This window comes from Sus scrofa, chromosome 5 (assembly GCF_000003025.6).
Source record: "Sus scrofa isolate TJ Tabasco breed Duroc chromosome 5, Sscrofa11.1, whole genome shotgun sequence".
NCBI classification, from domain to species: domain Eukaryota; kingdom Metazoa; phylum Chordata; class Mammalia; order Artiodactyla; family Suidae; genus Sus; species Sus scrofa.
The window spans coordinates 20,508,395-20,652,573 of record NC_010447.5 but is presented as its reverse complement, the minus strand read 5'-3'; the positions used below and the strand labels follow the sequence as shown (position 1 = coordinate 20,652,573).

General features: G+C 35.4%; 12 protein-coding genes and 1 pseudogene across 12 annotated transcripts; 8 read left to right on the top strand and 5 right to left on the bottom strand.

Annotated features, from left to right (window-relative positions):
• On the bottom strand, window positions 424-3,437 carry LOC100736710 (olfactory receptor 6C75-like). The gene is made up of 2 exons (XM_005663871.3): window positions 3,167-3,437; window positions 424-2,828 (listed from the first exon to the last, which is right to left on the bottom strand). The coding sequence occupies exons 1-2, from the start codon at window positions 3,224-3,226 to the stop codon at window positions 1,866-1,868; spliced, it is 1,023 nt and encodes a 340-aa protein (XP_005663928.1). The 5' UTR covers window positions 3,227-3,437; the 3' UTR covers window positions 424-1,865.
• LOC100737215 lies at window positions 7,653-10,552 on the top strand (annotated as a pseudogene).
• On the top strand, window positions 19,846-21,717 carry LOC100736743 (olfactory receptor 6C1). The gene has a single exon (XM_021091759.1). The coding sequence runs from the start codon at window positions 20,378-20,380 to the stop codon at window positions 21,386-21,388; it is 1,011 nt and encodes a 336-aa protein (XP_020947418.1). The 5' UTR covers window positions 19,846-20,377; the 3' UTR covers window positions 21,389-21,717.
• LOC100620469 (olfactory receptor 6C3-like) lies at window positions 27,288-31,844 on the top strand. The gene has a single exon (XM_021091764.1). The coding sequence runs from the start codon at window positions 30,657-30,659 to the stop codon at window positions 31,593-31,595; it is 939 nt and encodes a 312-aa protein (XP_020947423.1). The 5' UTR covers window positions 27,288-30,656; the 3' UTR covers window positions 31,596-31,844.
• Window positions 34,539-36,241, bottom strand: LOC110255239 (olfactory receptor 6C1-like). Its single transcript, XM_003481604.2, has one exon. The coding sequence runs from the start codon at window positions 35,830-35,832 to the stop codon at window positions 34,894-34,896; it is 939 nt and encodes a 312-aa protein (XP_003481652.2). The 5' UTR covers window positions 35,833-36,241; the 3' UTR covers window positions 34,539-34,893.
• On the bottom strand, window positions 49,947-56,768 carry LOC110260676 (olfactory receptor 6C3-like). The gene has a single exon (XM_021091763.1). The coding sequence runs from the start codon at window positions 51,640-51,642 to the stop codon at window positions 50,704-50,706; it is 939 nt and encodes a 312-aa protein (XP_020947422.1). The 5' UTR covers window positions 51,643-56,768; the 3' UTR covers window positions 49,947-50,703.
• On the top strand, window positions 63,695-68,407 carry LOC110260677 (olfactory receptor 6C74-like). The gene has a single exon (XM_021091765.1). It carries the CDS (start codon window positions 65,927-65,929, stop codon window positions 66,863-66,865), a length of 939 nt encoding a protein of 312 aa, XP_020947424.1. The 5' UTR covers window positions 63,695-65,926; the 3' UTR covers window positions 66,866-68,407.
• On the top strand, window positions 76,733-79,624 carry LOC110260674 (olfactory receptor 6C6-like). The gene has a single exon (XM_021091760.1). The coding sequence runs from the start codon at window positions 77,315-77,317 to the stop codon at window positions 78,272-78,274; it is 960 nt and encodes a 319-aa protein (XP_020947419.1). The 5' UTR covers window positions 76,733-77,314; the 3' UTR covers window positions 78,275-79,624.
• On the top strand, window positions 79,691-91,709 carry LOC110260679 (olfactory receptor 6C6-like). Its single transcript, XM_021091771.1, has 2 exons — window positions 79,691-83,314; window positions 90,826-91,709. The coding sequence occupies exons 1-2, from the start codon at window positions 82,744-82,746 to the stop codon at window positions 91,593-91,595; spliced, it is 1,341 nt and encodes a 446-aa protein (XP_020947430.1). The 5' UTR covers window positions 79,691-82,743; the 3' UTR covers window positions 91,596-91,709.
• LOC100627493 (olfactory receptor 6C1-like) lies at window positions 104,901-106,697 on the top strand. The gene has a single exon (XM_003355441.2). It carries the CDS (start codon window positions 105,381-105,383, stop codon window positions 106,311-106,313), a length of 933 nt encoding a protein of 310 aa, XP_003355489.2. The 5' UTR covers window positions 104,901-105,380; the 3' UTR covers window positions 106,314-106,697.
• Window positions 109,106-111,457, bottom strand: LOC100154757 (olfactory receptor 6C3-like). Its single transcript, XM_005655580.2, has one exon. It carries the CDS (start codon window positions 110,768-110,770, stop codon window positions 109,832-109,834), a length of 939 nt encoding a protein of 312 aa, XP_005655637.1. The 5' UTR covers window positions 110,771-111,457; the 3' UTR covers window positions 109,106-109,831.
• Window positions 116,617-121,930, bottom strand: LOC110260678 (olfactory receptor 6C1-like). Its single transcript, XM_021091768.1, has one exon. It carries the CDS (start codon window positions 117,932-117,934, stop codon window positions 116,999-117,001), a length of 936 nt encoding a protein of 311 aa, XP_020947427.1. The 5' UTR covers window positions 117,935-121,930; the 3' UTR covers window positions 116,617-116,998.
• On the top strand, window positions 128,609-133,503 carry LOC100155964 (olfactory receptor 6C75-like). The gene has a single exon (XM_021091758.1). The coding sequence runs from the start codon at window positions 132,423-132,425 to the stop codon at window positions 133,458-133,460; it is 1,038 nt and encodes a 345-aa protein (XP_020947417.1). The 5' UTR covers window positions 128,609-132,422; the 3' UTR covers window positions 133,461-133,503.

The window sequence follows — 144,179 nt, the reverse complement described above, 5'->3', positions numbered from 1 at the left end:
TGTTAACATTCAGTGCACAGAAATTTTTGTGATTAATGTTAAATAGGAAGTTTGGATTAGGCCCTCATATTTTAGCCTAAGATTTTCTTGGTTATTGCTATCAAACTAAAAAGAAAACTTTTTGAAATGCTATTGCATGAATACCTTTCCCTTATAGAGTTATGAAATTGGCTACATAATATTGTTCTGATGATGTGCCCAGATTATGTGATTTATTTGCTGAATCTGGCGTCCATAGTGGACACCAATTTTGATGAGTTTGTAGAAGACTTTTTCATTGGTGAGAGATAATTTTCTTTTTTACTCAGTACTTTATTTTATCTTGTTTTATTTATGCCATATGGAAGTTTCCAGGCCAGGGATCAAGCCCGCACTATAGCAGCAACCCAGGCTGCCTCAGTGACAATACTGGATACTTAAGCCGGTATGACACAAGAGAACTCCTTGGTATTTTAAAGAAATCGGAAGCAGCAACATAAGAAATCAAACAGTTCTAGAGAAAGGTCTTTACTCCCTGATAACCTCTTCTCTGCTTCTCATTTCTGCCCATTAATTTTGAGATGCATATGCCATTTTATACCAAGTCATTCATATTAATTGAAAGTACTCTTTTTTTTTTTTTTAGGGCCCCTCAACAGGTGACCATAATGACTTTTTTAAATGTGCAGAGAGGCTGCATGAGATTCCGTCTTTCAGAATAATAAGTTCACCCCCAAGTATGACTAAGAGCTAGGTTTCGAAGAGATAAATTGATGTATCTCAATCCATTCCTCAACATTGCTCACCTGATGTCATAATATCGTTCAAAATGCTTGCACATAGTTTTAGTTTTTGTTACTGCCTCATTAACTATAGGAAGTAGGCTTGGGCACATTCTTTCCAATAATCAAACACTACCTCCCAGGGTCATGCTCTTAGATAAGAGTGAGGGAGGTAGACCCTTTTGTGAAAGAGACAATGGAAAGACAGAGACAGTATTGTAGATTTGCTAATAAAGGAAAACAAAAGCATAAATACTTTCTATAGCATCATTTCCAAGATACTCTCTAGACTCTCAATTTCTCACACCTTTCTAGATTCTGTTTGTCATTTTGCCCATGTCTGTTTGCAACACCATTTTTGTGTTATTTGAAAGAGTATGGATATAAATATGAATATTAAGTGATGGCTTGATTTGCCTTCATAAACCATGGTCTTCCTTTTCTAATATGGCTGGTATAAAGAGGGAAATCTTTAGTCAAATAATCTATCTTTTTAAAAACAAAGCATTACCAAAGGAAAAAGATAAATTAAACCTCCTCTGTTGCACAAAAACTGCTCTTATTTTCTAGGAAAACTAATACAAAAATTGATACAGTCTCATTTCAAGTAATAATTATCACAGCACATTTTATCTCAAATTTCTATTAAATTTTTCAACACCTTTTGATTATATGTTCTTGACAAGTTAAGGACATATTTCAATAATGCTTTAAACTTCATGACATGTTTTCTTGGTGCCGCAGAAGAAGAAATTTTAGAGTTATTAATTAAGGTACATATTTTTATTTAGTATGAAATAAATTTTATTTTTGTACATGGTTTTAGTAAGCATCTTATAACACACTGTTTTTGCACGAACCTATAATTTACCTTGCTTTGACATGAGAAACAATGGAGATTGCTGACATCTAAACTTTTGTTACAAAGTAAACATTGATCTTCTCTATATAACTTTAAATAGTTAAGACGTTGTTTTAGGCTAGTAAGAGTCATTGATGATTTATAACTATATCTAACTGAAAGCGAAATGAAGTGTTGAAAGAATTTATGCAGAGAAAGAGTTTTTCACTTCGCTTTGTTTCCAGAGGTGCTTTAAAAAATATTCATTGGTTTGAAGAAAAGGCCCTTCTCTGGACCATGTTCCTGAAGGCTTGCTTCACTTGCTGATTTCGTAGAGTGTATATGAAAGGATTCAAAAGAGGGGCCACTGAGGTATTGAGCACAGCCACTCCTTTGCTTAAAGTCACCCTTTCCCTTGCCGAAGGCTTAATGTACATGAAGATGCAGCTGCCATAAGAGAGGGAGACAACTCTCATGTGGGAGGAGCATGTGGAAAAGGCTTTTTTCCTTTGACTTGTGGAAGGAAGTCTCAGAATCGTCCGGACGATATATGTGTAGGAGAGAATAACTAGTGTTAGCGTGACCATGAGTGTGACCACAGCTAAAAAAAATGCCATGAGTTCTAGCAGGCGAGTGCTGGAGCAGGACAGCTGCAGAATTGGAGAAGCATCACAGATGAAATGATCAATTATATTGGAGGCACAGAACTCCAACTGCAGCAGCAGCAGGATTATTGGTGGAAAGATGATCAGGAATCCTGCAAGCCATGAGCTGAAGACAAGAAGTGCACAGACTCTGCTGCTCATGATGATGGTATAATGGAGAGGTTTGCAGATGGCCACGTAGCGGTCATAGGACATGGCGGCCAGGAGGTAAAATTCTGTCACCCCCAAGAAGATAAGGAAAAACAGCTGCGCCACACAACCATCATAAGAAATGGTTCTGTCCCCCGTCACGAGAGTGACAAGGAATCTGGGAATGCAGACAGACGTGAAGGATATTTCTAGGAATGCGAAGTTCCGAAGGAAGAAGTACATTGGCGTCTGCAGATGGGGGTCTGAAAGGGTGAGGGCGATAATGGTCAGGTTCCCGGTCACACTCAGCATGTAGGTAACAAGCAGGAGTGTGAAGAGTACAGCCTGCCACTGCGGATCATCCGTCAATCCAAGAAGAATAAACTCTGTTACTTCAGTGTAATTTCTCATTATTTTCCTTCTTTGTTTTAGCTGTAAAACAGATGAAGACACAAAAAACTGTAACACTGGCAGAGACACACACGCATACACACATGATCGTGCACACATGAACACACATTTAAAAATATTGCTGCCTGGGCTTTTAGAGAAAAATGATTTTGTAGTACCCAGAAACAAAATACTTAAAATAACTTTGTAATTCTTATGCCATATATTAATTCACTATCCTACATTTCCTTCATTGCATTCTCACATGTTTCAGTGTAAATCTCTGTGTGCTAAATATTTCAATATAGTCCTGAAAACAAGGGAAAAAAGAGGTTGAAATCTCTGAGATTGAAACCTCAAATAAGACCCTGAGTGCTTACCTCCAGCACACCACAATACTCTTGAAGATATTTTTTTGTTGCTTTCTTCTTCATTATCATTTTTAATTTGTTGATTTTGTATAAGCATTTCTTTCTCTTTACCCATTTGAACTCTTACAGTCTATGGAGTCAACTCAGGTGTCCATCTGGTCGATTAATGTGTCCCTGATAATAGTGTACAGAGAGAGGTATTTAATGGGTGGGGGGGTAGGTTCCCTTCTAATTCCAGTGTCTGCACTGCAAGACATTCTAGTTTTAAACAGTAATCTGTTATAACGGTGTCTTTAAGGTTGTAAATATATCACTCTTGAATATATTTTTATTAACTTTATCTACCGTATGTCTACTCTATGATATATATATATATATACATACATATATATATAATTTTTACATAACATATATAAAGTAGTAGTTTTACTTAAGTCCTAATTTTACTTTTACAACTGTCAAGCATTCCTGCTTATTTCCAAAAATCATTTTGGCACTTCTCCACAATGGTGCCTATTCTTTTCTTGATGGATGATGAAAGGCAATAGTTAATATTCAAAGTAAGTTTTGGAAAGGCAAAAACCCTTCCTTCCTTCCTCCTTCTTTCCTTCTTTCCTTCCTTCTTCTTTCTTTGTTTCTTTTCTTCTAATATAACTCTTGGTATTACACAGGATTTGTTTGACTGTTTGCTCCACTAAGCATCATAAAAGGAAGTTATCATAGTGTGAAACTCTATGAAAGCTCCTTACATGCATCTTGCTAAGTGGAAGAAACCAATATATAAAGGCTACATAATGTATGGTGTCAACAGTATGATTCTTTCTAAAGACATAGTTTAGTGTAAGACAGTAAAATTTTTTGATGGATTCAGGGGTTTGCAAAGGACGGGCTATGAATATCTTCAGTCTAGTGGATTTTCAGGACAATGAAAATAATCTGTGGAAAAGTATAATATTGGATCCATAACATTTTATGATCGTACAAAACCATAAATTGCTCATTCCTAAAAGCAAACTAAGTTAAAATATGGACTTTAAATATTTAAGTGTCAGTGATTCATTACTGGTAACAAAGGCGCCACTGTGATGGTGGATGATGATAATGAGGGAGGCTATGCCTCTGCAGGAGAAAGAGGTTGTGGGAAATTTCTGTATCTTACTCGCAGGTTTGCCGTGAATCGAAACCTTCTATAAAAAAAATCTTTAAAATCTTTTTAACATATTGGTATTAGTGTATGCACAATTGATAAGATCTTTTAAAGGATTCAGTGGATCAAATAATATTTTAAAATGGGAAACAAGTCATTATTTTCCCTTAAAGTGTTAGATGTGCTGGGAGTTCCCGTCGTGGCGCAGTGGTTAACGAATCCAACTAGGAACCATGAGGTTGTGGGTTCGATCCCTGGCCTTGTTCAGCGGGTTAAGGATCCAGCGTTGCCGTGAGCTGTGGTGTAGGTTGCAGATGCAGCTTGAATCCCACATTGCTGTGGCTCTGGCGTAGGCCGGCGGCTGCAGCTCCGATTAGCTCCCTAGCCTGAGAACCTCCATATGCTGTGGGAAGCAGCCCTAGAAAAGGCAAAAAGCCAAAAAAAAAAAAAAAAAAAAAAGTGCTAGATGTGCTGTAATCTAAGATAATTTTTTAAATACTTAATGTCTAGAAAGACTGCCCAAGTCTGCAATGCCTCAATGCCTTATTTGTTATCTTATATTGTTTAGAGGTTTAAGAGCTTTCAAAAGAATACTATTTCCTCAGTAACAGCCATTATATTTAATGTGTTAATGAACTTACTCAAAATTTCTACCTACAAAATTGCTGGGAGGGATGTATTCCCACTTTCAACCATCTGTTTTCTTTGTGGTCATAAACCATGCATTTTTTTGGGTCTTTTGCCATTATATATGATGAATGCTAACCTTCACCATGAACAAAATTCAAGTTGTGCAAAACGTAAAGTGTATCTGCTCAATGTTAAAACATATCAAATAAATTGTTTTGAATCTTGGGCAAAATTGATTACATGGTATTATGATATTGGTGATATTAAAAATGAGAATGAAAAGCCATGTAGGTAAGAACACACATATCATGGAAGTCCTATAAATCACAAAATCTTTATATTATAATAAAATGTCACATGTAATTGAAAAGTTTTAGGGTTTTTTTTCCTTGCTTTTTAGGGCCACACCCGCGGCATATGGAAATTCCCAGGCTAGGGGTCCAATAGAAGCTATGGCTGCCAGTCTACACCACAGCCACAGCAATGCAGGATCTAAGCTGCATCTGTGACCTACACCACAGCTCACGGCAATGCTGAATCTTTATCGCAGTGAGCAAGGCAGGGAAGGAACCCACATCCTCATAGATCCTAGCCAGGTTCGTTAAGTGCCGAGCCACGAAGGGAACTCCTGGTAAGTTTTAGTAGTTTAAAATTTTTCTTTATATATTTCATATAAATTAATTGGTTTAATTTTACCTAAATATAATGTGCATAATTGAGATTACTTGTATAAACATAACTATACACTATTAAAGCAAAAATATATTTCTGAAAGAAACTATCAAAGAAGTACTTACTTTTAGGGTAAATATGACTGGTTTAATCAATATCATTTCTAAAGGCATCTTTAATTTGTTTAAACTAATGATTTGGGATTTTTCAAAAACCTTTGCAATCTGCTTCTCCTCTCTCATCGTATATTTGTAATCAAATATCCAAAATACCAATAATAATAATTCTAAGAGCTCTCCTGCAATGTTTACACATAGGGTAAATTACAATCCATTTCTAAACATCAGTGCAAATTTCTCCAGGAATCTAAGTTCCCAGGATATCCTACCTATTGTCACTTAAAGAAGTATTATCTTTGTACTTGAAATGAAATACATTAGAGCTGAAATGAAGGCTGAGGTAGTGTCATTCCAAGCTTGGTGGGCAAGATGGTACAATCTTTTGTGCAGAAGTAATGTTATGCAGGCCAGTCATAATTGTATCTGCTCCATTACAGGGGACTCAGGGGAACTAGTTGATAAGTAAACAAAAGGCAACCATGGAGATTGGTGTTCTCAAGACACCACACAATAAACAATGGCCTGAATTAGAATAAAATATTTAGGTGATAGTGGCCTGAAGTCAGGGCACAAAAGATATGTAGAAAGATTTGCGTTTTCATAACAATCCACAACTTCACAAGTAGAAATAACCAAGTCATAGAGATTAGTTTCTGAATGGCAACAGACTAAGTCGTGAACAAGTGAGTCTTTCTCTAATCTTAAGAAAAATGTGAAGAATTCATTATGATGTTTTAGACTGGGGCTGAGGTCTCCATTACTCAACAGCATAGGAGAAGTCAGGCTTGTCTTTAAGGTTTTCTGTCTTTCCACTGAATGATGGCAGAAAATCTGATCATAATTAGAATCACTACCATTTATTCACTCAATAAGTATTTTTGACAGTATATATTAAGATCAAGTTAGGTTCTGAGAATAGAGATGTCAAAGGCAGCTTTTTGCATAATTTTCACTTCTTACATGAAAGTGTGAGATTTCTACATTGTTTTTGAAATATCAGATTCCCTTTATCTTGTTCAATACAAGCAATATTCTCTCCCAGCATTATCATATTACTTACTGCTTTGGTCTGAAAAGGCATTTATAATACTCACAATAATTATTTGAGACATACTTAGTTACTCTTTAATTCAGGAGTTCCATAAAACATATAAATAGTTCAAATTAAATGGAAATTGGTATTATCTAAAGATCTTAAAATAATAGCAACTTTCTGAGGAAAGATTTTAAAATTACTTTCACTGTTGCTTTGGAGGACAAATGAAGTTATTTATGGTAATGATGAAGCAGTACTTAGAACATATTGCAGAAAGAGACTATTAAAAAGAATTTGACTAATGTGCCATAAACATGCTCATCTTTAATTATAAATGTTGCATTTGTATTTATATGGTGTTAATCTGTAAGTGAAAATTTTATTTAAAAAATAATAAATCATGGACAACCTGTTATTAAATAAAGCTACATGGAAAGTTAATGTACAGGACCTCATCTTAACTTGATTATATCTGCATAGAACCTCTATCCAAATAAGGTCATATCTATAGATTTCAAGATCGGGCGTGAACTTTTTGAAGAGCACGATACAAACCAGTATAGTGCTGAAAACATTCTAAGAACAATTTTAAAAAACAAATTATATCTCCATTGATATAAATATCCTAATCATTTTATTTAACTTAATAGAGGAAATGTTCATTTATTGATTTGTCTTACAATTCCAGTGAAATCACTGTTTGTCATCTTCCACGACTTACTAGATATGTGTACATAGAAACATTTTTAATTTTTATTTTTTTAGAAGGATTTTTATTTTTTCCATTATAGCTGGCCTACAGTGTTCTGCCAATTTATTTTTTCCATTATAGCTTGGTCTACAGTGTCATTTATTTTTTCCATTATAGCTGGTCTGCAGTGTCATGTCAATTTTCTACTGTATAGCAAAGTGATCCAATTTATTTTTAAGCTTAAAGGTATATGCAGTATTTATCCATTTTTCTCTTCACACTGATACACAAATTGAAAAGTAACGGCTTGCCTCAGAACCTAGCAACTCTGTCACCCAGTTTGTAGCCCCATGCATTTTCCATTTGTGCATTCTTCTCTCTTAGCTATTAAGCTTTATGAAAAAAAAAATACTTTATTCCCTTGTAGTTCTGCCCCACATTTATCTTTTGCATGAGACAACTGATCCAAAAGTATATTTCATAAATGTACAGGAAAGCCTCTCCTATTCATCCTAACCTGTTCAATTTATTTCCAGCTCTGCTGGATGTACATTCTGTGTATTTGGCTTGCTAAAACCATGACATTACCTTCTCCATATTTCAGACAGCCATATTTTTGTTGTGAATAATAGAATAAGTAAAAGCATTGCTTCTCTGCCAGACACCTGCAAAGGTCACACTAAGCAAATGTGATTAAATTTTTCTCTATTTGATGACGATTCTTGGGAAATAGTTTGGGAAATGAAAGTAGAATATCAGAAACCTTAAGAAGTTGTGGAAACATGCTATCAACTTCTTCAATAAAATTGGTCTAGAAGTTTAAGAAACAATATTTAAAGAAAGAACTGCCAGGGATATGGCTACACTGGGTATTATGAGTGTAGATTTTTAGATCTCACGTTGCTCTGGTTGCACTAATGGCTTCTGTTTTTGAGTCTAAGTGTTTTGACCTAAAAAGAGAGTCATGCACTGATCTGGGAACAAAGCAAAGTCCAGGCCACATCTCTGCCATATCACAGACCAGGAGGGATTTCTGGAAGCCACTCTCAGCACTCTCAGTAGCCACCAATCTCTCCTCTCTAGTGAATCTCCCTTGAGAATGGTTACACATCTTTGTGTCCCAGAGAGGACCTAAATGTTGACTTCTCCAAACAGTCACTTCCATTAATCACAATTACTTACTATTTCATGAGTGATCAAATAATGTGTAATCACAAAAATAGAACCCTTAATGTATCAATGATAATATTGAGATCAATATTGATCTCGATGAATTCTTCTGTTCATCTCTTCCCTTAAATATACTCTCCACCTAAATATCTTTAAAAGAAGAAAAAAAGAGAAAGAGAAATGAACCACACGGTGATCACAGAGTTTGTCCTCTTAGGCCTTTCGGATGATCCCGACCTTCAGGTTGTGATTCTCCTCTTTTTATTTGTCACATATGTATCAGGTGTCACTGGAAACCTGACCATCATCACCCTGACCCTGGTGGACCCCCATCTACAGACGCCAATGTATTTCTTCCTCCGGAACTTCTCTTTCTTAGAAATCTCCTTTACTACTGTATGCATCCCCAGATTTCTGGGCACGATTATCACCAGGGATAAGACTATTTCTTATAACAGCTGTGCAGCTCAACTCTTTTTCTTTATTTTCATGGGTGTGACTGAGTTTTACATTCTAACTGCCATGTCCTAGGACCGCTATGTTGCCATCTGCAAGCCTCTTCATTACATGACCATCATGAACAGGAAACTCTGCATCCTGCTTGTGCTCTGTGCGTGGCTGGACGGGTTTCTGACCATTTTCCCTCCCCTTATGCTTCTCCTCCATCTGGATTACTGTGCGTCCAATGTCATTGACCACTTTGCATGTGACTATTTCCCCCTTTTGCAATTGTCTTGCTCAGATACATGGCTCCTAGAAGCAACTGGTTTTTACTTTGCTTTGGTTACCTTGCTGTTCACCTTGGCCCTAGGGATTTTATCTTATATGTACATTATCAGGACTATTTTGAGAATCCCATCTGCCAATCAGAGAAAAAAGGCTTTCTCCACCTGTTCCTCTCACATGATTGTCATTTCCATCTCTTATGGAAGCTGTATATTCATGTATGCTAATCCCTCGGCCAAAGAAAAGGCATCACTGACAAAAGGAGTAGCTATTCTCAACACCTCTGTTGCCCCCATGCTGAACCCCTTCATCTACACCCTGAGAAACCAGCCAGTAAAACAAGCCTTCAGAGACATGGTCTATAAAGCAGTATTTTCTGCAAAGAAATGAATATTTTGGTTACAAAAAAAAGACACTCTAAAGAGCATACACTATCTGTATAACTACACTTGCTCTTTTTATTCTCTTCACACTCCGCATTACAGTTAATATATTTTTCCGATCCATTTGTTCCACTTCCATGCCTAGGAGTGTCCACTGCGTTGTTTACTGACATTTGAAAATACAGTAAAAGTTATTTCTCCTTCAGAATTTTGTGTAAATGAAATATATTTCTTTAGTAGATATATTATAATACAAAGTAAAAAATGGTTTTCATTCTGTCAATATCAATCCCTAAAATGTACACATAATGTCACATTGTACTTGTAACATAGAGTTTCCAAATTAATGTGTAATTTCTTCCATATTTTCAAGATGAATAGTGATAGCTTTTTAAGGTTTAAAGACTCTACCTATTTTATATTGTAGAATACTAAATTCAGTCCATAGATGAAATATGTACAGAGCAGTGCACTTTAAAGGAAGCTTTATTCTTTGTGAAATTGAGTGCATATATTCAAGAGAAATATTGATCAGGATATTGTATATTATTTATAGAACTTCTGTGTTCTCTGTCACTTTTAGAAAATGTTTATTAAACATTTCAAAGTACATACAATAAAACTACAATATTGCCACTTTCATGCATTCAGCGATCATACTTAATGGCAAATATTCTGAATTCTTTGCCTGGTTGTTATATACGTCCATTTCCTTAGGGTCTATTTTTGGAGATTTATTTTGTTTATTTGATTGGGCTGTTTCCTGTTCCTTCATGTCCCTTGTAACTTGGTGTTGTTCTACACATTTGAGAACCATCACTTCTTCCAATCTTTTTTTTTTTTTTTTTTTTTTTTTTTGGCTTTTTGAGGGCCGAACCCATGGCACATAGAGGTTCCCAGGCTAGGGGTCTAATCAGAGCTGTAGGCTCCGGTCTACGCCAGAGCCACAGTAACGCCAGATCCGAGCCACATCTGCCACCTACACCACAGCTTACGACAACACAGATCCTTAATCCTCTGAGCGGCCAGGGATCGAACCCGAAACCTTATGGTTCCCAGTCAGATTCATTTCCACTGCGCTGCAACAGGAACTCCCCAGTCTTTTTAAGCTGGCTTGGTTCAGGGGAAACCATCACCATTCAGCCCACCTAGAGATTCTGAGGGCTTCTCAAATCTTTTCTGAGAATGTGTCTTCTCAGATTGTGTTTCGAGATTCCTAACTAGAAAATTTTGTCCATTTTTTTACACGGAGCTCATAATCTCTTACTCCCTGTCTTCTGTAACTCAGCTCCTTGAAGCAAAGGCAAGTGATGCAGCTCTTTGTTGTTCTCAGTTAGCCCTTAGGCATCTAGAGATGTCAGGTCCCAGAGGGGCTCCATGAGGAGCTAGATAGACATGAGTCCTTCAGGCGACCCTGAAAGGCTCATGTGTGGGACACACATTCCCCACTGCACACAACTCTTTCTCCGCTGGGAAGAGTCACTGAGTTGTACTGACCTCAGTCTGCTCTAAATGGGTCCTCTGGAGCATAACATTTTCCAGAGAATCCTCTTACAGTGTCATAAGCCATACTTTCTTTCAATTACTTCTTTCTAAATTAGTTTTTGTTTTTTTTTTTTTTTTTTTTTTTTTTTTTGGTCCTTTTAGGGCCACACCGTCAGCATATGGTGGTTCCTAGGATCGTGGTCAAATCGGAGATACAGCTGCCGGCCTAGGCCACAGCCACAGCCACAGCAACGCCAGATCCGAGCCACATCTGCCACCTACACCACAGTTCATGGCAGCGCCATATCCTTAACCCACTGAGCAAGGCCAGGGATCGAACTTGCAACCTAGTCGGATTTGTTTCCACTGCGCCACAATGGGAACTCATCAAATTAGTTAAATTTAACTTAATGGCCTACAATGTGATCAGAGTTTTATAAGAATTTCTTGTACACTTGGAAATTATATGTAATTGTAGTCGAGTGCAGTGTTCTATTTGCATTAGCCACTATATTCAAGTTCATTAACCACATGATTTAAATCTGTACTTTTACTGTTGCTACCATTACTGAATTATTTACATCTCCCCAAACAACTATGGAGCTCACTCTTTCTGTTTGTAGTTATGTCATGTTTTTATTTGTAGAAATATTAACCTGTGTTTTTATGCAGACACAAATTTGGAATTATTATATTTTCTTGGACATAACTTTTTATTATTACGAAAACATCAGTTTCTCTCCAGATAAAGTGCACTTTTTTTTCTGGAAAGTCAGCATTGACTAATATTGGTAACACTATATCAGCATTTAAAAATTATATATATATTGTTTACATGGCATGTATTTTATTAACAATCATTTACTTTCGAGTGGATCCTAGGATATTGTGCAGAATGCCTGTAATCAGCTACCTATTTTTTATATCTTGGTCAGCTAGTTACTAGTTATTCCCAATCGAGGCCAATACATATGGAGAGAGGAAGATGATGTAATGCAGTAGAAATTTGCTTTGAAGAAGTCTCAGTTCAGAAGCTTTACTGTGCCTTCTGGACCTGCTCAAGCCTGACGTCCCAAGCACTATCTCCCTTTGATGAGAGTTTGCTGCCGTAAATGACCAGGTTTATGGATCAGAAGGGCCAGTAACACCCAGTTCATTATGGGAGCTCAAACCAAATGGTGAATTGATGCCTTATGATTTGGCCTTTGGTCTCTATTGGGAGCCAGTAGCAAGCAAGGAAGTGTTCAAAGGGAGAGTGTTTATCTGCAAAAGGCTGTTCTTTAATCACTTTCGTGTTATGAATCTCCACTGTGGCAAAGCCTTATAGCATCCCATTTGTCACTGACACTTCAAATGGCATTGGGATTTCTTGGTTATTTGATCCAAGTGGAAGGGCAATGATACCAAAAACAATTCTAAATTTAACATGGAAGAACAAGCATACAATTATAATTAAGAAATCTTGAGAAACGAGCAGTGTGAGAGGACTGACAACATAAATATGAAAATATTAGGCTAACAACGAAAACATACCTAGGAAAAGAAAGATCAATGGAGTAAAAAAAGTGACATAAATCTAATTATACTTCATTCCATAGTTTTAACTTTTAAAATTTTCTTATTTACATATTCCAAAGATAAAATTAAATGAGCAAAATGGGGTGAGTCCTTAAAACCAAATATATACAAGTGAACATAGCTGTAAGACAAATTTTTAACCACATAGGGACAAGTAATTTTTTTAAGACAGTATTTTGACCATTGGCCATCAATAGGACGGGGACTGCAAAGAAAAATTAAGTTTATATATGTAGTCATTTTGTTTTTGTAATGATAGTAGTGTGGCAATTCAGAGACTATTTTGTGTGTGTTGTAGAACTGCGTATTGATAGGTTAATGGATTTTTGTTGGAGCTAGGTTTCCCACCATGGAGAAGGAGAGATACAATGTGGTATAAAAGAAGAAGTTGAAAAACTGTGTTATTAGACTGGAATAAGACATGTCAGTGTGACACAATGTCTTTTTTTTAATGTATTTCCTTTCTCCATTTCGTGGAATTTCCAAGGAGTAATGATAACTCAGTACCAAAGACCACACAAACCATCCAAATCTTGCACTCTGAGTACCATTTCATGCTAAAATAACCTCTGAAAACTGGAGAAATGGGGATTCCAGGTTGATTCTAGGGCTAAACATTTAAAGGACAAGATGAGCTGGAGTACCTTCTTGGTCCAAAAAAAATAAGTGCTCAGAAAGTGTAGGAACATGTCAAATGATAAAGGATTCACTTAGAAGGAATTCTAACCGACAGTATTAGGACAATTGGGGCACTGGAATAATTAATTATAAAAATAGATAATAACATGTTAGGCAGAAAAACACTGCAAATAAATTAGAAAATTTGTAACAGGATTAAAGAAGATAATGCCATTCTTCATGACAAAATTCCAAGTAATAGATGGAGGAGTGGTAGCTTTAGAAAAATAGCCATCATATTAATGTTATGGTATTATATATTGCCATTAATAATTAGGTTAGAGAATAAATAATAATGAATGATTATAATAGATACAGATTTCTTAGGAAATGTAATATTTATGCAGTCAGAATATCCCAGAACTGCACAAAATATCACTGCACAGTAATTTTTAATTACTCAGAGAAGTGAAGTACCTTTACAGTGGAGAACTTGACAGTCGAGAACACATTAACACGTTTAATAAATATCCACATTGACAGTATAAAGCTGACATGAAATAGCTCTTAATATGAGGCATTGAGATGTTTCAGTCCCATTGATTCTTACAAATAATACACAGTCTTAGTTACAGTGTCTTTATCTGCAGTACAATTACTCAGGTTTCCTCCCCGTCTTCCTATTCAGGATTGCCTTGACAGTACTGTCTTTCAATTTTTTTTTGTAGTTATGTGCATCAAGAAAATACATAAAATAAGTGTCTAACAAATTTAATTATGAAAAAAAATGTGCACACATGTAGCCAACCAACAGGAAGAATGACGACAGATTATCAGATACCTGGAAGCCCTAATCATGCTGCCTATACTCACTTGGAATATTTTCTTTGAACTCCTTTTTATTAGACCTATTGATATTACTAGTATTAGGACTGATATTGGTTTTTAACTAAATACTTCAGAAGTTTTTTCAATTCTTTGAAATTCTTTGAAATTTTTGATGCTTGGTTTATTTTGAACTAGTTTATGACCCAGAATATGGTTAGCTTTGGAAAATATTACTAGAAAACAAAATAATGTAGGGAAGAGTAGCATTAGCAAGATGGCAGAATAAGGAGGCTTCAGCCTTATATCCCAAATGTAACATCAATTTAACAACCATCCATAGGAGGGAGTTCCCGTCATGGTGCAGATGAAATGAATCCAACTAGGAATCATGAGGTTGAGGGTCCAATCCCTGGCCTCGCTCAGTGGGTTAAGGATCCAGAGTTGCCGTGAGCTGTGGTGTAGGTGGCAGACGCAGCTTGGATCTGGCATTGCTATGGCTCTGGTGTAGACCTGCAGCTATAGCTCCAATTAGACCCCTAGCCTGGGAACCTCCAAATTCCACGGGTGTAGCCCTAAAAAGACAAAAAACCCCCAAAAACTAAACCAAAAAACCAAAAAAGCCAAGCATCCATAGGAGAAGGTACCTTCAGGTGAGCTCTAGCATCGAAGAGAGAGGATATACAACACTGGTGGAGCACAGAAATGAGAAAAGAGACATAACAAAGGTCAGAAGGCCATTTTCACATTTTGTGAAGACCTGTTTTTAACTCCCTTGAGTAAATAGCAGGGAGCATGACTGATGGATTGAAGGGGAGTATGGTGACTTTGGGAAGAAACTGTCAAAGTGCCTTCCAAAGTGGCTGTCCCATTTTGCATCCCCACTAGTAATAAATGAGAGTTCCTATTGCTCCACATCCTCACCAGCATTTGATATTGTCAGTGTTCCAGATTTGGCCATTCTAATAGGTGTACAGGAAAGTCTTGCTTTATTTTCCATTTCTCTGATGATTTATGATGTGAACATGTTTTCATATGCTTATTTACCATCTGTGTATCTTCTTTGGGGAATGTCTGTTAAGGTCTTTTGCCTGTGTGTTAATCAGGTTGTTTGTTTCCTTATTGCTGAATTTTAAGAATTCTTTGGCTATTTTGTATAACACTTGTTTGTTAGATGTTTCTTTTGCAGATATTTCTTCCAGTCATTGCCTTTTAGAGAGACCTTGTATTATTCCAGTATTTTAAAATTTTTGGTGTGTTTGTCCAAAATGTGGTCTATCTTGGTAAATTTTCAGTGTGAGCTTGAGAATAATGTGATTTTTCCTGTTACTGGGTATTTAGAGGTGTCAGTTTTAATTAGTTGGTTGATAACATTGCTGAGTTCTGTGTCCCTATTGATTTCCTATCTGATAAGTATGTTCATTTCTGATCAATGGGTGTTGACATCTCCAACTGTGATGGTGTATTCATCTATGTATTTGTAATTCGATTAGTTTATTCCTCCCATAATTTATCTGTTGTTAGGTGCATGGTCTTTGAGAATTTTTATGTCTTCTTTGAGAACTCATCCCTTATCAAATGTAGCATTGCCACATAAGATCAAGTTATCCCAGTATTTTAATCAGCAAAAGGAGAAAAAAAAGGCTTATTCTTCAGAGAAATTTTGATTCAGAAAATTCAAGAAACCTCTTCTAAGGCCGTCGCACATTTAGATAGTTTCTCATTTAGAGAGTATGCAAAATATCACATGTGCTGCTGGCCTACCTCTCATACCCTTTTGTCTATTTGTACATTACCCCCAAGTTTTCTGTTTCGATATTTGTGCACACGTTGGTAACATGTTTATAAACTGTAGTGTATTTTCTTCCTGGCCCCTGTTGGCACATTTGACCCACTGGAGTATCTCCCATGAGCCCTGGGCATAAATGTAGATGAGACAACATGTGGCTTATGCAGGTTAAAATCCATGCAGAAGTCATGTCCAGAAAGGGCCAAAGTAACTGCATATCTTGCTTCTCTTCAATAGTTTTGCTCTCATAACTACAAAGGAAAATGCATCAAAAAGTCTTAGCTACAGAAATAAAATAATTCCAAATGTGCTAAGATAGACTGATTTTTAAAAGTGCTGGATTCCTTAACCTAAAACTGAAATAGTTGCTGATATTTCTTTTTCATAATTTCAACCAACTGATGTGATGCATTTGTATGACAAATAGAGGTAAGATTGTAAAGTTGAAGCCAATGAAAACTTTCCTTTTCTTAGCACTGATGTATTAATTCTTACTTCAACTTTTCATCAGGTTCAGTGGAATAATTTGGGGTTGCCGTTTCTTTCTTTGTATATTGAGGGTTATTAAAAATGAGCATAGTTACATTTCCTATTTCTCATACTAACTCGTTTCTTTAGTGATTTTCATAAAATTACTCTGAGTTTGGTCTTACTCATTGAATATAGATTTGATAAGTAGCACATGCTTCAGTTTCAGGCAGAGAAACTCTAGAATTCTAGTTTTATCATTAAATAACTATATGATCTTATTTGTATTAAACTGTCTATGTCAATTTCTCCACACTCAACATAGGGTTATTGTAATGAGTGAATGACAGAGCTTGAACATTGCTCTTTCAAATGAGTTTCCTCAAAAATGGTTATTATTATTTCATCGTGGGACTATTTTTCTCAATTATGATACTTGATTTTATTTTTAGGAATAATAAAGATAACAGTACTGCGTGGGAGTACATTCTATAAAATTTTTAAACAACATAATTTTACTTTAAATTAGCCTTCACAATAATTCCATGAACTAATTATTCTTATTTTCACAGTGGAAAAAAAACCCCTCAAACTCAGAAAGAATTGTGTTTTTAATCCATTCCTTTTGTACTGGAAAGCCTAGCGGTTTCTCCAACAACCGCACACATTATAAGTTAAAATTAAATCCTGATGCGGTATTTTTATAAGAATTTCTCCTTTTTAAGTTGAAAATTATCTTCAAATGTAGATGCTAGTTAAACTGAGACAATCAGGAAATAGAACTTCTCTATGAAAACGCACAGATTTTGCAAATGATTTAGAAGATTTCAGGTTTTCCTTCATTACTCCTATGCAGACTGCTTTGATCTGACTGATTTGATCTGACTTCCCTTTTCCATGAGGAAAAAGCAAGGCCATTTTTTTTTTTTCAGAGGACTCAGAGAAATAGAATTCTGAACTAATTGTAGGAGAATTAATTGTAATTTGAGGCAGTCTTTTTTTTGGGGGGGGGACGATTTTTTAATAAAAATGCTATGTTTCTCAGATTTTAAAGAGAACCCTCTGTACTTTTTATACTTGTTGCATAAATGGAGACTTCTGCTCCTAGGACTTCTTCTGGCTGCTTGTAATGTGTCTTGAAGAGGCAGTCTTAAGGTAATAATCTGCAAATAACCTGAAATAAACCAATAATCTGTTCTCTTCTGTGACAAATTAACCCAGCATAAAAACCTAACACCAAGCAAAAGAACGTCATGTCAGAGAGAAAAACAGAGACTCGGAAAACCTTGAGCTAATATTGAGGGTGCAAATTTCCTTGAGGATATACATGTTCACAGCATTTCTTATGACTTCTTAGGGTCTTAATATAAGAAAAGGGAGTTCAGCACACATAGAGAATGTGGGAAGATAATTTAAGTTTCCAATTATACCATGGAATTTAGGCCACCCACTTCTCACAATTTAAATAAAATAAGGAAAAACAATCTCTTAATCTTTAGTAATCATTTAAATAATGTTGTTTCTTTAAATTAGACAATGTGGGGGATACCACTGTTCTTTTCTCTAAGAGGACATCCTTACAATTGACTGTGGAATGGAGGAAATGTCCTGAAAATCATTTCCAGTTGTTTTATTTTACACAATGGCAAGCATTTGCTTATTGAGTAGGTGAAGACTCCCTTTCAGTGAGCTGCAAGCCTGATTCAACAATGAGATATCCAAGACATTCAAATTCTTTAAGAAGAAAGATACAGGAAGGAATATAAAGCTTGGGATCAGAAGTTCCGTAGATGAGGAAAACAATGTGGATGGGTAGGTAGAAAGGAAAATCTGAAATGATGCCTTAGAGACTTGGCTGTGTTCTTCATTACTTCACCCAGACACCCCAGGAGTGGCTGACAGATCACATCCCAGAAATGATTAAAGAACAGAGTCAACCACAGCTGTTGGTCACAGAGGATTTTCATTTGAGAACAATGACTTTCATGTTTATAAATGTCCATTATATACTTGAATTTCCATAATTTGTTTACGGGGTATGTAATTGTGATGTCTGTTTTTCTTGTAAGTGTTCTTAAGACTTCTCTAGTCCCTGAGGAATAGCAAAAGAAAGAAAATGTTCATTTTCTTGTGAATTTCACATGCTTTCCCGTTAGCATTGTCCACCATATGTCTTAGCTAGAATTTTCCTTAAGTTGACAGGAGGAACACTTTTTGCTATTACGTGAAGTGAGTGAAAAAAAGGGCTCAGGATTTTAAGGGGAAAAAAAAAACACGAGAAATTTCAGAGTATTATGATGCATTGCACACTACAAATCATCAAATCTATATCTTGAAATTAAATATTCTATCGCAAAAGCTTCTCTCCTGACACTGTAATGTAAGCTGTACTTGTTAATGAGAATTCACAGAATGAGTGATAGTAAAATGAACTGGTTCATATACAGAGGACACTCTTCGCTACCTTTCACCTTTAATGGTATCAGCCTTACTGCTTCACTAAGATAAAATAGAAGGCTTCCATTATTATTTCATGGCCTACTCCAATACACTGACAATATAGAGCCTCTGTTAAGTGAATGCTGTTGTATATAAATGCGAAAATATAGATATATTTAGGGAGTTCTCTTGCAGTGCAGAGGGTTAAAGATCCAGTGTTTCACTGCAGCTGCTTGGGCTCCTGCTATGGTGTAGTTTCAGTCCTTGGACTGGGAACTTCCATATGCCATGGGTGTGGCCAATAAATAAATAAATAAATAAATAAATAAATAACATGAGACAGAAAGCCTGTATATATACAGAGACAGCGGGAGAGAAAGGAGTGCTGGAATTACTGATATCATTTAGATGTAGACGTTTTCAAGAAAATACGTTCTCTGAAAAGTAGTGTCTAGTTTCAGATATCCATACAATTTAGTTTCCTTAGCCCATGACACAGATCCAGTCTGCTCAGTGTGCACTCTGCCTCCTCTCTACTCTGGACTAATACCTGATGATGTCATGGTAATAAGCCTGTGGCTTCAGGTGAGAAGGACTGGGTTGGGAAGGTGAATGTGAGTCAAAGCAGATACTTCAAAATCTGTGACGTAGTTAAATTTTTTTTTTTTTTTTTTGGTCTTTTTGCCATTTATTGGGCTGCTCCCGCAGCATGTGGAGGTTCCCTGGCTAGGGGTCGAATCAGAGCTGCAGCCACCGGCCCACGCCAGAGCCACAGCAACTTAGGATCCAAGCCACATCTGCAACCTACACCACCGCTCATGGCAACGCTGGATCGTTAACCCACTGAGCAAGGGCAGGGACCGATCCCGCAACCTCATGGTTCCTAGTCGGATTCGTTAACCACTGCGCCACGACGGGAACTCCTGTCACATAGTTAAATTTTAACTCCAGTGACTTTCATATTAAAGGCATACCCATGTGAGTGACTGTTTTCTTGGCATATTTGGCTTTTCTATATTATACCTGTAAATAATAATACAAAAAATTAGGTGACAGAACCTAGGAAATGAGATGCCTTTACTGGGGTTGAAGAAAAGACAAAGACGTTTCCAGTGGGAAGGATATCCTTAGGGGAGGCTTTTTAGTCAACAGTAGAATTTGTAGTCCGTATTTCAAATACTTAGAAAGCCTCAGTAAAAATCCCTGCTCTTCCCATTGTGGGTATGTGATTTGGATAAGCCTCTTAAAAATCCTTTTAGGCTGGTTCCAATCTGTAAAATAGGGGGTTTATTAAAAAAAAAAATTACATGTGAAACATAGAGCCTGACATACAGTAAAAACTTACTTTAAAACAAGTTATCTATTTCCATTAAATTGTTTCTAAATCTCTTAATTTAGCTTGGCATAATAAGTTTACTTCTGAAGACAAATCTCAGTGTTATCCATGGACAACCTCCTTTTCTATAAGTCTTTTCTTTGTGCCTCCTCTAATAGGTTACACAAGAGAAGAGCAAAAATGAGAAACTACACAGTAGTAACAGAGTTTATCCTCCTGGGACTGTCAGATGACCCACAGCTTCAGGTTGTGGTCTTTGTCTTTCTGCTCATCACCTACCTGCTCAGCATCACTGGGAACCTGACCATCATCACCCTGACCCTGCTGGATCCCCACCTCCAGACCCCCATGTATTTCTTCCTCAGAAACTTCTCCTTACTAGAGGTGTCATTCACAACTGTCACTATACCCAGGTTCCTGAGCACCATTATTTCAGGAGATAAAACCATTTCCTTTAATGATTGCATGGCTCAGTTATTTTTTTTCATTCTTTTAGGAGTCGCTGAATTTTACCTTTTGGCTGCCATGTCCTATGACCGTTATGTCGCCATCTGCAAACCTCTGCATTACTTGGCCATCATGAATCAAAGAGTCTGTGTGCTCCTTGTCTTCTCTTCATGGCTAGTTTCATTCTTAATCATATTCCCATCACTCATGTTGCTCTTAAACCTTGATTACTGCAAGTCTAATATTATTGACCATTTTACCTGTGATTATTTTCCCCTCTTGCAACTTTCCTGTTCAGACACCACATTCTTAGAGATGGTGGGTTTTTCCTGTGCTGTGTTTACTCTGATGTTCACGTTGGCTTTGATATTTCTGTCCTACATATATATCATCAGAACGATTGTGAGAATTCCTTCTACTAGTCAGAGGACAAAGGCCTTTTCCACGTGTTCTTCCCACATGATTGTCATCTCCATCTCTTATGGCAGCTGCATTTTTATGTACATTAAACCCTCAGCAAAAGACAGGGTGTCTCTGAGCAAGGGAGTGGCCGTGCTAAACACCTCAGTAGCCCCCATGCTGAACCCTTTTATTTATAGCCTAAGGAATCAGCAGGTCAAGAGAGCCTTCATGGACATGGCAAGGAAGGTTGCATTTTTCTCTAGAAAATGAAGAAAGAAAAGTACTGTTTCATATTTTAGAGGCATAATGAAGAGCAATTAAATGAAAATTCAGGCTTTTCAAAATAAATTACTTTCCACATAACCTCCCTAGAGTTATTTTTCATTGCTTATATTTTATTGCCACCAGGTTGCCAAGGATATTTGTATATATCTTTTTTTCTTTTTTTCCTTTTCGTGTAAGTTATTTTTCATTTTTTTTTTTCCATTCAAATCCCCTTCCTTCTCTCATGCACTTTCCTTCCTTTGTGCTGGTCTTTCTAGTCTGTAACTATGAGACTGGCCTCATTTCCTTCTTTGAATTTTTTTTTTTATGGCAGCACCCAGGGCATATAGAAATTCCTGGGCAAGGGATTAAATTTGAGCCACAGCTGTAGCACCACTGGATCCTTTAACGCACTGCACTAGGCCAGGGATCAAACCTGCACCTCACAGCAACCTGAGCCGCTGCAGCGGGATTCTTAATACACTGTGCCACAGTGGGAGCTCTAAAATAGTTTTTATTTTCTTTTTTTTTTCCACAAAAATTCTTAGAAAATTATAGAAAGATAGGAATTATAAAAAGGAGTACACAAGAGAGAACTGTGTTTTATGAATTCATGGGAAACATTCTTTCCAGAAATTTCAGAAATATTAGGTTATGTTTATCTTTACCTTTACTACGCAAAGACTGTAAGCATTGTCTGACAGTCTTACTAGGATATTACAGATACTGTCCTCACCACAGTGTGGTCACTTAGTTACTATGTGAAAATCAATACAACTAAAAGATAATGTAAGTGTATTTTCTTGAGAAATCAAACTCTTTTTCATTACGCATTTTAAAATATTCTGTGCCATATAATTTATCAATTCAAAAATATATTATGAATACATATTTGCTTAGGGAAAACTGTGAAATAGCACCCTGTCTCTTTCTTTGGAATTCCATAATTAACATATATACTGTAACAATTCTTTAAAAACCCTGAAGAAATAAATATATTGGATACCAAATATGACTATACTTTCTGTGAATTCAGTTGTATTTCAAATGCTTCATGTCAAGTTGGCCCTTTTGATAATCAATAGCTAAGGGTTTTTAGGAGTTCCCATCATGCCTCAGTGGTTAACGAACCTGACCAATATCTATGCAGGCATGGGTTGGATCCCTGGCCTCGCTCAGTGAGTTAAGGATCCGGTTTTGCCATGAGCTGCAGTGTAGATTACAGACTCAGCTCGGATCCCACATTGCTGTGGCTGTGGTGTGGGCCAGCAGCTACAGCTCCGATTCAGCCCCTAGCCTAGGAACCTCCATATGCCAGTAGTGCAGTCCTAAAAGAAAGAAAAAAAAAAAAAGCTAAGGGTCTTTATAACTTTCTCATACTTACAGCTATTTTGAGATAATTGTTTACACATACAATTCATTTACTCACTTACCTAAAAGGCAAGCCTAACTAATAGGAATAAAGAAGCTAACAATGGCAAAGTTTTACTGAAAGTACGATTGAGATTCTTTTGTTAGCAAAATCTTATGTTCACTCCATTTTTTAAAATTACTCAGATGAATTTATCACATCTGTAGTCGTATAATGATCATAATAATCCAATTTCACAGGATTTCCATCCCATAACCCAAGCACATCCCCCCACCCCCCAAACTGTCTCCTCCAGAGACCATAAGTTTTTCAATGTCTGTGAGTCAGTATCTGTTCTTCAAAGAAGTTCCGTCTGTCCTTTTTTCAGATTCCACGTCAGTGATAGCATTTGATGTTGGTGTCTCATTTGTGTGGCTGACTTCACTTAGCATGATAGTTTCTAGGTCCATCCATGTTGCTAAAAATGCTGGTATTTCATTCTTTTTTAATGGCTTAATAATATTCCAGGAGTTCCCGTCGTGGCTCAGTGGTTAACGAATCCGACTAGGAACCATGAGGTTGCAGGTTTGGTCCCTGCCCTTGCTCAGCGGGTTAACGATCCGGCGTTGCCGTGAGCTGTGGCGTAGGTTACAGACGCGGCTTGGATCCAACATTGCTGTGGCTCTGGCATAGGCCAGCAGCTACAGCTCCAATTTGACCCCTAGCCTGGGAACCTCCATATGCCGCGGGAGCGGCACAAGAAATAGCAAAAAGACAAAAAAAATAATAATAATAACATTCCATTGTGTATATGTGCCCATTTTCTTGATCCATTCCTCTGTCGATGGATATTTAGGTTGTTTCCATGTCCTGGCTATTGAAAAGAGTGCTGCAGTGAACATTAGACTACATGTGTCTTTGTGAATCGTGGTTTTCTCTGGATAGTTGTCCAGGAGTGGGATTGCTGGATCAAATGGTAGTTCTCTGTTTCGTTTTCTGAGGAATCTCCATACTGTTTTCCACAGTGGTTGCACCAATTTACAATCCCACTAACAGTGTACTAGGGTTCCTTTTTCTCCATACCCTCTCCAGCACTTATTGTTTGTAGACTTTTAGATGATGGCCATTCTGGCTGGTGTAAGGTGGTACCTCAGAGTGGTTTTGATTTGCATTTCTCTAATAATGAGTGATGTTGAACATCTTTTCATGTGTATTTTGGACATCTGTATATCTTCTTTGGCAAAATTTCTGTTTAGATCTTCTGCCCATTTTTTTATGGGGTTGTTTGATTTTTGGTATGGAGCTGCAGAAGGTGTTTATAAATTTTGGAGATGGAGATGAATCCCTTGTCAGTGGATACATTTGCAAAGATTTTCTCGCATTGTGTCAGTTGTCTTTTCATCTTGTTTAGGGTTTCCTTTGCTGTGCAGAAACTTTAAGTTTGATTAGGTCCCATTTGTTTATTTTTGTTTTTATTGTCAGTACTCTGATAGGTGGATCTGAGAAGATGTTGCAGTCATTTAAGTCAGAGAGTATTTGGCCTATGTTTTCCTCTGAGAGTTTGATAGTGTCTGGTCTTACATCTAGGTCTTGAATCCATTTGGAGTTTATTTTTGTGTATGGTGTTAGGGAGTGTTCTAATTTCATTCTTTTCCATGTGGCTGTCCAGTTTTCCCAGCACCACTTATTGAACAAGCTGTCCTTTCTCCTTTGTATATCCTTGGCTCCTTTGCCAATGATGTGTTGGCTGTAGGTGCATGGATTGAATTCTGGGCTTTCTGTCCTGTTCCACTGATCTCTATTTCTGTCTTTGTGCCAGTACCACACAGTTTTGATGATTGTTGCTTTGTAGTATAGTCTGATGTCCGGGAGCCTGATTCCTCCAGCTCCATTTTTCTTTTTCAGGATGTCTTTGGCTATTCTGGGTCTTTTGTGCTTCCAAACAAACTTGAAAATATTTTGTTTGAGTTCTGTGAAAAATGTCCTTGGTAATGTGATAGGGATTGCATTGAATCTGTAGATTGCCTTAGGTAGTATAGTCATTTTTATCATATTAACTCTTTCCATCCACCAGCATGGTATATCTTTCCATCTATTCGTGTCATCTTTGATTTCTTTCATCAGTGGCTTATAGTTTTCAGAGTACAGGTCTTTTGTCTCTTTAGGTAGGTTTACTCCTAGATACTTTATTCTTTTGGATGTGATGATAAGAGGGATTGCTTCCCTAATTTCTTTTTCTGCTCTTTCATTGTTAGTGTATAGAAATATCGTTGATTTCTGTGTATTAATTTTGTATCCTGTGACTTTGCCAAATTCGTGGATAAGCTCTAACAGTTTTCTGGTAGAGTCTTTAGGGTTCTCTAGGTATAGTATCATGTCATCTGCAAATAGTGAGAGTTTTACTTCTTCCTTTACAATTTGGATTCCTTTTATTTCTTTTACTTCTCTGATTGCCATGGCTAGGACTTCCAAAACTAGGTTGAAGAGTAGCGGTGAGAATGGACATCCTTGTCTTGTTCCTGATCTCAGTGGGAATTCTTTCAGCTTTTCACCATTGAGAATGATGTTCACTGTGGGTTTGTCATATATGTCCTTTATCATGTTGAGGTAGGTTCCTACTATGCCCTCTTTCTGAAGGGTCTTTTTCAGAAATGGGTGTTGGATTTTGTCAAAGGCTTTTTCTGCATCTATTGAGAGGATCGTATGGTTTTTATTCTTCAGTTTGTTAATGTGGTGTATCACACTGATGGATTTGTGGATGTTGAAGAACCCTTGCATCCCTGGGATAAATCCCACTTGATCAAGATGTACAATCCTTGTAGTGTATTGTTGGATATGGTTTGCTAATATTTTGTTGAGGATTTTTGCATCGATGTTCATCAGTGAAATTGTCCTGTAGTTTTTTTTTTTTTTTTTTGTTTTTTTTTGTGGTATCGTTGTCTGGTTTTGGTATCAGGGTGACGGTGGCCTCATAGAATGAGTTTGGGAGTGTCCCTTCCTCTGCAATTTTTTAAAATAGTTTCAGAAGGAGAGGTGTTAGCTCTTCTCTAAATGTTTGATAGAATTCACCTGTGAAGCCATCTGGTCCTGGACTTTTGTTTCTTCACTCTATTTTAAGAGTTATAGTATGGCATTGTATTGGAAAATGTGCTTATTATTTTAATTTATATAATGATCATGGAAGATCATGTAGTTCTGGCCCTGAAGTGTTATTTTTCTGTTTTCCATGAAGTAAAAAACTGAAATAATAATGAAGATTATAGGAGTTCCTGTTGTGGCACAGCAGAAATGAATCTGACCAGGAACCACGAGGTTGAGGGTTCTATTCCTGGCCTTGCTCAGTGGGTTAAGGATATGGCATTGCCATTGCACTGTGGTGTAGGTTGCACATGGCTTGGATCTGACATGGTATGGCCGTGGTTGTGTCCTGCAGCTGTAGATCCTATTCAATCCCTAGCCTATAAACCTCCAAATGCTGCGGGTGCAACCCTAATAAGCGCGCGCGCACGCACACACACACACACACACACACACACACAGAAGATCACTCAAAAATATACTAAATTTTTATAACGAATTTTCTTAAAAAGAAAGCCTATAATTGTGATTAGTTGAGCCAAATTCTTCCTAATATTCATGTACTATACTTAATTGAGAGACTCATTTATAATCTGCCGAAAAGCAAAGATGAGAACTTATAATAAAATACTGAAGAGATTTCCAGTTTGCAGGAATGTCATGAAATTACTTCCTTTATGGTGAAACTATCATTTCTAAGCTTAACTGGAAACATTTGAAAATATTGTCATTTAGCCTTGATAGATAATTGTGGGTTCTTAATCACTCAATAAAATAGACCAGAAAGTGCAGATAGGTGTAAACCTGGGAATGAAAAGAATTGTAAAATTATCACAAAAGATATGCGGGAATTTAATTTGATATTATACGATTCACCTCTCTGAATAACCCTATATACAGCCTCCTTAGTGGTTATTATAAATGTTTGGACTCTGCATGAGCATTTTGATTATCAGTATCAGAGGTCAACCAACTTTCTGTAAAGGGCAATATATTAATAATATAGACTTTGCAAACGGTAGTGTCTGATGCAATTACTACTCCCCCTCTGTAGTGTGAATGCAGCTCTAATGTGTAAATGAAGGGGCTTAAGTGTTTTCCAATTAAACTTTTAATAAAAATAGGTGCTGAGCCAAATTTGGCCCATGGATCAGTTTGCCCCCAGACCCCCATCCAAGACTTTCCCGTGAACATTGACCATATGTTATTTCTCATTTAATATAAGGTAATTTCACTAAAATTTGAAAATTCAACAACAGATATAAGATTTTAAAATTTAACTCCAACTTCTATTTTTTTATTAGGAACGTGAATGAAAGCAGTCTTATAAAATATTGAGGTTAACATTTCTAACTCATTTTTGGACTTCTTTGTTGTCCTCTGTATCAAAAGATAACATGAGAAGTGAAAAATCACCAGCAATTTGACTCATAAATTAGAAGATAAAGTACTAAGAAAAATAAGAAAAATGACCATTTCCTGTTATATATGATTTTATCTCAAAGGTAATTTATCTTTAGAAAATCTATTTGAGGAATTTACTGCATTAAAATATTAAAGAAGAAAATAAAGGTTAAAAAAAGCAAATCACACATCCTCTGATAAAATGCAATGGTCAACTCATGATTTTGGAAAGTCTGTTAGTAAAATAGAACAAAACATTGTTTCGGTAGTATGAAAGATCGGAATATATCATCACAAGTAGATATGCTTTTTGCTCCTTGTTTGGCTTTAATTTGAACAAGTCAACAAAAAAACCTGATATTTTGGGACAGTTGGATATATATGAGCATGTGCAAGGGAAAAAAATGATACCAAAGGTTTTTTGTTGTTGTTGTTAAATTTGCTAGCCTTGAAATTGCATCTTGGTTAAGAAAAAAAAAAGCCCAAAACATGCATTTTAGTAATTCATACTGAAGATACACAGGAGTGAAATGGTATGCTGTTTAAATTCTGGTTTAAAATATATTAAAATTAAAAAAAAACTTTTAAAAAGACAGGTAAAGCAAATATAAAAAGTCTTCATATATGTTGAATCTACTTGATCAGTACATGAAACTTATTTCTCTAGTTCTCTATCCTAGTGTATATTTGAAAATATTCATAATTTTAATTATAGTAAGCATCATTCTTAATGTTTTAAACTGTATTAACTGCCTTGGTGAAATCAGTTCCAAAATGATAAAAGTCTCTGCTTTTATTCAGTACTCTGCTGGAGGTTCTGTCCAGGGCACTAGCATAAGAAAAATATGTTTAAAAATATTGGAAAAGGGGAAAAAACATCTTTCTTTGCAACAACATGATTTTATTTAAAATTACAGTAGCTCCTCACTTCCAATGCTTTTCAGTTTCTCTTCCTTTACAAAATACTTATTAATGTGCGGAATACAATGGAACTTACGAGTCAATGAGCTTCATGCTTTCTGTCTATATCTCTCACATTTTCACCCCATGGAAGCAGGATTTTTGTCTACTTTGAAGACAAAATGGTGCTGGAGCTGCCTAGACCACATTCCATGAGCCAGTTGTGGATGTGTCTCCTCACCTCTGCCTTCTGCAAGGGCACATTGGTAGCTTGAAATCTGCCATGGTGGGAGGCTTTGCTTTTATTTTTGTATCCAAATAGAGTTTTTTCATATTTTTATCAAATTCTTTAAGAGTAATGCATGTGGCAGTCAGTTTTTGAGATTTTATTGGCTACCAGGAATTGACTGTACACTTAAATTATTTAAATGTACTTATTTATTCAGAAATATCTATTGAGTACACACGCATGGCAGATGTCTTTTTAAATGGGTAGTATTAGTCAATTCTGGTAAATGTCTAACTGCCTTTTAAGGGGTGGAGGTGAGGGGCTGATTTGTAGGGTTTGTCAATTTCTGTGATATAAAGTCAACATTCAAAGGATATAAGCACACTAACTCTCCTGATGAAAAGTCCAGAATTTCTGGGAGAAAAAAATGTGGATTCCTTAAATACAATCATAGAAGAGTTAAATCGAAATCGAATTTCCACAGACAATATCACATGAATTTGACTCATTCGCCTCAATTAATTTGCTTTCTTATGCTTTCTTATCCATATGTATGAAAAAGATTCACCTGTATCTTTTAATGATGCCTCATTCACACTCTTAATGAATTCCCCTGAGACAACAAGAAAGACACAGATAAAATAAGTCCAGCTCCATGTGTGTGACATACTCAGAGAAGAACATTCCTATTGTCTATTTTTTGAAGCAGTGTTTATAGGATAATATTACTAAAATTGTATAGATATATAACATAGACTTACAAAGAATTCATTTAAACTCTTGGCATTAGTACAAAGAAAATGTTTTAATAAATAGTGTTTTGTATTATATGAAAAGGGGCGAATGTAAGAATGCTTTATTGGTCCACGTAGGTGTAGCTGAGTTTTTGGGTAAGAGGCAAAAAGCCAGTATGAGTCGTATTATGATTAAAATGTTCCCCCAATTTTACACAATCAGGAATCAAGGATATTATGGGTCAAATGTATAATGAGAATTATAACCCTTGAGAGCCATGACAAAGTTAAATCACCATACTTGTTTTGAGAATACAATAGAAACCAAGTAAGCTGCTAACTCAGTTTACCAGCTCTGAAATTATATAAACATGGAGACAAATTAGATGATTCAATATGAACTAAATCATCAAGAGGAACCAGGAAGTAAATTTGTTTTTATTCAGTTTTAGTATATATTATTCAATTTTACTCAAATATTTTAAAGTATTATTTGCACGTGTTTGTGGTGTTTGTGAATTTATGAATCTTTTGATATTATAAAGCAAATGATTGTTTACTCCCAAGAAGACTATTAATGAACTTCTAAAGAAGCAGCACAGCGATGTCTTGAGTTGTTCATTAATTTTTTTCTCAGTTAAATGGTTCTCTGTTATAGAAATAAGACATAAAAAAAGACATCCCCTATTTAAAGGAGATCTGCTTCCTGGTAAATGTTTTGACCTTCCACTTGTTCATTTGCTAAAGCAATGGTTTAAAAAAAAAAAAAAACACCCAACAACAACAACAAAAAATGACTGTACATTGTATGAAGTAAACTGTTTCTAGGCAATTATTTATTTTAGTAGCAGAAGTTACCTTTTCTTATTCTTCTGGCATTTTCATCCCAAAAGGAAAACAAAAAAGAATGTGGGAAAGTGATAGCATCAAGTAAACCCTTAAAAACATGATTTGGAGAGAATGTCAACAAAACATTCCCATGGATAAACACTTATGTTCTAAAGTGAGGTGACTGCTATGTTGACTAGCGGTTTAAACTTGTGAAAGTTTCCTAAACTATGTGTGTCCCAGTTTCTCAAAATAAAATTGTGGAGGTAGGCCTATGTAGCCTCTGTTAAGCTTTCAAACTGTATTTAGAATATCTACAATCCATACTGGTCCATACGGTTTTTGTCATACTGAAGGAAAGGAGAAGAATCAATTAAAATAGTTTCATATTTTTTACAAAAGAAGCTAAATATTGTAAAGAATAAGTTTAAGCTTAATTTTAAAGAAACTATAGAGGAAATAGCTCTATTTAAATGTAATCACAAGATTTTTATTTTGTCCATGGCCTGTGATGATGTATTTTCAAAGAAGAGAGATCAGTATTGAACTCGAGATAATATTCAATACTCGAATGAAAGGTCAAAAGGAAATTAGTTACTGGAGAGGATCAAATATGTTTTTAAATTTCATGCATTATCATCATAGATACTTTAAAAATGTTATATACTTTCCTCAAACCTATGTAAACTATTTTATGTTCTATAAGGGGAATGCATATTTTCTGTTCTCAAGGGAGAAACAGGATTGGCAATGAAAAACCACACAGTACCCACAGAATTCATTCTTCTGGGCCTCTCAGATGACCCAGAGCTTCAGACTGTGATTTTTCTCTTTTTAATTATCACATATATATTAAGTGTCGTGGGAAATTTGGCCATCATCACTCTCACCCTGGTGGACTCCCATCTACACACCCCTATGTATTTTTTCCTCAGGAACTTCTCTGTGTTAGAAATTTCCTTCACAGCTGTCTGCATTCCTAGATTTTTGGGCACAATTGTCACCAGAGACAAAACTATTTCATACGGTAATTGTATAGCTCAGTTGTTTTTCTTCATCTTCATGGGAATCACTGAATTTTATCTTCTAACTGCCATGTCCTATGATCGCTATGTCGCAATCTGCAAACCCCTGCATTATACAACCATCATGAGCAAAAGAGTCTGCACACTGCTTGTCTTTTTCACTTGGCTGGCAGGATTCTTAAATATCTTCCCGCCAGTTGTTCTTTTTCTCCGGTTAGATTATTGCGGCTCCAATATCATCGATCACTTTGCTTGTGACTATTTCCCCCTCCTGCAACTATCCTGCTCTGACACATGGCTCCTGGAAGTGATTGGTTTCTACTCTGCCATAGTGATTCTGCTTTTCACCCTGGCATTGATCCTTCTATCCTACGTGTTCATCATGAAGACAATCCTGAAACTGCCTTCTGCCAGTCAGAGAAAAAAGGCATTTTCTACATGCTCCTCTCACATGATTGTCATTTCCATCTCTTATGGGAGCTGCATATTCATGTATGCCAACCCTTCAGCAAAAGAAAAGGCGTCCTTGACCAAAGGAGTAGCTATTCTGAACACTTCTGTTCCTCCCATGATGAATCCATTTATATATACCCTGAGGAACCAGCAAGTGAAGCAAGCCTTTAAAGATACTATCCAAAAGATTATGTTTTTTTCAAGTAAATGAAAATATTTGTGGCATTAAGAGAATAAAGTTCTTGTCAATGCTTCTATTATTCATACTTTCTCAAAACTCTTGCTTTCACAATAGCTATATATTTTTCCCTGTGTCCATTCTCATATTAAAATTTCCCCCACTTTGAACCCAGTACCTTGGTTAAAGTTGAATATTGCTTCAGAATTTGTATAATTTGTTTTACTCAAAAGTATTTGGATGACATATAAAACACAGGTCAATGTTACGATTTTGAGAAGTGATTTTTTTTTTTTTTTTTTTTTGTCTTTTTGCTATTTCTTGGGCCGCTCCCGCGGCATATGGAGGTTCCCAGGCGAGGGGTCCAATCGGAGCTGTAGCCACCGGCCTACGCCAGAGCCACAGCAACTCGGATCCGAGCCGCGTCTGCAACCTATGCTACAGCTCATGGCAACGCCGGATCGTTAACCCACTGAGCAAGGGCAGGGACTGAACCCGAAACCTCATGGTTCCTAGTCAGATTCGTTAACCACTGCGCCACGACGGGAACTCCCAGAAGTGATTTGTTTTTGAAGAGACATAGGCTATTTAGTTTGATGTAAAGGGTGTGAGGATAGATGTGAATTTCTGAAGTTTTCCTTCTTACCTGGTAATAGAAATGAATATTTTCAGGAAATTTCGATTCTCTATGTCATTTTTGTGAAATCAAATTACCACAATCACAACAGGATTGGAAATAAAATATAAATATCTACTTATATATTTAAAAAAGATTAGAAAGTCATTTATAGTCTACTTTTTATACTATTAATAACATAGCTGATGGTAATGAGAAGGAGAAAAACAGGGAGAAGTATAAAAGATAAAATTTTTTTCAGCGATTGCTAGATTCCAGACTTATTGTAATTATTTTCTCTTTATGGGCTCATTGAATCCTGCCAACAACTTTATGAGGCACCTGTGATTGTTATTCTTCTGCAGAAATCTTTATACTTTCTCTGGATATATTTTATAAGCTTTCCCTCACTTATGTTCATAATAAATAAAATAAAGGTTTGAGTTAAATTTTAAAATCTTACATGTATATCAATCACCACATTGTAAATCAAATAGTCTTCAATAAAACTCTAAAAAGAATCTTACCTCTATTATTAAATTTTCACATTTTAATCATATTATTTTATATTAAATAAGAAATACTATATAGGTCAATGTTTATGGAAAAGTCTTACATGGGGGGGGGGCAAACTATGATTCCTGGCCCAAATTTGCTCAAAACCTATTTTTATTATAAGTTTTATTAGAACACACCTCATTCCATTCATTGAAAGGTTGTTGATAGCTGCAGTTACACCCCAAAGGGAGAGCTGAGTAGTTGCATCAGGGAAACTACAGCCTGTAAAGCGTAAACTATCAATATATTGCCCTTTATTGAAAAGTTTTTGTTAACCTCTGATATTGATAATCAAAATGCTCATATATATTCCAAACATGTACAATACCTATTAAGGAGTTTGTCTATAGAGTTTTTGAGAGCTGACTCATCTGATAATACCAGCATAAATTTCCTCATAACTTTTGTAATAATTTTACAGTTCCTTTAATTCTCCTATCTATACCTATCTGCAGTGTATAGTATATATTTACTGAGTGATTAAGAACTCACAGTCAGCAATCAAGTCTAAATTTCAATATATTCAAATGTTCCAATTAAGCTTAGAATTTATAGTTTCAGTCTGAAGGAAGCAAATAGTAATGCCAAGACCTCCCTGCAAACTGGAAATCTCAGTGTTGTTTTGTACGTTGTTTTGTTTGTTTCTCAGCAAATCATGGATATGAGTCTCTCAACTGAACATAGTACATGAATGTCATGAGGAATTTGGCTCAATGAATTATGATTGCAGTCTTACCAAAAATGGTTAAAAATTTAGGATGAGTTTGAGTATTTTAATGTAGGATGAATTTGAGTATAAACTTAATTATTATTTTAATTTTTGACTTCATGGAAAACAGAAAAAAAAAAGTTCATGGCCAGAATTGCATGATATTGTGTGATTGTCATCTAAATACTGATGATTTCATTTTCTAGAAGATGTCCTACTCTAATATTTAAAATAGAATGAACATAAGATTTTTCTAATGAAAAGAAATGTATTTAATATAAAGACTTTGCCATTGTTAACTTCTTTATTCATGTTAAGAAGACTTGTCTTTTAAGCGGAAAATTAAAGAAATCGTATGTGTAAGTGATTATTTCAAAATAGCCACAAATATGAGAAAGTTACAAAAGCCCTTAGTATTGATGATCAAAAAGACCAACTTAACATCAAGCATTTATTTACACATACAACTGACCACTGCAAATATAGTCATATTTAGTATCCAGTAATATTTATTTCCTCAGGATTTTTAAACAGTTTTATGGTATATAAGTTAATTTTGGAGTTCCCAAAAAGGAAGGGAGCTATTTAATCATTTTTCATAAGCAACTATGTATTCATAATAGATTTTTGGGGGGCCACACCCACAGCAGGTGGAAGTTCCTGGGCCAGGGACTGAACCTGCACCACAGCAGCAACCTAAGCCACTGTAGTGACAACACTGGATCCTTAACCTGTTGTGCCACAAGGGAACTCCAATAATAGATTTTTGAATTGATAAATTATATGGCACAGAAATTTAACAGTCAGTAATGAGAAATATTTCTTTACTTCTTGAGAGTATATACTTACTTTATTCTAGTTATACTGTTTTTCACATACTAAGTGGCCACACTATGGAGTGGATAGTACCAGTAATATTCTGATATGATGATCAGATTACATTTAAGGTCTTTGTGTATTAAACTAAAAGTAATGTTAAACATGATTTACTAATTCCTGAATTTCTAGACAAAATGTTTCCTGGTGAAATCATAAAACATAGTTCTCTCTTTTGTGCTCTTGCTGTACCACTTTCTGTCTTTCTAATTTTTTAAGAATTACTGTGAAAAAATTGGCATTCAGAAGAGTTTCAGAGAAGGAAATGAGGCCAGTCTCATAGTTACAGACTGGAAAGACCAGCCCAAAGAAGGAACGTGTGTGAGAGAAGGAAGGGAATTTGAATGGGAAAAAATGAAAAATAACTTATATGAGAAGAATTAGAATTAGAATGGAAAAAAAGAAAAAATGTATATGCAAATATCCTTGGTAACCTGTTGGCAATAAAAGTATAAGCAATGAAAAATAACTCTAGGGAGGCTATGTGGAAATTAAAGTATTTTGAAAGCCCAAATTTTCATTTAACTGCTCTTCATTATGCCTCTAAAATACAAAAGAGCACTTTAACTTTTTCATTTCCTGGAGAAAAATTCAACCTTCCTTGCCAAGTCCATGAAGCCTCTCTTGACCTGCTGATTCCTTAGGCTGTAAATAAAGGGGTTCAGCATGGGGGCTACGGAGGTGTTTAGCACGGCCACTCCCTTGCTCAGAGACACCCTGTCTTTAGCTGATGGATTAATGTACATGAAGATGCAGCTGCCATAAGAGATGGAGATGACAATCATGTGGGAAGAACACGTGGAAAAGGCCTTTGTCCTCTGACTAGTAGAAGGAATTCTCACAATCGTTCTGATGATATATATGTAGGACAGAAATATCAAAGCCAAAGTGAACATCAGAGTAAACACAGCACAGGAAAAACCCACCATCTCTAAGAATGTGGTGTCTGAACAGGAAAGTTGCAAGAGGGGAAAATAATCACAAGTAAAATGGTCCACAGCATTGGACTTACAGTAATCAAGTTGTATGAACAGCATGAGTAATGGGAATATGATTAAGAATGAAGCCAGCCAAGAAGCAAAGACCAGCAATATGCAGAGTCTAGGATTCATGATGGCCAAGTAATGCAGAGGTTTGCAGATGGCAACATAACGGTCATAGGACATGGCAGCCAAAAGATAAAACTCAGTGACTCCCAAGAGAATGAAAAAAAATAACTGAGCCATGCAGTCATTAAAAGAAATAGTTTTATCTCCTGAAATAATGGTGCTCAGAAACTTGGGTATAGTGACAGTTGTGAATGACACCTCTAGTAAGGAGAAGTTTCTGAGGAAGAAATACATGGGGGTCTGGAGGTGGGGATCCAGCAGGGTCAGGGTGATGATGGTCAGGTTCCCAGTGATGCTGAGCAGGTAGGTGATGAGCAGAAAGACAAAGACCACAACCTGAAGCTGTGGGTCATCTGACAGTCCCAGGAGGATAAACTCTGTTACTACTGTGTAGTTTCTCATTTTTGCTCTTCCTCTCTTGAGTAACCTTCAGGAGAAAACACAAAAGGACTTAAAAAGTGGGGATTATCCATGTATAGCACAGGAATTTATCCCTGCAATAAACATATGATGCCATACTAATTTAGCCTGAGAAATTTTAAAACAACCTAATGAAGATAAAGTTATTTAAAGGAATTTTTTCCAGGCTCTGCGTTTTACATACAGTTTTTCTTTATAAGATCCCTATCTTAACAGATTGGAACCAGGCTAAAAAGATTTTTTTAAATCTTATCCAAATGACACACAGTAAATGGGAAGAACAAGGATTTTAACCTAGGCTTTTTTAAAACATCAGGAATACTGGAGTAGAAATGCCTCCTGTTGACTTTTTGTTTGTTTGTTTTGTCTTTTTAGGGCTGCACCTGAGGCATATGGAGGTTCCGAGGCTAGGGATTGAATCAGAGCAGTAGTTGCTAGCCTACACCACAACGACAGCAATGTCAGATCCGAGCCATGTCTGTGACCTACGCCACAGCTCAGGGCAACGCCTGATCCTTAACCCAAGAAGCAAAGCCAGGGGTGGTACCTGAGTCCTCACGGATGCTAGTCATATTCATTTCCATTGAGCCACATTGGGTACTCTCCCTCCTTTGACTTTTAAAATGCTTTCCCTAAAGGAAGTCCTTTCCATTGGAAAACTCATTTTCTGCATCCCCAGTTAAATCATATCATCCTAGTCTATCATCTAATTTCTTGTATTATAATTTGATAGTATAGAATAGAAAAGCCAAATACGTCAGGAAAATGGTCATTCAGATAGGTATGTGTCCAACATGAAAGTCGTTGGAATGAAATCTAACCATGCGACAGATTTCGATGCTTCCCTCTGACTCATTCACCTTCCCACCTTCCTAGTCCTCATCTGAAGCCACAGATGATGGGTTCATTACCATAATGTTTTCAGGTATTAGAGAGTCCAGAGTAGAGAGGAGGCAGAGTGGACATTTAGTAGATTGGATCTATGTCATGCACCAAGGAAACCAAATTGCACAAATACCTAAAATCAGACATTATCCTTCAGAGACCATGTGTTTCTGGAAAATGTATGCCCTCTAAATCATAGTATTCTCTCTCTCCCCACCTGTCCCTCCTTCTCTTTGTTCACACAACACACACACACACACACACACACACACACACACACACACACACACACAAACACACACACACACACAGGCTTTCTATCTCATGTCATTTATTTTGGCCACACCCGTGGCATGTGGAAGTTCCCAGACCAGGGACTGAACCCATACCATAGCAGCAACCCAAGCCTCCACAGTGAAAACAGCTGAATCCTTAAGTCACTGCACCACAAGAGAACTCCCCCATGTAACATTTTTATGTTTTTCCTTTTATCCCACATCAGCTTTCACTTAGTAGGAGCTCTGTTTTTTCAGTGTATTGGAGTAATCCATGTAATAGCAATGAAAACCTTTTATTTTTCTTCCCAAATAACAGTAATAATGCATTTATTTTAAAAGTTATCTACGAGGAGTTCCCGTCGTGGCGCAGTGGTTAACGAATCCGACTAGGAACCATGAGGTCGCGGGTTCGGTCCCTGCCCTTGCTCAGTGGGTTAACGATCCGGCGTTGCCATGAGCTGTGGTGTAGGTTGCAGACGCGGCTCGGATCCCGCGTTGCTGTGGCTCTGGCGTAGGCCGGTGGCTACAGCTCCGATTCGACCCCTAGCCTGGGAACCTCCATATGCCGCGGGAGCGGCCCAAGAAATAGCAACAAAAAAAAAAAAAAAAAAAAAGTTATCTACGAGTTCCTTCAATTAATTGACCAGTTCATTTTAATATCACTCATTCTGTGAATTCTCATTAACTCCTATAGTTTACATTCCAGTGATAGAAGTTTTTGCAATAGAATGAATATTTAATTTCAAGATATAGATTTGGTGAAACTATTATGAAATTTTTCAAATTTTTTTCCCTTAAAATCCTGAGCCTTCTTTTTGCTCACCTCACTCTATAGCAAAAAGTGTTGCTCCTGTCAATTTAAGGAAAATTCTAGCTAAGATATATGATGGACAATGCTAATGGGAAAGCATGTGAGATTCACAAAAAAATTAACATTTTCTCTATTTTGATATTCCTCAGGGACTAGAGAAAAAGTCTTAAGAGTACTGACAAGGAAAACAGATGTCACAATTACACATCCTATAAACAAATGTATGGCAATTAAAGGATGTGATGGACATTTACAAACATAAGTCATTGTTCTCAAATGAAAATCCTCTGTGACCAACAGCTGTGGTTGACTCTGTTCTGCAATCATTTCTGGGATGTGATCTGTCAGCCACTCCTGGGGTGTCTGGGTGAAGTAATGAAGAACACAGCCAAGTCTCTAAGGCATCATTTCAGATTTTCCTTCCTACCTACCCATCCACATTGTTTTCCTCGTCTCTGGAACTTCTGATCCCAAGCTTTATATTCCTTCCTGTATCTTTCTTCTTAAAGAATTTGAATGTCTTGGATATCTCATTGTTGAATCAGGCTTGCAGCTCACTGAAAGGGAGACTTCACCTACTCAATAAGCAAATGCTTGCCATTGTGTAAAATAAAACAACTGGAAATGATTTTCAGGACATTTTCATAGTAAATTGCAAGAATGTCCATAGTCAGTTGTAAGGATGTCCTCTAGAGAAAAGAACCCCCGAATTGGTACCCCCGAATTGTCCAATTTAAAGAAGCAACATTATTTAAATGTCTACTAAAGATTGAGATCTTTTTTCCTAATTTTATTTAAATTATGAGGAGTTGGGTGGGAGGCTCCCTAAATTCCATGATATAATTGGAAACCTAAATTATCTTCCCACATTCTCTATGTGTACTGAACTCTCCTTTCTTATATTAAGACCCCTATGAAGTCATAAGTATCTTTGTGAACACATACGTCCTCAAGGCAATTAGCACCCTCAACATTACTGGGTAGTTTTCCAATTCTCTATCTTTCTCTATGACTTGACAATCTTTTTCTTGGTGTTAGGTTAATATGCCAGGTGAATCTGTCACAGAAGAGAACAGAATATTGGTTGAATTTGACTATCTTGAGTAAACTTTGATTTTATAGCCACCTGTCTGTTTCTGGAATGATTCATTCTGCTCCATCTGTGTTTGCTGACTCTCAATACCATGTAAGAACTTCATCATGACTACATGACAAAAATTCATAAGAAGAATCAATTTAGATTACTTTCAGATTATTACTCTAAGGCTGCCTTTAAGTAGTCCTACAATTAGTCCTACAATTAATTCTCTGAGTCCCCTTAAAAAAAAAAAAATGACCTTTCTTTTTTGCTAATGGCAAAGGGGAGTCAGGTCAAACCAGTCAGTGAAAGCAGTATGAAGAAGAATAATGAAGGAAAAACTGTAATCCCCTAAATCACTTGCAAAATCTGTGGGTTTTTATAGAGATGTTCTCTTTCTCTCCTGATTGTCTCAATTTGTTAACTAGCATCTGTATTTGAAGGTAATTTTTAACTTAAAAAGGAAAAATTCTTTTAAAATGTATAGCATCAGAACTTAATTTTAATTTATAATGTGTGGGATTATTAGAGCAACCCCTAGCTTTTCCATTTCAGGAGAAATGTATAAAAAATACAACTCTTTCTGAGTTTTAGATTTTTTTTTTTACTAGGAAAATAATAATAGTTCATGGAATTATTACAAGGGATAATTAAAAGTAAAATCCAGTTATATAAATTTTTATCTCATACACTCACACCGTAAATACTGTCATCTTTATTATTTCTAAAAATAAAATCAGTTGTCACAGTTGAAAAAGATAGTCCCACTGTAAAGTAATAATAACATTTCTGAGGAAACTCATTTGAGAGATAATGTTAAAGCTTTGTCATCGACTCATTACAATAACACTATGTTGAGTGTGGAGAAACTGACACTGAGAGTTTAAATAATATAAGCAATTTCATACATCTAGGTAATGATAAGACTGGAATTCTAAACTCTTTCTGCCTGAAACTGATGCATGTGCTACTTATTAAACCTATATTCAATGAGTAGGACCAAATTCAGAGAGCAATTTTTCCAAAAATTAGTAAAGTAATAAATTAGTACACCAAACAGGAAATGCAACCATGCTCATTTTTCATTTCTTTGGTATCTACAGAAAGAAATGGCATCCCCAAATTATTCGACTCAATGTGATGAAAAGTTGAGCTAATAAATAATGAATCAGAGCTAAAAAAAAGGAAAAGTTTTCATTGGCTTTAACATTACAGTCTTACCTCTATTTGTTATACAAATGCATCACATCAGCTGGTTGAAATTATGGAAAAAATGCAACTATTTCAGTTTTAGGTTAAAAAATCCAGCCTTTCTAAAAATCACTCTCTTAATACATTTCCAATTATTTTATTTCCATAGCTATGATTTTTTGATACATTTTCTATTGTAGTCAAGAGAGCAAAAATACTGAAGAGAAGCAAGATACGGAGTTACTGTGGGCCTTTCTGGATATAATTTCTATATGGATTGTAACCTGGATAAGCCATGTGATATTTTCTCTACCGTATATGCCCAAGGCTCAGGGGAGATGCTCCAGCGACTCAGTGTGCCAAAGAGGGCCAGGAGGAAAACACGCTTAGGATTATAAACATGTTATCAACATTAGTACCAACACCGAAACAGGAAACTTGAGGAACAATGTCCACAGAGAAAAAGGACATGAGAAGTAGGCCAGCAGCATATGGAAGGTTTTGCCTTATGTTTATGTGAAAATAACCAAATGTGCAAAAGTTTTAGAAGAGGTTTCCTAAATTTTCCTCATGAGGATGTCTCTGAAGATTTTTTTTTTTAATCTTACTGAGTAAAATACTGGGATTTTAAGTGGAAATATTACCTTTTCTATTCTTATAGAGTAAAATGTCTCCATAAGTGGATCTTTAAGCTTTTAACTGTCAACTAAATTATTCAAAAATTAGAGAACAATTAAAAGAAGTGTGAGATGGAATGTAGTGCTCAGTGCTCAGTGACTTCCCATTGAAAGGTATGGGAAAAATTGGATAAAATACCCATTAAACTCTTTAGTCTCTTCCAAGAATCTTTTCAGTTCATTTTTCTGTAACTGTAATGATGCTAATTGTTGAGGCGGATCTACCATCCAGAGGTCCCTTTACTTGGTGGGCTGGGTTCCAGCGGATAATGAAATCAAAAAATTTTACAAGAATTTTACAAGAATTTATACATCCTATTTCTTTCAGTCTAATTTTAGAAATGACAAAAAAGGAGTTCCCCTTGTGACTCAATGGGTTTAGAATCTGACTAGTATCCATGAGGATGCAGGTTTGACCTATGGCCTTGCTCATTGAGTTAAGGATCCAGTGTTGCCCTGAGCTGTGGTGTAGGTCCCAGACATGGCTCAGTTCCTGCATTTCTGTGGCTGTGGTGTAGGCCAGCAGCTGCAGCTCCAATTAGACCCCTAGCCTAGGAGCTTCCATATGTCGCAGGTACGCTCCCCCACCCAAAAAAAGAATGTAAAAAAAACCACCAACCAAAAAGTCTGTTAATTCAATCACTTTGTTATGCATTCAACAAATACTTGTTGAAGACTTGCTATCATTAGATACTATGTAAACACTGGAGATACCATGGAATCAAAATAGAAGTGATTCCCACCTTCTCTCAGCTTACCAAAAACAAGGGCATGCCACTGAGGGAAAATAATTTGACCAATGTCACATAACTTAATTAAGAGCTAAGTTCTAAACAGATATAGGTAAAGCAACCTGTCTCTTAATTCAGAACTTTTCGAGTCTTTGTTGTCGCGACTGAGAACCCCGGGCATGGAGGGAGCCAGAGGGTTGGGCTCTGAGTCGACTACATTGTGGAGCATGACTATGATTCTGTACATGATGAATTAACTATTCAGATTGGGGAAAATCATCAGGGATGTGTGAAAACTAGGAGGAAGGATGGCTGGAAGGAGAACTGAATGGGAGCATAGGAATGTTTCCTGACAATTTTACTAAGGAAATTAAGAGGGAGACAGAATTCAAGGGTGAAAATTTGCCTATCAAATGGGAAAAGCAAGGGAATGTTTCAAGTCTTGTACAACGAATCAGCACCTGTGGACTTCTAGCTGGAGGAATTCAGCCACATGCACAAACGAAAAACATTAAGAAGAAAACCAAGAAACCTCAGTGTAAGGTTGACTTTGACTACATTCCACAAAATGAGGCTGAAGTGGAGCTGAAATTGGGAAACATTATCGATATTAGTGAAGAAGCAGAGGAAGGCTGGTGGGGTGGAACCCTGAACCCTGAACAACAAGTCGGCACTGTTTCCCTCAAACTTTTGGAAGGAATTAGAGGTAACAGATGATGGCGAAATTCATGAAGCCCAGGAGGATTCAGAAACAGTTTTGACTGGGTCGACCTCTCCGGGAATGGGAATGAAGCCACATCTGGATCAGTTCCTACCCAGCCAAAGAAAATCCAAGGAATTGGATTTGGAGATATTTTTAAAGAAGGCTCTGTGAAACTTAGGACAAGAACATCCAGTAGTGAAACAGAGGAGAAAAAAACAGAAAAGCCCCTAATCACACCCTGGGAACCTCCTTGTGCCGCGGGTGTGGCTCTAAAAAGACAGAAGACAAAAAGAAAGAAAGAAATAATGAGTATATGAACTATTACAGCTATAGAAAAATGTAGGGGAGGGCAAATTTTTTTAACATATTTTGTTTTGCCAATATGAAAAAAAGAGGCCTTATTTCTCATGTGCTGGGATTGCAAACTTTTTGTTTAGTTTGCTTGAAAATACTACTGAATCTGTATAAAGGAAAAAAATTCACACTAGTTTTTTTATTGAAACTTGTAGTATTATTTTTAAAAAGATCTATACTATAAATATGGTGATATCTTTACAAATAATCTGTAAAATATACTATTTGAGAGGGACAGGTTATCTTTGTAGTAGTGATAGTCACTACTTTTCCCCTAATACATAAGGGATATAAACTTGGTATGTATATATTTTTTACATTTAGCTTCTTACCCAGGATTACACTGTTGTGCCTGTTTGTTTGCAGTGTTGTTTAGTTTATACTTTGGGTGATGAAATACGAGTTTCCTAGCTCCAAACCAGGTTACTTACCCATGCATATAGTAATAACTAATGAAATAAAATAATTTCTGCAACTGGAATAATCAAAATAATTTAAACTTTTGGAGTATTTTATATTGCACTGTAGGATTCACAAAAGGAACTTAGTTAAAATGTATTGGCTTGTTAAATATATTGGGGAAAATGTGAGCTATATTTTAAATTCATTAGGTTTAAGAAACTAAAAAAAATGTCAGTTTAACCCTTAACTACAGCACATATAATATGCAAACACCAGCCTTACTGCTGTACTTCTCTGCTTATTTTACAGGCTCAAATATTACTCATTTCATGATCTTGTGATTTAATTCTTCATGCCCCTCCTTTAGATTTTTAATAATGGTAATGTTAGAAAAACAAAACTCCAAAACTTTGAGAACTTCCGTATGTGGTTTCATACTTTGACAAGTTATCATTATGTACTATTCAGGTTTACATTGTGTAATTTATGTAATAGACTAACTGATGGAGATATTTGGCTGTCATTTAGGTACCAACTTTATAAAGAGTGTTCAGTATATCATAAAATGTAATATTACAGCTTATTTAAAACCAAATATAATTGGCCACATTCAGAAAAAAAACTTTTCTACTACATTAAGTATTTTTTTCAATCAGCAAACTTGCTCCTTTGTACTAAGTAATTTATGTGATTGATCCCATCATTTCTTGATTATTTTTTGATTATAATGTTTTTACTAAAATAATACTTTCAATATTATCTAATTTTTCTGCTGAATTACATGTTCATCAAAAATTGTACAAAAATCTTGTGTGAAAATACTTGTTAAATATTCTAAATTATTCTGAGTCACCTAACATTTGATAAAATTATGTTTGGAGATTAAGCTAATTTGAGGCTCATGATGATCTACTTGTTCATATTACAGCTAATCATTATAACTAGCATCACATCACAGCTAATCTGTATAACTGCATATCCACTAAAAGAGCCATTTTTATATTAATCTTTAATTTTTATTAAATTTTTCAAGTATACATAACTTTTATTAGTTTTAGGGGTCAAAAGTTTCAAAAACCATTTTTACCTTGCTAAGTAAGTGCTAATGTTACTGCAAGAACATCAGAGGAAGAGAGTTTATCATGATGATTTAAAAAATAGAGTTCTAGGAGTTCCTGTCATGGTGAAGCGGAAATGAATCCGACGAGGAACCATGAGGTTTCGGGTTCAATCCCTGGCCTCCCTCAGTGTGTTAAGGATCCAGCGCTGCTGTGAGCTGTGGTGTAGGTTGCAGACGCGGTTTGAATCTGATGTTGCTGTCTGTGGCTGTGGCATAGGCCCGGGGCTACAGCTCCAATTCAGCCCCTAGCCTGGGAACCTCCATATGACATGGGTGCAGCTCTAAAAAGCAAAAAATAAAAAAGAAATAAAAACAAAAAATAAAAATAAAAATAAAGCAGAGTTCTAATATAAGAGAATTAGGTTCAGGCTTTGATATTTATTCATGTTGTGTGCTAGAAAATTTATAAAAGCTTTACTGTCTTCATTTCAAAAATAGGATTATAAAACTCAATCTGCACATTATTAGAAGAATTAAATAAAAACTAATATGTGGAGGCTTATGTTTCTATAAGATGGAGTAGCTTGAGGCAGATCAATACTCATGCAAAAAGCATATAGAAATGCGATTCTAAAGACAAAAATAATGCTTTCAAAGACATCTGACACTTCCAGTTTTCAGGTATGTGTGTAAGAACTTGGAGATAACCACACGATTCTAACAACAGGAAAAAAGATGAACAGACTGAAAAATCAACAACTTTTTGCATCTACAGAGCAGGAAGGACACAGGGTAAACAACTGTACTCGAGTAAGGTGAATTGGACAGGTGAATACAGGTAGTCAAGACTTATTGGAGCAGAGACTCAATGGTGGAAACTGCCATAGGCACCCGTGCCACCATAGGAAAACCTGAGTCTGTTAACACATGAGTTGCTGGAGATTTAATGTGGTCAACCTGGAGAGTTAAAATCTCTAAAGAGACCAGTAAAAAGTGAAACCTCCACAAAATTGTGAGATTTGCTTCCAGAAGCATGGCCACGTTCAAAAATAAACATCACAGAAAATCACCTAATGCTTCTGGCAGGGAGCAGAAGAAAGGAGCCATGTTGAAACACATCAGAGCATTCTGTTCCTAAAAAGGTCCAAGGAAAACTAGTTAACCAATGCCTAACCAGCTGGGACATTGTCCAAACCTAACTGAACTGGGAGAAAGAAATACCCAACTCTAGTACCCTCCAGCCTTCCATGTGAGAGAAGAAATATCCAAATCAAACCCACTGTAGTCATTCTTTTCCATCTAAGCAGGGAGAAGAAAAATAAGGAGCATTTGTGAAGTTTATAGTCCGGAGGCATAGGCTTACATAGGACTAAGACCTAATCATAGGACCAGAGAATGCTTCCCCTCACTCCACACCTAAGTACTCCATTTCTATAGACCTATTTAAACCAGTACCATTTACTCAGGATATTAAGATAAGGAAATAAGATCTGCTGTCAAAATTATGTAGTTAATAATGCAGACAAATACAGTTAAAATAAATGAGTATTATTTTTCCTGGACATTTCCTTTGGATTCACATAATTATGAAGTAATCTATCATAAAATTTTTTTTCATTTCTTCAAATAGCTCAATGACAACAATTGTAGGAATTCATATATTAAAAAACTAGGTCAAAATGATAAATTCAAATTCTTTGTCAAAATTCAACAGTTACACACACTACTCCCAGCACAAACTGTAAAGAAATGAACAAATTTCGCATTAGAAAGCAGACCTATGTATGCACTAATATTTAGTTGTGTTGGATACTGTGACCAACCTGATAAATTTTAAAAGGAAACATTTCCAGTATCAAATTATCACTGTACTCCATATATTTTCTTTCACCATTTTTCCTAAATCAGAACTTGAAAGGCTATAAAAGGAGGTTATTTTTTTTAATGGTAAACATAGAACAAATTAGATTAAACGTAACTAGCAGGAAATATGGTCTTTAAACTTTAGACATACCAATCTTTTACCTTTTTTGAATACCAAAGCAGTTTTCCAAAAACACTTAAAAAGTCAAATATCTTTTTAATATTTGTAGATATTTGTAGATATTCTAATTATCTACAAACTCTAAAGTAAATACATGTGTCTATTCTTGGGTCTCTTTCTATTTCTGTGATTTTTGTGGATTTTTGGCTTTGTATCTCCCTCTAGTATGATTATATTTTTTTTTACTGGATATTCAAAACTGTATGCAAGTGTTAAAGGTACAGGGTGATAATTAATTGCACAGATATAATTAAATTCATTGTAGCACACAGGTTAGGGAAGAAAAGCTTAACTAAAATGGAATGAGGTTATTCAAATACGTGTTTCATGCTATGGGAGAAATGATGGATTCATTGTACTTCTGCTTGGAGTCTATGATTTCGGTGTTGTGACCTAAAAGTCTAGGTATTGACGCAGGCTCTTCCACCTTGGCAAGTCATAAATATCAAATTTTGTCTTCGGACATTAGGAAACAACAGGGATTTCTTGAGATTCTTTATCAGCGGGTGCTGCTTTGCACTTGTGGGTCTCTGTTTTCCTTGCTTGATGCTTAGGATTTATCAACTATGTTTAGGGAGAAAACAAAGAGATGGGAAAAAATGGACTATGAATACCTTAGGGAATTGTTTAGTCTGTGGTCACAGTGGTTATCAGGGATTTCGGAATATACATCAGTGTGAATGAGATTCTTAAGAAGGAGAAATTTTAGAGGAAAAAATACATTAAAATTTTGAGGAAGGGATTTGGCTGGAAAAACAGAAAAAATTCTCCATCATTCTCAACCTTTTTCTTGCAAAACAGAAATAGGAAAAAAAGCAATTTGCCAAAAGGTTCATCTGTCAGGCTAAGCTAAATGAACTCTGTCTCCAATAACTGGTTCTTATTTCCCTTTTATGAATCTTACCAAAACTACACAATGAAAATGATTAGTTTAAAGTAATAAAGTGTGTGTGTTTTTTTTTTTACTGACAACTAAAGAAAAACACTTTTTCAGAATTCTGTTCATGAGCATGTATTTTTTTCTGCATAAATATCACGTGATATTTAACGTCCTCTAATAAACTGGTTTACAGATCTGGATATCCTAAAATTTCTCTCCTCTTTGATAGCTTGAATAGTTCCTATTTGGCAGAATTTGTCTTATTGTTTTCAGTTTGACTCCTACCATATGAATATTTTAAGGAGTAAAAGCATATGTTTTTTGAATTACACTTTCTAATTATATTGAAGAAAAAATAATTGAAATAAATTATAAATATTAGTATCAACTAACTTTTACTTGGCTATTCCAATCTTTCCCTCAAAAACAGATGTTTAAGTCCAGGTCCAGGTTATATTTACAAATGTTATAGTTCCATTATTTCATTTCCCCACCCAATTCTGAATTTAATTTATAACCCCTGAAGCATTCATTTCTTTTACCCTGCAGAAAAACCTCATTTATTATTTTAAAATTATTATTCTTCTTTTTGCTAAACGTACCAATATACCCACTTATTTAATCAATTTATATTTAGTCCAAGTAATGAGTTGATGCTTTACAAAATCTATGTTATATATGGGAAGAAATATAAATATAGGAAAGATAAATAAAAGACAAAAAATACTTTCTTTAATTTTATCTTCCTTATAATATGTAAGGGGTTATGCATAATTTATAATTCTTTCAACACATTTATTGTTGTCAAACTACAGTATTCTGATTAAACAAGTGATTTTCAAAGCAGAATTAGGTGTTTGTTGAAATTATTTTGCTGGGCAATTCTTCATGAGGAAATGGTCTTCTATAATTTCTTATGATCTTTATTATTTTTAAACATCTTCATTATTTTTAACTCTTTTTCAATTCTGTATTGTCTATACTTGAAGATTTATTTTGCCATTTAAATATTGGCTATATTTACCAAACAGATTTTTGAATATATTTATATATATATATATATATATATATTTATAACACAATTATACTGGAAGTTAAAATTGATGAAAACTTTTGAGTCCTGTATTTGTCCATATTGTTATTCATATTACTTTTACAGTGTTATTCAACTCCAAGTCCAATTTAGCTTCTGTTAGGGATAATTTTAATTTTATTAATTAATCCATTTTTCTCGATCCATCTTCGTATATTGTTTTTCTCTTTTACTAATCATTACTTTTAATCATTTCTACTTGTGATTTTTTTATTGATCATCACATTAATTATTACTCCTCAACTGGTGTACTGGAAACTCAGGATTCCTGAGTTTACATTTTCACCATTCTACTGTCTAGTTCTGTGTCTTTCAAAATGATCTTCTCATTACTGTACTCCATTTTGCTCTTATGCATAATGCTAATAACAATTATAATATCACATCATTGTTTCCAGAATTATATTTAAAACAGCTACCAGTACCTGTAATTTAGTGAGTAGTCAACAAAATGGATATCTTATGATAATATTATGTTTGTTGTTCAGCTTCCCCCGCTAGAGTAGAGAGGCTAAAAGCATTTCAGGGTAAAGTGTATTTCAACATTTCAGGTGGAAGATCGCTTAAGAAATAGGTTGTACCTGTATTAAGAAGATGTGTCACTTGTTTGAGAAATAATTTTTAGAAACAGCACTACGACACTACCTGGGAATTCAAATTCAGAGGCCAATGGTTGCACTTCTATTAGATATCATATGAAGAGATATGTCATAGACTAACCAAGGTGGCAGAGAAGACAGATGATGTAACATTAATTGGCTTAGGAGTGGGAAGAGTGGGAGGGAATGGGGACGTTTTAATTTAGAAGTGCTAGACCCTTATTCAGAGTGGTAGAACATCGGGAGTTCCCGTGATGGCGCAGCGGAAATGTATCTGACCAGGAACCATGAGGCTGCGGGTTCAATCCCTGGCCTTGCTCAGTGGGTTAAGGATCCGGCGTTGCCGTGAGCTGTGGTGTGGGTCGCAGATGTGGCTCGGATCTGCATTGCTGTGGCTGTGGTGTGGGCCTGTGGCTGTAGCTTTGATTGGACCCCTAGCCTGGGAATCTCCATAAGCCAGGAGTGCAGCCCTAAAAACACACACACACACACACACACACACACACACACACACACACACACAAATTCTATGTTGGGTAAGCAGTAGATAACAGATATTTTAAAATATATAAGTAAAGCATTTCAGGATAGCTCCACAGATTAGTGATTTAGCATAGACAGTATTTTTTTTTTAAAGCAAACTCATCCTGATTCACATGTAACAGAATCAAAACTAAAAAGAATATTGAGAGCACCATAGGTTTTACTTGTGTAAGGTGGTCTCACTATGTTACAAATCTTTTTTTCACATTCTGTGCTCTTGAAATTCTGGTCAAACACAGAAATTGTTTTGATGTCCCAAAACCAGATTATTATCTGCATTTCAAAATTCCTTAAGGGAAATTTTAGGTAATTCTACTATTTTGGTTTCTTTGGTAGGGGATATAGGAATATATCTTTATGCCCATGTCTATGAAACTCAGAAAGAATAAATACATTTTATTAATATTGTTCTCCTTAATTCAACATTTACATTCACTCTCCAACTAGCGTCAGAAGTATCCCAAGTAGTTGAAGACAGTGTTTATTGGGTATAACTATTCCTCAAACTTAATAACTATTGTATTTCATTATTAATTTAAAAAATAAAACAGTAAAATAATGCATTTCCCATTTATAATTAAACACGTGTAAAAGTTAATAATTTTAAATACTTATAAATGTTAAAGATTCTCAAATAGAGACCAAACAACTGGTTTATATGGAAACATAACAGTCTTTTTTTGTTTGTTTGTTTTTTCTTTTTTCTGGGGCTGCACCCACATTTTATACTCTTTTTTTTTTAATTTTTTTTTTGTCTTTTTGCCATTTCTTGGGCCGTTCCTGCGGCATATGGAGGTTCCCAGGCTAGGGGTCTAATCGGAGCTATAGCCACCGGCCTACGCCACAGCCACAGCAACGTGGGATCCAAGCCACGTCTGCGACCTACACCACAGCTCACAGCAATGCCGGATCCTTAACCCACTGAGTGAGGCCAGGTACCAAACCAGAAACCTCATGGTTCCCAGTCGGATTCGTTAACCATTGAGCCATGACAGCAACTCCAACAGTCATTTTTTAAATAAATATTTTCTAATTTGAACATAAACTCTAATAGCTAATCTGTTACAATTTTCTTTCATTTCATTGAATAGAGTGTACATCAATGAATTGAAAGTATTACAAAAATATAAAAGAATATTAATTAGTCTTAAGGGTAGGTAGTAACTAAATACAAATAAAAGATGGTAAAAATATTTATATTCCATGCTACATTAGATATAATTTAAATGAAAAATATTTTACATTCTTGATTACCTAGAATTCAAAGACAAAAAAAGACTGAAAAAACTACATTAACTTCTTTCATATAATCACAGGAAAAGGAAATTAGATGAGGAAAAAGTTTCTATTTAAGAATATAAATAAAATTAGCTTCTTTGGAACAAAGATTTTTGTGAAAATAAAGTGTAAAAAGAGATAAAGATCAATACCAAATGAGAGAGAGAAAGGGAAGAAGCTAAAAACAAACTGTTATTAACAGAGACTCCTTTGTTCATTTCCTTTACACATAGAGCAATAGCATATTCACTTGTTTGAGAAAGAAACAATCTTATGTATCATATTCACAAAGGCATTTTTCACTTGTTGGTTCCGTAAACTGTAGATGAAAGGGTTCAAAAGTGGTGCAACAGAGGTACTGAGCACTGCGATTCCCTTGGAAAAAGATACTCTTTGTTTGACTGAAGGTTTAGCGTACATGAAGATGCAGCTGCCATAAGAAAGGGATATCACAATCATGTGAGACGAACAGGTTGAGAAAGCTTTTTTCCTCTGATTACTTGAGGGGAGTTTTAGAATTGTTAATACAATATAGGTATATGATATTATCACCACTGCTAACGTGACCACAAGTGTCACCACAGCTGAGATGAATCCCATGGTCTCAGTGGGATGTATGTCTGAGCAGGAGATCTGCAGGAGGGCAGTTGGGTCACACAGAAAGTGGTCAACAATGTTGGAAGCACAAAAGTCAAGCTTTAGAACTAGGAGGAGAGGTATAAAGATGGTAAAGAACCCAGCAAGCCAACAACTGAGGACAAGCTGAATGCAGATTTTACTGTTCATGATGGTTGTGTAATGCAGGGGCTTACAGATGGCAACATAGCGGTCATAGGACATTGCTGCCAGCAAGTAAAATTCAGATGCTCCAAGAAGGAAGACAAAAAACAACTGAATGAAACAGTTGTTATAGGAAATGGTTTTGTCCCCAGTTACCATCACAACAAGACATTTAGGGATGCATGTAGCAGTAAAGAAAATTTCCAAGAAGGAAAAATTCCGAAGGAAAAAATACATGGGGGTCTTGAGGTGAATATCCACCAGGGTGAGTATGATAATGATCAGATTTCCAGTGATGCTTAGTAAGAAGGTGAGAAGAAGGAAGATAAATAATACAACTTTCAGTTGTGGGTCATTGGTCAAACCTGCTAGAATAAATATGGTCACTCTTGTATGGTTTCCCATTACTTTCCTCTATTTTTCCAGGTCTACATAAGGAAAAAAAAAAAAAAACAAGAAAAGAAGATAACAATGATCCCAATGAAAAATAACAATGAATACTACTGTTGAAGGCAGTTAACAAAGATATATTTCAAATAGAACAATACAATGTTCATTCATGTTTTAAAGATGGTTGTCATGAAGAACAAGAGTTTGCATTTCTGGAGTATCTGGACAGAGAATTCAATCTTTAGTTTGCAATTGTACCACAAAATAACCTTTATGATGTATTGATTGCTGAGTCTAAATAAATTAAAGGGTCATTGGAGGGACTTTTAAAGATAGAAAAATGTTTTATCCACATTTGATATTTGGCAAGATGGGTTGAATATTGTTTCCTTTTCAATTAAGAGGTTTGCGTAATAAAAGGAAAATGATGCCTGTTCTTACAAGTGTATTAACCCATGTTTTGCATTTAACTAGCATACACACAGCACACATTCACACACACACACACAGCTAAAGGTTGTTTGCGGTAACATTCAGAGATGTTGACAGGGGATGCTGAGATAAGATAATGAGAAATGAGATCAGCTGCAAAATCATGTCATTAATAATGTAGACAGACATATATGGGTAAAAGAAATGGCTATTATTATTCTTGACATCCCTTTTACATTCACATGATTATGAAGCAATCTATTTTAATTTTTTTTCATTTATGCAAATGACTCAATGGCAACAATTGTAAGAATGCTTCGCTCTAGGATGCTGATATCTGAAGACTTAAATCAGAATTATACCATGTCAAATTTCTTCTTGTCTTATTTCAACAATTTTGGAGGTCCCACTGTGGCACAGCAGGTTAGTTGTCTCTGTGGTGGTGTGGGTTCAGTGGGTTAAGGATCCGGCACAGTGAGTTAAGGATCTGGTGTTGCTACAGCTGTGGTGTAGGTCACAGCTACGGTCAGATTCAATTCCTGGCCCCAGGAACTTCCATAAGCCATGGGTGGGCTAAGAAAGAAAAAAAAATTGCCCACACCAACTCTTCTAAACACACACTTTAAAAAAATTAACAAAATTCACATTATAAAATGAAAAGGAGTCATGTCTATGAATGCAGTGATGTTTAGTTGTGTAAGATATTGTAGATGTGAGAAAATTTTTAACAGGAGAAGTTATTCAATATCAAATTATGATTGTATTCCATGTTATCTTCTTTCACAATTTTCCTTAAATCAGTATTTCGAAGGTTGGAGAAAAGGAGGTTAATACATAATAATAAAATAGAACAAAGGTAGGTGAAAACATATCTAACAGGAAATATGATCTTTGAACTTTAGACATACCAAATCTTTTCATCTTTTTGAGTCCTAAAGCAGTCTGCCAAAAATACTTAAAATCTCCATCTTTTTTGAAGAAGACATATATACAGATTTGTTCAGAAAAAAATCATCTCTGCTTCAATATTTAACTCCTTTTTTTACGATGCTGAACACAGCACACTGCTATTCCTTTCCTCTATAAATGGATTTCACTCTACTTCTCAATTTATAATTTCTTTCTCATCTATCTTTGCCAACTTTGTAAATATAAATGATTTATAATTAGAATTTCTTCAGATTTTTTGACCAGTGTGTTACATTTCCACATTACTATAATTTACTTATATATTGATACATTTCTAAGTATTACCCACTGTGCCATATCAAATTACTCAACACTTAATTATATGGAGTATTTATGCTTTCTATGCCCTGAAGGAAAATAGCTAATGATTATGAAAATACCTCAGGAGGATATGACATCTAAGAACACCAATCCCAAAGGATCAAAAATTTCTATGTTACACTGGTATTCCACTGGGAACTGAAGAGTTTTAAAAGTTAAAATATATATTGAAAATTTTTCTTTACCTCTGCCTCCAGAGATTTCAGTCTAGATTTCTCTAACATCTGTATACCCTCGACATCTTGTGTTAAAACCCCAAATGTATAGATAAGCATTTGGAAACAAAAAAGTTTATTTTAGTTAGTAATGAAAAATGACACAAAGAGATGAAGAAATTTGTTTGTCATAGAAAATATTGTACTTCAAGGTAAATACAACATGTTAATACTGCATACACACCTAACATTTCATGTCCTGTATGACCTCAGTTTCTTTTCTGAAAGCTGTCTTTTCTCCAGTAGTCTCTGTGACATTTTCTATTTGATTTTAAGCCAAACTCATAATAACTAAACATTCTTCACTTTTACAGATTTTTGTAAAATAGAATATATAAACAACTTATACAACCCCACAGCAAAAAAGCCAATCACTCAATGGAAAAATGGGCAAAAGACCTGAATAGGCATTTCTCCAAAGAAGATATACAGATGGCCAGCAAACACATGAAAAAAATGCTCAAAATCATTGATTATAAGAGAAATGCAAATCAAAACTACCATGAGATACCACCTCACACCAGTCAGAATGGCCATCATTAATAAATCCACAAATAACAAGTGCTGGAGAGGCTGTGAAGAAAAGGGAACCCTCCTGCACTGTTGGTGGGAATGTAAACTGGTACAGCCACTATGGAGAACAGTTTGGAGATACCTTAGAAATCTATACATAGAACTTCCATATGACCCCGCAATCCCACTCTTGGGCATATATCGGGACAAAACTCTACTTAGAAGAGACACATGCACCCGCATGTTCATTGCAGCACTATTCACAATAGCCAGGACATGGAAACAACCCAAATGTCCATCGACAGATGATTGGATTAGGAAGACAAGGTATATATACACAATGGAATACTACTCAGCCATAAAGAAGAATGACATTATGTCATTTGCAGCAACATGGATGGAACTAGAGACTCTCATACTGAGTGAAATGAGCCAGAAAGACAAAGACAAATACCATATGATATCACTTATAACTGGAATCTAATATCCACCACAAATGAACATCTCCTCAGAAAAGAAAATCATGGACTTGGAGAAGAGACTTGTGGCTGCCTGATGGGAGGGGGAGGGAGTGGGAGGGATCGGGAGCTTGGGCTTATCAGACACAACTTAGAATAGATTTACAAGGAGATCCTGCTGAATAGCATTGAGAACTTTGTCTAGATACTCATGTTGCAACAGAACAAAGGGTGGGGGAAAAAATGTCTACATGTAAGAATAACTTGATCCCCTTGCTGTACAGTGGGAAAATAAAAAAATAAATAAATAAAAATAAAAATTTAAAAAATCATAAAATAGTAAATGAAATGGATCTGAAAAGATATGTGTCATGAATACGATTTGAAGAATACAATCTTTTAAAAGAATTGATTACATTTTGCTTCATCATTTATATGTCCTCTTTTCCCATTTTGAGAAAGTATATCAAATGATCCTGGAGCACTATCTAAATTTAAAAATTTTAAATTTCACAGAATGTGATAAAAATATGTAACCCAAGACAATCTTATACAAGTAAATCCTAAGGCTCTCTCAACATTCTTTTTAGTTTTGATTGCTATATGTGAACAAGGATGAATTTGCTTAAAAAACACACTATCCAAGTTGAACCCCTAATTTATCATGGAGCCATCCTGAAATGCTTTATTTACATATTTTAAAGTGTCTGTTATCTACTACTTACTTAACATAGAAGATGTACTACAACTCTTAATAAGGTTGAGCACTTCCAAATTAAAACTTCCCCATTCCCACTCCCAAGCAGATTCATGTTACATCATCTGTCTTCTCTGCCACCTTGATGAGTCCCTTCACACGATATCTAATAGAACCACAACCATTCACCTTTGAATTTGAATTCCCAGGTCGTTTCCTAGTGCTCTTTCTAAAAGTTATTTCTCAAACAAGTGACACATCTTCTTAATATAGGTGCAACTTATTTCTTAAGCTGTCTTACACCTGAAATGCTGAAATGCCTTACCTTGAAATGCTTTCAGCCTCTCTACTCTAGTGAGGGAAGGTGAACAACATGATATTAAAATAAGATTTCCACACTAAATTATAGGTACTGGCAGATGTGTAGATATAATTCTGAAAAGAGCATTATGATAGAAAAAATTATTATTAGATTTTAATAAGAAGCAAAAGATAGTTCAATAAGGGTCATTTTGAAAGATATAGAGCTAAAAAATAGAATCATAAAAATTTAAACTCAGGAGACCTGAGTTTCCAGTGCACCACTTGAGTAATGAATTATGAAATGATTAGTGAGATATTCCTGGTAGCAATGATTAGAAGTAATGATTATTAAGAGGAGAACAACAATACAGGGAGTTGTATCAAGAAAAATGGGGAAATGAAGAAAATTAAAATTCTTCCTAACAGATGCCTAAATGAGACCTTTGAGATAGCAATTAAATAAGTACATGATAGAAATGCTAGATATGGAGTGCCTGTAATAGAAAATGAGAGAGTTAATCATGTGAAAGTAATATGGGGAGATAAATAGATTGGTACAGAACTCAACAATTTTCAATATTTTTAAACCTTCAGGATTATCCTACTAGGACGTATTTTTTTTTTAAATCTATATGACTATATCTAGCCAGTTTATAAATTTAAATTACCACTTAAAGAGTTAAAAGTAATGTAGTTGCTTCCAAAATGATGTTAAGATTATAAGAAATTACTGAAGACCACTGCCTCATGGGGAATTGACCAGTATAGTAATGAAAACCAACACCTGATTGTGGTTTTAAAAATCACTCAGATATGCTGATCTACTTCTTATGGTTTGTACAACAGTAAATGAGCTGAAAGAATTATAAATTATAAATGGTGCACACATCCCCCATGTATCATAAGGAGGATGATAAAGGAAAGTAACTTTTTTTTTTTTTTTGGTCACCCCACAGCATATGGAGTTTCCAGGCCAGGGATCAGATCCAAGTCACAGCCTTGAACTAAGCCAGAGCCACTCTGGGTCCACTGTGCTGGGAGGGGGATTGAACCTGTGTCCCAACACTCCTAAGCAGCTTCCAAACTCGTTGCACCACAGCAGGAACTCCTAAAGGAAAGTAATTTTGATTTCTATTTTACTAAGCTTTCCTATAGTTCTTTATATATAAGATATTTTAAAAGCATTAGCTCATTACTTAGATTAAAGATCAATAGGAAAATACACATGCAGATTGATACATTTAATAAAAAGTAAGAGATTGATTAAAAATATTAAATATATGAGGAGTTCCCATCGTGGCTCAGTGGTTGACAAACCTGAATAGTAACCATGAGGTTGGTAGGTTCGATCCCTGGCCTCGCTCAGTGGGTTAAGGATCCAACATTGCCGTGAGCTGTGGTGTAGGTCACAGATGCAGCTCAGATCTTGCATTGCTGTGACTGTGGTGTAGGCCGGCAGCTACAGGTGTGATTCGACCCCTAGCCTGTGAACCTCCCTATGCCCTAGGTGCAACCCTAAAAAGACAAAAGACAAAAAATAAAATAAAAAATAAATATATTAAGTATATGAGATTTTCTATGTTGAAAAAAATAAATACCTTCAGGGTTTATAAGTTAAATTCAGAAATTGTGTGGAAAAATGAATTAAAGCTGTAACTCTTGTAGGTATAACAGGAACTTAAAAGTTTTTATTGAAGGGAAGTCTTTGGAACATGGGTTGTAACTGACACATTTAGAATGTATTTCAATTACTTTTTCTTTAATATCATTAGAAATTGTAATTCAAGTGACTGACATGCTCTTTAAAATAACTCCTTAAAATATTCATACAGTAAGGAGTAAAATTAGAAACAATCACGTTAAGTTGTGTTTTGGCAAATAGGAACTATACAATTTGCTAAAAAGTGACTGTTTCTTAGGATGTGATGATCTCCTAGCTATCATGTGACATTTTTTGCAGGGAAAAAATACTCTCTCGTTGTTAGGATTCTGCAAAAGTGTCTTTCTTTGGTTGTCAGCCTTAAAAAAATTGGTCTGTTACTTTAATCATCTTTTTTATGTAGTTTTGCTAAGATTCATAAAATAGAAATAAGTTCCAATTAAGAAGATACAGTTCATTGACTTAAACCTACAGATTAAACTTTACTGCAAATTGTTATTTTCTTGTTGCTATTTTACAAGCAGAAGTTTGTACATGATGGAGGACTTATCCTCTTTATTGTGTTAAATGCCTAACTAAAATTTGTTGTTGTTGATTTTTGTTTTTTTTGCCTTTTCTGGGGCCGCTTCCGCGGCATATGGAGGTTCCCAGGCTAGGGGTCTAATTGGAGCTGTAGCTGCCGACCTACGCCACATCCACAGCAACAATGGATCCAAGCCATATTTGCGATCTATAGCACAGCTCACGGCAATGTCAGATCCTTAACCCACTGAGTGAGGCCAGGGATCGAACCCGCAACCTCATGGTTCCGAGTCAGATTCATTAACCACTGAGCCATGATGGGAACTCCCCCTAACTAAAATTTTTAATGTATTTCTTCTTCCAAAATTTCTTTATGGAAATCCCATTCACACTGATCTATATGCCTAAATTCCTGATGACTACTGTGACCAAAGAGTAAACAATTTCCTAGAGTGTATGTAATTAGTATTTCCCATCTTTTGGGGAGTTTCATAATTTCATGTTCCTATATCCCATGACTATTCTATTGTGGTTGGCAAACCATTCATTACCTGGTCATGATGCACAGCAAAGTGTGCTACCCACTTGTACGCCACTCCTGGGAACTGGGTTACTAGATTAATCTTTTAATGTAGTTTGAACCTACATCAAAATTAATTTGTTGGTGTTTGGATATCCAATTGTTTTGGAAGTATTTGCCAAATACAGTGCTATACCACTGAATAAGTGAAGAAGAAATCTATGAGATAGAAAGCAGAAAATTATAGAAACACCAGTAAAGACAAGAGGCAAATCTTTAGAAGATAAATATAATTGCTGTATTTCTAGCTGGAATCAGCAGGGAGAATTGAGAAGGTACAATGAACTGATTTTAGTAGTGATAAGATGACATCACTAGAGATCCTACAGATATGAAAAGTATAATGAGATATTATGAGTAACTTTGTGCCAAATATAGATCATTTATAGAAAATGGATGAAATCCTTGCAAAACATAAACTTCCAAAGTGCCAGAGAAGAAAGGTTTAAGTCAAATATCCTATACTTGTTAAAGTTATTTCAAAATGTGTAGAATGAGGAACTCCCATTGTGGCTCAGCAGGTTAGGAACCTGACTACTATCCATGAGGATGCAGGTTCGATCCCTGGCCTCACTCAGTGGGTTAAATGATCTGGCTCTTGCTTCAGCTTGGGCCACAGATGCATCTCAGATCTGGTGTTGCTGTAGGACAGTGGCTGTGGCTCCAATTTGACCCTTAACCTGGGAACCTCCATATGCCTCAGGTGAGGCCCTAAAAAGACACACACACAAATATGTAGAGTGTGACAATGTCATTTGAATTATATTTTAAAATTTCTTTTCTGTTAAATAATGAAGTATTTAGGGATGACAGTATATGGTATCTTTTGTTTGTTTTAAAATTATGCTCTAAAATATTAGAGTTATAAAGATAAGATGAAATGCAGCCTAGAGAGATCCCACTTGACACTTGACAAGCTCTTCCCTATTCATCTTGAAACTGTATTCCTTCGATTCTATATAATAACATGATATTACTAAAAATACTAACATAATAATAGCCAGTTAATTTATTTTGAGATATTTTAAGGCTAACTTGAAGTTATACAATAACTATTAGATGAAAGTTAATTAAAATTAATTGTTAATAATTAATTTATACTATTGCATATATTTAGTATATACCATTAATAGAACAACAACAAAACAGAGCACATGAATTCTTTTCTTTAGAAGCATGTAATCTAGCTATAAATGAAAAAAGAGTCCTGGGAGTTCCTGTCATAGCTCAGCAGTGAAGAACCCAACTATTATCCATGAGAATGTGGGTTTGATTCCTGGCCTCTCTCAGTGGGTTAAGGACCCAGTGTTGTCATGAACCATGGTGTAGGTTGCAAACATGGCTTGGATCTGACATAGTGGTGGCCGTGGTGTAGGCTGGCAGCTACAGCTGCTATTCAACCCCTAGCCTGGAGACTTCCATATGCCATGGGTGTGGCCCTAAAAAAAGACAAAAAAAAAAAAAAAAAAAAAGACTCCTAACATAAACCAGAAAATCAAATGCTTATTTATGTGTACCAATAATGAGTGGGATCATAGGCATGTAAAATTTAAAACATTTCTGATAAAATTGAAGTTGTATATTTAAAAACCACTTAAAAAGCAGATGTCTACATGTAACTACCATTTTATAGGAAATACAGGGCACAGATGATCATGTTAAATAACATCATAAGGATCCAAACTTTTCAATTTAGAAAGTCGCATGTTCAAGACTAAAATAATCCAATTATTCCAACAAACCAAAAGCATATAAAAAAGATGCTAGGAGATATTATTCTAGATTTTTAAAAATCTTGTGACAAAATCATCAAGTGAAACATACAGACTTCAGATTGATATTAATAACCACATAAACTGCAAAGTTAGAATTTTTTTCAGGGGTTGTGTAATTTTTATATACATAGAGTGTGATAATGTCATTGCACTTTTGTTTTAAAATTCCTTAACTGTTAAATAATGGAGTATTAGGGATGAAATAATATGATGTCTTTTGTTTCAATATTGTGTTCTTAAAAATAGTAGAGAGAGTCTAAACAAAAATAGCATCATGTTTCCAACAGTTGAGGCTGAATTATGGTTCATGAATATCCCTTATACTATTGTTTCTATAGTATATATTAATAAATTTACATAATGAATATTTTATAATAAAAATTACCTGAGGAAAAGTTAAATAGAAGTTATATAATATAATATGGTTAATGCTCCAACTGGAAGAATTTTCTTCAATTATCTCCTACTTTATTTGATATATTTGAGTAACTTATCCATGCCCTGTTCTTACATTTTCAAATATTATAGCAATAAAGGAGACTCGTTTTAACCTACAAGCCAAAAAGGAAAAATGAGTGCACTAATTCTATAAAAAGTGTTACCCCTCTATGTAATGTTTACTGGGACAAAATACCATAAAATTCTAAACCCCGAACACCCCAATTTCTATAATTTTGCATGTGATACTAAAGCAGTTACACAGGGATAGTGGTCACAGATTTTTCTTTTTTTTATTTATGAGTAAGACTTCCCTTCCAAATCCCTAACAGTGGCCTGCTGTGGTAAGATAAGCTAGAAAATATCATTTAATAATATTTAGGTCTTTAATAAAAACTACTGTTTCTGTGCCTGGCATCTTCCTTGGTGTCTGTATGTACTATCTGAATTTTTAAAATCAAAACAAAACACAATGACTTATAAATTATCCTATTTAATCTTGTGAGAAAAATGAACTTCAAAGAATTAGAGTAAATTACCCAGGATCACACTGCTAATTAGCAAGAGAGACAAAATTAAAATTTATTTCTGTGTAATTCCAAAGCCAATGTTCTATTTGGTACCAACACTCCCTGATCAGTTTGCAGCAAAGAGTGGTTTACAAGCATATCAACACAATGATGACTTCAGTTTAAGGACTGTGTTTGGAGGTGCAAAGGAGACTTCAGGCTCTCAGAACTTGGGTATAAAAGAGAATCTTGGTAACCTGACATAGTACCAGGTTATAATTTTCAGTGGTATTTTTCATTTAACACATGTGACATGCCATTTGAAAAGCTGGAAAGCTCTGTAACATAGCAGGAATTTTCTCTGAGAGAAAAGAGCCTGTATGAAAAGCAAGTGAAGACTAGTAAGTCTGATATTTTTCAGTGTTATTCCCTAAACATAGTTGATCTATCTTTACTCTCAAGTAATGGAAGCCTGAAATCACAGGATAAAACAGCACCTAACAGATTAAGACATCTTAAAAGAAATTTTGCTGTCTCCTAGTCTCTGAAAACAAAATGTTGCCATTTCTGATTTACTAATTGAAAAGAGCCTGGCTAAATATATAAGCTTTTAGTTCAGAGGACTTAAATCTTACAGCCTAAGAATAAACACAATGAATTCAGCATATTTCAAAAAGCATTAAAAACAGATTTGAATAATCTCATTCCTTGTTTTGATCAATGTTGGCTCCCTTGTGTGCATAAACTAAATCCTATTTGTGGGGATAAAACATTATCTAGACCCTTTCTCATTTGCATACAATTTGGGGTATAGCGTAAAAAATTCATAAGCATTATGGAAGAAGATTTGAATGACCAAAAGCAATGTAAACAACACAAATAAAAATAGAGCTAAGAAGATCTACATATATTTAGCGCACAGTCTGTAAATAATTAGTTAATATTTTCATTAAGAAGCTAAGTAATAAATTAAATAGTTGGTATTTGGACAGTAATTAACAAATATCAGAACTGTTTAAACAAAAAAATAACTTAATCTATTTAAATGTTTGGACTGTCATGTTAAACCTCTTCCATAAAAATCATTGTGTGTCTATGGTGATATGACCTACAATGGGGTCAGGATCCTGGATGTGCTCTGTCTTGATGATTCATCATTCCTAGTAATAATTACTCATGGCTCCAACTGGCTTGCTATCACATCTGCATTTAAATCCTGAGAGGGGGTAAAGAGGAAGAAGATGAATAACTACTTTTATTGGAAGATAATCCATGGAAATTGGATAAGGCTTCTTCGTTTATATCCTTTGGACAGTATTTAGTCACATGACATAAATTACAAGGAAACCAGGTATATACATAGATGAATATTCCTTCACTATATAGAAAAGGTAGACAATGCTTAGTTCTGAAATATCAGTTTAAGATCCAATAGAAAATATCACAAAGATTATTTAGAGAAAAGAAACTGAGGTCATATAGGACATGAAGTGGTAGATGTGTCTGGAGAACTAACAGTGGTGCATCCGGCCTGAGGAGCACTTTATTCTGTGACAGGCTAAGTTCTCCATCTTATGTAGTCACTTGTTACTACCAATTAAAGTAAATTGTTCTTTTGTTTCCAAATCCCTGTCAATATATTTGGGATTTCAAAACTTGAATGAGTAGGAAGGCAGACATAAACTAGGGAAATCAACACTGAATTCTCTGCAGATACAGTTAAAGCAGGGTTTTTTGATAGCTTGTTTTCTTTTGTTTTAGATACATAATTCTACTGTTAAAAACATTTAGTGCCTGGGGAGAACTCTTGTATAGCATATAAATTTTTGATCCTTTGGGAATGGTTTCCTTGAATCTCATATCCTCCTGAGATTTTTCATAATCTTTAGATATTTTCCATCAGGGCACAGAAAACGTAAGTACTCCATGGAATCATGTTGATTAGTTTCATATGGCACTGTAGGTAATCCTTAGAAATGTATTTTAGATATAAATAAGTAGATCGTTTTAAAGAGAAAATTTAATACACTAGTCAGAAATCTGGAAAGAAAAAGCTCTAATTATAAATCTTCTGCATTTACAAAGTTGCCATAGATGAAAGAAAACAACCATAGACGGAGAAGTAGATTGAGATGCATTCAGAGAGGAATGGACATCACTGTGCTGTGTTCAGCATGATAATAAGAGTTAAATATTGAATCAGAGATGACTTTGTTAGAATTAATCTCTATATTTATCTTCTTAAAAAAAGATGGAGATTTTAACTAATTTTGGCAGACTGCTTTAGGACTCAAAAAGATGAAATGAATTGGTAGGTTGAAAATTTAAAGACCATGATTTTCTATCTGTTCTATTTTTATGATGAACTATTAACCTCTTTTTCTAACCTTTTACATTTTGATTTATGGAAAATGGTGAAAGGAGGCAAATGGAATTCAGTGGTAATTTAGAATTTAAAAATTTTTTCTTTAAAATTTGGAGTCCCATCGTTGTGCAGTGGTTAACGAATCCGACTAGGAACCATAAGGTTGTGTGTTCGATCCCTGGCCTTGCTCAGTGGGTTAAGGATCCAGCATTGCCGTGAGCTGTGGTGTAGGTTGCAGACTCAGCTCGGATCCCACATTGCTGTGGCTCTGGTGTAAGCTGGTGGCTACAGCTCTGATTTGACCCCTAGCCTGGGAAACTGCACATGCCGTGAGAGCAGCCCAAGAAGTGGCAAAAAGACCAAAAAAAAAAAAAAAATTATCTGTCATTGACAGTATTTATCACAACTAAACATAATTAAACTCATAGGCCCAACTTTTAATGGTTGTGTAATGTGAACATTATATTTTTACAGTGTGTGTTGGGATTAGTTGCTGTGTGTGATTGTTAAATCTGGACAAAGAAATAATTTGACATGGTAGAATTCTGATTATGTGTTTAGATGTATGCATTCCTACTATTGTTGCCACTGAGCCACTTGTGTAAATGAAAAAATTATAATGCACTACTTTATGATTATATAAGTGTATAAAGAATGTTCAGGAATAATAATAGTCACATCTTGTGGCATATGTCTACATTATTAACATGATTTTGATAGCAGATCTCTTTTTTTCTCTTAGAATTGTCCTAAAAACTTCTGTATATGTTACTGGAAACAACTTTTATTTGTCCTTCTCATGCTTATTATATATATATATATATATATATATGTTTTTCACTAATAAAGTATGTTTTAGAGGTTGAAAATAATAATATTGGTAATCTCAATAGAGAAAAAATTGTCTTCTCTAGGGCCCATCCTAACAAGTTGAGTCATTTTATACAAGATGATAAAGATAACCCGGAAGGAAAGTTTCCCTAGATATATCAATCTTTTTTGCTAAAGAAATAAACTATATCTGGTCTAAAACTATTAGTACAAAATGTTCTTCTTTTAAGAGGACAACTATGGAAAATACACTTTCTCAAAGTTAATCCAGCTCTTCAATTTGTTAGCTGTACAAACCCGAACAATAGAACTGTCTCACGTAATACACGCCCAGGGTTGTGAATATTCACCTAGAGTTAATATTTCTGTAATTACAGGCTAGTCTTACATTTGAGTATCCTTGTGATGGGGAAATGTGAGTCTGTTGACTTTCTGTCAACAATTCTGAGATTCATAGTGTTTGAGATTTACCAAATTCTCAGTCCGCATCTCTTGGACTGCCCCGATCTCAAATTGTTCATGTTTTCAGTCTCTATTTATGACAAAGAATAGAATGGTAAATGGAAAGGATTAGAAGTTGCTGAAGAGAAATTTCACTGGTCCAAATTTTTCCCTTACAATATTTTTTTCTGAATTTTTACTAAGTTACATATTCTTACTTGTTTACTTAATTTAAAAACTACTTATTTACATATTTTCCATCATCGTTTAACTGTTCCCTCAAACTCACTCTTCTATCTCTAAAAACTCTTTTTACCACTCTAGGTTTCCATAAATCTTTGTCCTTTTCTTTCTCTTCTCCACCTTTTACGCCTCCTACAACTTCTAGAGCACATGTTTATATCTTTCCATCTCCTCCAATACCCTGTATCCTCATTTTCACTTATTTGTACCTGGTCTACTCTCCGAACCACAATATGCAGAGGAAAACCCCAATTTCTTTTTACACAGACTGAAATTCTCAGACTATTTCTGATGATTTTGTTTTGGCTCCAAAATGGGAAGTGTGAGGATGTCAAGGAGATTGAAAGAAAGGAAATATTAATAAGGTTAAACAAATAAATATATTCCAAAAGCCTCATATTCACTTATCTGAAATTAGATCTCATTAGTAGTCAAAGTAAATGACACAAGAATCAGACATTTGAATTTGATTAATTGAGTGAAATGGTATAGCTATTTTAGCCCCATTTCTCAATGATGGCTAGGACTGTGTATGAATGTGTGCATGTGTGTGTTTACGTTAACTACAAAACATGCACTGAAGTGTTTAAAATGACAGGTATCATTTAATTTTTATTAAGCAAATCTCTTAAAAAGGAAATGGCATTCATATGAAGTCTTACAATAAAATCGAGTGGTCATAGCATTTTCTATGCTTTAAAATTCACTTTAATATTTACTACAATCATATATGTTATTCTGTGTTTGAATTGCAAATTAAGATTGAATTACCTGTTCAGAGCCTCTGGAAATGCAGATTATTGTTCTTCCTGGCGTAACCACCGTTAAAACATGAATGAGCACAGTGTATTCTATCTGAAATATAATTTTGCTAACTTTACCTTAAACACTAGTTACCACTGTTTTTTTCCATTGGAATTATCACATTCTTTCTTTATCTTTTTTTTTTTTTTTTTTGGTCCGCTTTTTTTCTTTCTTTCTTTTTTTTTTTTTTTCCTATGTAGACCTGGAAAAGTAGAAGACAGTAATGGGAAACCATACAAGAGTGACAGTATTTATTCTGGCAGGTTTGACTGATGACCCACAAATGAAAGTTGTACTATTTATCTTCCTCCTTCTCACCTACTTGCTAAGCATCACTGGCAATTTGACCATCATTACACTCACCCTGGTGGATCCTCACCTCAAGACCCCCATGTATTTTTTCCTTCGGAACTTTTCCTTCTTAGAAATTTCCTTTACTAGTACATGCATCCCTAATTTCCTGGTTATGATGGCAACTGGGGACAAAACCATTTCCTATAGCAGATGTGCTGCTCAGGTATTTTTTGTCTTCCTTCTTGGAGCATCTGAATTTTACTTGCTGGCAGCAATGTCCTATGACCGCTATGTTGCTATCTGTAAGCCCCTGCATTACACAACCATCATGAACAGTAAGATCTGCATTCAGCTTGTCCTCAGTTGTTGGATTGCTGGGTTCTTTACCATCTTTGTACCTCTCCTCTTAGGCCTGCAGCTTGATTTCTGTGACTCCAACATAGTTGATCATTTCTACTGTGACACAACTGCCCTCATGCAGATCTCCTGCTCGGACACACATCTCATTGAGACGGTGGGATTCATATCTGCTTCAGTGACTCTTGTGGTCACGCTGGTAATGGTGATAATATCATATACCTATATTGCATTAACAATTCTAAAACTCCCATCAAGTAATCAAAGGAAAAAAGCTTTCTCAACGTGTTCGTCTCACATGATTGTGATATCCCTTTCTTATGGCAGCTGCATCTTCATGTATGCTAAGCCTTCAGTCAAACAAAGAGTATCTTTTTCCAAGGGAATCGCAGTGCTCAATACCTCTGTTGCACCACTGTTGAATCCTTTTATCTACAGCTTACGGAACGAACAAGTGAAAAAAGCCTTTATGAATATGACACACAGGGCTGTTTCTTTTTCAAAAAAATGAATGTTTGTTCTCTGTGTAAAGGAAATGAATAAAGGAGCCTATGATAACATCAGTGTATCCAACTGTAGCTTCCAATATATATATTTCCTCCTTTTTTTTTCATTAGTCATTCTCTCTCTCAAGCTTTATTTTCACAAAAAATTTTGTTTCAGTGAAGAAAATTTTCTTTGTATTCTTCAATAGAGATTTTTTTGCTCATTTCTTTTCCTTTAATATATGGAAAAAGTTGACCTAAGTTTTTCAAACCATCTTTATGTCTAATATTTCTAGTCAGTCAAGAAGATAAAGTATTTTTCATTTAAATTATATTGAATGTAGCATAATTTATTGTAAACATAAATTCCATACTTTATTTGTATTTACTTATGACATTCTTTAAGCTAATATTCATTTATATCTTTTTTGCAATACTAGCAATGCATTGGTGCATACACTATTTAATGAAATGAAAGGATATATAGTAATGATTTGTTTTTAGCGTTGATGCTCAAATTAGAAAATATTTGTTTATTGATCATTGTTTTAAAATACTTTCCACAGAAACTTGTTTTTTAGTTTTTATTTGAGAATTATTAGCATTTATAAGCATTTGAATTGTAGATTAAAAAGTGTAGCTTATTTTTGAAAAGTTAATGAAATATTGTGGCTATTTGGTTTTTCCATACACCAACATTTCCCTTCAATAACTTGGGGTACTTCTGAAGCTCACTTAAGGTTAAATAAACAATGCTTATCAATGTCTTTATTCTCTTCAGATGGACATACACAGAGATACATAATTATATAGCTATATGTCTTATCATGGAAACCTAAGTGATAGAATAAACTAAAGCTTTTTTTAAGGATTTTTGAACTGGAAGTCATTAAGTGGATATTTGGGGAACCCAAATCAATTTCTATGCCATGACCAAAATATGAAAATCTGAAATATAGTAAAAAAATGCTTTCAGAGGTACACATCATTTTCATGATTTTTCCCCCCCAAAACTGTGTGTGCTTTAGGTCATAATTTTCTTTTTCATTTCCTTTCATTTTTAACTATGGATCTTGGTTTGAAAAAAAACTGGAAAACACTAAAAGAGTAAAATGATATATAACCGGGGGGGGGGCAGTATATACAGTATATAAGTAACAGGACAAATTTATAAGTTTCTGTATAATTATAATTAATGAACTGGATTTTAAAAGATATGTAATGGATAAGAATACTATTTCAGGAAAATGTTCAAAATTCATCACATTTTCCTTCATCTCTTATATGTCTACTTTTTCCATTCTGAGAAAATACACATAATGACCCTAGATCTAGCTTTAGAAATTTTAGGAGCACAGAATTTGAAAAAAAATACACAAAACATATTGATACAAACTTATGTAAGTAAAACGTAAGAATCTGTCAATCTTTTTTTTAGTGTTGATTGTTATGTGTGAACCAGGGTGAATTTGCTTAGAAAACATACTGTTAAACCCCTAATTTATCATGGAGCTATTCTGAAATGCTTTACTTATACCTTTGTTTTTTTTTTTTTTTTTTTTTTTTGTTTGTTTGTTTTTTAGGTCCACACCCATGGCATATGGAGGTTCCCAGGCTAATGGTTGAATTGGAGTTGTAGCCGCTGGCCTACGCCACAGCCACAGCAATGTCAGATCTGAGCCATGTCTGTGACCTACACCACAGTTCATGGCAACACCAGATCCTTAACCCACTGAGCAAGGTCAGGGATTGAACCTGTGTTCTCATGGATACTAGTTAGATTTGTTTCCACTTAGCCTCAATGGGAACTCCTACGTATACATTTTTAAATGTTTGTCGTCTACTATTTATTTAATATAGAAGATGTCCTACAACTCTTGATAAGGATTAGCACTTTTAAATTAAAACTTTCTCATTCCCACTCTTCCCACTCCCGAGCAGATTACTGGCTTCTAAATTTGAATCCCCAGGGAGGTGAACAGTTCTGTTTTAAAATAGTGGCTCTTAAACAAGTAACATAGTTTCTTGTTCAGGTACAACTTATTTCTTAAGCCATCTTGCACCTGAAACATTGAAATAATTTGCATTGAGATGCTTTCAGATTTTTGGCTGTAGTGAAGGAAGTTGAACCACAAGCATGAAATAAAAATAAGATACCCTTTTTGTTGATTACTCACTAAATTATAGGCACTTATATGTAATTTTGGACATAGAAACCAGATATAATAATAATTATTATTAGCCTTTTACATAGGAGAGAAAGGTAGTTCAGTAAGGATAAGAACAGTTTGAAAGATACAGACCTAAAAAAATGGATTGTTGAAAACTTAATGTTAGGAAAGCTTAGTTTTCAGTGTTCCTATTGAGGAGTATTGATTTATGTAATTATTGGTAAAAGAACACTAGCAGTAATGATTAGAAATATCACATTGTTATATTATGTCCTGACTAGCAGATTTATTATCCTCATTATTCTGACTACTTATCTTAATTAGCATGATAAGAAGTAGTTGATTAATACAGAGGCGAAGATCATGACCAGACCTAAAGGTTAAAGTTCTTTTGGTATCTTCCTGTAGAAATCACCTTTTAAAAAATAATATATCCAGATTGATAGCATCAGTTTTGTTTTATTTAATTCTCTAAGTTTTTTTCCTTATGTTTATAATCCTTAGAGAGTGTGATAATTAAATTGACAAATAATATTATGTTTGGCTACTGCTAAATGTGAAATGTGTGGATATCTCACCAAAACTAAGCATGACTCTATACTAGAAAAATACTCTTAGTCTCACCTTTTATCCAACTACGAAATAAATGCTGGAATGATCAATTAACTTTGCTTTTACTATACAGCTACAATGTTTGAATCTGGGATTGGAAAAAGGATTTCCAAGGAAACTATTAGTGAGTGTTATATTGATTCATACCTTTTAAGAAATAATAATTATTTGGTAACATTTATTGATTTCTTTTAATTATATAAGTGCCACATAAGTTATGTGAAATTAGACAAATGCATTACTGTGATAAAGCAGGGAAGTTGCCAACAGGGTTAGAGGAAATTCCTTTTTGGCTGTATCTGCTGCCTAGTGAATCAGACATGAAACATTGCAAAATGTATATTACAAAACAGACACAGAATCACAATTATAAAGGGCTAACTATTGTTTACCAGTGGATAGAGAGAAAGGAATGGAATGAGAAAGGAGTATGGGATTAAAAGATGAGATATATTATTGTATATATATAAACAAGGGTATGTTGAATATATCAGGGATATATAGTCATTATTTTATGATAATATTAAATGGAATATGTCTACATAATATTGAATCACTAAGTTGTACCTGAAAATAATATAATAATATTATAAATCAACTACAATAATAAATAAATCAATTACAAACAAAACAAAAGGAGTTCCCTTCGTGGCTCAGCACTAATGAACCCAAAGAATATCCATGAGGATGCAGGTTTAATTCCTGACCTCGCTCAGTGGGTTAAGGATCCAGTGTTGCCATGAGCTGTGGTGTAGGTTGCAGACGTGGCTAGGATCTCTTGTTGCTATGACTGTAGTGTAGGCCCGTAGCTATAGCTCAGATTCGACCCCTAGCCTGGGAACTTCCATATGCTGTGGATGCAGCCCTTAAAAAAATTTAAAAATTCACCAAACCACATTGATATCTAATGGAAGTAATTTTTTTTTTACTTCAAACAAAGGGAAAATCAATGTTAAATATGATCTTAAATTTTACAGTGCCTCCATTACAAGAAATTGTGCACAAAATTAGTAGAGAATGGTTATTTAAAATCTGATACCTGATTCACCGATTAATGCTGAAGAAAAGATGTATACTAACTTTGAATATGAATCTATTCTAATCAAATATGTTCTTTATTAGAGTTTTCAAGTGCATCATGAAAATGAGTAGATCACTGAAATAATTTTGGGAAGATGTTGGAGTAGGGAGCCCCAGGAATCTGTCTGCTTACCTAGACAACAATAGAACTAGCAGAATCTGTGTCTTGTAATCAGTTTTGAACGCTAGAGTAAGGCTTACAACTTCCAGGGAAAGACTGGAATGAAAAATTGCTCGTAATTTCTGTAATTTTTGCTTTTAGCACAGTAACAGCCACCCATCCTACACCTTCCAACCCCATGGCAGACAGTTACACATATGTCCTTAGAGCAGTTTGCACACAGCTTGCAGGATCCAAGATGGGCAAAAGATACTGTTCTCCAAATATTAGGGATCTGTACTCTGATACCTGGCTTTGGCTTAGAAGCCAAAAGGTGCAGATAAAAGATGGCTATTGCTGTCATTCATCTCTTTGTAGTTGTAAACGCTCTCCCTTTGACTGAAATGACTTTCCCCTCCCCCCCATTGTATGTTTAGAACATTCTAAATTAAAATTCACATAAAGGAATATTTATAAAGTAATTGTGCATATTCAGGGAAAGGCACAGGCTAGAAGAGAACTGAGAAGGCCTTAAGTTTACACTTGGCACAGAGGATGCCTACAATGATCAAAATAAAACAAAAACTGAAAACAATAACCAAACCAGCAGCCCCAAGCAAGGGGAAGAATCTGAATCCCATTTAGATTCAAATGTCTAGTGTTCAACAAAAAAATCAAAAGTCATAAAGAGAAACAAGAAAGTATGACTCATTTAAAATAAGTCAACAGAAACAGTCCCTGCAAAAGACTTAGTGATAAATCTACTAGACAAAGACTTTAGGACAACCGTCTTAAAGATGCTAAAACAAGTAAAGGAGGATGTGGAAAAGTCAAGAAATCAATGTATGAACATAATAGAAGCATCAGAAAATTAAATAGAAAACCTAAAGGAAACCAAGAGGAAATTGTAGAATTGAAAATTACAATAACTAAAATGTCATAAACTACATTAGTTTTTTCAAAAAATATAAAGAACTCCAGCTTTGTTCATTTTACCTGCTTATGAATATGAAATACAGCACCCAAGTTCAAAATAAATAATGTTCTTAAAAATACATTAAGTGAAATATTTACATAACTGACTATTAGCTTAGCGTAAAGGAAGTTCTCAGACATTCCACAGGATTAAATTCTTGAATGTATGCTTTATGATTATAATGGAACCAAGTAAGAATCATTAGTATGCAAAGGACTAAAAAGTCACCAAATATTTGGAAATTAAGTAATATTTACCAACATAGTCAACTGGTCAAGAAAGGAATCAGAGAGGAATTAGAGAAATTTTTGAAGCATGTGATTAGAATATGTAGCATTATCAAAATTATGAGATATCTAAAGATCTATTTGTGGGAAAGTTGTATAACTAACTTCATGCTTTAGGAAACACAAAAGTTAAAAATCATTCTCTCAGTCAGTGCTGTTCACTATGGTAGTTCCTGGCCATCTATAGCTCTTAAGCATCTGAAATGTGGCTAGTGTGACTGAGGAACTGAATATTTTATTTTCATTATTTTATTTATTTTTTCTTTTACTTTAGCAAATTGATTTATGAAGGAAAACACATCATATAGTAGCCTCCCCCATTCATTGTAAATGCATTCCAAGATCCCTGAAGATGCTTGAAACAATGGACAATACTGAACCATCAACATATATTTTTTTCCTATAAAAAGTTTAGTTTATTGATTAGGCACAGTAAGAGAATATTCCAATTTCCAGCATCACTACTCTTGTGCTTTGAGGTCATAATTAAGTAAAAAGTGTAACTTGAACAAAAACACTGTGATACCACAGCAGCTGGCCTGGTAACAAGATGACCTCTAAGTGAACAATGAATGTGTACTGAATACAGTGTGGATACTTTGGACAAAGGCATGATTCACATCTCAGGTGGGACAGGGCAGGAAGGTGTGAGATTTCATCATGCTGCTCAGAATGGCATTAAAACTTAATTTGAAATTTAGGGACTATTTCTGGAATTTTAAATTTAAAAGTACATATGCACTTTCGGCTAGAAGATACCAGACGGAACAGTACAGATCTAAGTAAACTTAGCCATAGTCTAAAAAAGTAGTAAATTATATTCAAATATATTTTATAGACAGATTATTGATATAGACATTAACTACAAAAAGGTTGATATTTTTGATGTGTATAATTCATGAACATTGACTACCATGCAAACATCTCTACAATCAACATAGAAAATGTTTCCGTTACCCTGAATTGTTTCCTCATGACACGTCTCTAGTCAATCACATCTCACTCTTAGCCCCTGAACACACTGATCAGATTTCTGTCCCTACAGTTTACAGTTTTCCAGAATTGTATAAATAGAGGCAAAGAGTATGTAGATATTTTATATTGATTCTTTCACTTAGAACATGTCTAATATTCAATCGTGTTTTTTGATGTATCATTCATTTATCCCATTGTATGTTTGTACCACAATTTGCTAAACCATTCACCAGCAATGGACATTGGACCATGTCCAGGTTTGTGCATTAACATAGAATATATTTCATAGATAAAATTCATTTCACCTGAAGGATAAAAAAATTTCCTCAAAAATATATGCCGAGCCTTATTCTTTCAATAATAAATAATATTTAATTAATATTTATCAATAATATGTGTATACCACTAGGAGCCATAGTGCAAAATGGCACATAGCTACCATAAAATCTAAAACTGCTTTTGCTGCCAAATGGAGCACAGCAATGTCTTGTGTTGCTGTAAACCAGTTTAGGATTTTTCAAATGCTGCCCCAGGGCAGCAAACTGCTGATAATCCTGTTAAAAATTTCATTGATTTTCCTAAATCACTTATGATACACCTCTGGGATACTTTCACTTAGGCTTTTATTGAAAGTAGATTACACTGGAGTCTTTTATTACTAAAAAGTAGTACTTTGGGAACTCTGATCCCCAAAGAAAAGTTGTGGGGTTTTGTTCTGTTTTATTTCAGTAGATCCCTTGAGACTATAGTAAGAAGAAAATTATAAAACCACGACCTAAGTGTACAGAAGGCAAAGTGGAATAGCTTTCTTGGAACAATTGTGTATCTTTCATCAGATGATGCCCTAAGTTTTTTACAGTTGTTCCTTTTTATTTTATCTCATTTCATCTTAAAGAATAACTATTTTTATGTTCTGAATGACAGTGATTATGAAAACAAAATTTCACAAGATGCAACTTATCTGGAAAACAAGATGGAGGTCCCTTGAAATTGTTGATGTTTGAGTTCTGAATCACCAAGTGAGTACAAATTTGAGTGAATGTGGAAATTCTTTTTTTTAAATTTTTTTATTACGATTGATTTACAATGTTCTATCTCTTTCTGCTGTGCAGCAAAGTAACCAGTCAAAAACATGTATGTTCTTTTTCTCACATTATCCTCCATCATGTTCCCTCACAAGTGATTAGATATATAGTTCCCTGTGCTATAAAAAATTCTTTGCAGATGTACAATATGTAAACATTGCCTCCTCCCACAAAAATCACTGGTTATATATACCCAGATTAGATAATAGAATATGTAAAAAGAGAGTCAATCATAATTAGTTATGATAACTACATCTCTTCCTTGCACATATAGGGGAACAATAGATGCAACAGAGCCAAGAAGGTAAGTCAACTATAATTTTAGCTTAACTTCAAGATCAGAAATTAAGTCAAATAAGTCAAACTTTACGGAGTTAATTTTGACTAGGGAATTTTTATGTTTTATACTTTTTTAATGGTAGAGTGATTTTAAGGTTTGTGTGTTAGAAGATACTGTAATCTACTTCATTCACATACAGCTGCATCTGAGTTTCATTTTTTCTTATTCTCATTATAAATTGTTTCCCTGGATTAATCGATGTGAAGAAAACACAGAACTGAGCAACTCTTTCCTAAAAATTTGAGGTGACATACTTCTAGAAGAATCAGACCCACATGATAATAGAAATTGTATGACTAACTCCTAGAACACACCTTTTCAAATCAAGGTACAGCAAAGATGGGAGTCATAATGAAAACATAAATATGTGTAATTTACAGTAAAAGCCTGTGACCACTCAGTAGCTGACGATCACAAGTCTTCAGTTGCCATTAAAAACATTAAAGTTTACTAATGCTGCTTTGGAAAATCACATTAAACATGCAATGTTAGTTTAATTTTATTTTTCAAATATAATAAAATTAAAATATTGACAAGACAAATGCAAAAGAGTAAAGTTAACAAGCAGTGCTTGAGTAATTCACTTCTTTTAAAAGTCTATAGGTAATTTATATAACGGAATAAACTAACATGTTTAATGTAAGTGGGATAGTTCATTCTAATGATAAATGGAATTCTTATAATAGAGGGCATAGGGAGTAATATAATTTTGTGGTATTCAATATGGAGGAAGTAAAAAAAAAAAAAAAAACCTAGTCCCTGAAATTCTGCAGACACTTAGAGGAATACATCTCAAAAAAGTTAATTGAAAAAAATACAATATTTTTATTAAAATGTTTGTTTTGACATGTTTTTCTTTTTATGACTGACATAATGGAAAGCAACTGTCCATTTCTGCAGAGCAAACCCAGTCAAAAAAATTGATAGTATGTGTTGACTCTCAGTTCAGAGAAGATGTCAAAACTATTATAAGTGGAATGTTTAATTACTAAAATCAATATTACCTTATTCATTACCATCATGGGAAATGTAATGTAACTCTAAATACTGATTTTGGAAAACCATCTTGATACTCATTTTTTTTGTTCAACTTTTTAAAAAGTTAGTGAAGTACAGTTGATGTACAATAGTATTTAAATTTCAGGTGTACAACAATTTTTAAAGGTGACACAATTTTTAAAGACTAAACTACATTTATACTTATAAAATATTAGACATATTAGATGTACTGTATCTAGTAGCTTATTTAGTTTACACACAGTAATTTAGGTCTCTTAATACCCTTTCTCTGTCTTGCACCCCCTCTTCCCTCTCTCCACTGATAACCATTATTATGTTCCATATATCTATGCTGTTTCTTTTTTATTATATTCCCTAGCTTGTTTTATTTTTTTAGATTCCACATATAAAATATATCATATAGCATTTGGCTTTCTCTGTCTGACTTATTTCACTTAGCATAATACCGTCCAAGTCCATTCATGCTGTGGCAAATGGCAAAATTTCATTCTTTTTAAGTAGTATTCCACTGCATAGTGTTGATAGACACTTAGGTTGCTTCCATATCTTGGCTGCTGTAAATAATGTTGTTATGAACATTGGCATACATAAATCTTTTGTAGTTAGAGCTTTTTTTGCAGATATTTACCTAGGATGAAATTGCTGCATCACAAGGTAGTTTTATTTCTAAATTTTAATGGCTGTGACAATTTACATTTCCACCAAAATTGTATAAGGGTTTCATTATCTCCACAGTCTCACCAGCATTTGTTATTTATGGTCTTTTTGATGATAGCCATTTTAACAGGTGTGAAGTGACACCACATTGTGGTTTTCATCTGCATTTCTCTGATGATTAATGATGTTGAACATCTTTGCATGTGTCTGTTGTCCATCTGTATGTCTTCTTTGGAAACATTTTTATTCAGGTCTTCTGTCAATTTTTTAATCAGATTTTTTTCTTTTTTTGGTTTTGATTGGTTGTTTCTTTTATGGCCATGACATCAGCAGGCAGAAGTTACCAGGCCAGGGAATCAAACTCACTCCACAGATGTAACCATAGCCACAGCAATGACAATGCCAGATCCTTAACCTCATGAACCATGAGGGAATTCCAGATTGTTTTTTGGATGTTAAATTGTATGAGTAGTTAATATATTTTGGATATTAACCTCTTATTGGTTATATCATTGGCAAATGTTTTCTCCCATTCAGTGGTTGTCTTGTTTTGTTGATGTTTTCCTTTTAAGTTTAATTCAGTCCAATTTGATTATTTTACATTTGTTTCTTTGCTTTAGGAGACAGATCCTTGATACTCAATTCTACAAAGAAAAACAAACACTGCATTGCACAGTTTAGATAAAAGTGATAAAAAATATACAATTAACATATTGGTATTATGTTATTTAAATTATACATGCAGAGTAGACTCTACTTGGTAGGGATGCTTGTAAAAGCACATTAACCAAAAAAAATAAACTTCTAGAGGAAAAATTATGAAGAAAAGTAATATAAAGAATTTAGAATTGACTGTAGCATGTAATTATGTTATTGGCAATTCACCCAGGAGAACCCACTTACAAATGTATAAACTAAATGATATATACTTGTTTCTGCTTTAAGTTACCATATTTATATGTACATTTATATGTATATTTAGGTTACTATGTGTATTTAGCTAATGTGCATTTTGTATTTATATAGTTGGGTCATTTACATACATTTAGACTTATCTATATATTTAAGTTTATATATTTTTATCTAGATATTAATATAAATACTATGCCTATATGTGTTCAATTTTTTGTCTTCTTTTCCTGTAAAGTTTTGATAAGGATGACAAAAGAGTTATGAAGAATCAATCAATGGAAATAGAATTCATTCTCCTAGGACTGACAGATGATCCACAACTGCAAATTGTGACTTTCCTGTTTCTATTTATCAACTACATCTTGAACCTGATAACAAACTTAATCATCCTTCTTCTCACCCTCCTGGATCCCCATCTCAAGACCCCAATGTATTTCTTCCTTCAAAATTTCTCCTTCTTAGAGGTTTCATTCACAACAGTCTGCATTCCACGATACTTGATAAGCATTCTCACTGGAGACAAAAAAATTTCCTACAATGGTTGTATAACACAGTTGTTCTTTTTTCTTTTATTAGGAGTTACAGAGTTTTACCTTCTGGCGGCCATGTCCTATGACCGCTATGTTGCCATCTGCAAACCTCTGCATTACCCAGTCATTATGAACAGCAGAGTGTGCCACCAGCTTGTCCTCAGCTCTTGGGTAGCTGGCTTCCTAATTATATTTCCTCCTTTGGTCTTGGGACTTCAGCTGGATTTCTGTGCTTCCAAAATAATTGATCACTTCCTCTGTGACAGTTGTCCCATGCTACAGCTCTCTTGCACAGATACACATAACCTAGAATTGGCATCTTTTGTCTTAGCTGTGGTGACACTTGTAGTCACTTTGCTGTTAGTGGTCCTCTCCTACACATACATCATCAAAACTATTCTAAAATTCCCTTCTGCTCATCAAAGAACAAAGGCCTTTTCCACCTGTTCCTCACACATGGTTGTTGTCTCCATTACTTATGGGGGTTGTATTTTTATGTATATGAAACCATCAGCAAAGGAAAGGGTGGCCTTAACTAAAGGTGTAGCACTGCTCAATACCTCCATTGCTCCTTTACTAAACCCCTTCATTTATACCCTAAGGAATCAGCAGGTGAAGGATGCTCTCAAGGATGTGCTTCAAAGGTTGTGTCACTTACAAAACAGTGAGATGAAATGTAGACATCGATAAGGTATCCTCGAAACATGAATGGAGGAATTGAGTACGAGTTTCCATTCAGTACTTTATATCTATCCCATTTCTTCCCTCAAAATGATGCATATTGTATTGGATTTACTCAGACTTCCTGAGCTCAGCTCTTTTTTCTGTTTTGTCCGAATAGACCATTTTACTCTTTCATAGGAAATGACCCCTTTGGGGGGGGGGCATGCCCATAGTGTGTGGAAGTTCCCAGACCAGGGATTGAACCAGAGCCACACCAGTGACAATACTTAATCCTTAACTTCTTAGGCCACCAGGGAACTCCCACAACCACCTTCTTCAGTGCAAAATATTGAGCCAGTATTTGTCTAGAAATGTCTCTTCTCATAAATGAGAGCTTCATATACTGACTATTTTCTAAAATAAATCTTGTGAGCTATGCATCATTAATTATATCAATATATGTGTGCTATTGGTAAGATCAATGTTGCCTTCCAAGTGAAATTACAATTTATGTGGTATTTTGCATGTTGAATAAAGAAATAAAAGGAAGTCAAGTGTTTCAGAAGTATAAAATGTGCAAAGGAACTTAGACTCTATTAAATAAGTTTTAAGAAAGGAATCAGAGAGGAATTAGAGAAATTTTTGAAGCATGTGATTAGAATATGTAGCATTAAAATTATGAGATACCTAAAGGTCTATTTGTGGGAAAGTTGTATAACTAACTTCATGCTTTAGGAAATACAAAAGTTAAAAATCATTCTCTCAGTCAGTGCTGTTCACTATGGTAATTCCTGGCTATCTATAGCTCTTAAGCATCTGAAATGTGGCTAGTGTGACTGAGGAACTGAATATTTTATTTTCATTATTTTATTTATTTTTTCTTTTACTTTAGCAAATTGATTTATGAAGGAAAACACATCATATAGTAGCCTCCTCCATTCATTGGAAATGCATTCGGTATACATGTGTTAAGTGTGGAAACAGGGAATGGATAAGGAAGAGAAATACTCCCCCCCACTCCTCTATCCCCACAATCTAAAGCTTTAATAAACCTCTCATTCCTTTTTTTCCCTAAAGATCTCTGACTCTATTATATGTATTGGAGGCCCACTGTTACATGTATATACTAAACTTCAAAATGTCCCAAGGGTTGAAAGCAAAGCCTCCCTCATTTATATCCTTGACTCTAAGATTATTCATATTCAGTTCAAGAATAACCTTCCCATGTGAGTTCCCGTTTTGGCACAGTGGAAATGAATCCGACTAGTAACCAGAAGGTGCAGGTTTGTTTCTGGGTCTCACTCAGTGGGTTAAGGATCAAGCATTGCCTTGAGCTGTGGTGTAGGTCGCAGATGTGGCTCGGATCCCATGTTACTATGGTTGTGACTGTGGCTGTGGGCAGCAAGTGTAGCTCGAATTAGACCCCAAGCCTGGGACCCTCCATGTGCCCTGGGTGCAGCCCTAAGAAGCAAAACAAACAAACAAACAAACAAACAAACAAAAAAGAATCAGCTTCCCTGGAAACTTGAATGTTAAAGTTTATACGTAATATGTACTTACATACTTTCAATGATTCTCTTTTTTTTTTTTTTTTTGAAAGTGTCAAATAAAGAGAAGTACCTCAAAATAATCTGGGTGTATATTAACATAGAATAAATGCATGATTTCCAAGACATAATGACTTGGGCACATTAGGAATGATAACTTAAAATTACATTTATCAGACTCCTAAACGATTAGTTATCCACAAAATCTCTCAAAATTACTGATATATTAAATATGAGTCCAAAATACTCTTCTGGCACAGAGGTCCCTCCATATTACTACCTCTCCCTAAAAGCATATCAAGTATTAGTTGCAACATGTTTTTGAACAGTTCACATTAAGAATTTTCTCTTACTGATGCTAAGGATTTCTAACAGCATATATTTACCGAACTTTAGGTGTGGGTTATATTTCTCCTATTTTACATGTGATGAAACCGAGGCATAAAAGTTTAGATATTCTGTGCAGTGTCCCAGAGTGTGCACTGAAGCTTTGAATGCCTCTCCCTGATCTCCACAATCACTGAGAAGCCATCCTACATGCCCCAGGATATTTTTGTTGATCTTCACTGTAACACTCATTAGATACTGTATAGCAATGCTGGGGTTATGATTATGATTTATTTAGGCAATGAAGCTTCTTAAAGTAAGTGCTGGGCCCTTCACAATGTCTAGAATAAGATAAATACACAATAAATATATATTTCGTTAGTTAACAAATTACCGACAGCAAAGTATACTTATGCAAGGCATATTTTATTCAAATCATCATTTCTAGAAACTGAGGTGCAACAAGGAGTTATTATTTAAAAAGTGAAATATGGGTTGAGGGAGTAAGTTATTGCAGCAGGGTGAAATGTAGCCACTGGGAAAAATAAAAAGTAAATGGAGAGCTGAGCTATGAGATTCTTCAAGAAAACCTCCTCCATGAAAAAAAAAAGAAAACCTCCATGAAATAAGCAATGTGGTAGAAAAACATGATCTGAAGAAATGCATGAAACATATTTTTTTGTTTTTATGCAGTTTTAAATTAAACTATATTCTTTTTTTACTATAAAGGGAAATTTTTCAACAATTGGTGACATTTGAATAAGACTGGAGGATTTGATGTTAATACCATATCATTATTAATATCTTGATAAAAATGTTTTTATTATGCTTATCTAGTAGAATATTCTTTTTTGTAAATACACATTGCTGTACTGAATAGCAGATGGAGCATCAAGTGACTCAGGAATAAAAGATCCTTGTTGTATATTTTTCTTTATCTTTTATATTGTTTCAAAATAAAAGTAAATAAGAGACATAATAAAGTTAATGAAATTGTAGCCTATTGCCTACTGGAAACAAGAGAGGGGTTTCCGTTTTGAGTAAACTTTCTCACCAGGAGAATTCATCACTTTGTCCCATGGCGTTGGAATATCTGAAATTCTTGTTGCCATTAAATATTTGAAATATGTCAAGTTTAAACCATTTCTTGTTCTCTTTTGAGAGAACATCCCATCAGTTTTGTAGTTAAAGCATTTCACAGGGTTTTTTTGCTTGATTTTTCTTTAATTCTTTGCTTTCTGTTTCTTCTCTTTTTCCTTTCTTTTTCTTTCTTTTTTTTAAACTTAATTGGTATGTCCTTTCTGAAAGCAGTCTCCAGAGGACATTTCTTTTGCTTTCCTCTTTTAATTTCAATTAATCCCCTGTGCCTCTTATGGGCAAAATGATAAAACTGCAGCTTTTGTTAGTGTACAATTTGAAGCAACAGTTGGTTGTGGCAAATTTTAGGTTCCTTTCATTGGGGGATTTCCTAAAACATCTTTTCATTTAGAGTACAACATTTTCAATAAGAATTTTTATGAAATATTTTTTGTTTTTAAGAAAATAGAAAATGAATCTTATCTGACATCAAATAGTATTCTAATTGAATTATCTGTACTATCTAGGTCTGATGATTTTTATGTGTGTGATTAAAAGTGGAGGATATTAGCAGATGCACATAATTTCAAGATTATATCTCTTCTTTGAATCCTTTTCCAGAAAAGAACTGGAATTAAATTTATTTTTAAAACAACTGAATAGTTTATAATATTATAAGGGGGGTAAAGTTTACATTTATATTTTGGTACTTATTCCTATAATAGTCTCATAGAAGGAATTATATTAATATAACCTGGAAGTGGTAAGTCACATATAATTTAACATACATATGTCTAAGTAAAAAAAAAGCTATTCTATAAGTACAAGTCAGGTAATTTTCTCTGACACTTGAATTGTCATTTTTTTTTCATTTTTATACAGATGCAATATTCAATTCTTCCTGAGTACATGCAGCTGATTATGAGAAAATTGATATGTTTAAAACCAAAGGAAAAAATAATTTAAGGAAATGAGATAAAGGAAAAATGGAAAAATATAACATTGGGAGACAATAGTTAATGGCATATATTAGAATATTTCCATGATAGAGAAAATATGTAACTACTAATATTGCTATATGTTCCCTATCTTTAATAAGTGTTTTGATGAGCTACGGGTTTTTTAAATAAATACTGCAAATCGATTCTGGTATAATTGTCAAGATGTTGTAAGAAATTTTTCAGTACTTGATGACATACACAAAGAAAATTCATTTCTAGCAATACTTATGTTCTGTTTAGAATATTTAAATAGAATTCAGCTCATTGGGAAATTATCAAGTAAAATTTAAATTATCTTTCACGTTAAAATGGGGAGAAAGAAAGAACTTAGTGTAGTTATAAAGGAGCAGCCAATCTGAGGATGTTTATGCTAACAAATGATGTAATTTTAGGTATCCTTTGTCTTGTGAAATTGATCAACCATTTAAACTTATTTACATTTCTGAGTATGTTTTTTTTCTATGTCTGTAGTTCTTACGAAGTCCTGTTACATCAGCTTTTTTAGTTGTTTCTTTACGTCTATTTAATAGGACTCAAAACTGAAATGAAGAACCAGTCAAGAGAAATAGAGTTCATTCTCCTAGGACTGACTGATGACCCACAATTGCAAACTGTGATTTTTATATTTCTCTTTCTAAACTATATGTTGAGTGTGATGGGGAACCTATCCATCATCCTTCTTATCTTGCTGGATCCCCGCCTCAAGACTCCCATGTATTTTTTCCTCCAAAACTTCTCCTTCTTGGAAGTTTCATTAACCACAGTCTGCATTCCCAGATTCTTAATAAGCATCATAACTAAAAACAAAATAATTTCCTACAATGGTTGTGCATCTCAGTTATTCTTTTTCCTTGTATTAGCTATTACAGAATTTTACCTGCTAGCTGCCATGTCTTTTGATCGTTATGTAGCAATCTGCAAACCCCTACATTACCCAATCATTATGAGCAAAAAAGTGTGCTACCAACTTGTGCTCAGTTCATGGGCAGCTGGCTTTCTGCTTACCTTTCCACCAGTGGTCTTGGGATTGAAACTGGAATTCTGTGCTTCCAAAGTAATTGATCACTTCATATGTGACACTTCCCCTGTGCTGCAGATTTCTTGCACAGACACTCACATCCTAGAATTGATTTCATTTTTCTCATCTGCTATAAATCTCATGGTCACGTTGCTGTCAGTGATTTTTTCCTACACATATATAATCAAAACCATTCTAAAAATTCCCTCTGCTCAAAAAAGGACAAAGGCTTTCTCCACTTGCTCTTCTCACATGATTGTAGTCTCCCTTACTTATGGCAGCTGTATCTTTATTTACATGAAGCCATCGGCAAAGGAAAGGGTGACTTTATCCAAAGGAGTAGCAGTAATCTATACCTCAGTTGCCCCTTTATTAAACCCCTTCATTTACACTCTAAGGAACCAGCAAGTGAAACAGGCCTTCAAGGATACACTCCAAAAGGTTGTTTATTTCAATAAATGAGGGAAAAATTAAGTTTAAAATGTAAAGAAAAAAACAAATAAAAATTGTTTAAAATTGTTACTCATTTTAAAATTTCCTTAAATGTGTCCTTCAATTATTTAGCCTTCTCAAAACATTTTAACCAAGCCTTTTAATACAATGCCCTTTTTCTTCCTAATACAGTTCATTATTAGCATTCTTTTCCATATTACAATGAGTCCTATCTTCATGTTGTCTACATAGTTATTAAACTTTATCTGTAATGCATAGTACTGACCTAAATAAAAAGTTAATAATTATATATTAATCAAGAACATTTTATAGACATATGTATAATAGCATATACTACCACTGGGATCTGAGAAATAATTTAAAATTAACTTCCTGGGATCACAAACCTGATAATTCAAAGTGTTATACTTTTGGCCAGTCATCCAAGATTGAAATTTAGATGTATATGTGAGTTTAATCAAGTCTCTCAAATTCTAATTTTTCTTTTTTTTTTGCCTTTTTAGGGCCGATCCTACAGCATATAGAAGTTCCCAGGCTAGGGGTTGAATTGGAGCTACAACTGCCAGCCTACACCACAGCCACAGCAATGCCAGATCCCAGCCTTGTCTGCGAGCTACACCACAGCTCATGGCAATGACAGATCCCCAACCCACGAGGCCAGGGATTGAATCCGCAACATCATGGCTTCTAGTTGAATTTGTTTCCACTGTGCCAAGATGGGAACTCCCAAGTCTCTCAAATTCTTTGTTGCTGAATTTGTCCAGTTGTGAAATACATGTAATAATGATAATTCTTATTTTATAAGGTTCATTGACAATGAAATGATACCTCTATATCAAGTAATTCAAGATCTGCTCCCGGTCTAGACTGTACCCTCAATAAGTGTTAGCTGCTCTTGGCTGAAGTTGTTGCTTCATTTGAGTTAATCAGCAAGACAAGAAAAAAAAAAAAAAAAAGTCAACTTACAAATTGTAAGAGACTTGTATGTCCAAAACTGTACTAGATCCCTACTTGGTAAGTTTAAAGTCCTAAATGTGTGGAATGAATAAGAGTCACCCACCAGCTTAGCGTATTTAAATGCAAAGTCCATATTCTCATCCCTAAAATATATTTTCAACTTACCTGGAATACAACATAGAAACACAGTCTGTAGGTGAGTCTGAGGCCGGTGGTTCATATGAAAGTTTACTTTTAAAATCTAAGAACCTCTGTAATCAGGAATTTCTTTTAGAAAGATTCCTCTGTTAACTGTATTAAGGATAGGTTTTTCAGATATTGGAGTCAGGAAGACAAGAGCTAATGTTTTAACTCCATGAGTTATTTGTGAGTTAAAATGCAATAATGGCCCATGAATCCAAAGCTCACTGTGATATCTCCGGAGATATTTAGAGGAACAAGCTGAAGGAAGGTGTTAAACCTTTGGATCTCTGGAATAAATTAAGGGAAATTTAAAAGCATGAGTTGAGTTTTCTTGGGGCATTCCCTCTGCTCACTCCTACACATACTCACATGTGTTTAATGCCTTTTAAGAAAGAAGTATTACTGATATACTGTCAGATAAAAAGAAGCCTACAAAAAAATCCCCCAAATATACAGATGTCCGTCCTGCATTTAATATTCCATCAGGGAAAAATAAGTGAAAAAAATCACTAAGGTATTTATTTGATGGTACACCTATTATCCACGTGTCCCTGGTAGAAAAAATTTGAGAGTTGTGTTTTAGATCATTTTACTATTTTTAAGCCAGCATTGTTATCAATCTGCTTTTCTATGTCGAAAATAAGGGAGTGAGTCCATGTTACTATATTCACGTTCTTGAAATCTTCATCGACCTAGAGTTTACTTTCCAATAAGTTCTTAATAAAACACTAAACCCTTATTAGATACTTGATTTGTAAATATTTTTTGGCTTCTTTGGGTTGTATTTTCACATTCTTCATTGTGTCCTTTGATCACTACAGCTTTGATTTTAAGTCAAATTAGGCCATTTTTTCTTTTGTGGTTTGTGCTTTTGGCATCATATTTAAGAAAACATTGCCTAATCAAAGTTACAGAGTTATGACCTACAGTTTCCTATAAGAAATTTATCATTTTCATTCCTATATTTAGGTCTTTCTATTCTTTTGAATTGATTTTTGATATGGTGTGAGACAGTGATAAAATTTTTTTTTTGCATGTAGGTATCCAGTTATATTCATGAATTGTTGAGAAGACAATTACTTCAGCATTGAATAACCTTGGTACCTTTGTTAAAAATAGATTGATCAGGGAGTTCCCATCGTGGTGCAATGGTTAACGAATTCGACTAGGAACCATGAGGTTGCAGGTTTGATCCCTGGCCTTGCTCAGTGGGTTGAGGATCTGGCGTTGCCGTGAGCTGTGGTGTAGGTTGCAGACGTGGCTTGGATCCTGCGTTGCTGTGGCTGTGGCATGGGCAGGTGGCTACAGCTCTGATTCTACCCCTAGCCTGGGAACCTCCATATGCCACGAGAGCAGCCCAAGAAATGGCAAAAAGACAAAAAAAAAAAAAAAAAAAAAAAAATCAGTTGATCATAAATGTTTGGTTCTACTATAGGAATCTTTGTTCTGTTCCCTTAATCTATATGTCAACTGTTATGTCAGTATCACACTCTCTTGATTACTGTAGCTGTATAGTAAGTTTTCAAATTGGAAGATATTACTCCTGCAACTTTGTTCCTCTTTTTCAGTATTTTCACTATTCTGGATCCTTTTCAATTCCCTTGCAATTCCATGTATATTTTAGGATAAGATTGCCATTTATGTGAAAAGAGTGGTTGAAATTTTCATTAGCCTTACACCGAAACTGTAGATCAGCTTAGGAAGTACTGCCATCTGAATTAACAATATTGTCTATAATCCATGAACTCAGAGTGTTATTTTCTTCACACAATTTTTTTTTGTTGTTGTTGTTGTTGTTGCTATTTCTTGGGCCGCTCCCGCGGCATATGGAGGTTCCCAGGCTAGGGGTCCAATCGGAGCTGTAGCCACCGGCCTACGCCAGAGCCACAGCAACGCGGGATCCAAGCCGCGTCTGCAACCTACACCACAGCTCACGGCAACGCCGGATCGTTAACCCACTGAGCAAGGGCAGGGACCGAACCCGCAACCTCATGGTTCCTAGTCAGATTCGTTAACCACTGCGCCACGACGGGAACTCCTCTTCACACAATTTTTGCACTTACTTTGTTAAATATATATAAAATTACTCCTACCACTGAACAATAGAAACACCAAAACTTCAACAGATATAAGCAAAAGACTTGACTAGACATTTTTCCAAAGACAAATGAAAAAAAGCAGATGAAAAAATGCTCAAGATCTGTACAGTTGTCAGTAGTCATTAGAGAAATACAAATCAAAACCACAATGAAATACCACTCCACAGCCACGAGGATATATAGATACATAAATGTAATTAGTGTTATTTATGATGCTCAGAAATTGGAACCTGCATACATTGTTCCTACAAATGTAAAATGGTGCAGTTGTTTGTAAAATACTTTGGCACTTTCATTTAAAGTTAAATGTCAAGTTACCATATGATTCAGAAATTCTACTTTTAGGTGTTCCTGTTGTGCAGCATCAACGAATCCAACTAGTATCCATGAAGATGCAGGTTCCATCCCTGGCCTCACTCAGAGGGTTGGGGATCTGGCATTGCCATAAGATGTGGTGTAGTTCCAGATGAGGCTTGGATCTGGCGTGGCTGTAGCTGTGGTGTAGGCCAGCACCTGCAGGGCTATTTCAACCCCTACCCTGAAAACTTCCATATGTTGCAGATGCAGCCTTAAAATAAATAAATAAATAAAAGAATAGAAAACAAGATCTGATAGCTTAAATGAAATGAGACAGACAGTTCCTGAAAAATCCAAACCCCAAAACTCACAGAAGAAGGCATGAATATCCCTATTTCTATTTCAGAGTATGAATGTGTAATTAAAACTCTTCCCAAAATAAGAAACTTTAACTCTTTTTTTGTTTGTTTGTTTGTTTTAAGGATATGGAACTTCCCAGGCTAGGGGTTAAATCAGAGCTGCAGCTGCCAGCCTATGCCAAAAGCCACAAGAAAGCAGGATCCCAGCCACGCCTGTTGACCTATGCCACAGCTTAAGATAATGCCAGATCCTTAACCCACTAATGAAGGCCAGGAATAGAACCCATATTCACATGGATAGTCAGGTTCTTAACTGCCGAGCCACAGTGGGAACTCCACTAACTCTTTTAATATTACCCAAATTTGAAACCAGAAAAATTGATTACAAGAAGAGGAAATTACTACAGCTCAATCAATATCTCCCATGGACACTGATGCCAAAACTCTTAACATAACTTGATTAGTAATTCATATATATATGTATATCTGGATAGTACACCACAGCCATTTTTCTTTGTTTTTTTTTAGTTATTTCCCCAATACAATTTTTTTTCTACTGCACAACAAGGTGACCCAGTCACACATGCATGTATACATTCTATTTCCACACATTATCATGCTCCATCATAAGTGACTAGACATAGTTCCCAGTGCTACACAGCAGGATCTCATTGCTAATCCATTCCAAAAGCAATAGTTTGCATCTATTAACCCCTAGCTCCCCATCCACACCATTCCCTCCCCCTTAGCAACCACAAGTCTATTCTCCAAGTCCATAAACTTTTTCTGTGGAAAGGTTCATTTGTGCCATATTTTAGATTCCAGATATAAGTGACATCATATGGTATTTGTCTTTCTCTTTCTGACTTACTTCACTCAGTATGAGAGTGTCTAGTTCCATCCATGTTGCTGCAAATGGCATTATTTTGTCCTTTTTATGGCTGAATAGTATTCCATTGGGTATATATACCATGTCTTCCGAATCCAATCATCTGTTGATGGACATTTGGGCTGATTCCATATCTTGGCTATTGTGAATAGTGCTGCAATGAATATGTGGGTGCATGTGTCTCTTTTAAGTAGAGTTTGGTTCGGATATATGCCCAAGAGTAGGGTTGCTGGGTCATATGGAAGTTCTATGTATAGATTTCTAAGGTATCTCCACACTTTTCTCCTTAGTGGTTGGACCAGTTGACATTCCCACCAACAGTGCAGGAGGGTTCCCTTTTCTCCACACCCTCTTCAACATTTGCTATTTGTGGACGTATTAATGATGGCCATTCTGACTGGTGTGAGGTGGTATCTCGTGGTAGTTTTGATTTGCATTTCTCTAGTAATCAGGGTTATTGAGCATTTGTTATTTGCTTGTTGGCCATCTGTACATCTTCCTTGGAGAAATGTCTATTCAGGTCTTTTGCCCATTTTTTCATTGGGTTGTTGGATTTTTTGTTGTGTAAGTTGCTTGTATATTCTAGAGATTAAGCCCTTGTCAGTTGCATCATTTGAAACTATTTTCTGCCATTCTATAAGTTGTCTCTTTGTTTTCTTTTTGGTTTCCTTTGCTGTGCAACAGCCTGTGAGTTTGATTAAGTCCCATTGGTCGATTTTTGCTTTTATTTCTGCTGCTTTGGGAAACTGACCTGAGAAGACGTTCATAAGGTTGATGTCAGGGAATGTTTTGCCTATGTTATCTTCCAGGAGTTTGATGGTGTCTTGCCTTATATTTAAGTCTTTCAGCCATTTGGAATTTATTTTCATGCATGGTGTGAGGGTGTGTTCTAGTTTCATTGCTTTGCATGCAGTTGTCCAGGTTTCCCAGCAATACTTGCTGAAAAGACTGTCTTTTCCCATTTTATATTCTTGCCTCCTCTGTCAAAGATTAAATGTCCATATGTGTCTGGGTTCATTTCTGGCTTCTCTTTTCTGTTCCATTGGTCTGTGTGTCTGTTTTGGTACCAGTACCACACTGTTTTGATGACTGTGGCTTTGTAATATTCCTTGAAGTCTGGGAGAGTTATGCCTGCTGCTTGGTTTTTGTTCCTCAGGATTGCTTTGGCAATTCTGGGTCTTTTGTGGTTCCATATAAATTTTTGGATGGTTTTTCCTAGTTCTATGAAAAACATCATGGGTAATTTGATAGGGATTGCATTGAATCTGTAGATTGCTTTGGGTAGTATGGCCATTTATACAATATTAATTTTTCCAACCCAGGAGCATGGAATATCTTTCAATTTCTTCCCACCTTCTTTTATTTCCCTTGATTAATGTTTTATAGTTCTTGGCATATAAGTCCTTTACCTCCTTGGTCAGGTGTATTCCCAGATGCTTGGTTTTTTGGGGTGTGATTTTATATGGTTTTGTATTTTTGTATTCCTTTTCTAATATTTCATTTTTAGTATACAGAAACACAACTGATTTCTGAATGTTAATCTTATATCCTGCTACTTTGCTGAATTTGTTGATCAGTTCAAGTAGTTTTTGGGTAGAGTCCTTAGGGTTTTATACCTATAGTATCATGTCATCTGCATAAAGTGACACTTTTACCCCTTATCTTCCTATTTGGATGCCTTTTATTTCTTTTGTTTGTCTGACTGCTGTGGCTAGGACGTCCAGTACTATGTTGAATAGCAGTGGTGAGAATGGGCATCCTTGTCTTGTTCCAGATTTTTGTGGGAAGACTTTCAGCTTTTCTCCATTGAGTATTATACTGGCTGTGGGTTTGTCATAAGTGGTTTTGATTATTTTAATGTTATGGTTTGATAATATTCCCTCTATACCCACTTTGATAGGAGTTTTTATCATGAATGGATGTTGGACTTTGTCAGATGCTCTTTCTGCATCTATTGAGATGATCATGTGGTTTTTGACTTTTCTTTTGTTAATGTGGTATATGATGTTGATCGATTTATATATGTTGAACCATCCTTGTGAACCTGGGGTGAATCCCACCTGGTTGTGGTGTATGATCTTTTTGATATGTTGTTGGATTCAGTTGGCTAATATTTTGTTGAGAATTTTTACATCTATATTCATCAAAGATATTGGCCGATAGTTTTTTTTTTTTGGTGGTATCTTTGTCTGATTTTGGAATTAGGGTGATAGTGGCATCATAGAAGGTCTTTGGGAGTGTTCTTTCTTCTTCAACTTTTTGAAAAAGTTTAAGGAGGATGGGTATCCTCCTGTTAGATTTCTGTGCTTCCAGTGTAACTGATCACTTCTCTAGTGACTCCTCATTTTACAACTCTCATGCCCAGATCCATGGCTTTTAGAGATGATTGGCGTTTACTGTGCTTTTGTTACTTTGCTCTTCACATTGGCTTTAGTGATTCTGTCCTATATGTGCCTTATTAGCACCATTTTGAGAATCCCATCCACTAGTCAGAGGAAAAAGGCTTTCTCCCCATGTTCCTCTCACATGATGGGCATCTCCATCTCTTATGGAAGCTGTACATTCATGTATGTTAAGCCGTCAGCCAAAGAAAGAGCTTCATTGCCCCAAGGTGTAGCTATTCTCAACATTTCAGTTGCCGCCATGTTAAACCCTTTTATTTATACCCTGAGGAACCAGCAAGTAAAACAAGCCTTCAAAAACTTGGTGCACGCCAGCCCCCTGCAAGAGCCCCCACTGCCCAAAAAAGCTAGAACAGCTCGGCCGGGCCGTGAAAAGTCTGCCTACATTCTCAGGCAGTCCATCCTAGTCAAGCTGCCCGGGGGAAGAGCCTCTTGGGTTCTCAGTGGCTCAGCTATCTGTTCCCTCCCTCAGGGGGTGCCATACTCCTGCAGAACAGCTGCCCAGCACCGCCAGCCCCCTGCAAGAGCCCCACAACCCAAAAACATCAGAGCAAGCTCTGCCCAGCCGAGTGATCTGCCTCCATCGTGGTGCAGACCTCCCAGTCCTGTCTGCCCTCAGAAAGTCCTCCTTTGCTTCAGAGAGACCCTGTCAGCCCTGCCTACCCTCCAGAAAAGCCACACTGCCTCAAAGAAGACTGACAAACAACACCAGCCCTCAGGAAACATTCCACAGCAGTGACAAGGTAAACACTGCCCAGCCACTTTTAGTGAGTACAACTCCACCAGGAAAAAGAAAACAACAAGCAAGATAAAGAAGCTGAGAAACCATCCCCAGTTAAACCAACAAGAGATCTCATCTAAAGCAGTCAACAATAAAACAGATCTCTGCAGTCTGACAGACCTGGAGTTCAAAAGGGAGACAGTTAAAATACTGAAGGAATTAAGAGAAGATATGAACAGTAATGCAGATACCCTCAGAAAGGAACTAGAAAATATAAGGAGGAGCCAAGAAAAATGAGAAAATTCATTTGTAGAGATAAAAACTGAACTAAGGGCAGTAAAAACCAGAATGAATAATGGAGAAAAATGAAGCAGTGATGTGGAAGATAGAATAATGGAAATCACCCAAACAGGACAGCACACAGAAAACCAAATGAAAAAACATGAAAGCAATATAAGAGATCTATGGGATAATATAAAACAGGCCAATCTACACATAATAGGAATTCCAGAAGGAGCAGAAAAAGATAAGGGGATGGAACATATATTTGAAGAAATTATCACTGGAAACTTCCCAAATCTAAAGGATACTGAGTTCAAGATACAAGAAGCACAGAGGGCCCCAAACAAGTTGAACCCAAATAGACCCTCACCAAGACACATTATACTAAAAATGGCAAAAGTTATTGATAAAGAGAGGATCCTAAAGGCAGCAAGAGAAAAACAGAATGTTACCTACAAGGGAACCCCCATAAGAATATCAGCTGATTTCTCTACAGAAAATCTACATGCCAGGAGGGAATGGCAAGAGATACATAAAGTGCTAAAAGGAAAAAATATGCAACCTAGAATAATCTATCCAGCAAGAATATCATTTATAATAGAAGGGGAAATAAAATTTTTTTCCAACAAACAAAAGCTAAAAGAATATAGCAACACAAAACCCAGACTAAAAGAAATACTGAAAGGGCTTCTCTAAACCAAAAAGAAAGGAAGGAAAGAAAGGGAGGGAAAAAAAAGGGGGGGGGGACTAGGACTGAGGAAACCACAATCAGCGAGCAGTCACTCAAATAAGCCAGCATACAGATTTAATCATGAACATGTTTCAAACAAAATAAAATTAAAAAGAAAAAAAAGAGTCATCAAAATCATTAAATGTGGGCAAGGGAATGTTAGGAAATAAATAGAACCCTTTTTTTGTTTGTTTGTTTCTCTTCTTAATTTTAGTATAGTAATGAAGTGTTTGAACCCTCAGGACCATCAGGCTAAAACACACAATTATAGGAAGGGGTTAGCATACCTAAAAAACAGGGCAACCACAAGCCAAACCCAAACATTGCATTAGCAAAAAATGAAAAAAAAACAAAAAACAAAAACAAAACACTCAAGCAGATAATAACCGGAGACCAACCAACCAAAAAAAGAAAGGAAGACCGGAGAACCATAGAATCAACTGGAACACGAGGTTCAAAATGGCAATAAATAATCATCAATTATCACCTTAAATGTCAATGGACTGAATACTCCAATCAAAAGACACAGGGTGGCTGAGTGGATAAAAAGGCAAAAACCTTCAAAATGCTGCCTACAAGAAACTCACCTTAGGACAAAGGATACGTATAGCTTGAAAGTGAAAGGGTGGGGAAAAATATTTCATGCCAATAGACATGACAGGAAAGCAGGAGTTGCAATACTCATATCAGACAAAATAGACTTTAAAACAAAAGACATAAAGAAAGACAAAGAAGGACACGATTTAATGATTAAGGGATCCATCCAAGAAGAGGATGTTACTATCGTCAACATATATGCGCCAAATACAGGTGCACCCAGATACATACGACAAATATTAACAGACATAAAGGGAGAAATTGATGGGAATACAATCATAGTAGGAGACTTTAATACCCCACTCACACCAATGGACAGATCTTCTAGACAGAAAACCAATAAAGCAATAGAGATCCTAAAGGAAACAATATAAAAGTTAGACTTAATTGATATCTTCAGGACATTACATTCAAAAAAATCAGAATACACATTCTTCTCAAATGCACATAGAACATTCTCAAGAATCGACCACATATTGGGACACAAAGCCCAGGACCAGATGGCTTCACAGGCAAATTCTATCAAGCATATAAAGAGGATCTGGTGCCCATCCTCCTTAAATTCTTTCAAAAGGTTGAAGAAGAAGGAACACTCCCAAAGACATTCTATGATGCCACCATCACCCTAATTCCAAAACCAGACAAAGATACCACCAAAAAAGAAAACTATCGGCCAACATCCTTGATGAATATAGATATAAAAATTCTCAAAAAAATCTTAGCCAACCAATTACTATATCGAATCCAACAACATATCAAAAAGATCATACATGATGACCAGGTAGGGTTCATCCCAGGTTCACAAGGATGGTTCAACATACGCAAATCAATCAACGTCATATACCACATTAACAAAAGAAAAGTCAAAAATCATATGATCATCTCAATAGATGCAGAAAAAGCATTTGACAAAGTCCAACATCCATTCATGATCAAGAGTCACCAAAGTGTTGTATAGAGGGAACATTCCTGAACATAATCAAAGCCATTTATGACAAACCCACAGCAAATATAATACTCAATGGGGAAAAACTGAAAGCCTTCTCACTCAAATCTGGAACAAGACAGGGATGCCCACTCTCACCACTGCTATTCAACACAGTTTTAGAAGTCCTAGCCATAGCAATTACACAAACAAAAGAAATAAAAGGCATCCAAATAGGAAGAGAAGAGATCAAACTGTCACTGTATGCAGATGACATGATACTATACATAGAAAACCCTAAGGACTCAACCCAAAAACTACCTGAACTGATTAATAAATGCAGCAAAGTGGCAGGATATAAGATTAACATTCAGAAATCAGTCGCATTTCTGTATGCAAACAATGAAATATTAGAAAAGGAACAAAAAAATACAATACCTTTTAAAAGTGCACCTCACAAAACCAAATACCTCGGAATACACCTGACCAAGGAGGTAAAGGACCTATATGCCGAGAACTATAAAACTTTAATCAAAGAAATCAAAGAAGATGTAAAGAAATGGAAAGATATTCCATGTTCATGGACTGGGAAAATCAATATTGTAAAAATGGCCATACTACCCAAAGCAATCTACAGATTCAATGCAACCCCAATCAAATTACCCATGACATTTTTCACAGAACTAGAACAAACAATCCAAACATTTATATGGAACCACAAAAGACCCAGAATCGCCAAAGCAATCCTGAGAAACAAAAACCCAGCAGCAGGCATAACTCTCCCAGACTTCAGGCATATTACAAAGCCACAGTCATCAAGACAGGTGGTACTGGTACCAAAACAGACAGACAGACCAATGGAACAGAACAGAGAACCCAGAAATAAACCCTGACACCTATGGACAATTAATCTTTGACAAAGGAGGCAAGAACATAAAATGGGAAAAAGAAAGTCTATTCAGCAAGCATTGCTGGGAAACCTGGACAGCTGCATGCAAAGCAATGAAACTAGAACACACCCTCACACCATGCACAAAAATAAACTCAAAATGGCTGAAAGACTTAAATATGACAGGACACCATCAAACTCCTGGAAGAGAACATAGGCAAAACACTCTCTGACATCAACATCATGAATATTTTCTCAGGTCAGTCTCCCAAAGCAATAGAAATTAGAGTAAACCCATGGGACCTCATCAAACTGAAAAGCTTTTGCACAGCAAAGGAAACCAAAAAGAGAACAAAATGACAACTTTCAGAATGGGAGAAATAGTTTCAAATGATGCAACTGACAAGGGCTTAATCTCTAGAATATATAAGCAACTTATACAACTCAACAGCAAAAAAAGCCAATCACTCAATGGAAAAATGGGCAAAAGACCTGAATAGACATTTCTCCAAAGAAGATATACAGATGGCCAACAAGCACATGAAAAAATGCTCAACATCGCTGATTATAAGAGAAATGCAAATCAAAACTACCACGAGATACCACCTCACACCAGTCAGCATGGCCATCATTAATAAATCCACAAATAACAAGTGCTGGAGGGGCTGTGGAGAAAAGGGAACCCTCCTGCACTGTTGGTGGGAATGTCAACTGGTACAGCCACTATGGAGAACAGTTTGGAGATACCTTAGAAATCTATACATAGAACTTCCATATGACGCCGCAATCCCACTCTTGGGCATATATCTGGACAAAACTCTACTTAGAAGAGACACATGCACCCGCATGTTCATTGCAGCACTATTCACAATAGCCAGGACATGGAAACAACCCAAATGTCCATCGACAGATGATTGGATTCGGAAGACATGGTATATATACACAATGGAATACTACTCAGCCATAAAGACGAATGACATAATGCCATTTGCAGCAACATGGATGGAACTAGAGACTCTCATCCTGAGTGAAATGAGTCAAAAAGACAAAGGCAAATACCATATGATATCATTTATAACTGGAATCTAATATCCAGGACAAATGAACATCTCCTCAGAAAAGAAAATCATGAACTTGGAGAAGAGACTTGTGGCTGCCTGACGGGAGAGGGAGGGATCCGGAGCTTGGGCTTATCAGACACAACTTAGAATAGATTTACAAGGAGATCCTGCTGAGCAGCATTGAGAAGTATGTCTAGATACTCATATTGCAACAGAACAAAGGGTGGGGGAAAAAATGTCTACATGTAAGAGTAACCTGATCCCCATGCTGTACAGTGGGAAAAAAATAATGATAATAATAAAATTTTTTTAAAAACTTGGTGCATAAAGTCATGTTATCTAGAAACCAGTGAAAGAATGTATTAAGATGATTGAATGTCATTGTGAAGACCCTATTTGATGAAGGATGAAATTTTAACTTCCACAAAATCCTCCAATATCCATCTCAGATCCATGCAATGCTGAGTTTATTTGCCTACGCTTCCTTTTTAACCTGCAAGCGACTATGTTGTGTCTTCCTTTGAAACTATCTGTAGCTTCCATGTAATCATTGATTTGCAATTTAGAATTAAAAAAAAAAAAACAGTGGCTGTAGCACATAAATTATTTCACTGTTTATTCTGAATGATAAAAATATTTTATACTGCAGTCTAAAAGGAATAAACATTGTTTTACAGCTTACTCTTAAATTTTCTTTATTTCCAATGTTTCTTAAAATTTATGAAATATGAAACAAATTAAATATCTGCAACAACTATATTTTTTGCACACTATCTGCAGTGTCTGTCTAATTCGTCCCACTCCTCTGATACAGTTGAATATTTATTTTTCTACTTACAAATAATTTGAAGTTTATAATATCTCATAATTCTTAGTTATGCTGAAGGCAAGTATTATGTCCTATTTTATATACTCTCCTTGTTTATCCGTATTTTTTTTTTTTTTAAGGGACATTCCTGCAACATAGGGAGGTTCCCAGGCTAGGGGTCTAATCGGAGCTGTAGGCGCTGGCCTAGACCACAGCCACAGCAACGTGGGAACTGAGCCGCATCTGGGACCTACACCACAGCTCAGGGCAATGCCGGATTCTTAACCCACTGAGTAAGGCCAGGAATTGAACCTGCAACCTCATGGTTCCCATCGTGGTGCAGCGGATTCGTTTCTGCTTTACCACGATGGGAACTCCTATCTGTATTTTTTTAAAAATATATAAAAGAGGAATATTTAGGCAGCCACCAGTACTCCCATGTGACCTGAATGTATGATAAGAATTTCATAAATAAACTCTTTTCTATTGGGAACCTTTATTCTGTACAATATCCTGAACCAGGTATATCTATACCATATCTTTAATCTTCATGGCTGTATGGAAAATGAGACATGATTATCTCCTTTATTAAAATGTATAAATTTGTGCTCAGAAAAATTGAATCTAAACTCTTGAGCTATAGAGGCAATATGACAGCTGGCTTTAAAAAAAAAAAAAAAACCAAAGTGAACAAAAAACTTGCCTTTGCTTGATTTTATACTTATTTGAAACTCTGTAAGGACTTTCAAAGTTTACGTAGATTTACTAAGGACCTGCACAATTCTACTGATATTTTCTCAGGCACGTCATTTCATTTGGGCATGACTGTTAGACTAGATTAGCTATGGTCTAGTCATAGAAGGTACTAACTCAATATTTATTATACTTGGCATATACATTACAACATTAAGTAATCAAAACAAGATATACTACAGCTTCCTTTGGTGGTGAGCAAGAGAAGGAGCAGGAAAAATGTATGAAGTATTATCAGTATTATGGTACCAAAAATTCTGATTAGAAGGCAGATTAAAAATAATGGAAAATATACATATTAAAATTTATGACTGTACTTCGTACAATGTGGTAGATTACCAGTTTAAAAGAAATTGCATGGAGCATTGGGTAGAGATCTGCATTACGAATTGAGATAATTGGTTGCTAATCTCTGAAAAACAATGTCAAGGGAAACAGACCTCACACAATGTCATTGTTTGCTTGTTATCATTTTTTTCTGTCTCCTTGGACACTATCTCCCAAACTTCCTTTTCTAATTTCAATAGTAATGTGTAGTATGGATTCTATTCCTTAGTGTTTTGTGAACATTCTTGTTCTGGCAATTCTGATTCACTGAATTAGTCCCCTTTGAGCCCAGCGGGAGAGAGAATAGATACAACATTAAATAGCTTGTGCTACTTAAAATCTATGTAGAGCCCATACCATAGAGTTGTAAAACATGTTCTGATATATTATTCTCTTTTATGTATATTCTCCTTTCTTTCTCTATAGTCAAAGAAACATATGCCTGGCTGGATAAAATGAGTAATTTAGGATAAGAGCATTGACAGTAGAAAGCAAATTTGTCTAAAGAGAGGAAATGTTTTTGGAAATGCTGTTTTTCCTAGATTGCAACAATGGCAGTCGCTAATATTCTTTTCATTCCTGCCATTCTGAGTGTTAGTGAGCCTGCATGAGAATCAGAGGTAAGTTGAACATATAGATGACAGTTTCCCAAACTTTGTCAATGAATCCTTACCTATCAGTTCAACTTTTAATCAAATTAAAAGCAAGAGATTCGAGTTATATTTTGCACTTGGATATGCTAAACAGTGTAAAAAGAGCTTCATTTATTTTATGTTATTTTATCATATCAATTTATTAACCCTCTATTAAATAAGGGGCAGGTAATTACTATCTCTGTGTGTTTCTAATTGAGTACAGGCTTTGTAGTAATTTGTTTAAAAGAATAGACTTTAATTTCAGGTAGACTGTTGGTTAACTATTTTAATATATCTAAGGTACATAACCTCATGAGCCTAGTTCTTCATTTGGGAATAAAGATAAAAGTTTTGTAGGTGTGTTATAATGGCTAAATAAGGTGAAATACAGAAGTTCTTAGTTTTCCATTATAACAAACAATGCCTTTGCTAAGTCACAATTATTATGAATATCCTTCCCAGAGTCAGGAATCAATTACAACTAGAAAAAAAGAAAGTAAACAAAATAGGTCTTCTTAAGGCATATTAAGTGTCACACGATTTTTGAGAGGATTTTCACTTATATTATTGCAATTAGTTCTAAAAGACACCCTTGAAATTTCAACTCCACTTAAACAGAGAATATTGAAGCTAAAGATATTAAATAACTCATCTAAAGTCATAAATCCATTAAGTGGCCCACTTGTATTTTTAATCCAGGTTTCTCTAACTGTAAATAAAGTATATACTTCCTGATAATAATTTATCCTAGCATGTAATAAATTAAGATATTAGTAGCATTTTGATACCATATTTTTATTAGTTTATTCACTTTTCCTTCTGTTTTTAAAATTATAGATGGCTAGCTAATGAACTGAAAGTGAGTGGTTATGAGTTGATGTTCACCAAAAATCCCAACAGATAGGAATGTTACTATTTCTGAAATTATTATTAAATGTGATTTGACAATCTCTTATCTCTTGTTTTGTCTCTGTTGACACTAGTATGTGTGCTGAGAATTGAATCTGCCCATCACTATTGAAATAAAGAAATATAACTTATTCATATTTTTCCAGGGAAGTAGTCATCTAAAATAATTGTGAAAAAATAAAAAATATCTAATAAAACAATCCCTCCAACGACTCGAAGGGTTCTCCTGAGGAGTCCTGACTTCATTCAAGACAAGAGAAATTCTCTTTTTTTTTTTGTATTTTTGCCTTTTCTAGGGCCGCTCCTGCGGCATATGGAGGTTCCCAGGCTAGGGGTCCAATCGGATCTGTAGCCACCGGCCTACGCCAGAGCCACAGCAACATGGGATCTGAGCCACGTCTGTGACCTACACTGCAGTTCATGGCAATGCCGGATCCTTAACCCACTGAGTGAGGCCAGGGATTGAACCCACAACCTCATGGTTCCTAGTTGGATTCGTTAACCACTGAGCCACAACAGGAACTCCCAAGACAAGAGAAATTCTTAAATGAACCTAGTGTCATGTCCCAAAGCCCAGTATGATTAAGCAGTGCCCAAGGTAAATTTAGGGTAATTACGAAGCCAAACTACATGTTACTCTCAACACAGAATTAAACAATTTCCCCTTTCTTATTATATTAACCTAAACCTGAAAAAAAAAAAAACACCTCTTTAGGGAGTTCCCATTGTGGCTCAACAGGTTAAGAACCCAACATATTGTCCATAAAGATGTGGATTCCATCTCTGGTCTCACTCAGTGGGTTAAGGATCTGGCTTTGCTACACTTTGCAGTGTAGATCACAGATGTGGCTTGAATTCAGTGTTGCCATGGCCATGGCATAGGCCTGCAGTTGCAGCTCCAGTTCAACCCCTAGCCAGGAACTTCCATATGCCACAGGTGTGCAGCCATGAAAAGAAAAAACAAACAGAAAAACAAAAAAAAAATTCTTTAAATTAACAAAGTAGATAGAAAAAATGATATGATGAATAAAGCATACTGCTAAAAATTTCACAAATCATACCAGCAAAGCAGTATTTGTGAAGTTTTCAATGTCCTGTAATGAGGTTTAACTGAGGAAGAGAACTAGTAGACAGAGAAAAGTTTATGAAACAATTAGACTTTCAAAATCATTGCATTACTAAGATATTTTTCGTCCCAGTGTAGCAGAAAACAAACAAGATTATTTGTTTTGTTATTAAAAACAAAAACAATAAAACATACCAGAAATAACATGGAACCAATCTAAGTCTCTTAGCTCATATCTTCTGGACCTTTGAACACAATCTATCTTTTGTTTATTTATTTTTATCTTTTTGTCTTTTTAGGGTCGCACCCACGGCATATGGAGGTTCCCAGACTAGGGGTCTAATCAGAGCTGTTGCCACCAGCCAATGCCACAGCCACAGCAATGCCAGATCTGAGCCCCATCTGAACCTATATGGCAGCTCACGGCAATGCTGGATCCTTAACCCACTAACGAGGCCAGGGATCAAACCTGCAACCTCATGGTTTCTAGTCAGATTCGTTTCCGCTAAGCCACAATGCGAACACCTGTATCTTTTAATATAGAGTCTCTTTCTCACCTTGGGTGTCAAAGAAATTGTAAGTTTATCTAAAGGGTCATTATCAATGTTAACTTGATGGTAGGGATTTAGGAAGGACAAGACATAGCGGTGTTTTAGAATGAAATCTTGAAGATATTTGTAATCACCTTATTTACCAAAGGTGAAGTATTACTGTCAACTTTTATTTTGAATAACTCAGAATCCGTCTCAGGAATTCTTAGAAAGCAAGTTAGAATTAGTTTTGATGAAATAGGTGAAAGGAAAGATAAAGCTTAATAAACTTCACCATGTTCTTCCAGGCAGAAATGTGAACTTGCATTCAGAAATAAAAGCTGAAGGAGTTCCCACTGTGGTGCAGTGGGATAGGGATCCAACTGTAGCAGCTTGGGTTGCTGTGGAAGCATGGGTTCAATCCCTGGCCAGCCTGGCCCAGTGGGTTAAAGGATCTGGTGTTGCCACGGCTATGGCATAGGTTCCAGCTGTGGCTTGGATTCAGTCGTTTCCATATGCTGTGGGTTTTGCAAGAAAAAGACAGGAAGAAAGGAAGGAAGGGAGGGAGGGAGGAAGGCAGGCCGGCTGTAGAGATGGGTTAATGCTTGGAGCTATCTTTCGTGCTCTGCACGAATACATCCTCTGGTGTCTTTAGGCTCTAGAAATCATTAAATATTGAAGTATATCTCTCTCAAAAGTCTGGCGAATGAAGGAATAAATACTGATAATTTTTATCAGGCTTATTTGATGTTGGTAAATGAATATAATCCATTGAATTTTCATAAACATTTTCCCAAAAATTATAAATACCACTCCCAATTTTGTGACATGACATCATCTCTTGCTAGAGTTTCCTTAAGCCTGCTTTCCCTGGTCCTGGAAGACTGGCCACATAAATGCTTTCCATTGATGCTCACGTGAACTCTCCCACAACTCTTCATACATTCCTTCACAAGTTTAGTTAATAGAACAGGTGTAAATCATTCTATTATTATTCACAAAAGTGTTAAAATTAACAGGAAACTTAAGAGGAAACTCGAATATGTACAAAAGTCAAAGTAACATTAAAAATAGATTGCAGGGGTTCCTGTTGTGGCTCAGCAGTACAGAACCCAACTAGAACTTGGATCCATGAGGATGAGGGTTCAATCCCTGGCCTTCCTCAGTGGGTTAAGGATCCAGTGTTGCCAGAGCTGTAGTATAATTCACAGATGCAGCTTGGATCTGGCATTGTGGTGGTTGTGGCCGTGGCACAGGCTAGCAGCTACAGCTCTGATTTGACCCCTTGCCTGGAAACTTCCATAGACTGCAGGTGAGGCCCTAAAAAGACAAAAATGAAAATAAAAATACAGTGCAATGGCACACTGTTCACCATGTAATAGTAGTAATGTAATTAAAGAGAAATCTGGATCTCCAAAGCCAGTAAGTTACTACAGAAATTTTATCTCATTTTTCTGATGCAAATGTGTTTTGTGACTTTGAGGTGTTATAAAAAACTAGTGTTTTCATTAGAAAGCCAATTCCTGATGCAGGAAGAGCAATGTTACCAAGCAAGAGTAAAGTTAAAAGGCTGACTTGTAAAGAACTTAAGGACATTAATTTTGAAATAACATCTTACAAAATTTTCTTTTAAATTGTTTATCAGGAACTTTTAGGAATTCCCTTCGTGGCACAGCAGAAATGAATCCGACTAGGAACCATGAGGTTTCGGGTTCGATCCCTGGCCTCGCTCAGTGGGTTAAGGATCCAGCATTGCCATGAGCTGTGGTGTAGGTCGCAGATGTGGCTCTCATCTGGCGTTGCTATGGCTGTGGCATAGGCCAGCAGCTACAGCTCCAATTAGACCCCTAGGTTGGGAACCTCCATATGCTGTGGGTGCAGCCCTTAAAAAAAAAAAAAAAAAAAAAAGATAAGAGACAAGAGATAAAAAAAAAAAAAGAACTTTAGCTTCCTTTATAAGTTCTTTGTTATAAATTTACTCAATACAGGGAATTTATGAAAGCAGATAATGTATCGTGAATGCAGGTAAAGTAAGAAAACACGGTTTGTTTTTGTTTTTTTGTTTTTTTTTTTAAAGGTAGAACCAATGTGACATATACCTTAGAATTTGGCATAAAATGGAGAACTGTAACTGAGGGCAGTGTGTGATTCAACGACAAACTCAACATTAATTACTTAATTAGACAAGTGTTTATTTTAAAGCTGCTGTCACTATATTAGGCACTGGATTGTGTAGCAACAGCTTGGAAGGTAAGGCTATCCTACACAGAATAGAGAGGTGTGCACAGGAGATTTAAGGAGATTTATAGTATGTGCATTGGGTTTGAAAGGATGATGATGAGATTCCTATAGAACTCATACAATGGGTACTACACCTGGTGTTTTGGGAATAAGGAAGAATGTGATTTGCACATCATTGAAAACTGCTACTCACAATGCTAGTCACATAATATATTTTGTTTAATACAAGCTTCACAATCTTTCTTTACCTAACTGGGGAGCAGAGAAGGGAAGTGGCCCCTGGTAGCAATGTTAATGGGCTGTAAATACCTAAGACTCCTTAAGGTGGTGATCAAATCCTAGCAGAAGAGGAGAGAAGCAGATTGTGGAAAGTGGGGGAGTGCTGATGGGTGGAGAAGGCAGACACACCGTGGTGGGAAAGGTCATCACGTACACAGAGAGGAAGAAGAAGGTATTCTCCGGAGTACCTGACAGGTCCTGTACGATCAGGTGATTCTAGTTCATTTTCGTTGTGGTGGTTTTTACTGTTTCGATGTGATTCTCCTGGTGCTAAATTTATTCATTACTACTTATCTTAGACATTACTTTTTATAGAGAGCAATATCTAAATCCACAGGTTTTCAGCTCTGTGGCTGGGGAATGTTTTCTCCATTGAACAGAGCCTTATATGGCTCTTATTAGATGTTAAGCATTTTTTTAAATGCTTCACATACATTCACACATTTAATGCTCACAATAACTTTATGAGATAGAGTTATACACAGTGGATAAAGTATGTATTTATAGGTGAAGCACTGAAGTAAGTGCCACACCTAGTAAGTGGCTTGGATTCATATCTACAGATCCTCACTTGCTTATGGAAATATCAACAGTAAATCATTTAATTTTATTTTTTAAAAAAGAAAAACTAAGAGTCACTATTTCAAAAACATACAAATAAGCATACTTTTACCCCTGCTTTCTGGAAGGGCACTTATCTAACTCCTTCACAATGATAATTTTAGCAAAATAATAATGATAATTTTCATAATAGCCAGGGAACCATATCCAATCTCTTGGGATAGAACATGAGGAAGATAATAAGAGAAAAGGAATGTGTATATGTGAAATTGGCACTAGCATTGTAGATCAAATATACATTAATTAAAAAAAATATTTTAAGTAGTATTCTAAATAGAAAAGCAAATGCATCATATAAGAATAAAGTCCATAATGATGACACATGGTTAGGCTGAAACATTATAAAGTGCTGCCAAGGACTCAGATGTAATCAACCTTCAGCTTATATTATTTTCTACCTGCTACTCCCCTCTGTCCTGAATATCTGCAGTTGCTGGTGGCAATGACTTTAGCATTTCTGACTTCCAATGAGGTAGGAGAAGTGGTTGGAAAAGCTGAGTGTTAGCAAAAGGTGATAGGTAGCTAAGGACAAAACATTCGCTTTTTATTAAAAAAAATATGGTATCTTTCCCATTTTTTTTTTTTTTTTTTTTTTTTTTTTTTTTTTTTTAATTTTATTTTCCCACTGTACAGCAAGGGGGTCAGGTTATCCTTACATGTATACGTTACAATTACAGTTTTTCCCCCACCATTTCTTCTGTTGCAACATGAGTATCTAGACATAGTTATCTTTCCCATTTTTGAGGATTCTCAATATGATTAAATGTTAAAGCTACACAGTATGGGAAAACTTGTGTAGGGAATAACACCGTAGCACAAAGGTTGTTCTCAAGAAACCTGATGAAAATATTCTGAAGATAATATTTGGAGTCAGAAAGGCCTTGGAGCAAATCCTTGCCCTACCACTTCAAATGCCAGCATATTTAAATTTTTAAACCTGCCTTCAGCAAAGTTTTCACTTATAAAAGAGAGGAAATGAAAGTAATATTGTCATTATCAGTTTGTGTTAAATTTTCCGTGAGTGAAATGACATACTATTTTGTCAAATCCTAGCTCCACAATTGAATATTTGGTAATCCACTCTTCTAGTTTGTTCTTTGCACTTTCTCCTGTAGGAGTGGCAGAAGAAAAACAGACAAGCAACTGAAGAATGAAAAACCATACAGAAATAACTGAGTTTATCCTCCTGGGACTGTCAGATGACCCACAGCTTCAGGTTATGGTCTTTGTCTTTCTGCTCATCACCTACCTGCTCAGCATCACTGGGAACCTGACCATCATCACCCTGACCCTGCTGGATCCCCACCTCCAGACCCCCATGTATTTCTTCCTCAGAAACTTCTCCTTACTAGAGGTGTCATTCACAACTGTCACTATACCCAGGTTCCTGAGCACCATTATTACAGGAGATAAAACTATTTCTTTTAATAATTGCATGGCTCAGTTATTTTTTTTCATTCTTTTGGGAGTCACTGAATTTTGTCTTTTGGCCGCCATGTCCTATGACCGTTATGTCGCCATCTGCAAACCTCTGCATTACTTGGCCATCATGAATCCTAGACTCTGCATATTGCTGATCTTTGCTTCTTGGCTGGCTTCATTCTTAATCATATTCCCATCACTCATGTTGTTCTTAAACCTTGATTACTGCAAGTCTAATATTATTGACCATTTTACCTGTGATTATTTTCCCCTCTTGCAACTTTCCTGTTCAGACACCAAATTCCTAGAGATGGTGGGTTTTTCCTTTGCTGTGTTTATTCTATTGTTCACGTTGGCATTAATAATTCTGTCCTACATATATATCATCAGAACGATTGTGAGAATTCCTTCTACTAGTCAGAGGACAAAGGCCTTTTCCACGTGTTCTTCCCACATGATTGTCATCTCCATCTCTTATGGCAGCTGCATTTTTATGTATATTAAACCCTCAGCAAAAGACAGGGTGTCTTTGAGCAAGGGAGTGGCCGTGCTAAACACCTCAGTAGCCCCCATGCTGAACCCCTTTATTTACAGCCTAAGGAATCAGCAGGTCAAGAGAGCCTTCATGGAATTGGCAAGGAAGGTTTGCATTTTTTTCTAGAAAATGAAGAAAGAAAAGTACTGTTTCATATTTTAGAGGCATAATGAAGAGCAGTTAAATGAAAATATGGGCTTTCAAAATATAGTACTTTCCGCACAGCCTCCCTAGAGTTATTTTTCATTGCTTATACTTATGTTGCCAGCAGGTTCCCAAGGATTTGCATATACATTTTTTTATTTTTCCTTTTAAATTCTAATTCTTCTCATGAAAGTTATTTTTCAATTTTTTCCCCATTCTAATTCCCTTCCTTTTCTCATGCTCTTTCTTTCCTTTGTGTTGGTCTTTCCAGTCTGTACCTATGACACTGGTATCATTTCCTTCTTTGAAACTTTTTTTTTTTGTCTTTTTGTCTTTTCTAGGGCTGTACCTGTGACACATGGAGGTTCCCGGACTAGGGGTCAAATTGGAGCTATTGCTGCTGGCCTATATCAGAGCCACAGCAATGCAGGATCCAAGCCACGTCAGCAACCTATAGCACAGCTCTCGGCAATGCTGGATCCTTAACTCACTGAGCGAGGCCAGGGATCGAACCCGCAACCTCATTGTTCCTAGATGGATTCGTTAACCACTGAGCCACGATGGGAAATCCTGAAACTTTTTTTAATTCCAATTTTTTTCACAATAATTCTAAAAAAAAAATTTAGAAAGACAGAAAGTGGCAGAGCAAGAGCACATAAGAGAGAACTGTGTTTTATAATTTCATCAGGAAACACTCTAGAAATGAAGGAATTAGTAAATCATGTTTAACATTACTTTTAGTTTAATATACAAAGACCATAAAATGCAATCTGATCATTATATTAGAATATTACTAGTACTACCCACTCCATGGTGAGGCCACTTAGTCACTATGTGAAAAACAGTTATAACTAGAATAAAGTAAGGATATAATCTTGAGAAGTCAAAAAATATTTCTCATTACCAATTTTTAAATTTTCTGTGCCATATAATTTATCAGTGCAAAAGTCTATTACTGGAGTTCCCTTATGGCACAGCAGGTTAAGGATCCAGTGTTGTCACTACAATGGCTTAGGTTGCTGCTGTGGTGCAGGTTCAGTCCTTGGCCCAGGAACTTCCACATGTGTGGATATGGCCAAAATAAAATCTATTATGAATATGTAATTGCTTATAAAAAACTATTAAACAGCTTCCCCTCCTTTTTGGGAACTCCATAATTAACTTATATGCCATAAAATTGTTGAAAAATCCTGAAGAAATAAATATCACTGGATACCAAATATGACTATATTTGCTGTGGTCAGTGTAAATAAATGTTTGATGTTAAGTTGGCTTATTATTATTATTTTTTTTTTGTCTTTTTGCCTTTTCTAGGGCCACACTCACAGCATATGGAGGTTCCCAGGCTAGAGGTCTAGTCAGATCTGTAGCCGCCACCCTATGCCAGAGCCACAGCAATGCAGGATCCGAGCAGCATCTGCAACCTACACCACAGCCCACAGCAACACAGGATCCTTAACCCACTAAGTAAGGCCAGGGATAGAACCCACAACCTCATGGTTACCAGTCAGATTCATTAACCACTGCGCCACGATGGGAACTCCTAAGTTGGCTTTTTGATCATCAATAGCTAAGGGCTTTTGTAACTTTCTCATATTTGCGGCTATTTTGAAATAATCACTTACACATACGATTTCTTTAATTTCCCACTTAAATGACAAGTCTTCTTAATAGGAATAAAGTTAATAACGGCAAAGTTCTTATGTAAAATACACATCTTTTTGTCAGAAAAAATCTTATGTTCATTCTATTTTACGCATTAGAGTAGGGCATCTTCTTGGAAAATCAACTTAAGAGTATTTATATGTCAATCACACAAGATCATGCAATTCTGGATGTGAACTTTTTTTTCTGTTTTCCATGGAGTCTAATACTAAAATAATAATAAGGTTCACCCTACATTTTTAAACCATTTTTTGGTAACATTGTAATCAATTCATTGAGCCAGATTCTTCATGATATTCATGTACTATGTTCAGTTGAGAGATGCATATCCATGATTTGCTGAAAAACAAAACTTACAAAAAGAGATTTCCAGTTTGCAGGGAGGTCTTGACATTATTATTTGCTTCCTTCATGCTGTAACTATAAATTCTTATCTTAATTAGAGACATTTGAATATACTGAAGTTTAGACTTGATTGCTGATTGTAAGTTCTTAATCACTCAATAAATATATACCACACACTGTTGATAGGTATAGAGAGGAGAATTAAAAGAACTATAAATTGTTACAAAAGTTATGAGGAAGTTTATGCTGGTGTTATCAGATGATTCAGCTTTCAATAACTCTATATACAAACACCTTAACAGTTATTTTAAATCTTTGGAATATATATGGGCATTTTCATTATCAGTATCAGAGTTTAACACACCTTTTCTATAAAGGGCAATATATTAACAATTTAGACTTTGCAGGTTATACTGTCCCTGATGCAACTACTCAACTCTTCCCTCATAGTGTGACTGCATCTGTAGATAATCTGTAAATGAATGGATTGAGGTGTGTTCTAATGAAACTTTTAATAAAAGTAGGTTTTGGTCCAAATTTGGACCATGGATCTTAGTGCTCCCCCCATCTTAGATTTTCCATAAACATTGACCCATATAGTATTTCTTATTTAATATAAAATAATTTGAATAAAATGTGAAAATAATTGATGTAAGATTTTTTAGAGTTTTATTGAAATACATGTGATTTACAAATATTGTGATATAGATGTAAGATTTTAAAATTTAATTCCAACCTTTATTTTTTATAATGAACATGAATGAGAGCAAGCTTATAAAATATTTCCAGAGAAAAAGACAAGGTAAACATTTCTGCAGAAGAATAACAATTACAGTACCTCATAAAGTTGTTGGCAGGATTCAATGAGCCAATAAGGAGAAAAGAATTGAAATAGGTCTGGAATCTAGTAATTGCTGAATAAAATTTTATCTTCTACTTTCCTTTTTTCTCCTCCTCCTCATTATCATTAAAAGCATTATTATTAGTATAAAGAATTTGAATATATATGTTTCTAATCTTTTTAAAATATTTAAGTAGATATTTACATTGTATTTCCAACTCCCTGGTAATTGTGGTTATCTGATTTCACAAAAATGTCATAGAGAATAAAAATTTCCTGCTAATATTAATTTCTGGTCTCATTTCTTTCCTTCAGGTAAGAAGGAAAACTTCAGAAATTCACATCTATCCTCACACCCCTTTCATCAAGCTAAATAGCCTATGTCTCTTCAAAAACAAATCACTTCTCAAAATCGTAACATTAACCTGTGTTTTATATGCCATCCAATACATTTGAATAAAACAAATTATAGAAATTCTGAAGCAATATTCAACTTTATCCAAGGTACTGGGTTCAAAGTGGGGGAAATTTTAATATGGGAATGGACACAGGGAAAAATATATAGCTATTGTGAAAGCAAGAGTTGTGAGAAAGTATGAATAATAGAAGCATTGACAAGAACTTTATTCTCTTAATGCCACAAATATTTTCATTTACTTGAAAAAAACATAATCTTTTGGATAGTATCTTTAAAGGCTTGCTTCACTTGCTGGTTCCTCAGGGTATATATAAATGGATTCATCATGGGAGGAACAGAAGTGTTCAGAATAGCTACTCCTTTGGTCAAGGACGCCTTTTCTTTTGCTGAAGGGTTGGCATACATGAATATGCAGCTTCCATAAGAGATGGAAATGACAATCATGTGAGAGGAGCATGTAGAAAATGCCTTTTTTCTCTGACTGGCAGAAGGCAGTTTCAGGATTGTCTTCATGATGAACGCATAGGATAGAAGGATCAATGCCAGGGTGAAAAGCAGAATCACTATGGCAGAGTAGAAACCAATCACTTCCAGGAGCCATGTGTCAGAGCAGGATAGTTGCAGGAGGGGGAAATAGTCACAAGCAAAGTGATCGATGATATTGGAGCCGCAATAATCTAACCGGAGAAAAAGAACAACTGGCGGGAAGATATTTAAGAATCCTGCCAGCCAAGCGAAAAAGACAAGCAGTGTGCAGACTCTTTTGCTCATGATGGTTGTATAATGCAGGGGTTTGCAGATTGCGACATAGCGATCATAGGACATGGCCGTTAGAAGATAAAATTCAGTGATTCCCATGAAGATGAAGAAAAACAACTGAGCTATACAATTACCGTATGAAATAGTTTTGTCCCTGGTGACAATTGTGCCCAAAAATCTAGGAATGCAGACAGTTGTGAAGGAAATTTCTAACACAGACAAGTTCCTGAGGAAAAAATACATAGGGGTGTGTAGATGGGAGTCCACCAGGGTGAGAGTGATGATGGCCAAATTTCCCACGACACTTAATATATATGTGATAATTAAAAAGAGAAAAATCACAGTCTGAAGCTCTGGGTCATCTGAGAGGCCCAGAAGAATGAATTCTGTGGGTACTGTGTGGTTTTTCATTGCCAATCCTGTTTCCCCCTTGAGAACAGAAAATATGCATTCCCTTATAGAACATAAAATAGTTTACATAGGTTTGAGGAAAGCATATAACCTTTTTAAAATATCTATGATGATAATAATGCATGAAATTTAAAAACATATGATCCTCTCCAGTAACTCAAAGTTCCATCTGACCTTTCATTTGAGTAATGAATATTATCTCAAGTTCAATACTGACCTCTCTTTAAAAATACATCATCACAGGCCATGGACAAAATAAAAATCTTGTGATCACATTTAAATAGAGCTATTTCTTCTAAAGTTTCTTTAAAATTAAGCTTCGAATTATTCTTTATGATATTTAGCTTCTTTTGTAAAACATATGAAAATATTTTAATTGATTCTTCTTTCTTTCAGTATTATAAAAACCTGTAGGATTGTAGATAATCTAAATAACAGAGTTTGAATGCTTAACAGAGGCTATGCAGGCATCCCTCCACATTGTTTATTTTGAGAAACTGAGGCACACATAATTTAGGAAACTTTCACAAGTTTAAACTGCCAGTCAACATAGCACCTACCTCACTTTAGAACATGTGTTTATCCATGGCAATGTTTTGTTGACATTCTCTCCAAATTATGTTTTTAAGGGTTTAGTTGATGCTCTCACTTTTCCACATCCTTTTTTGTTTTCCTTTTTGGGATAAAAATGCCAGAAGAGGAGTTCCCGTCGTGGCGCAGTGGTTAATGAATCCGACTAGGAACCATGAGGTTGCGGGTTCAGTCCCTGCCCTTGCTCAGTGGGTTAAGGATCTGGCATTGCCGTGAGCTGTGGTGTAGATCGCAGACGTGGCTCGGATCCCGCGTTGCTGTGGCTCTGGTGTAGCCCGGTGGCTACAGCTCCGATTCAACCCCTAGCCTGGGAATCTCCATATGCTGCGGGAGCGGCCCAAGAAATAGCAACAACAACAACAACAACAACAAGACAAAAGACAAAAAAAAAAAAAAAAAAAAAAAAAAAAGCCAGAAGAATAAGAAAAGGTAACTTCTGCTACTAAAATAAATAATTGCCTAGAAACAGTTTACTTCATACAACACACAGTCTTTTTTTGTTGTTGCTGGGTTTTGTTTTTTGTTTTTTTTTTTTCTTTTTTTTTAAAAAAAAAAAAACATTGCTTTAGCAAATGAACAAGTAGAGAGTAAAAACATTTACTAGGAAGCAGATACTCCTTTAAATAGGGGATGTCTTTTTTATGTCTTATTTCTGTAACAGAGAACCATTTAACTGAGAAAAAAATTAATGAACAACCCAAGACATCACTGTGCTGCTTCTGTAGGAGTCCATTAATAGTCTTCTTGGGAGTAAATGACTATTTACTTTTCAGTATCAAAAAGGTCATAAATTCAAAAACACATGCAAACATACTTCAAAGTATGTGGATGAGATTGAATAATATACATTAAAATTGAATAAAAACTTTACTTACTTCCTGGTTCCTCTTGATGATTAGTTGCAAAGTGTATTATCTAATTTGTCTCCATGTTTATATAATTTCAGAGCTGGTAAATTGAGTTTGCAATTTATTTGGTTTCTGTTGAATCCTCAAAACAAGTATGGTGATTTAACTTTGTCATTGGCTCTCAAGGATTATAATTCTCATTATACATTTGACCCACACCATCCTTGATTCCTGATAATGCAAAATTTGGGCACTATTTTACTATAATACAGCTCATCCTGGCTTTTTCCCTCTTACCCAGGCTTCTGTACAAACTCAGCTACACTTGGGTGGACGAATAAAGCATTCTTACATTTGCCCCTTTTCATATAATACAAAACACCATTTATTAAAACATTTTCTTTGTATTAATGCAAAGGGTTTAAATGAATATTCTGGAATTCTATGATTATTTATCTATACAATTTAAGTAATATTTTCCTATAAACACTGCTTCAAAAAACAGAAAATAGGAATGTTCTTTTCTGTGTATGTCACACACATGGAGCTGGACTTATTTTATCTGTGTCTTTCTTGCTGTCTCAGGGGAATTCATTAAGAGTGCTAATGAGGCATCGTTAAGATACATGTGAATCTTTTTTATACATATGGATAAGAAAGCAAAAAAAGCAAAACAAGTCAAATTCATATGATATTGAGTCTGTGGAAATTCAATTTAGATTTAACTCTTCTATGATTGTATTTAAGGAATCCATATTTTTCTCCCAGAAATTCTGGACTTTTCATTAGGAGAGTTAGTGTGCTTATATCCTTTAAATTTTGACTTAACATCACAGAAATTGACAAACCCTACAAATCAGCCCCTCACCTCCACCCTCTGAGAGGCAGTTGTTGAACATTTACCACATTTCACTAATATTACTTATTTAGAACATGTATCTGCTATGTGGTGTGTACTCAAAATATATTTTGAATAAATAAATGTTTAAATAATTTGGTATATAGTTAATTCCTGGTAATCAATAAAATCTCAAAAACTGATTGCCACATGCGTTACTGTTAAAGAATTTGATAAAAATATGAAAAAACTCTATTTGGATACAAAAATAAAGGCAAAGCCTCCCACCATGGCAGATTTCAAGCTACCAATGTGCCCTTGCAGAAGGCAGAGGTGAGGAGAGACGTCCACAACTGGCTCATGGAATGTGGTCTAGGCAGCTCCAGCACCATTTTGTCTACAAAGCAGACAAAGATCCTGCTTCCATGGGGTGAAAATGTGAGAGATATAGACAGAAAGCATGAAGCTGACTCATAAATTCTATTGTATTCCATACACTAATAAGTATTAATGTTAATGAGAATTCACATTAATATTATTAATGTACAATTTTTCACATTGTACAACCATGACTGTTGTACAACCATAAATGTAATAAAATTCATTGAGTAATAAAAACAAGTATTTTTTTTTAAGGAAGAGAAACCTGAAAAGCCTTAGAAGTGGGAGCTACTATAATTTTAAATAAATTTACGTTGTTGCAAAGAAAGATTTTTGTTTCCCCCTTTCCAATATCTTTAAATATATTTTTCTTGTGCTAGTACCCTGGATAGAACCTCCAGCAGAGAAGTGAATAAAAGCAAAGACTTTTTTTATCTTGTAACTGATTTCAACAAGGCAGTTGCTACTGTTTTAAACATTAAGAGTGATGTTTGCAATAATTTTAAAATTATGAGTATTTTCAAATATACACTAGGATAGAGAACAGGAGAAATAAGTTTTATATACCAATCAGGTAGATTCAATAAATATGGAGATATTTTTATATTTGATTTACCTGTCTTTTTAAAAGTTTTTTTTTAAATTTTGTTAATATACTTCAAACCAGAATATAAACAGAATACTTTTTCACTCCTGTATATTTTTATTAATTCCTAAAATACATGTTTGGGTTTTTTTTGCTTAACCATGATGCAATTTCACAGAAAATTTAACAAAAAAATCTTTGATATCTTTTATTACCTTGCACATTCTTGTATATACCCAACTGTCCTAAAATATCATTTTTTTTGTCGACTTGTTCAAATTAAAGCCAAACAAGGAGCAAAAAGCATACCTAGTTGTGACGATATATTCAGATCTTTTATAATACTGAAACTGTTCTGTTCTGTTTTACTGAGACTTTCAAAAATCTTGACTCAACAACTGCATTTTATCAAACGTGAATATTTTTAAGCTTTATAACCTTTTTTATTTTTCCTCTTTAATATTTAAATGTGCTTAATTCCACAAATAGATTTCCTAAAGATAAATTACCTTTGAGATAAAATCATATGTAAAAAGAAATGGTCATTTTTCTAATTTCTTTGCTAATTATCTTCTAATTTATGGATCGAATTGCTGCTGAATTTTTACTTCTCATGTTATCTTTTGATATCAAGGACAACAGAGAAGTCCAAAAATGAGTTAGAAATATTTACCTCATCTTTTTCCCTGGAAAAAGTTTATAAGATTGCTCCCACTCACATTCCTAATAAAAAAATAGAAGTTGGACTTAAATTTTAAAATCTTACATCTATTGTTGAATTTTCAAATTTTAGTGAAATTACCTTATGTTAAATGAGAAAGAACATATGGTCAGTGTTTATGGGAAAGTCTAGGATGGGAGTCTGGGGGCAAACTGTGATCCATAGGCCAAATTTGGCTCACCACCTATTTTTATTAAAAGCTTTATTGGAATACACCTATGCCCGTTCATTTACACATTAGAGCTGCATTCACACTACAGAGGGAGAGGAGTAACTGCATCAGGAACACTACAGTCTGCAAAGTCTATATTATTAATATATTGCCCTTTACAGAAAGTTGGTGGACATCTGATACTGATAATCAAAATGCTTACACAGATTCTGAACATTTACAATAACTAATAAGGAGTTTGTATATAGAATCACACAGAGAGCTGAATCATATGATAATATCAGCGTAAATTCCCACATTAGCTTTTGTGATAATTTTACAATTATTTTCATTCCCAGGTCTACACCTATCTGCACTTTCTGGTCTATTTTATTGAGTGATTAAGAACCAGAATTATTAATGCTAAACGTCAGTATTTTCAAATGTTTCCAGGTAAGCTTAGAAATTACAGTTTCGTCATAAAGGAAATAATTCCGTGACATTCTTGAAAACTGGAAATCTCTTCAGCATTTTATTGTAAGTTCTTATCTTTGCTTTTCAGCAAATTATAAATGAGTCTCTCGCTTCAGTATAGTACATGAATATTATGAAGAATTTGGCTCAACTAATCGCGATTACACTCTTTCTTTTTAAGAAAATTGATTCTTAAAATTGAGTATATTTTTGAGTAATCTTCATTATTTCAGTTTTTGACTTCAGGGAAAACAGAAAAATAACAGTTCAGGGCCAGAAATGCAGGATCTTGTATGATCATTATATAAATTGTAATACTCAGCACATTTTACAATACAGTGTCATACTCTTAGGGTTAAAACAGAGTGAACACAAGATTTTTCTAACAAAAGAATCTCAATCGTACATACCTTAAAACTTTGCCATTGTTAACTGCTTTATTCCTATTAGTCAGGCTTGTTTTTAGGTAAGTGATTAAATGAATTGCATGGGTAAGCAATTATCTAAAAATAGCCATAAGAATGAGAAAGTTATAAAAACCCTTAGCTATTGATTATCAAAAAGACCAACTTAACATTAAGCATTTATTTAAAATACAATGGAGTCACAACAATTATAGTCATATTTGATAGCCAATATATTTATTTCTTCGTGGTTTTTAAAGAATTGTTATAGTATATATGTTAATTATGGAATTCTGAAGAAAAGGAGGGGGTGCTACTTGATAGTTTTCCATAGGCATCTATGTATTCAGAATATATTTTTGAATTGATAAAGTGGCAGAGAAAATTTTAAAATGGGTAATGAAAAACATATAAGAAAATATAGTTATATTATCTTTTAGTTGTACAGATTTTCACATAGTAACTAAGTGACCACACTGTGGAGAAGACAGTATCTTTAATAACGTAGTAAGACTGTCAGACAATGTTTACAGTCTTTGCGTACTAAAGGTAAAGATAAACATAACCTAGTATTTCTGAAATTTCTCGAAAGAATGATTCCCGTGAAGTCATAAAACACAGTTCTTTCTTGTGTATTCCTGTTCTGATTTTTTTCTGCCTTTCTTTAATTTTCTAAGAATTTCTGTGGAAAAAAAATGAAATTAGAAAATATTTTAGAGCTCCCACTGTGGAAGAGTGAATTAAGAATCCCACTGCAGCGGCTCAGGTTGCTATGGAGGTGCAGGTTTGATCCATGGCCTAGTGCAGTGGGTTAAAGGATCCAGTGGTGCTACAGCTGTGGCTCAAATTTAATCCCTTGCCCAGGAATTTCTATATGCCCTGGGTGCTGCCATAAAAAAAAAAAAAAAATTCAAAGAAGGAAATGAGGCCAGTCTCATAGTTACAGACTAGAAAGAACAGCACAAAGGAAGGAAAGTGCATGAGAGAAGGAAGGGAATTTGAATGGGGAAAAAAAATGAAAAATAACTTACACGAGAAGAATTAGAATTTAAAAGGAAAAAAGAAAAAAAAAGATATATGCAAATATCCTTGGGAACCTGCTGGCAATAAAATATAAGCAATGAAAAATAACTCTAGGGAGGCTATGTGGAAAGTAATATATTTTGAAAAGCCTGAATTTCATTTAACTGCTCTTCATTATGCCTCTAAAATATGAAACAGTACTTTTATCTTTTCATTTCCTGGAGAAAAATGCAACCTTTCTTGCCATGTCCATGAAGGCTCTCTTGACCTGCTGATTCCTTAGGCTGTAAATAAAGGGGTTCAGCATAGGGGCTACTGAGGTGTTTAGCACGGCCACTCCCTTGCTCAGAGACACCCTGTCTTTAGCTGATGGATTAATGTACACGAACATGCAGCTGCCATAAGAGATGGAGATGACAATCATGTGGGAAGAACACGTGGGAAAGGCCTTTGTCCTCTGACTAGTAGAAGGAATTCTCACAATCGTTCTGATGATATATATGTAGGACAGAATTATTAATGCCAACGTGAACAATAGAATAAACACAGCAAAGGAAAAACCCATCATCTCTAGGAATTTGGTGTCTGAACAGGAAAGTTGCAAGAGGGGAAAATAATCACAGGTAAAATGGTCAACATTAGACTTGCAGTAATCGAGGTTTAAGAACAACATGAGTGATGGGAATATGATTAAGAATGAAGCCAGCCAAGAAGCAAAGATCAGCAATATGCAGAGTCTAGGATTCATGATGGCCAAGTAATGCAGAGGTTTGCAGATGGCGACATAACGGTCATAGGACATGGCGGCCAAAAGACAAAATTCAGTGACTCCTAAAAGAATGAAAAAAAATAACTGAGCCATGCAATTATTAAAAGAAATAGTTTTATCTCCTGTAATAATGGTGCTCAGGAACCTGGGTATAGTGACAGTTGTGAATGACACCTCTAGTAAGGAGAAGTTTCTGAGGAAGAAATACATGGGGGTCTGGAGGTGGGGATCCAGCAGGGTCAGGGTGATGATGGTCAGGTTCCCAGTGATGCTGAGCAGGTAGGTGATGAGCAGAAAGACAAAGACCACAACCTGAAGCTGTGGGTCATCTGAGAGTCCCAGGAGGATAAACTCTGTTACTACTGTGTAGTTTCTCATTTTTGCTCTTCTCCTGCATAACCTATTAGAGGAGACACAAAGAAAAGACTTAAAGAAAAGGAGGTTGTCTTCAGAAGTAAACTTATTATGCCAAGCTAAATTAAGAGATTTAAAAAACAATTTAATGGAAATAGATAACTTGTTTTAAAGTAGTTTTTACTATATGACAGGCTCTGTTTCACATGGAATTTTTTTTTTTTTAATAAAACCCCCATTTTACAGATTGGAACCAGACTAAAAAGATGTTTAAGAAGCTTATCTAAATCCCATATCTCAAATGGGAAGAGGAGGGATTTTAATGAAGCCTTTCCAAGTATTTGAAATACTGGCGGAGAAGGGCTACCTGTTGACTTTAAAAGCCTCCCCTGAAGGATATCTTTCTGAGTGACTGTTTTCTTGGCATATTTTACTTTTCTATATTATACTAGCAAATAATACAAGAAATTAGGTGACACAATACAGGAAATGAGATGCCTTCACTGGGGTTGAAGAAAAGACAAAGGGGAGGCTTTTTAAGTCGACAGATAACACTTCTACTCCTGTAAGATCCCATTTCTGGGATATGATCTGTCAGACATTCCTGGGATGTTTTGGTGAATTAATGAAGAATACATCCAAGTCTCTAAGGCATTATTTCATATTTTCCTTCCTAAATACTCATCCAGATTATTTTCTTCATCTATGGAACTTATGATAACAAGCTTTATATTCCTTCCTGTATCTTTCTTTTTAAAGCATTCTAATGTCTCGAATATGTCATTGTTGAAAGTGAGAAATAACCTATTCAATAAACAAATACTTGCCATTTTGTAAAATAAAACAACTGGAAATGATTTTCAGGACCTTTCCTCCATCCCATAGTCAATTGTAAGGATGTCCTCTTAGAGAAAAGAACAATGGTATCCCCCACATTGTCTAATTTAAAGAAACAACATTATTTAAATGTTTACTAAAGATTAAGAGATTGTTTTTCCTAATTTTATTTAAATTATGAGAAGCTGGGTGGAAGGCTCCCTAAATTCCATGGCATAATTGGAAACATAAATTATCTTCCCACATTTTCTATGTGTACTGAACTCCCTTTTCTTATATTAAGACCCTAAGAAGTCACCTAAGAAGTCATAAGAAATGTTGTGAACATGTATATCCTCAAGGAAATTTGCACCCTCAATATTAGCTCATGGTTTTCCGAGTCTCTGTCTTTCTCTCTGACTTGACGTTCTTTTTCTTGGTGTTAGGTTTTTATGCTAGGTTAATTTGCCACAAAAGAGAACAGATTATTGGTTTAATTCAGGTTCTTTGCAGATTATTACCTCAAGACTGCCTTGAATAGTCCTACAATTAGTTCAGAATTCCATTTCTCTGAGCCCTCTGAAAAAAAAAAAAATGGCCTTCCTTTTTCCTCATGGAAAAGGGGAGTCAGATCAAATCAGTCAGATCAAAGCAGTATAAAGAGGAATAATGAAGGAAAGCCTGAAATCATCTAAATCACTTGCAAAATCTGTGGGTTTTCATTGAGAAGTTCTATTTCCTGATTGTCTCAGTTTAACTAGTATCTACATTTGAAGACAATTTTCAACTTAAAAAGGAGAAGTTCTTATAAAAATATGGCATCAGGATTTAATTTTAACTTATAACGTGTGGGGTTTTGGGAGCAACATCTAGGCTTTCCATTCCAAAAGGAACGGATTATAAAAACAACTCTTTCTGAGTTTTAGGTTTTTTTTTTTTTTTTTCACTGTGAAAATAATAATAGTTCATAGAATTATTGTGAGAGCTAATTTAAAAGTAAAATTATATTATTTAAAAATTTTATAGCATGTACTGCCACACAGTAAATATTGTTATCTTTTTATTCCTAAAAATAAGATCAATTATCATATTAAGATAGTCTCACAATAAAATAGTAATAAGAATTTTTGAGGAAACTCATTTGAGAGACAATGCTCAATCTTTGCCATTCACTCATTACAATAACCCTATGCTGAGTGTGGAGAAGTTGACATTGAGAGTTTAATATAAACAAGGTCATACAGTTGGTTAATGATAAAACTAGAATTCTAAAGTTTTTCTTGCCTGAACCTGAAGCAGGTACTACTTATCAAACCCATATCCAATGAGTAAGCCCAAACTCAGAGAGTAATTTTCTGAAAATCACTAAAGAAATAAATTAGTATGATGAACAGGAAACGTAACTATGCTCATCGTTCATAACCCTTGATATATAAAGAAATGGCAACCCCAATTTATTCCACTGAACCTGATGAAAAGTTGAACTAAGAATTAATAAATCGGTGCTAAGAAAAGGAAAGTTTTCACTGGCTTCAACTTTACAATCTTACCTCTATTTGTCATACAAATGCATTACATCAGTTGGTAGAAATAATGAAAAAAAAATATTGGCAACTATTTTGGGTTTAAGTTAAGAAATCCAACATTTCTAAAAATCAGTCTATCTCAACACATTTGTAATTACTTCATTTCTGTAGCTAAGATTTTTTGATACATTTTCCTTTGTAGTCATGAGAGCAAAAATATTGAAGCAAAGCAAGATGTGGATTTATTTTGGGTCTTTCTGGATGTCGTTATCTATACAGATTTTAACCTGCATAAGCCACACGTCTTATCTACATTTATGCCCAGGGCTCATGGGAGATACCTCAGTGAGTCAAATGTGCCAACAGGGGCCATGAAGAAAATACACTACAGTTTATAAACATGTTATCAACATTTGTACCAATATTGAAATAGGAAACTTGAGGATAATATACAAATAGACAAAATAGTGTGAGAAGTAGGCCAACAGCATATGGAATATTTTGCATACTCTCTAAATGAGAGAGTATCTAAATGTGCAACGGTTTTGGAAAAGGTTTCCTAAATTTCCTGAATAAAAATTTCTCTGAATAAGCCTTTTTTCCCCCCCCTTTGCTGATTAAAATACTGGGATGACTTCTTACGTGGCAACGTTACATTTGATAAGGGGCAAGTTCTCCAAGAAGTCATAAAAATTCTCAAAGACTATGCACCCAACAACAGATAAACTATGGGAAGCCATAAACTAATAGAATTACAAATGTATAGATGAATACACTATCACATTTGAAGACATCAACACCCATTGATCAGAAATGAACATGCCCATCAGACAGAAAATCAATAGGGACATAGAACTCAGCAATGTCATCAATCAATTGGTTAAAATTGACATCTCTAAAGTACTTTATCCAGTAACAGGAAAATCCATGTTCTTCTCAAGCTCACACGGAACATTTACCAAGACAGACCACATTTTGGGTCATCAAATACACCAAACAAATTTAAAATATAGAAATAATACAAGGTCTCTGTAAAAGGTAATGCCTGGAAGAAATATCTTCAAAAGAAACATCTGACAAACAAGTGTTATACAAAATAGCCAAAGAATCCTTAAAACTCAGCAATAAGAAAACAACCAACCTGATGAACAAATAGGCAAAAGACCTTAAAAGACTCTCCCCAAAGAAGATATACAGATGGTAAATAAGCATGAAAACATGTTCGCATCATAGGTCATCAGAGAAATGCAAATTAAAACAAGACTTTCCTGTACACCTATTAGAATGGCCAAATCTGGAACACTGACAATATCAAATGCTGGTGAGGATGTGGAGCAATAGGAACTCTCATTTATTACTAGTGGGGATGTAAAATGGGACAGCCACTTTGGAAGGCACTTTGACAGTTTCTTCCCAAAGTCACCATACTCTCCCTACAATCCATCAGTCATGCTCCTTGCTATTTACTCAAGGGAGTTAAAAACAGGTCTTCACAAAATGTGAAAATGTTCTGACCTTTGTTAATGTTTTTTTCTCATTTCTGTGCTCTACCAGTGTTGTATATCCTCTCTCTTGGATTCTAGAGCTCTCCTGAAGGTACTTTCTCCTATGGATGGTTGTTAAGTTGATGTTTCTATTGGGATATAAGGCTGAAGCCTCCGGTTTTTTTTTTTTTTTTTTGTCCTTTTGCCTTTTCTAGGGCCGCTCCCGCGGCATATGGAGGTTCCCAGGCTAGGGTCTAATTCAGAGCTGTAGTTGCTGACCTTCGCCAGAGCCACAGCAACAAGGGATCTGAGCCTTGTCTGCCATCTACACCAGATCTCACGGCAATGCTGGATCCTTAACCCACTGAGTGAGGCCAGGGATCAAACCCACAACCTCATGGTTCCTAGTTGGATTCGTTAACCACTGTGCCACAACGGGAACTCCAAGGCTGAAGCCTCCTTATTCTGCCATCTTGCTGATGCTACTCTTCCCTACTTTAGTTTGTTTTCTAGTAATATTTTCCAAAGCTAACCATATTCTGGGTCATAAACTGGTTCAAAATAAACCAAGCATCAAAAATTTTAAAGAATTTCTAAGAATTGAAAAAAAATCTGAAGTATTTAGTTAAAAACCAATAACAGTCCTAATACTAGTATATATTAATAGTTCTAAAAAAAAGGAGTTCACATTAAATATTCCAAGTGAGTATAGGCAGTATGATTAGGGCTTCCGTGTGTCTGATAATCTATTCTTGTTCTTCCTGTTGGTTGGTTAAATGTGAGCACATTTTTTTCATAATTAAATTTGTTAGACAGTTATTTTATGTACTTTATTGATGCACATAACTTCAATAAAAATTGAAAGACAGTACTCTCAAGGTGACCCTGAATAGGAAGACGAGGAAGAAACCTGAGTAATTGTACTGCAAATAAAGACACTGTAACTAAGACTGTGTATTAGTTTTAAGAATCAAGAGGACTGAAACATCTCGATGCCTCATATTAAGAGCTATTTCATGCCAGCTTTATATTGTCGATAATATGGATATTTATTAAACTTGTTAATGTGGTTCTCCACCATAAAGTTCTCTACTGTAAAGGTATTTCACTCTCCTAATTAAAAATTACTTTACAGCGATATTTTGTGCAGTGCAGGGATATTCTGACCACATAAATATTATGTTCCCTAACAAATTTTTATCTATTATACTCATTCTTTATTATTTATTCTCTAATCTATTATGGCAATATATAATAGTATAACATTAACATGATGGTTATTTTTCTAAATCTACTATTCCTTCTACATTTATTAGTTGGAATTTTATCATAAAGAATGGCATTATCTTCTCTAATCCTATTACCACTTTACTAATTTATTTTGAAGTGTTTTTCTCCTTAACATGTTATTATCTATTTTTATAATTATTTCAGTACCCCAATTGCCCTATTGTCAGTTAGAATTCTTTCTACGTGAACACTTTATCATTTGTCATGTTGCTACACTTTCTGAGCATTTTTTTGGGAGAGACCAGTAAGATATTCCAGGTCTTCTTGTCCTTAAAATATTTAGTCCCCCATTTCCCCAGTTTTCAGAGGTTATTTTAGTAAGAAATACTAAAGTACTTAGAGTCCAAGATTTGGATGGTTTGTGTACTTCTTGTTATTAAGTTATCATTTTTCCTTGGAAATTTCATGATGGAGAAAGGAAATACATTAAAAAACATTGCATCAGAGGAGTTCCTGTCGTGGCTTGGTGGTTAACAAATCCAACTAGGAACCATGAGGTTGCGGGTTCAATTCCTGGCCTCGCTCAGTGGGTTAAAGATCTGGTGTTGTCCTGAGCTGTGGTGTAAGTGGCAGACATGGCTCAGATCCCATGTTGCTGTGGCTACGGCGTAGGCCAGTGGCTACAGCTCTGATTAGACCTCTAGCCTAGGAACCTCCATATGCCTTGGGTGTGGCCCTAGAAAAGACAAAAAAAAAAAAAAAAAGACAAAAAATATTGCATCACACTGACATGCCTTATTCCAGTCCAACAGCACAGAGTTCTTCAAGTTCTTTTATACTACATGTATCTCTCCTTCTCTACAGTGAGAAAGCTGGCTCCAACAAAAAATCCATTAACCTATCAATTACTCAATTCTACAACACATACAAAGTAGTTTCTGAATGTTACACCTCAATTATTATAAAAACAAACTGACTATATAAACTTAATTTTTCTTTGCAGTCCCCATCCTACTGATGTCCAATTGTCAAAATACTGTCTCAAAAAATTACTTGTATCCATTCTTCGTTCTTTTCCCTATTTCGTTAACAATTTTTTTTACAGCTATGTTCACTTGCATATATCTGGTTTTAAGATCTCACTCCATTTTTGATCACTGAATTTTATCTTTGGACTATGTAAATAAGAATATTTAAAAAGTTAAAACTATGGAATTAGGTATATTCAGATTTGTGTTACTTACATTTAAATTCCATGATCTCTCTTTCTTTTCCTGTCTGAGTATGTTTTCATTATGTTAGCCTTACATTATATTTGAATATTTGTATTGTTCGTCCTCTCACGTTGCTCTTGTTTCTCAAGATTCCTTAATTATAATTGTATGCTTGTTTTTCCACGTTAAATTTAGAATTGCTTTTACTATTAGTGCCCTTCCACTTGGATCAAATCACCAAGAAATGAAGTGTCAGTGACAAATGGAATGCTATAAGGCTTTGTCACAGTGGAGATTCATAACACGAAAGTGATTATGGAACAGCCTTTTGCAGATAAACACTCTCCCTTTGAACACTTCCTTGCTTGCTACTGGCTCCCAGTAGAGACCAAAGGCCAAATCATAAGGCGTCAATTCACCATGTGGTTTGAGCTCCCATAATGAACTGGGTGTTACTGGCCCTTCTGATCCATAAACCTGGTCATTTATGGCAGCAAACTCTCATCAAAGGGAGATAGTGCTTGGGACGTCAGGCTTGAGCAGGTCCAGAAGGCACAGTAAAGCTTCTGAACTGAGACTTCTTCAAAGCAAATTTCTACTGCGTTACATCCTCTTCCTCTCTCCATATGTATTGGCCTCGATGGGGAATAACTAGTAACTAGCTGACCAAGATATAAAAAATAGGTAGCTGATTACAGGCATTCTGCACAATATCCTAGGATCCACTCAAAAGTATATCACTGTTAGATAAAATATATGCCATGTAAACCATATATATATGTATATATTTATGTATATAATTTTTAAATGCTGATATAGTGTTACCAATATTAATCAATGCTGACATTCCAGAAAAAAGTGCACTTTATCTGGAGAGGAACTGATGTTTTTCATAATAATAAAATTTTTTTTCCAAGAATATATAACAATTCCAAATATGTGTCTGTATAAAAACACAGTGTTAATATTTTTACTAGTGAAAATATGACATAACTACAAACAGAAGGAAAGAGCTCCATAGTTGTTTGGGGAGATATAAATAATTCAGTAATGGTACCAACAGTCAAATTACAGATTTGAATCATGTGGTTAAAGAATTTGAATAGACTAGCTGACTCAAATAGAACCCTGCACTCATCTACCATTACATATAATTTTCAAGTGTATGAGAAATGCTTAGAAAACTCTGATTACATTCTAAGCCATTAAGCGAAATCCAACTAATTTAGAAAGATGTAATTTAAAGAAAGTATGGTTTATGACACTAGAAGGGGATTCTTTGGGACACGTTATGCTCCCAAGGACCCATTTACAGCAGACTGAGGTCAATTCCACTCAGTGATCTTCCCCAGGGGAGAAAGAGCTGTGTGTGGTGGGGAGCATGTATCCCACACCTGAGCCTTTCAGGGTCTGCTGGAGGACCGGGGTCTGTCTTGCTCCCCTTGGGGCCCCTCTGGGACCTGACGTACTCTAGATGCCTAAAGGCTGTTGAGAACAAAGAAGAGCTGGGTGGTGTGCCTTTGCCTCAAGGAGCTGAGTGACAGCAGACAGAAACGGAGGGAGCAAGAGATTATGAGCTCTATGTAATAAAATGGACAAAAATTTCTAGTTAGGAATCTCTAAACACAATCTGAGAAGACGCATTCTCCGAAAAGATTTGAGAGGCCCTCAGAATCTCTAGGTGGGCTGAATGGTGATAGTCTCCCCTGAACAAGGCCAGCGTAAAAAGACTAGGAAAAGTGATGGTTTTCAAATGTGTAGAGCAAGCAACACCAAGTTACAGGGGACATGAGGAACAAGGAAATGGCCCAGTCAAATAAACAAATCTCCAAAAATAAACCCTAAAGAAATGGAGGTATGTATATATACCGGGCAAAGAATTCAAAGTATTTGCCATAAATATGATCATTGAGTTCAGGAAAAGTGGCAGTATTATAGCTTTATTGCATGTATCTTGAACAGTTTAATAGACCTTTTCTAAAAATGACAGAGAGCATAGAAATTCTTTACATAATATACAATATCCTGATCAATATTTAACTTGAAAATATGCACAACATTTCCCAAAGTACAAAGCATGGAAAAACTAAGGAAAAAACCTTATATGTAAAGTGTTACAAATTTTGCTAATTTCCTTTTAATTTAATGATGATGATGAAACCAAACCAAGTCAAATAAAAAGCAACAAGAAAGAAACATAAAGATTATCTTTGGCCTCTTGAAGCGCTGGGATTCAAAGTTCTTCCCACTACAAACAAGTCCAGCTTCAAAGCCTCACTGCCTGGGCTAAACAGATACGTGGGGAACCCGTGGACCAGTTTGGGGAGTTTTTGGGGAGCAGGGAGGGACAGGAAACTGTGGAAAGCATTACAAAGCCTGCTTCTCCCTGGCAGGGGAAAGGGTAAAGTCACAGGAAGGAACAGAGTGGAACAGTAATACGGCGGAGCTCTTGTCCTTCAGTTCTCCTCCTAGAGGCAGCACTAAGGGGCCTGCTCCTGTGGCTGCAGGTGGTCAAGGGTCCAGGCAAACAAGGACTCGGGACGTTGCCAGCCAAGCTGAGAACCAGCAGAAGTCTGTGAGCTTTGGGGAAACCCACTGTGGATTTAGGCCATATTTTTAAGCATCAGAGTAATAGAGTGGCTTTCTTTTCCACAGCTGTAAAAAAGTTGAGGGGTAGGATCTTCATTGTTTTATGTTTTCTTTTTAAAATTATTTTTATTTTTTAAAATATATTTGACACACAGGAGTTCCTGTCGTGGCTCAGTGGTTAACGAATCCAACTAGGAACCATGAGGTTGTGGGTTCGGTTCCTGTCCTTGCTCAGTGGATTAAGGATCTGGCGTTGCCGTGAGCTGTGGTGTAGGTCGCAGACGCGGCTTGGATCTGGTGTTGCTGTGGCTCTGGCGTAGGCCAGCGGCTACAGCTCCGATTAGACCCCTAGCCTGGGAACCTCCATATGCTGCAGGAGCGGCCCTAGAAAAGGCAGAAAGACATATATATATATATATAAATTTGGCATACCATATGCTATTAGTTTCAGGTGTACAACATAATGATTCGATACTTGTCTATATCACAAAATGATCACTTCAGTAAGTCTAGTTACATCCCACATAGTTATAATTATTTCCTTCTTGTGATGAGAACTTTTAAGGTCCACTATTTTAGCAACTTTCAAATATGCAACACAGAATCATTAGCTATAGTCACCATGCTTTGCATGATGCTAATTTATTTTAACTAATTTGCTGGTTTATTCTACCACCACGAGGGAAACTTATGTTTGGATCAATTCTCATGGCACATATCCAGAGAAAAATAAACATAATTTGACATTATGCTGAATTTATTGAAATGAGAGTATTTATCAGAAATTCGTGGATGTGCCATGACAACTTGAATATATGGGAGAGGTTCCACAGGGTTCTCAGGTGGCTATTAAATTGACAATTTTAAGTTAACCTATAACAGAAGTTGAAATACCACACATTCCTTAAAAAGCATAAAAAGCTAAATACCATAAAAAACAGGGTTTTAAATCAGTAGATTGAAGAGGTATATAGATTGGAATGCATTCAACATGTTCAAAGCTATTCATTAACTGAAGAGCAAACTATTCTGTAAGATGTCCAAGGTTGAAACGTGTACAATGTCTTTGCAATGTCTTCTTTTTTTTTCACCTAAGAAAAAGGGAAGGCAGGGTGGATAATTAAAGTAGGAGATGCTTCTATTGAAGCATCCACTAAGCATCACTGCGAAGGTCTTCCTTAAGTTTTGGAATCATGAGACCTTTGTACCCACAAACTTTTACACACATTCCCAGCTGAGGTTAAATAGGGTGATTCTCCACTTTCTTTTTTCAACCCTTGTGCCTTAGACAAATGTCCTTTTCATGGCCTATATAATGCAATATTTTTTTACATTTTTGTGTTATTTTATTGGTGACTTTATGGCTTAAACAGTGCTCAAAGCCTAGTACTAAAGCGCTAATTTCTTAAGAGCATGTATACTCCTATAACCCATTATTGAAAATAGATATAAAAGCAGATTCTACTAAAATTTCTGAGAGTACATTAATTCCTATGGTCAATGGAGATTTAAGTTATTTTTTTAAATTGTTCTTAAAGTATTTGTTTTCAGGAGTTCCCGTCGTGGCGCAGTGGTTAACGAATCCGACTAGGAACCATGAGGTGGCGGGTTCGATCCCTGCCCTTGCTCAGTGGGTTAATGATCCCGCATTGCCATGAGCTGTGGTGTAGGTTGCAGACGCGGCTCGGATCCCGGATCCCGCGTTGCTGTGGCTCTGGCGTAGGCCAGTGGCTACAGCTCCGATTCAACCCCTAGCCTGGGAACCTCCATATGCCTCGGGAGCGGCCCAAGAAATAGCAAAAAAAAAAAAAAAAAAAAAAGTATTTGTTTTCAGTACTATACTCGTCTGCATCATGCTCTTCAAAAAGTTCACGCCCACTTGAAATCTGTAAATATGACCTTATTTGGAGATAGGGTCTACGCAGATGTAATCAAGTTAAGATGAGGTCCTGTACATTAACTTTCCATGTAGCCTTATTTAATAACAGGTTGTCCATGATTTATTATTTTAAATAAAATTTTCACTTACAGATTAACACCATATAAATACAAATGCAACATTTATAATTAAAGATGAGCATGTTTATGGCACATTAGTCAAATTCTTTTTTAATAGTCACTTTCTGCAATGTTTTGAGAATTGCTGCATCATATACCATAAATAACTTCATTTGTCCTCCAAAGCAACAGTGAAAGTAATTTTAAAATCTTTCCTCAGAAAGTTGCTATTAAGATCATTAGATAATACCAATTTCCATTTAATTTGAACTATTTATATGTTTTATGGAACTCCTGAATTAAAGAGTAACTAAGTATGTTTCAAATAATTATTGTGAGTATTATAAATGTCTTTTCAGACCAAAGCAGTAAGTAATATGATAATGCTGGGAGAGAATATTGCTTGTATTGAACAAGAAAAAGGGAATCTGAGATTTCAAAAACAATGTAGAAATCTCACACTTTCTTGTAAGAAGTGAAAATTATGCAAAAAGCTGCCTTTGACATCTCTATTCTCAGAACCTAATTTGAGCCTAATACATATTGTCAAAAATACTTATTGAGTGAATAAATGGTAGTGATTCTAATTATGATCAGATTTTCTGCCATCATTCAGTGGAAAGATAGAAAACCTTAAAGACAAGCCTGACTTCTCCTATGCTGCTGAGTAATGGAGACCTCAGTCCCAGTCTAAAACATCATAATGAATTCTTCACATTTTTCTTAAGATTAGAGAAAGACTCACTTGTTCACGACTTAGTCTGTTGCCATTCAGAAACTAATCTCTACGACTTGGTTATTGTTTCTACTTGTGAAGTTGTGGATTGTGATGAAAACGCAAATCTTTCTACATATCTTTTGTGCCCTGACTTTAGGCCACTATCACCTAAATATTTTATTCTAAATTATACACTAATTCAGGCCATTGTTTATTGTGTGGTGTCTTGAGAACACCAATCTCCATGGTTGCCTTTTGTTTACTTATCAACTAGTTCCCCTGAGTCCCCTGTAATGGAGCAGATAAAATTATGACTGGCCTGCATAACATTACTTCTGCACAAAAGATTGTACCATCTTGCCCACCAAGCTTGGAATGACATTCCATCAGACTTCATTTCAACTCTAACTTATTTCAAATACCAAGATAATACTTCTTTAGGTGACAATAGGTAGGATATCCTGGGAACTTAGATTCCTGGAGAAATTTGCACTGGTATTTAGCAATGGATTGTAATTTACCCTATTTGTAAACATTGCAGAGGAGCTCTTAGAATTATTCTTTATTATTGGTATTTTGGATATTTGATTACAAATATACGATGAGAGAGGAGAAGCAGATTGCAAAGGTTTTTGAAAAATCCCAAATCATTAGTTTAAACAAATTAAAGATGCCTTTAGAAATGATATTGATTAAACCAGTCATATTTACCCTAAAAGTAAGTACTTCTTTGATAGTTTCTTTCAGAAATATATTTTTGCTTTAATAGTGTATAGTTATGTTTATACAATTAATCTCAATTATTCACACATTGTTTAGATAAAATTAAACCACTTCATTTATATGAAAGATATAAAGAAAATTTTCAAGCTACTAAAACAGCAATTACAAGCAATATTTTATTATAATATAAATATTTTGTAATTTTATAGGACTTCCATGATTTTTTGTGTTCTTGCCTACATGGCTTTTCATTATCATTGTTTGTATAAGCAATATCATAATACCATGTAATCAACTTGTACAAGATTCTAAACTATTTTTTGATGTGTTTTAACACTGAGCAGATATACTTTATGTTTTAGCTTTGCATAATATGAATTTTATTCATGAAGATTAGCATTCATCATATAGTGGCAAAAGACCCAAAAAAAGCATATTTTATTACCACAAAGAAAACAGATGATTGAAAGTGGAAATATGTCCCTACCAGCAATTTTGTAAGTAAAAATTTTGAGTAAGTTCATTAACATATTAAATATAATGGCTGATACTGAGAAAATAGTATTCTTTTAAAAGCTCTGAAACCTCTAAAAAATATAAGAAAACAAATGAGGCATTACAGACTTAGACAGTCTTTCTAGACATTAAGTATTTAAAAAATTAGATTATAGAACATCCAACACTTTAAGGGAAAATAATAACTTTTTCCCATTTTCAAATATTATTTGAACCACTGAATTTTGGAAATATCAATTGTGCATACACTAATACCAATATATTAAAAAAGTTTTAAAGATTTTTTTTTTATAGAAGGTTTAGATTCAGGGCAAACTTGAGAGTAAGATACAGAAATGTCCCATATACCTCTTCCTCCCACAGAGTCATAGCCTCCCTCATTATCATCCACCATCAGAGTACTACATTTGTTACTAGTTATGAATCTACATTGACACAAATATTTCAAGTCCATATTTTAACTTAGTTTGCTTTTAGGAGTGAGAAATTTATGGTTTTGTATGATCATAAAATGTCATGCGTCCACCATTATACTTTTCCACAGATTATTTTCATTGTCCTGAAAATTCCCTAGATTGAAGGTACTCACAGCCCCTCCTTTGTAAACACCCGACATTCATCAAAAATTTTACTGTCTTACACTACGTCTTCAGCAACTATCATATTGCAGACATCATACATATGTACTCTTTTCATATTGGTTTCTTTCACTTAGTAAAATGCATTTAGAGAACTTTATTATAACTTCCCGTTAATGATGGTTAGTGGAGCAAACAAACAAATCCTGCAGAATACCAAGAGTTACATTAGAGGAAAACAAAGAAAAAGAAAAGAAGAAAGAAAGAAAAAAGAAGAAAGCAGAAAGATAAAAGAAAGCAAAGAAGGAAGGAAGGGTCTTTGCCTTTCCAAAACTTATTTCGAATGTTAACTATTGCCTTTTATCATCCGTAGAGAAAAGAATATGCAATATTGTGGAGAAGTGCCAAAATGATTTTTGGAAATAAGCAGGAATGCTTGACAGTTCTAAAAATAAAATTAGGACTTAAGTAAAAGTACTTCTTTACATATACTATGTAATATACATATGCATATATATCATAGATTCATGGTAGATAAGAAGTAAATTAAATGTATTAAAAGTGATGTATTTACAACCTGCAATACATCTTTATAGCAGACTGCTATCTAAAACTAGAATGTCTTGCAATACAGACATTGGAGTTAGATGGGAACTCACCCCCCTCCACTCATTAAATACCTCTCTCTGTATACTATTATCAGGGACACATTAATCTACCAGACAACTGAGTTGTTTCCACAGATTTTAAGAGTTCCAGTGAGTAAAGAGAAAGAAATGCTTACACAAAATCAACAAATTAAAAATGTATATGAAGAAAAAAGCAACAAAAAAAAATCTTCAAGGGTATTGTGGTGTGCTGGAGGTAAGCACTCGGAGTCTTATTTGAGGTTTCAATCTCAGAGATTTCAACCTCTTTTTTCCCTTGTTTTCAGGACTATATTGAAATATTTAGCACACAGAGATTTACACTGAAACGTGTGAGAATGCAATGAAGGAAATGTAGGATAGTGAAGTAACATATGGCATAAGAATTACAAAGTTTAAGTATTTTCTTTCCAGGTACTACAAAATCATTTTTCTCTAAAAGCCCAGGCAGCAATATTTTTAAATGTGTGTTCATGTGTGCACGATCATGTGTGTATGCATGTGTGTCTCTGCCAGTGTTACAGTTTTTTGTGTCTTCATCTGTTTTACAGCTAAAACAAAGAAGGAAAATAATGAGAAATTACACTGAAGTAACAGAGTTTATTCTTCTTGGATTGACGGATGATCCGCAGTGGCAGGCTGTACTCTTCACACTCCTGCTTGTTACCTACATGCTGAGTGTGACCGGGAACCTGACCATTATCGCCCTCACCCTTTCAGACCCCCATCTGCAGACGCCAATGTACTTCTTCCTTCGGAACTTCGCATTCCTAGAAATATCCTTCACGTCTGTCTGCATTCCCAGATTCCTTGTCACTCTCGTGACGGGGGACAGAACCATTTCTTATGATGGTTGTGTGGCGCAGCTGTTTTTCCTTATCTTCTTGGGGGTGACAGAATTTTACCTCCTGGCCGCCATGTCCTATGACCGCTACGTGGCCATCTGCAAACCTCTCCATTATACCATCATCATGAGCAGCAGAGTCTGTGCACTTCTTGTCTTCAGCTCATGGCTTGCAGGATTCCTGATCATCTTTCCACCAATAATCCTGCTGCTGCAGTTGGAGTTCTGTGCCTCCAATATAGTTGATCATTTCATCTGTGATGCTTCTCCAATTCTGCAGCTGTCCTGCTCCAGCACTCGCCTGCTAGAACTCATGGCATTTTTTTTAGCTGTGGTCACACTCATGGTCACGCTAACACTAGTTATTCTCTCCTACACATATATCGTCCGGACGATTCTGAGACTTCCTTCCACAAGTCAAAGGAAAAAAGCCTTTTCCACATGCTCCTCCCACATGAGAGTTGTCTCCCTCTCTTATGGCAGCTGCATCTTCATGTACATTAAGCCTTCGGCAAGGGAAAGGGTGACTTTAAGCAAAGGAGTGGCTGTGCTCAATACCTCAGTGGCCCCGCTTTTGAATCCTTTTATATACACTCTACGAAATCAGCAAGTGAAGCAAGCCTTCAGGAACATGGTCCAGAGAAGGGCCTTTTCTTCAAACCAATGAATATTTAAAAAAAAAAAAAAAAAAAAAAAAAAAAAAAAAAAAAAAAAAAACTCTGAAAACAAAGCAAAATGAAAAACTCTCTATATCACTCTACATAAATTCTTTCAAAACCTCATTTTGCTCTTTCAGTTATAGTTATATATCATCAATGCCTCTTACTAGCCTAAAACAAGGTCTTAACTATTTAAAGTTATATAGAGAAGATCAATGTTTACTTTGTAACAAAAGTGTAGATGTCAGCAATCTCCATTGTTTCTCATTTCAAAGCAAGGTAAATTATAGGTTCGTGCAAAAATACAGTATGTTGTAAGAAGCTTACTACAACCACATACAAAATAAAATTTATTTCATAGGAAATAAAAATATGTATCTTAATTAACATCTCAAATTTCTCCTGTGGCACCAAGAAAACATGTTCACAAGTTTAAAGCATTATTAAACTATGTCCTTAATTATCAATAATATATAATTAAAAGGTGTTGAATAATTAAAAATAAATTTAAGATAAATGTGGTGTCAGAATTATTATTTGAAATGAGACTGTATAGATTTTTATATTAGTTTTCCAAGAAAATAAGAGCAGTTTTTATGCAACAGAGGAGGTTTAATTTATCTTTTTTTCCTTTGATAATATTTTCTTTGTAAAAGGATAAATTATTTGACTAAAGGTTTCATCTTTCTGCCAGTCATATTTGAAAAGGAAAACCGTGGTCTATGAAGGCAAATCAAGCTTCTGATAAAAATCATATTTATATCCATACTCTTTCAAATAATACAAAAATGGTGTTTCAAAAGACATGGACAAAATGAGAAACAGAATCCAAAATGGTGTGAGACAATGAGACTCTAGAGAGTATCTTGGAAATAATGCTACAGAAAGTATTTATGCATTTGTTTTCCTTTCTTAGCAAATCTATAATACTTTCTTTTTTTTTTTTTTGTCTTTTTGTCTTTTTGCTAAACGTTTCTTGGGCCGCTCCCGTGGCATATGGAGGTTCCCAGGCTAGGGGTCAAATCGGAGCTGTAGCCTCCGGCCTATGCCAGAGCCACAGCAACGTGGGATCCGAGCCGCGTCTGCAACCTACACCACAGCTCATGGCAACGCCGGATCCTTAACCCACTGAGCAAGGGCAGGGACTGAACCTGCAACCTCATGGTTCCTAGTTGGATTCGTTAACCACTGCGCCACGACGGGAACTCCTACAATACTTTCTTTATCTTTCCACTATCTCTTTCACAGAAGGGTCTCCCTCTTTCACTCATATCCAAGAAAATGCCACTGGGAAGTAGTATTTGATTACTGGAAACAATGTGCCCAAACCTAGTTCCCACAGTTAATGAGGCAGTTACAAAAAATAAAATTGCGTGCAAGCATTTTGAATGACATTATGACATCAGGTGAGGAATGTTGTGGAATGAATTGAGATACATCAATTTCTCTCTTTGAAACCTAGCTCTTAGTCATACTTGGGTTGAAGTTATTATTCTGTCAAGATGGAATCTCATGCAGCCTCTCTGCACATTTAATAAATTAATTATATTCAACTTTTGAGCTGCCCTAAAAAAAAGAGTACTTTAAATTAATATTAATTACTTGGTATAAAATGGCATATGCATCTCAAAATTAATGGGGGGAAATGGGAAGCAGAGAGAAGAGGTTATTAGGGAGCAAAGACCTTTCTCTAGAAGTGCTTGATTTCTTATGTCATTGATTCTGATTTCTTTAAAGTACAAAGGAGGTCTCTTGTGGCACTGCGGGTCTATAGGGTCCAGTATTGCTACTGAGGCCTTTTGGGTCGCTGCTGCAGTGCAGGTTCAGTTCCTGGCCTGGGAACTTCCATATACCACAAAGAAAATAAGATAAAATAAAACACTGATCAAAAATTAATCTCTTACACAATGAAAAATTCTTACACAAGCATATCAAAATCAGTGTCCATCATGGACGCTAGTTTCTTATATATGGTCCAGTAATCATGTCCTTGGCATTTACCCAAAGGAGCTGAAAACTTATATCTACATACAAAAAAAACATCCAGACAAATGTTTATAACAACTTTATTCCTAATTGACATTTGGAAAGCCACCAAGATATTCTTCAGTAGGTGAATGGATAAATGGACTGTGGTACTTCCAGACAATGGAATATTACATAGTGCTAAAAGAGATGAGCTATCAAAATATTAAATAACATGGAGGAACATTAAGTGCACATTCTTTAGTGAAAGAAGCCAACCTGAAAATGCCACATACTTTATGATTCCAACTGCATGACATTCTAGAGATAGTAAAACTATGGGGATGGTAAGAAGATCAGTGGTTGCCAGGGTTTGAGATTGGGGAGAGGGATGAATAGGTCAAGTACAGAATATGTTTAAGATATTGAAAATATCCTGTGTAATATATAATGATGGATACATGTCATTTTACATTTGTCTAAACCATAGACTCTGTAACACCACAAATGAACAATAAGGACTTTAGGCAGTTTACATGCTGTTGCAGGTTCATCAGTTTTGACAAATGTACTACTCTGGTGCATATCGATAATATGGAGCATATTGACAATGGGGGAGGCTATGCATGTGTAGGGACAGCAGACCTATGGGAAATCTCTGAATCTTCCTCTCAATATTGCTGTGAACCTAAAAGTTCTCTTTAAAAACAGTGTTTAAAAAGAAAAAATGACTCTATGCTCAAAAGCTTGAAATTTTAAATGAGACCATTTTTTTTTTTTTGGAAAAATACAAACTACCAAACTCACACAAGGAAAAAGATCATCTGAATATATTTATTTGAGTTAAAGAAATTTCATTGATAATTAACAACATTCCAAGAAGAAAAGTCTTTTCAGCAAGCATTGCTGGGAAACCTGGACAGTGGCATGCATATCAATGAAACTGGAACACACCCTCACACCATGCATGAAAATAAACTCAAAATGGCTGAAAGACTTAAATATAAGGCAAGACACCATTAAACTCCTGGAAGAGAACATAGGCAAAACATTCTCTGACATCAACCACATAAATATTTTCTCAGGTCAGTCTCCCAGAGCAACAGAAATAAAAGCAAAAATAAACCAATGGGAACTAATTAAACTGACAGGCTTTTGCACAGCAAAGAAAACCAAAAAGAAAACAAAAAGACAACTTAAGGAATGGGAGAAAATAGTTTCAAATGATGCAACTGACAAGGGCTTAATCTCTAGAATATACAAGCAACTTATACAACTCAACAGAAAAAAAGCCAACAACCCAGTGGAAAAATGGGCAAAAGACCTGAATAGACATTTCTCCAAAGAACATGTACAGATGGCCAACAAGCACATGAAAAAATGCTCAACATCCCTAATTACTAGAGAAACGCAAATCAAAACTACCATAAGATACTACCTCACACCAGTCAAAATGGCCATCGTTAATACGTCCACAAATCACAAATGCCGGAGGGGTTGTGGAGACAAGGGAACCCTCCTGCACTGTTGGTGGGAATGTAAGCTGGTACAACCACTATGGAGAATAGTATGGACGTACCTCAGAAAACTATACATAGAACTACCATATGACCCAGCAATCCCACTCTTAGGCATATATCCAACAAAACTTTCCTTAAAAAAGACATATGCACCTGCATGTTCATTGCAGCACTATTCACAACAGCCAAGACATGGAAACAACCCAAATGTCCATCGACATATGATTGGATTAGGAAGATTTTGTATATATACACAATGAATACTACTCAGTCATAAAAAAGAATGAAATAATGCCATTTGCAGCAACATGGATGGAACTAGAGACTCGAATACTGAGTGAAGTAAGTCAGAAAGAGAAAGACAAATACCATATGATTATCACTGATATGTGGAATCTAATATATGGCACAAATGAACCTTTCCACAGGAAAGAAAATCATGGACTTGGAGAATGGACTTGTGCTTGCCAAGTGGGAGTTCGGAGTTAATGGATGCAAACTATTGCCTTTGGAATGGATTAGCAATGAGATCCTGCTGTGTAGCACTGGGAACTATGTCTTGTCACTTATGATGGAGCATGATAATGTGAGAAAATAGAATGTATACATGTATGTGTAGCTGGGTCACCTTGCTGTACAGTGGAAAAAAAAATTGTATTGGGAAAATAAGAATTAAAAAATAAATAAATACAAAAAAAAAACCTAAAACAAAACAAAACAATAAAGATATCACTTGTGACAGAAACAATCATTAGGCTTTTCTTCATTAAAACTTAAAATTTCTGGAGTTCCCGTCGTGGCGCAGTGGTTAACGAATCCGACCAGGAACCATGAGGTTGCGGGTTCGGTCCCTGCCCTTGCTCAGTGGGTTAACGATCCGGTGTTGCTGTGAGCTGTGGTGTAGGTTGCAGACGCGGCTCGGATCCCGCGTTGCTGTGGCTCTGGCGTAGGCTGGTGGCTATAGCTCCGATTGGACCCCTAGCCTGGGAACCTCCATATGCCGCGGGAGTGGCCCAAGAAATAGCAACAACAACAACAACAAAAAGACAAAAGACAAAAAGACAAAAAAAAAAAACTTAAAATTTCTGCTGCAATAGGCACTGTCAACATAGTGAGGACAAGCCATAGACTGGAAGAAAATACTGGAAAATACATAGTTGATAGAGGACTGTTTATCCAAAATTTACCAAAAGAAGCCTCTTAAAATTCAACAATAAAAAAATGAACAACCTAAATAAAAAATGAGAAAAATATTCCACAGACACCTCCACAAAGGTGAAATATAGAAGGAAAATATATCAAAATATGTTTAGCATCACTGTCATTAGGTGACTGCAAATTAAAACAGTGTGCTACAGCTATGCACATACTATAATGGCTCATTTGTAATGACTCATCGACAACAGCACTTGCTAGAGATAATGCAGAGCAGCAGGAATTCTGATACTCTCATTTATTGCTAATGGTAAAACAAAACGATATAATCACTTTGGAAGACATTTTGCACTTCGTAAAATCTAATTAGTCTTTCGTATGATCCAGCAATTGAAGTCCCTGATGTTTACCCAACTGATTTGAAAACTCATGTCCAAAAAAAAAAAAAAAAAGCCATGCAAATATTTCACAGAAGCTTTATTGATAATCACCATAAACTAAAAGTATCCAAGCTGCTCCTATATAGATAAATGGATAAACAAACTGTGGTCCATTCACTGAGAGAAAGAATGAGTTATCAAATAATGAAAAGACATGGATGACACTTAAATCAGTAATTCTAATTGAAGCATTTGAAAAAGTAATATACTGTATGACTCCAATACATGATCTTCCAGAAGAAGGAAAACTACATAAAATGTAAAAAGATCAATGGTTTGCAGGAGTTGTTGAGAGAAAGGGAAGTTTACATAGGTGAGGTAAATGAGGACTCCAGGCAAAGAACCTATTCTGCATATAATTCAAACAGTGAATTCATAGTACTATGCATTTGTCAAAATTCATAGAACATTGCATTACAAAGAAATCTTAATTTATCAAAATGTTTGAAAATAATCATGTGGTTAAGTGATCACAGATGAGATGTAGAAAGTGACCCCCCTCCAAATTACAGTATTTTAAATGTATGATCTTATTAAAGGTGATAGGATGTAATGTTGCTGACCCAAGAAACTTAAGAAATGATTGAAATCTCCAAGACAAAAAATGAAAAAGGATCATGAGTACAATATTCTAGTTACTAAAGTGGTTCCCCATCATGGTATAGATCAATAATTTTGATAATGCTATCCATGTATGTAGAAATTGAACAATTAAGTAAATAAATGGTAGATGATGTAGCCAGGATTCTCAGTTTTGTAGTGGAAGGTTACAGAGGAGCAAGAACAACCTATAATAATCTATGTAGTAATGAAGATATCATATCAGTATGGATCCATTTTTAGCTTAATACAGATTCAGAAGGTAACACAGAGTAATATTTACACATACATATTTATGCACAGGTTAGTAGGCTCACATATATTTCCTGGTTCTATCCTCCTATAGGACCAAGAAGCAGGGACACCACAGTAATGAACACACCAGAGCTGAGATATTGGTTCCTAATACCATTCTCCAATAAAAGGAACCAGGTATCAGTGGAGAAATGTCATATTAGACGGATGTGGTAAGGAACAGAGAAGACGACCCTAAAGCATCTTAGAGTTCCAGAAAGGAAATGATTTTTTTTTAAAGCATTGTAATGGCTCTATGTCAAAGGAAACAATAGCCAACTGAAAGAGCTCCCAGGGGTCAAAGCTGAAAAAATTTAGCAACAAAATAAAACAGCATTAGGTATAACTGAAAGTACAAAACAAATATCCATGAATCCAAACTGACATAAATCAATAATTGAATAAATTAATAAATGGGGAAGAATATACAAATTACCCATGGAAAGGAATCCCAAATAATTCATATAGATAATCCACCTTCAATAGAGAAGAACTTAATTCCCACCCTTTCAGTGTGAGCTGCACAGAGTACTTTCCTTCTGAAGAGTAGGGTGTAGAAAGTGGAGGCTGAAGGGGGAAAGCAACTTTATGGTGGAGAACCCTAACAGTACCTCTGCTCCCATCGGCAGCGATAAATCACGTTGAGAGTAGGAAAAAATAAGAATTATAAAAACAGCATACAAATTTCGTTTGCCTCATTCTCTACTGCAAAGGAAGCGATACTTAAAAAAGTTTTTCAGATAATCAATTTCATGAGTTTTCTGTGTGTATTTTATCAGTCCCTCAGTTTTTTTTCTTTTCTTTTTTTTTTTTTTTTGCTTTTTAGGGCCACACCTGCAGCATATGGAGGTTCCCAGGCTAGAGGTCCAATAGGAGCAACAGCTGCTGGCCTACACCGCAGCCACAGCAATGGCCAGATCCGAGCCACGTCCATGACCTACACCAGAGCTCACGGCAACGCCGGATCCTTACCCACTGAGCAAAGCCAGAGATCGAACCCACAACCTCATGGTTACTAGTTGGGTTCATTAACCACTGAGCCATGATGGGAGCTCCCAGTCTCTCAATTTTTATTGTATCTTGTGAATGTTTCTATTCTGATTGTAGCTTGCCTGAGATAGATACTCAATATATATAAGAAATAAAATGCTTGCATAGCACATTTTATACCCTTGCAACCCTTTCCTCTTGCTATTTTTTTTTTCTTTTTTATTGGTAGCATATGGAAGGTCCCAGGCTAGGGGTTGAATCTGAGCTGCAGCTGCCAGCCTATACCACAGCCACAACAACTCTGGATTCAAGCCACATTTGCAACACACACCACAGCTTGGGGCAACATCATATCCTTAACCAGGATTGAGGCCAGGGATCAAACCTGCATCCTCGCAGACACTCTATTGGGTTCTTAACCCGCTGAGCCACAATAGGAAATTCTCGTCTTGCTATTTTCTGTATTTTCACCAGTTTAAGTTAATTGAAACATATGACTTGGCAGACATTTATTTCAATTAAAAATAGATATTGACAATATGAAATTGTCAATATGAAATCCAAAATTTCAAAGACTGCTGTTTCTCTGCTGGTGTTCCTTGCATTATACACCTCTCTTCTTAATACTTTTTAAAAAAATTATTTCCCAAGGATACCCAATTAAAATTATTCACCTAAATTTAGAGTGAAGTAATCATCACCATCTCCAGAGGCATTTTAACACCATTTAACTGCAAGAATCCCCTGTGACTATTTTTGAGGAAAAGGCAGATAAAATGAATCTTTGTTTTGGAGACAATGGTTAGAAAGCCTAGTCTTCACAGTAGAAGGTAAAGAAAGTAAAACAAGAATTAGAACCATCTCTCATTCAAAAGGTACTGAGAATCAAGTAAGATATTGCATTACTAGGTTTTCCTTGCGTCTAAGGTTAGGTCATTGCTATTTTTATGGAACTGGGGGGGAAACCAGAAATACTAAATGCCTGGCCTTAGACTGTGCAATTCGGGATAGTTCTTTACATCTCAAGGATTCTCTTTCTCATAAATTTCTACTCATAGGCCATGCAGCTAACCTCTTTCCCACAGCTCTTATTACTTGATTCTCTTTCAGGAAGGTTCGAGCTCTCTCCTTATGTACTAAGAATTTCACTTCATTAACCAGCAAAATACCTAACTTTGGAGTTCCTACTGTGGTGCATGGAGTTCAGGATCCAGAGTTGTCTCTGTGGTGATTCAGGTTCATGAATTAACTACTTGTGATGGCCCACAGAGCTTTGCCACCATGTCACCGACCCTTTTGTGGATCACATGTTCCAGGAAGTCCTGAATACCCTGCTTTTCTTCTTAATGTAACACCTGCCACCAGCAACTGGGACTATGTCACCTTCCTTTCAGTGCCTTCAGGAATATACTTTCAATTGAATATGCTTTCAATTCCATTAGGCATTTTTCCTCCCTGGGTATTGAGTAATTATGGACAGCTGATCTTCTGAATTTATTCATCAGGAAACCATAGTTGGCACCAAATATTATGACTGGTTATTTATGTATTCTACCTATAACAAGGAGTCATTAGAGTAACAAAGAAAAGAGTCCTTGGAGCCCAGCTTTGAAAGTCATCAAGGAATTTGAATATGCAATGTTGGCCATCAACTTCACAGCAATGGGGACAGTGCCCTTAAGATCAAGAAAAAGCAGCACTAGCATTAGATACATTGTGGTGATGCAGGCTAATAGAAGTCACATGATGAAATGATATTTCTTCTATATTGTCTAAGGCAATGAAGCTGACCTGAGAAAGCATTCTCTCTTTCTTTCAATTAAGTAACTCACTAGTGTCCTAGTGATTAAGAATTGAGTATTGCCACTCGTGCGTGGGTTCATCCTGGCTTGGGATCTTCTGCATGCCAGGGCTTGGCCAATAAAATCAAGGAACTCATAAACCTTATGAAGAATATGAAGGCAAAAAGGAAAAAAAAGTGGCATAGAGATTACCACTGTAAATAAAATATTTTATAAAAGCAGTGTCATAGATTTTCCCATTCAAACATAAGTACATATGTAAACTTGCAGAAAAATGCAACCTACCATTTTCACCCAACCAATGATGGTTGTCTTTAGTTATCAATATGAGGAGGTTTATGGCAATTATTAATGACCGAATGTATATAATTTTAATCTCTATTTGTAATAAGTACCACCAGTTTGGAAACTTAAGTGGTTTACATTTCTTATTTTTAATAATAAAAAGCACTTTAAAGTTTTCAGTAAATGTATTTGTCCCATGACTGCTTTTACACAGACCATCCTATAGGAGAAATTCTCAGCAGTAGGTAGAAAAGTTTTTATATTTTATTGGACTTTGATACAGGTTTCTCATCAGATGTGTTAAAAATACATGTAATGGAGTTTCTATTGTGGCGAAGTAGTTAACGAATCTGACTAGGAACCATGAGGTTGCGGATTCGGTTCCTGCCCTTGCTCAGTGGGTTAAGGATTGGCTTGCCGTGAGTGTGGTGTAGGTTGCAGCGGGCTCGGATCCCGTGTTGCTGTGGCTCTGGATAGGCGGGTGGCTACAGCTCTGATTGACCCCTAGCCTGGGAACCTCCATATGCCATGGGAGTGGCCCAAGAAGTAGCAAAAAGACAACATATAAATATATATGTATATATAATAATATATATGTAATCACAATCCAGAAATAAAATCAGGAGTGTGAACACGATACATGTGAGTCTTAATAGATTGTCCTAGAAAAGGCTCAGCATTTTCTGTGTACTAAAAGAGTTCTCTGCAAATACACAAAATAAGAAGATCAGTAGACAGTTCAGTTCATCACTTTGATTCCCTTAGTATAAAGGGACTCAGTAGAGGGTCCTGGGGGAAATTGTCTCCAAGAAAGAGTAGAGATGTCAGAGTATAATGAACGATAAACCACCTTGACTACAGCAGCAGACTCTTGAGAGGCTGAGTGAGACTTTAAGAAAAAAGCTGGGAATGTGCCCTTAGATATTTGATAAATTCCAAATAAGCAAGCCTGAAGCTCATTGAATTCTCTTTCTTCTTTTGTGTCTCCAGTCACTAATCACGTAAAAATTGTATTGGAAAATAAGAATTAAAAAATAAATAAATACAAAAAAAAAACCTAAAACAAAACAAAACAATAAAGATATCACTTGTGACAGAAACAATCATTAGGCTTTCTTCATTAAAACTTAAAATTTCTGGAGTTCCCGTCGTGGCGCAGTGGTTAACGAATCCGACCAGGAACCATGAGGTTGCGGGTTCGGTCCCCCCTTGCTCAGTGGGTTAACGATCCGGTGTTCTGTGAGCTGTGGTGTAGGTTGCAGACGCGGCTCGGATCCCGCGTTGCTGTGGCTCTGGCGTAGGCTGGTGGCTATAGCTCCGATTGGACCCCTAGCCTGGGAACCTCCATATGCCGCGGGAGTGGCCCAAGAAATAGCAACAACAACAACAACAAAAAGACAAAAGACAAAAAGACAAAAAAAAAAAACTTAAAATTTCTGCTGCAATAGGCACTGTCAACATAGTGAGGACAAGCCATAGACTGGAAGAAAATACTGGAAAATACATAGTTGATAGAGGACTGTTATCCAAAATTTACCAAAAGAAGCCTCTTAAATTCAACAATAAAAAAAGAACAACCTAAATAAAAAATGAGAAAAATATTCCACAGACACCTCCACAAAGGTGAAATATAGAAGGAAAATATATCAAAATATGTTTAGCATCACTGTCATTAG

Excerpts from the sequence above, each read along its gene's own strand:
- LOC100620469 (XM_021091764.1), top strand. The coding sequence starts at position 30,657 with ATGAAAAACCACACAGTACCCACAGAATTCATTCTTCTGGGCCTCTCA.
- LOC110260677 (XM_021091765.1), top strand. The coding sequence starts at position 65,927 with ATGGGAAACCATACAAGAGTGACAGTATTTATTCTGGCAGGTTTGACT.
- LOC100736743 (XM_021091759.1), top strand. The coding sequence starts at position 20,378 with ATGGACAACCTCCTTTTCTATAAGTCTTTTCTTTGTGCCTCCTCTAAT.
- LOC100154757 (XM_005655580.2), bottom strand. The coding sequence starts at position 110,770 with ATGAAAAACCACACAGTACCCACAGAATTCATTCTTCTGGGCCTCTCA.
- LOC100736710 (XM_005663871.3), bottom strand. The coding sequence starts at position 3,226 with ATGATAATGAAGAAGAAAGCAACAAAAAAATATCTTCAAGAGTATTGT. Across the intron at positions 2,829-3,166 it reads AGTATTGTGGTGTGCTGGAG|CTAAAACAAAGAAGGAAAAT; the intron begins GTAAGCACTCAG and ends TCTGTTTTACAG.
- LOC110260676 (XM_021091763.1), bottom strand. The coding sequence starts at position 51,642 with ATGGGAAACCATACAAGAGTGACCATATTTATTCTAGCAGGTTTGACC.
- LOC100627493 (XM_003355441.2), top strand. The coding sequence starts at position 105,381 with ATGAAAAACCATACAGAAATAACTGAGTTTATCCTCCTGGGACTGTCA.
- LOC110260678 (XM_021091768.1), bottom strand. The coding sequence starts at position 117,934 with ATGAGAAACTACACAGTAGTAACAGAGTTTATCCTCCTGGGACTCTCA.
- LOC110255239 (XM_003481604.2), bottom strand. The coding sequence starts at position 35,832 with ATGAGAAACTACACAGTAGTAACAGAGTTTATCCTCCTGGGACTGTCA.
- LOC110260679 (XM_021091771.1), top strand. The coding sequence starts at position 82,744 with ATGAAGAACCAGTCAAGAGAAATAGAGTTCATTCTCCTAGGACTGACT. Across the intron at positions 83,315-90,825 it reads GATTTCTTGCACAGACACTC|GGCTTTTAGAGATGATTGGC; the intron begins ACATCCTAGAAT and ends GCCCAGATCCAT.
- LOC110260674 (XM_021091760.1), top strand. The coding sequence starts at position 77,315 with ATGAAGAATCAATCAATGGAAATAGAATTCATTCTCCTAGGACTGACA.
- LOC100155964 (XM_021091758.1), top strand. The coding sequence starts at position 132,423 with ATGTGTGCACGATCATGTGTGTATGCATGTGTGTCTCTGCCAGTGTTA.